We start from the raw sequence: 144,179 nt of genomic DNA, 5'->3' as shown, positions 1-144,179 counted from the left end.
ATTTTTGTGGCAAAATGTTCTAGGAAGTTGTTGAGTCCCATTGTAGCTGCTAATCCCAATTTATTGTGAAATATACGTACAAACGGTTTCACTGTAATGAATCGCATATTCAGGTTAATGGGTAACAATATACACCCTATTTAAGCCGATAAGTTCAAAAATTAATAGTGCCTACTATGAACGAGATAGAACAGCACTCACTTGGCTGGATTACATTAACGCATTAAACCAATACGATCTCCCAACGTTCTGTAAGGCACATATCCTGTCAGTGTCAAATGCAATCGTTGCAGAAAGATCCATCAATAATTTAGATAATTACGAGTCATCACTAACTTGGACCTGAAAAATGGAGCGGGTAAAGGGAAGAACACGAAACTTTGGTACCAGAATCGGTAAATATGATACGGTAGCAATTTACCAGGGCTGGCTTTCTGATAATACTTAGAAAAACAGCAGCGACGAGGAAGTGATGACATCGTGCGTAGATGCAACCTCTGGTAAGTCACAGCGGAAAGTGGCGTGGACCATGGATCGTACCTGACGCACGAGTGCTAGAAGACGCCGGTAGAGGGCATAAGAATTGTATAAGACCGTGATACCTTATTTTGCAAAGGTTTACAAGTGAATTTGACAAATGATGATAAATTATACAGCAACAAAGGGCGTTGCTTGTCGTTGGGAACATTACTAATACGCTTAGCACACAGGAAAAGTCTGGGTAGTGTGCTTAGCTTTTTAGCTTTTGTACGAATGTCAGTAATTATAAGTTAAAGGTGATTTAAATACGATTAATTAAAATTTACTTTTCGGTATCAGGAACAGCTAATTTAAATTAGGTTAAGGCTAACGATTGCACGGTTAATGAGGAAAATAGCTAAAATTTACAAGAGAATCACGCCGCACAACAATGTATAGTAAAGCTACGTGATATCACAGTTTCGTGTACTTCTGCTTATCTGCCCAATTTTTCAGGTCCAAACTAGTGTATCCCTCAACGGTAATCTGTGATTATCTCAGATTACTGAGGGGTCTTTCATTTTCCATTACATTTGATGATGCCGGAATATTTGCCTTTTAGAATGTTGGGAGATGGTTTTGGTTTAATGACCTAATGTAATCCATCTAAGTGAATACTCTTCTATCTGCTCCATAGTAGGCATTATTAATTTTTGAACTTAATGGCCTAATTCGGATTTATATTGTTGTACATTAAACTGAAGATGTGATTCATTATCGCGAAACGGTTGTACCGTAATAAATGAGAATGAGCCGCTTCGAGCGGACTCTAAGTGTTGTAGAAGATTTTACCGCAAGATTTTTTTTAATTTAACTATGCAGAAACTATTATTTAACTGTAGCACCACTCAGAAACAAAAAAGCAATAGGAGAACAACATTTCAAAATCGTAGAAAAATATCAATAAGTCGGAGAAATTTCAACGAAAAACCCTGGTAGATTAACACAGTAAACAAAATGATAAAAGCAAAACATATCACCAAAAACAAACAAAAAAGATATCTCTGTGTAGTCTGTAAACTGACGAGCGAGCAGTACTCGGAGTGGGAATGTGGCCTATACGGCCTATACAGGGCGGCCCACAACCAATTTTCTGACCAGCAGGGCAGTTGCAGCGTGTGGTGGTTTACTCATATTGTGTTCGTGTGCGCATGTTGTGGTAATTAGTTACTATTTTCAGTACTGCGTAGTGTATTAATGCGTTTAGTGAAAAATAAGTGTCCGAGCACTGTTTCGGCACTGGTTTAGAATGCGCTGCAGAAGATCTGGTAAAACATTGTGAAACAGCCTATAGTTCCTCCTTGTGACGTATCTGGGTTGACACAATGGACTCGTTTGTTAGCTCTTGTTTGTAGGTATAGCCGACAAATTAAAACACTACAAAACAGTTCCACAACCAGAAATGACCTGTGCTAGTGGAACAATAAAAAAGAAGCCTAGTACAACGAATACTCAAGATCGAAAGAAGAAGAATCATTATGTGCAAAGACAAAAAAACACCAAGGAAAATGACAATGGAGACTAGTTTCCAATGAAAATGTTTACAAATATACGGATCCTGCAAACAGCAGGACACCAGAATACAAAGTCATCAGGACAATAACAAAGAAATTAAGGAACAGTAGGAGCGTCATTACGCCATGAGCTCGCAGTCAGTCATAGACAGCATCGACAATCAGAAGTATTGCCGCGTGTTCATGGCACCAAGGTATTTCCAGTTCAGAAAGGTGAAAGGGGTGCTATAGTGCCAAACGAGCTCTGGTATACTGTTTAGAGTGACCAATATGCTTAACAGCTGAAACAGCTACACAAGCAGCTGAACTGGTCTGCCCCATGGCTCTTAAACCCGCAGGCACCAATCTTCCTGATGTACAGAGGGGACTCTTGCCACGAGCGATTGGGGCGGAAAATCTACCACATTATACTTACATTTAGTACAAAACTACATCACTTTATTTGTGAACTTCCACATCCTTACTTAATGTTAAAGATGTACAGTTTATGTCTTAAGTTAGCAGCAGAATATTCACGTAATATTTCATGATAAACTATTGATTTTAAAAATAGAGTGACTGATATTATTTGAAGGCCCATCTGAGCGCGATTGAAGATAAAACTCTTTCTGTTATTGTTGACTGATTCGCCCAAAAATTGTACTACACTGATGTGACAAAAGGCATGGGACACATCCTAATATCGTGTCGCATCTCCTTTTTCCCGGCGTAGTTCACCAACTCGACTTGGCGTGGACTCAACAAGTCGTTGGAAGTCCCCTGCAGCAATATTCAGTCACGCTGCCTCTATAGCCGTCCATAACTGCGAAGGCAACCCAGTGCTGGATGTTGTGCACGAACTGATCTTCGATTATGTCCCATAACTGCTGGATGGGATTCATGTCGGGAGATCGGAGTGGCCAAATCATTTGTTCGAAGTGTCCAGAACGTTCTTCAAACCATTCGTGAACAGTTGTGACCCACACGGCGTATTGTCATCCACAAAAATTACATCGTTGTTTGCGACTAAATAGCCGAACATAACCACTTTCATTGATTCACTTGGATCAGTCCATTCCACACAAACAAGTCCACAGCATTATCGAGTCACCACCAGATTGCACAGTGTCTTGTTGACAACATAGCTCTATGGCTTCGTGGAGTATGCGCCACATCCGAACCCTCCCACCAATCATAGCAACTGAAATCGGGACTCATTTGACCAGCCCACGGTTTTCCAATCGTCTGGAGTCCGTCCTATATGGTCACCAGCCCAGAAGACGCGCTGCAGGCGATGTCATGCTGTTATCAAAGGCACTCGCGTCGGTCGTCTGCTGCCATATCCCATAAACGTCAAATTTCGCCGCAGTGTCCTGATGGATTCGTTCGTCATACGTCGCACATTGATTTTTACGGATATTTCACGCGTTGTTGCTTGTCTGTCAACACTGACAACTCTAAGCGAACGCCGCTGCTCTAGGTCGTTAAGTGAATGCAAACGGCCACTGCGTTGTCCGTGGTGAGAGGAAATGCCTGAAATGTAATCTTCTCGGCACAATGTGGATCTCGGAATACTGAACTCCCTAATGATTTCTGAAATGGATTGTCCAACACGTCTAGCTCCAACTACCATTTAGCGAACAGAGTCTGTTAATTCCCGTTGTGCGGCCATAATCACATCGGGAACCTTTTCACATGAATCAGCTGAATACAAACGACAGCTCCGCCAATGCACTGCCCTTTCATACCTTGTGTAACGATACTACCGCCATATAGCATATCGCTATACCATGACCTTTTTTTTAACCACAATGTAAATTTTAATGTAATACAGGTAATTATGACATCTACATCTACATCTACATAGTTACTCTGCAATTCACACCTGGCAGAGTGTTCGTCGAACCATTTTCATACTACTTCTCAACCATTGCACTCTAGAATTGCGCGTGGGAAAAAGGAACACCTAAATCTTCCCGTTCGAGCTCTGATTTCTCTTATTTTATTATGATGATCATTTCTCCCTACGTAGGTGGATGTAAACAAAATATTTTCGCATTCGGAAGAGAAAGTTGGTGATTGAAATTTCGTAAATAGATCTCGCCGCAAAGAAAGCCGCCTTTGTTTCAATGACTGCCACCCCAACTCGCGTATCATATCAGTGACATTCTCACCCCTATTGCGCGATAACACGTAACGAGCTGCTCATCTTTGCACTTTTTCGATGTCCTCCGTCAATCCTACATGGTAAGGATCCCACATCGCGCAGCAATATTCCAGCAGACGGACAAGTGTAATGTAGGCCGTCTCTTTAGTGGGTTTGTCGCATCTTCTAAGTGTTCTGCCTACAAAGCGCAGTCTTTGTTTCGCCTTCCCCACAATATTATCTATGTGGTCTTCCCAATTTAAGTTGCTCGTAGTTGTAATTCCTAGGTATTTAGTCGAATTGACAGCCCGTAGATTTGTGCGATTTATCGTATACCCAAAATGTATCGGATTTCTTTTAGTACTCATGTGCATGACCTCGCACTTTTCTTTGTTTAGTGCCAGTTGCCACTTTTCGCACCATACAGAAATTCTTTCTTGATCATTTTGTAATTGGAATTGATCGTCTGATGAGTTTACTAGATGGTAAATTACAGCGTCATCTGCAAACAATCTAAGAGGGGTGCTCAGGTTATCACCTAGATCATTTATGCAAATCAGGAACAGCAGAGGGCCTATGACACTACCTTGCGGAACGCCAGATATCACTTCTGTTCTACTCGATGATTTATCGTCTATCACTACGAACTGTGACCTCTCTGAGAGGAAATCACGAATTCAGTCAGACAATTCAGACGATACCCCATAATCACGCAATTTGCTTAGTAGTCGTTTATGAGGAACGGTATCAAAAGCCTTCTGGAAATCTAGGAATATGGAATCGATCTGAGATCCCTTGTCGACAGCACTCATTACTTCATGGCAATAAAGAGCTGAATCCGTGTTGGTTATGTATCAATAAGCCATTTTCTTCAAGGTGATTCATAATGTTCGAGAACAGTATATGCTACAAAATCCTACTGCAAATTAAGGTCAGTGATATGGGTCTACAATTCAATGGGTTACTCCTATTTACATTACTGAATATTGGTGTCACCTGTGCTACTTTCCAGTCCTTAGGAACAGACCTTTCGTCAAGTGAGTGGTTGAATATGATTGCTAAGAAAGGCGCTATTGTGTCTGCATACTCTGAAAGGAACCTTATTGGTATACCATCTGGAGCGGAAGACTTGCCTTTCTTAAGTGTTTTGAGTTGTTTCGCAACATCTAAGATATCTACTTTTATCTCACTCATACTAACAGGTTCTGGTTTCGAATGCTGGAATATATACTTTACGGAAAATTGTATTTAGTAACTCATCTTCTGTGCTGTCATCATCGGTAACATTTCCATCGCTATCGCGCAGTGACGGTATTGACTGTTTTTTTGCCACTGGTGTACTTTACATACGACCAGAACCTGTTTGGATTTTCTACCATATTTTGAGGCAATGTTTCAGTGTAGAAACGGGGTGGCATGGTAGGAAGAGACGACAACGTCAGCCAATAGCAAGCAAGCTACAAGAAGTAGTCGGGGCAAGGCATAGTTGGCCCTAAGCAGGTCTTTGGTGTCGAGACTGGAAGATAGGGTGTTTTATTTTCAGACTCGAAAGGCTGACGAGGTCTCTCTCCAGGATGCGAGTTTGTGAGATTTGGTTTCTGGACATCAAGATTATTTCGCAAGTCCATTCACATCGTGACAGTATTTTTCCGCGAGTGTGACCGTAAAGGAACTTTAACGTTTCTTTAGGTAACTATATTGATGCATATTGTAGGATTAAGAGTTTGATCAATTATTCATAATGTTCAAAGGTGTGTGAATTCCTAAGGGACGAAACTGTTGAGGTTATTGGTCCCTAGACTTACACACTACTTAATCTAAATTAAACTAACATACGATAAGGACGACACACACCTCGATGCCCGAGGGATGACTCCGGCGGGAGGGGCCGCGCAACCTGTGACATGACGCCTCAAACCGCGCAGCCACACCGCGCGGCAATTATTCATAAAATTCGAGGGACACTTTTGAGTCTAATTTTTCTGAATCTGGCTGCCTGCTAGATTTGTTGAGATGACTAATTCCCCTGCAACAGAGCTATAGGGGTTGGACAAAAACGTGGAAAAACGGTGAGAAATGCATGCTTGGACATAAGTGCAAATGCTAGCCGGAACTGCAGGTTGCGCTGTTGTATTTGGCGACAAATGGCACACGTGGAATGTCCTCAACGAGTGGCAAGTATCAGTCGTGGTCAGCACAGTGTTCTATGTACTTTGAGCGCATTGTGTCGGAAACAAGTAAATTTCAGCGTGGGCAAAATTTTGGTGTTAGTACGGCGGGTGCTTTCTCAACCGAGGTAGCCGAAGTGTTTCGTGTTTCAAGAGGCACCATATCTAAGGTTTAGACCACATACATTGAAGACGAAAAAAAAAGAAATTGTCCGCTTAGTCACAACGGTAACGAAAACATGTGTTGAGTGATCGTGACAGACGGCCATTGAAGAGGATTGTGACGAAACGTAAGAGGACAACATCTGCGAAAATCACTGCAGAAATGAATGACGCACTCGCGAAACCCGTCAGGACCAAAACAACAAGAAGGGAGCTTCATAACGTGGGAACTGTAGGGCGAGCTGAAAATACAATACCACACACCAGTGACACAAGTACCCCTAACAGTAAAATGTGATGCCGAAGTCATAAATCCTGGACTGTGGAGCAATGGAAGAAAGTGATTCCGTCGTATGAGTCTTGTTTTATACTTTTTCCAACGTCAGGTTTAGTTTACTTCCCAAATGTGAAACATGGCGAGAATTCGGTGATGACGTGGCCAGCCATATCGTGGTATTCCATGGGCCCATGGTTACTTTGCAAGGCCGCATTACTGCCAAGGATTCTGTGACCAGTTCGGCTGATCAGCTCCATTCCGTGGTACAATGTTTATTCTCCAATGGTGATGCTGTGTTCCAAGATGACAGTCTCCCTGTCCACACAGGTCGAATTGTCCAGGACTGGTTTTGTGAGCACGAGGATGAATTGTCGCATCTGTCCTAGCCGCCACAGTCATCATATCTCAGATTTATCGAGCCTTTGTGGTCTACTTTGCAAAGAAGTCCGCCTCGATCATTGTCACCTGAACTTGCCGCCATTTTGCAAGAAGAACGGTAAGAGATTCCCTTGAAAATCATACTGGACCTGTATTTATCCATTCTGACACAACTGGAAGCTGTTCTGAACCACAACAGTTCCTTTAGACCGTATTAGGCATGATAACGTGTTTTGTACGTGGTGTTTTAATATTTTTGTCCACAGGCTTCATATTTTAGTGAAAAAAATATTGAATTTCAAAGATATTCCTTGCGTCTTTTAGCTCATATGAAGTAATCAAATCCAGCTACATTTCTTTAGTTACAATGGAGTTAACATGTCTCCAAAAAGACTCATTATGTTGCAATTTTTGTTTAAAGTGGAACTTCTTGCAGCGGTGTTCGATCGGTCTCTAGATTACAATTGATGGACCAAAATCAGTTCAGATGAAGTCGATCGTGCATTTACGTTCCCCTCTCAAGGCACATTTAATCAAAACAGCGTGGCAGCTAGCAACACGAGAAGAAGCTTAAATCCAGTATGTGTTCTTGCAACCAAGAAACTTGGTGGTCTTGTAATACCGTACTTAGGGCTTCCCTCTGCAGTTTTTTCATGAGTCCTATGCACTGTAAGATGTATTAAACCGTTTCAGATAGCTATTTAATAGCACGCAGATTATAATCTGCAGATGACTGTGTCGTTCAACATGATAACGCCTGCACTCAGACATCGGTTCACTATGGAAAAAATTTAGAAATATGTGGTAAGATCTTATGGGACCAAACTGCAGGGGTCATCGGTCCATAAGTTTACACACTACTTAATCCAACTTAAACTAACTTACACTAAGGACAACACACTTACCCATGCCCAAGGGAGGACTCGAACCTCCGACGGGAGCAGCCGCACGAACCGTGCAAGACGCCCGAGACCGCGCGGCTACCCCGCGCGGCCGGTTCACTGTGCACGAGGATGATACGAGACGTCTTTTTTGGCTTCTACAATCCCCGAAATAGAATCTGCCTTGACCTTGTGGTCTGCAATTAAGCAGGCAGTAAAGAGCTTCTTACTTTCCACCAACTGCTCTGAGGGAATCGGATGAGAAGTCAAAATCCACTGATCAACACAGAGAAGAATTTAGGTAGTACTGGACGCCTGAATATGTATGGCCCCAACAGAAAGTGAGGAGATAAAATCCTTCATGAAAAGACTGGCGATGTTGTTTTCGTTTTCTGCAATGCTGTGCGTGGGTATTGTAAAGTAGATAAATATATGTAATTGTTGCGCAGAATCATATATCATACGTTATCAGACAGTCTTGCACCAAAAACTGTTTATTTTTACACTTTCATCCAGAAATGAAAAGCCTTGCGTTGCATGTGACACCTTTTGGAATATAAACTGTAGATAAGAAGAGACAGCGAACGAAAATGCATGAAATGAAAAGAGCCACCGTGGTACAACAACCGAGTTAGAAAACTGCTGCGGAAGCAAAGGGAACTTCACAGCAAGCATAAACATAGCCATAGCCTTGCAGACAAACAAGAATTACGCGAAGCGGTATGTAGTGTGAGGAGGGCTATGCGAGAGGCGTTCAATGAATTCGAAAGTAAAGTTCTGTGTACTGACTTGGCAGAAAATCCTAAGAAATTTTGGTCTTATGTCAAAGCAAAATGTGGATCAAAACAAAATGTCCAGACACTCTGTGACCAAAATGGTACTGAAACAGAAGATGACAAACTAAAGGCCGAAATACTAAATGTCTTTTTCCAAAGCTGTTTCACAGAGGAAGACTGCACTGTAGTTCCTTCTCTAGGTTGTCGCACAGATGAAAAAATGGTAGATATCGAAATAGACGACAGAGGGATAGAAAAACAATTAAAATCGCTCAAAAGAGGAAAGGCCGCTGGACCTGATGGGATACCAGTTCGATTTTACACAGAGTACGCGAAGGAAATTGCCCCCCCCCCCCCCCCCCCCCCTTCTTGCAGCGGTGTACCGTAGGTCTCTAGAAGAGCGTAGCGTTCCAAAAGATTGGAAAAGGACACAGGTCATCCCCGTTTTCAAGAAAGAACGTCGAACAGATGTGCAGAACTATAGACCTATATCTCTAACGTCGATCAGTTGTAGAATTTTGGAACGCGTATTATTTTCTAGTATAATGACTTTTCTGGAGAGCAGAAATCTACTCTGTAGGAATCAGCATGGGTTTCGAAAAAGACGATCGTGTGAAACCCAGGTCGCGCTATTCGTCCACGAGACTCAGAGGGCCATAGACACGGGTTCCCAGGTAGATGCCGTGTTTCTTGACTTCCGCAAGGCGTTCGATACAGTTCCCCACAGTCTTTTAATGAACAAAGTAAGAGCATATGGACTATCAGACCAATTGTGTGGTTGGATTGAAGAGTTCCTAGATAACAGAACGCAGCATGCCATTCTCAATGAAGAGAGGTCTTCCGAAGTAAGAGTGATTTCAGGTGTGCCGCAGAGGAATGTCGTAGGACCGTTGCTATTCACAATATACATAAATGACCTTGTGGATGACATCGGAAGTTCACTGAGGCTTTTTGCGGATGATGCTGTGGTATAACGAGAGGTTGTAACAATGGAAAATTGTACTGAAATGCAGGAGGATCTGCAGCGAATTGACGCATGGTGCAGGGAATGGCAATTGAATCTCAATGTAGACAAGTGTAATGTGCTGCGAATACATAGAAAGAAAGACCCCTTATCATTTAGCTACAATATAGCAGATCAGCAACTGGAAGCAGTTAATTGCATAAATTATCTGGGAGTACGCTTTAGGAGTGATTTAAGATGGAATGATCATATAAAGTTGATCGCCGGTAAAGCAAATGCCAGACTGAGATTCATTGGAAGAATCCTAAGGAAATGCAATCCGAAAACAAAGGAAGTAGGTTATAGTATGCTTGTTCGCCCACTGCTTGAATACTGCTCAGCAGTGTGGGATCCGTACCAGATAGGGTTGATAGAAGAGACAGAGAAGATCCAACGGAGAGCAGCGCGCTTCGTTACAGGATCATTTAGTAATCGCGAAAGCGTTACAGAGATGATAGATAAAATCCAATGGAAGACTCTGCAGGAGAGACGCTCAGTAGCTCGGTACGGGCTTTTATTGAAGTTTCGATAGCAAACCTTCACCGAGGAGTCAAGTAGTATATTGCTCCCTCCTACGTATATCTCGCGAAGAGACCATGAGGATAAAATCAAAGATATTAGAGCCCACATAGAGGCATACCGACAATCCTTCTTTCCACGAACAATACGAGACTGAAATAGAAGGGAGAACCGATAGAGGTACTCAAGGTAACCTCCGCCACACACCGTCAGGTGGCTTGCGGAGTGTGGATGTAGATGTAGATGTAGAAATGCCCGCACAGACATCATATTCCTACAACTGCAAACCGATACGCATGTGACAGCATGCGCTACGTAATATGTTCCAAACCTGTGCGCATAAAAATGGGATTCTTCCTAGGCTCATACCTCGAGGCCTACTGGCGATTTAAAGGTAGGGTCATGTGTTTTGGATAGCCCTTGGGCTAGGGGCCATCTTTGTACCGAACAGAAGTATCAGCACAGCGTCACTGTCCTACAGTACAGTGTCAAAGTATGAATATTATACACTTCCACCTGCTTAAGTAAATGGAGCAAATCGTTTGACTCTTTTTACGTTTGATGCTATCTGCGATGAGCCCTAGGAGGCTTCTGGAGGCACCATTACTTCATGGGAATTTTCTTCGAAAATTCCTAAAAGTGGGTTTCCTTTTTACTATTTTTCGCACGAAAATCGAGCAGCGGATTCCAATGTTGCTAGGCACAAATAGCTAAAATTTTTACGATATATTTCTAAGATCCGAATCTCGAACAATCTCAAAATTTTTCTTGATATCTGTATCCGTTTCCGAAGTACAGAAGTTCAATTTACCTTACATGTACACATCCAGTACGTACGTCAAATCCGATGCGAGGCGAAATTTAACTAACAAATAAAGAAGCAAACTGCTCAGATTTTAAGTTTATATTCTCTAGAATTGCCATCTTCCCATTTTCAAAAATCTTTATCTCTTATTGAGAAACACCCCAAAAACATGGTTCTTTAGTACAAAAACCAAAACACATTTTGTAAGATTGCTATGCACAGAAGATGGGTGTAATTTTTACGATTTATTCCTGTGATCTCGATCTCGAACAAAACTGAAAATTTTCTAGACTTTTTATCCGTTTACGAGATACAGAGGTTTAAAGTTACCCTACTTGTATACTTAAAACATGCACCTAAAATCTGGTGTGATGGAAAAGATAATTTAGAAAGTGAGGAGGCACTGAGAAATATGCTGTACAGAGGCTCCATTATCAACAGAAGGGTTCTTGGAACGTCGTGTTCTAGAAATTAAGCACATGCAAAATGTTTGTCCATGTAAAATCCAGCATGTATAAAATTAGTTGTGCACTATTTCAATTTCTCATAAGTAAAGTATCAAACTTTTACAGGCCTACAAAGTTCTTTTGATGCAAGTGATTCGCCCTGAAAGAGGAGGGAACCAGCGCAAAAAAGCTTTTATACCCTGATATAATTGTCGTATAGGAGTCGTTCTTTCTTTCACTAACGCCTTTGTCGAACATCTTTGCGAAGGGTGGGCACATTTAAATGGGATTTGGCATGGTTAATGTTAAGGGGTGGCCAGGTGTCCTTCCTGCCGCCATGCACTACCCCCCCAGGACGGAATCAGTGTACCCCAACTGTCTGCATCTATTGTAAACCATGAAATAGTGCGAACATGTTTCAACTGTCTGCGAGGCACGAAACTAAGGCGGGGCGTGGGGACCAGCCCGGTATTCACCTCGTGGGATGGTGAAAACCACCTAAAAACCACATCCAGGCTGGCCAGGACACCGGGCGGATTCGATCAAGGGGTCGGCGCGCCTACCCCAGTCCAGGAAGCAGCACATTAACACTCTTGGCTAACCTGGTGGGTCATTTGTCACCTAGGAGTGTGACTATAATATAATAATAATATACAGGGTGTTACAAAAAGGTACGGCCAAACTTTCAGGAAACATTCCTCACACACAAATAAAGAAAATATGTTATGTGAACATGTGTCCGGAAACGCTTAATTTCCATGTTAGATCTCATTTTAGTTTCGTCAGTATGTACTGTACTTCCTCGATTCACCGCCAGTTGACCCAATTGAAGGAAGGTAATGTTGACTTCGGTGCTTGTGTTGACATGTTCTGTGAACGTTTGGGCAGGAATTGTTGGTGATGTCTTTATTGGGCCCCATGTTCTTCCACCTACGCTCAATGGAGCACGTTATCATGATTTCATATGGGATACTCTACCTGTGCTGCTAGAACATGTGCCTTTACAATTACGACACAACATGTGGTTCATGCACGATGGAGTTCCAGCACATTTCAGGCGAAGTGTCCGTACGCTTCTCAACAACAGATTCGGTGACCGATGGATTGGTAGAGGCGGACCAATTCCATGGCCTCCACGCTCTCCTGACCTCACCCCTCTTGACTTTCATTTATGGGGGCATTTGAAAGCTCTTATCTACGCAACCCTAGTACCAAATGTAGAGACTCTTCGTGCTCGTATTGCGGACGGCTGTGATACAATACGCCTTTCTCCAGGGCTGCATCAGCGCATCAGGGATTCCATGCGACGGAGGGTGGATGCATGTATCCTCACTAACGGAGGACATTTTGAACATTTCCTGTAACAAAGTGTTTGAAGTCACGCTGGTGCGTTCTGTTGCTGTGTGTTTCCATTCTATGATTAATGTGATTTGAAGAGAAGTAATAAAATGGGCTTTAACATGGAAAGTAAGCGTTTCCGGACACATGTCCACATAACATATTTTCTTTCTTTGTGTGTGAGGAATGTTTCCTGAAAGTTTGGCCGTACCTTTTTGTAACACCCTGTATATAGTCATGTACTGTGACTATTGCTTCACTATTGTACTGTCGAATAAACATTTTAAAAAAGCTTCTATTGGAGCACATTGAAAGACTCTGACTGAAAAGTGGGTACCCACTGCCACATTATACCTTCCAAAGCACCTATAAAAAAATTTCACAAAAATTTTGGCATTACAACGTATTCGCTTTTTTTATGCTGAGAGAGAGTGAGATAGTGGAGTGTGAAAGAGACGGAAAAGTAATAAATGGGAAGATAGTAGACGGTGGTTGGGGTGTAGAAAGAGCGAAGGACACACTGGCAGTATGAGAGAAAGATAGGCAGTAAAACATAGTAGACAGTGACAGGGTAGTGCAAGGAAAAGAGTGAAGGAGACAGTGTCAGTTGGAGAGGAACAAAGAGAATGCGAAAGTGATAGTGGGTGAGGGCCAGTGATAATGAGAGACAGAGTGTATGACAATGACAACGAGGAAGAGAGAGATAGTGATAGTGAGAACAGACAGCAGCAGTGGGAAGGAATCAAGAAGAGACAGCAGTAGTAGGCCTGGACGAAGGAAGCTATGTCTGTGAGACAGGAGATAGTGACAGTTAGACACACAGTGATAATGACAATGAGTTGGGCTGAATTTGTGAGTGAGAATGGGCAAGTGGAACTGGATGGGTATGAGTGACGTAACGGTGATGGACCAATGGGTCTGAACATGTTGCAGTTAGAGGAAGTTGTGGGAGTTACAGGTGAGCTGCATGTTAAAAATAGCGCGAATATATTAGTATGCCAAAATTTTTGAGAAAAATTATAAAGGTCTTGAGGAAGCTGGAATGAGGCAACTGGTATCCCACTTTTAAATCAGAGGCTTTTAAACAGAGCATATTCGCATTTTTTGTGCTTCGATAGGAGCATTTTTATGGTGGTCACAGAATACTTGAGGACAGAAATAAATTTGTCAAAAATTTCTTGCTTTGCACAAAAACGCAACTGGAGTAGTCTCTTTCTTATTTTCATGCAATAGTTCAAGCAGTTTTATTGAAACATTCATTCTGTAATTTTCATATATGTAGCTCTTTTCGACTGCCGTGCAATGTGGAGATTATAGCATCCTATGAAGCCCGTATATGTACGATATCCTGCCTACAAACGGAATATAAGTAACAATAAAGCTTGATTTCAGTGTGTCTTGATCTAGTCATATAAGAAACATAGAATTACTTTGAGCAATATTTCTATGGCAGAAACTTTCTATATGGTTGATAACAAGAGTTCCACCCGTTGTCTGGCAGACAGCTCGTGTGCTCTTGTCATTGCGTTGCAGAGTATATCTGGTGCGTGCTGCCGCCAACATGTGTGCGCGTTTATGGCGGCGTCCAGCCGTTATCTGGGCAGTTTGGCAGGATTTCCGCTTTATCTCTTCTATTGAACGGGTACCCAATCGTTCGGAGCGTGAGGAGACCACAGCACTTGCACCTGCCAGTTTATGTGCGGGTTCTTGCGGTGACGAGCACCACAAATGGCTCTGAGCACTATGGGACTTAACATCTGAGGTCATCAGTCCCCTAGAACTTAGAACTGTTTAAACCTAACTGACCTAAGGATTACACACATCCATGCCCGAGGCAGGATTGGAACCTGCGACCGTAGCAGCCACGCGGTTACGGACTGAAGAGCCTAGAACCGCTCGGCCACAGCGGCCGGCTCGAGCACCACAGAGAAAGGTATGTCAAATAAGCCTCAGAACAAGACTGTCTCACCGATTCGACGACTCGATGACATATCGAAAACAAAGAGAATTATTGTGACTTAACAGTTAGAAGTGTTATGGTAGCAGTGGAAAGAGAGGAGCGCACAGGAAATTAGAAACAAGCAATAGATTCTCTGGAACGTGATGTTTAGGCCTAATGTTTGGTTATAGGTTTCACGAAAATTTGTTTACCTTCATAGAATTTTGAAGAAATTAAAACTACTTATAATGGTACATAACGCAGTGGACATTTATGACGAGCTACGATCGTGTGCTGCTGCGAGATTATATCCCAGAACCGTGTCTCTAGAATGCAGTGTATTAATAATTTTATCATGCACATCGTAATGTCTCGGCACTTTGGCCGCCAACATGAAATATCTGCAATTCTGATGTGGTAAGATGCGCAATAAGACTTTTGATTTTTTGAATAATTAATTTCTATGTGGTTAGTTTGTGATTAAAAAGTTCACTTGATTCATTGAGGTAGACGGTGTAGCAACAATCCAGTATTAAAACATGCCACATACTGAAAGAGATATCATAGGAATGTGGTACAGAACTCGATAAATACGCTATATGATAAAACGTACCTGCACATATCCGCTAGTGCATTTTCAATGCGGTGTCTGTATCTCTGAGGGTAATGCACACCGTTCAGAGACCAATGCTAAGCGACCCTTCAGCGACATCACTGGACAGTGGATGACTGGAAACGGGTGGCTTGGAGTCATGAATCACGCTGTACCCTGTGGCACTCCGACGGAATGGTTTAGATTTACCGAATGCCTGAAGAAGTTACCTGCCATTATGTGTAGTGCCAACAGGGTGACGGTATGGTGTGGGATAATTTTTTGTGATTAGAGTGTGCCCTCATTGCAGTTACGATGTAACACCCCACTCGTCACTTATCTGGTTTTGGCGTGTGTTCACCCTAGCTAATTGACTAACAGATCAACAGAGAGTGCAAAACTGCCGCAATATCGGATAACGCAAAGAAAGTAATATGGCCTGTGACTCCTGATTGAACTGCGGTGGCGGTGTTGACATTAATTGCTTCAGAATTGATCACTTTTAATTAAAAAGGTGTGCACATTGATGTTATATTCAGATATTGAACACCAGATGCAAATGTTGAACATAAAATTAATTAAGAAAATGACTTGGGATTTCAACTACTTGATTGAATACAGATGCAGTCGATTAGCACAAATTTATTTTAACTCCCGACCTTCAATCATCACATTACAAGACTCTCCTATCAGGCAGTGGTAATAAATTCCGTTTACGTGGAGTAAAGCGTGATAAATCCAAATTAATTCCTATCGACTGACCCAGGCGTAATACGAAGTGCGAGAACCCCAATACACGGCACATGAAATCCTAGTGGAAACTTTGCCGACGTGATCCAACAAATTAATGTGCCCTAATTCAAGCCGGAGCGGGTGCAATATCACCGAATTCAGCGTGGTGGGGAGGCGCCGTTCTGAGGATTTCGGCCGGCCTCGTGGTGCTGCAAGGCTGCGTTCGTCTATTCACTCCTAGCTACCTTGCTCAGTACATAGCTGAACCAAAACTTTCTATCTCCAAGCTCAATCGTTCCATTTGATAAGTCCTAAACTGCAGAGATGCTCACTCTCTCTTTGGCAAGCTGAGTAAAGAACGCCACGTCCGCACTCTAGGCAAGCTGGGAACGGAAGACCACTATGGAGACTTCTCCTGGTCCACTCTTCGCCTCGGTTTCCCCTCCAGCAAAATCACTTACGCCAATTGCAGCGCACGTCGCGTTAATTATGCGTCACTTCCCAGCGCCGACCAATGCCTGCTCTGGGAAGTGGAACAAATTCCCAAAAAATTTCCCTTCCTCTCAACTTGAGCTAATTAGCTCCTCTCAGGCCATTGATCAAGGTTTGCGTCTGCACAAAACAGCAATTTTTCGGGTATTCTGACTCCCAGGAGAGTACTTCGGATTCCTTGGTCTTATGTTCTCATGGGACGCCATCGCATTTCATTCTGTCGCTCTTCACCTGATTTACATCAGACTCTGTGGACCATGAATTCAGTGTGAAGCTGCTATAGTCACGAACACGCATATTTTGGCATCTGTTGACTGCTCCACCGTAGCTTGGGGCGGTTTTTTCGCATGTTTCACTGAAAACGCGACGACGGACATTTATCAACAGGCGTACAAGTTCTCCGACTGCTTCCCGGTACACCAGCATGGGGTCAACCACCCTCCCCTCACTGTCACTCATCTTAAGGCAGCTGGAGGCCGCGCCCCGTTACCGCTTTCTCAAGAGTTTGAGCCGCCCTAAGCTGGCTATTGTCGCTTTCCTTCGCCGCTCTCCTGGCCTCGGCCAACTCTTGAACACTCCCCTGGGATAAACTAGCCTCCAGTAAATCGACGCGTTTCCACAAAGTTTTCATGTCGTGTGAATTACTTTAAAACCACCACCCAACATTAATTATTCCAATACGTCCATACTATACCCTCTACAAGAAGCATTGTGCTTGTCAGTCATTTTTATTCAGCCCTACTGTTCGCTCAACGTGAGTTAGGTGATCTTTAATGACTTCATGTAAGTGGCATAGTTCTTGCCATCTTACAACGAAAATGCTAAATGCACACTGAACGCCCATTCTTCCCCAAGAGCCGAAACCAGAGGTGGTAGTAGAGCTGGACGCTGGGGTCTGAAGCGAATTTGACATTCTAATTCATCACAAAGATGTTGCATTAGGTTCAGGTTGGGACTCTGGGCAGGCCTGTCCATTACTGCTGATACAATAATCGTCTCCGAATTGTTCCTATACAGCATTCAGCATACTATGTTGTAAAATGTGTTCATATCCTTCTGCGTTTAGTTTGCATTTAGCATTTTCGTAACTACAATAAGGAGGCCACACCCTAACCACAAAAAATTACCCCATACCATACCGTCACCTTGTTCGTACTTCACTGTTGGCACTACACATAATGGCAGGTAACTTCTCCAGGCATTCGGTAAATCCAAACCATTCCGTCGGAGTGCCACAGGGTACAGCGTGATTCATGACTTCAAGCCACTCGTTTCCAGTCATCCACTGTCCACTGGCGTCACTCTTTACACCACCTGAAGGGTCACTTAGCACTGATTACAGAACTGTGTGCATTATGAGGAGCTGTTCCACCATTGTAGCCCATTCTTTTTAGCCCCATACCCAAGTTATTGTACCAGCTGGCTGATTGATCTTCGGAATTCACGAGTAATTCGTTCCACTTGTGTCAAGCGACGTTTTACAACAACCCTCATCAATGATGGACAGAACTTGTCCGTCAGTACATGACGTCTATCTGCTCTTGGTCTGGCTGTGGTTGTTCATTCGCGTTTACGCTTCAGTCTTATCACCAACAGCCTATCTGGGCAGCTTTAGAAGGGTTGAAATGTTCCTGGTGGATCTGTTATTCAGGTGACATCCAATGACCAGTACACGGCCGAAGTTATTGAACTCTGCTGACAGACCCAGTCTGTTGGTACTGTTCCTGTACTGACGACACAACACTCCCTCATTTCCTTTTATAAAGGCGGGTCCGCCTCTCGTGACCTCTAGCGGTCGATTCTGCATTACATATGAGTGTCCGGATACTTCTGATCAGATAGTGCATATGCAACGAAAAATTGCACATAAGCATAAATACTGTGACAAAACCTGTACATTGGAATGATTGACGAAGAAAAATAAATAGAGATTTGACGCTCAAAGATCAAGAGTATCCGTCGTACTTTGCCTGGGCAACTAGGGAACCATCTGATACTTCAAGCTGGACTAAACTTTAGGTAACAGAGGACTGCTGTGTTCCAAATGTACATTCTCAGAAATTTATTCCCTAAATTAAGGTCTATGCTTGATACTTGTAGACTACTCTTGATCAGTAATGACCCTTTTTTCAGTGCTAGTCTGTTTTTTATGTCCTTGTTCCCCGCCCGTCTAGGGCTATTTTGATTCCTAGGTAGTCTAATTCCTTTACATCATTCACTTCGTGACCATCGGTCCTAATGTTTCTGCTGCTTCTCATTACTTTCTTCTTTATTCGATTTACGCTCAGTCCATATTCTATACACGTCAAACTGTTCATTCCATTCAACACATCCTGTAATTCTTCTTCACCTTCACTGAATATAGCAATGTCATCAACGAATCTTAGCACTGATATCCTTTGATCTTGAAATTTAATTCCACTCTTGAACGATTCTTTTTTTTCCTCATTGCTGATTTGACGTGTAGACTGAACACCACGGGCGAAAGACAACATTCCTCTATTACACCCGTTATAATCTGTGCAGTTCGTTCTTGGTCTTCCACTTTTATTGTTCCCTCTTGGTCCTTGTACATGCTGTATATTACCCGTCTTTCCCTATGGTCTATGCCTATTTTCATCGGAATTTCGAACATTTTGCTCCACTTTCCATTTTTGAACGCTTTTTTCAAGTCGGCAAACACTATGAACGTGTCTTGATTTTTCTTTTCTTTCCATTATTAACTGCAACGTCACAACTGCCTCACTGGTGCCTGATCTTCATCTAACACATCCTCAATTTTCTTTTACATTCTTCTTTATATTATTCTTGTCATCTACTTGGTTGGCGAGCTATTAAGCTGATTGTGCGATAATTCGCGCACCTGTCAGCTTGTGAAGTCTTCGGAAATGTGTATATGATATTCTTCCGAAAGCCAGATCATTTATCGTCAGACTCATACATTCTAGACACCTACTAGAACAGTCGTTTTGTTGCCACTTCCTCCGATGATTTTAGAAATTCTGATGGAATGTTATCTTTCCCTTCTGCCTTATTTGATCATAAGTCTTTCAAAGGTCTTTTAAATTCTGATTCTAATACTGGATTCCCTGTCTCTTCTACATCGACTCCTATTTATGCTTGTATCACATCAGACAAGCCTCCCCCACATAGAGACCTCCATGTACTGTTTCCAACTATCTGCTCTCTCCTCTGCATGTAACAGTGGAATTCCCACTGAACTCTTAATGTTACCACCATTGCTTTTAATTTCATCGAACGTTGTTTTTAGTTTTCTATAAACTGAGTAAATCCTTCCACAGTTTTTTCTCTTTCGATTTCTTCACATTTTTCATGCAGCCATTTGGCATTAGCTTCCCCGCACTTCCTCTTTATTTTATTCCTAATTAATTTGTATTTCTGTATTCCTGAACTCCCTTAAACATGAAACTTCCTGGCAGATTAAAACTGTGTGCCGGACCGAGACTCGAACTCGGGACCTTTCCTTTCGCGGTCAAGTGCTCTACCAAATGAGCTACCCAAGCACGACTCACGCCCCGTCCTTACAGCTTTAATTCCGCCAATACCTCGTCTCCTACCTTCCAAACTTCACAGAAGCTCTCCTGCGAACCTTGCAGAAGTGGCACTCCTGAAAGAAAGTATAGCTTCTGTGAAGTTTGAAAGGTAGGAGACGAGGTACTGGCGGAATTAAAGCTGTGAGGACGGTGCGTGAGTCGTGCTTGAGTAGCTCAGTTGGTAGAGCAAAGGTCCCGAGTTCGAGTCTCGGTCCGGCACACAGTTTTAATCTGCCAGGAAGTTTCATTTCAGCGCATACTCCGCTGTAGAATGAAAATGTCATTCCCTTAAACATTTTTGTACTTCCTTCTTTCATCAATCAACTGAAGTATTTCTTCTGTTACCCACGGTTTCTTCGCAGTCACCTTATTTGTACCTTTGTTTCCCTTGACAAATTTTGCGATTGCTCTTTTTTGAGATGTCTATTCCTCTTCAATTGAACGGCCTACTGAGATATTCCTTATCATAGTTTGTATAGCAGTAGAGCACTGCAAGCGTATCTCTTCATTCTTTAGTACTTCCGCATCCCACTTCTTTATGACTAGTCTCTTAAACTTCATCCTACTCTTCATCACTACTAACTTGTGATCTGAGTCTATATCTGCTCCTGGGCACGCCTTACTATCCTGTATATGACTTCAGAGTCTCTACCTGATTATGATGTCATCTAACTGAAATCTTGCAGTATCTCCCGGCCTTTTCCAAGTATGCGTCGATATCTTGAGATTATTGAACAGAGTATACGCTATTACTAGCTAAAATTTACTGCGGTACTCAATTAGTCGTTTTCTTCTCTTATTCTTAATACCAAACTCTCACTCTCCCGCAACCTTTTCTTCTACTCCTTCCCCTGCAACCGCATTCAAGTCCGCCATGAGTATTAGATTTTCATCTTTCTTTACGTACTGAATTACTCATTCAATATCTCTTGAGTTTGCGACTTGGTATGTATATGGTATGTATACTCGAACTATCGTTGTCGGTTTTGGTTTGCTGTTGCTTCTGTCAAGAACAACCCTACCACTGAACTGTTTACACTAATACACTCTCTGCCCTGCCTTCCAATTCACAAGAATCCTATTCCCGTTACATCATTTTCTAGTGTTGTTGATATTACTCTATACTCATCTAGCCAGAAATCCTTATCTTATTTCCGTTTCACTTCACTGACCCCACTGTCTCTAGTGAGATTTTGCATTTCCATTTGCAGATTTTCTACCTTCCCTATCATGTTCTGACATTCCACGACCCGTCTCGTAGAACGTTACCTTTTCGTTAGTTATTCAATCGGATCTGGATTGGAAAAGTCGTTGACAGGTTTCCGGAGGGATGTTCCACTAGACATCTAAGCATAGCTTACGCAGTTCCGTAAATTACTGACCGGTGGGGCGTGGCTGCGGAGCTGGTGTCCGATTGCGTCGTAGATGTGTTCCACCTGGTTCAGATCAGATGAATTTGGTGGCCAAAACATCAATGTGGATTTATTTTCATGCTCCTGAAACCTCTGTATCTGGCCTTGTGACACAGACAAATATGCTTTTGAAAGATGATATTGCTGTCCAGAAAGACGCATCAAAGGATGCAGATGGCCCAGAATAATGTCCACAGTAGCTCACTGCTTCGGTTACTAACTTAAGTCCCATAGACGGCCAGGTGAATGTATCCCATAACAGAATACTGCCTACACGAGCCTACGTCCATGGCGTTTTGCATGTTTCGAGGAGTCGTTTGTTTGGATGACGGTGTACCCAGACACGACTTCAGATTTGTAAAATAACAAAAATCGTGATTCATCCGATGGGCGACCCGTCTCCACTGGTCCGCAATACGCCGCGATGACGCCTGCTGCAGTCTGAATTGACAATGATGTTGAGCCAAGCCATAATACTCTGCCCTTTTCCAAAATGGCTTATGTCAGTAGATTTCCCCATTTGGGACCTGTATCGTCACTGGAATGATTCCCTATTCCTCTCTGTTCCGATTATGTACACAGCTATTCGCAGTACCTCTGGAGTTTCAAAATGCGACTGCTTGAAAACTATAAAATATACAGGACAATGACACATATCAACAGGTGAAATATGTTTCCAAGTTTCGATTCGATATACTGACTGTGACGTAGTTGCAGAGCGCATCACATTGGCGACCGACGTGTCAGAATATACAGACAAATCAACCGCTCTGTATTGTCGCCTGTAGATAGACAACCCAATCAACAGATTTCCAAGGCGCGCTGCTGACGTTCCACACGCCCATACGTATCACACACGTACTGATCTTCGCCGCGTCACCAACTGTGTCCATATTGAGCACCTGTAATGTGAGTTAAAAACTTAGAGCATCTCTCTCTCTGTTGATATGTGTCAGTTTTCTACACGTCTTGCAGTTTTCGCGCTGTCGTCTTCTGAAATCCCTGGCGTATTTAAATTCAGTCTTTGCTCACTGTGTGTTGTGCCTCTGACGCCACCAGGTGGCATTCATTCTCACTGTGGGCACTGGTGATGATACTTTGGACCATCATTATAGAATCATTTGTATATCAGAGCACTTCTGTCTTTGCCACCACATCTACATGTTTCCGTTGCAGAAGGTCAGAACAACTGAAACAACATTTCTTTTTTGTATTTGTTCTTGTACCAGGTAGTTGCAAAAACTGTGTAGCATGGGGTTGACAGCTGCTGAAACAGCTGTGGCCGAGCGGTTCTAGGCGCTTCAGTCTGGAATCGCGCGACCGCTACGGTCGCAGGTTCGAATCCTGCCTCGGGCATGGATGTGTGTGATGTCCTTAGGTTAGTTAGGTTTAAGTAGTTCTAAGTTCTAGGGGACTGATGACCGCAGCAGTTAAGTCCCATAGTGCTCAGAGCCATTTGAACCATTTTGAATCTTCTTTTGAACGCACTTCCAATAAGTAAGCAACTATTTGTAACTATATAATTTTGAATTTGATAAAAAACATGTGAAACAAATATGAAAAGAGAGAGAACCAAGCTATGGAATGAGATGTAATGTATTCAGATGTGTAACAAGCGCCACTGCGAAACTCCACATCACTGGAGAATGCATAGTGTCATTCTTATCGACAGTTGAAGCCGCCTCCCAGAAACGGTACTTTACGTGGTAAGTTCTAATTTAGTTCTTTATATATGTTCATAATATGGCCAAACTCAGTTATGTTACGATGTAACACCTTAACCTTTCATAGTATCAGATTACTCCGAAGCATACTGAACTAAAGTAAGCAGCAGTCGCTGGGTGCAACCATATTGAATGAAAACCGTACTTGAAAACGATCATATTTTAAAGAAAGTAAGTTCTTCCATCCCAGTGTAATCCGTAATACACTGCTGCCTATTAAAATTGCAACACCATGAAGGTGGAATGCAAAAAATGTCAAACTGGTATGAACTGCGCTACATGCTTGGATATGGGAATGATAAGCATTTCAATGCAGCTGCACGAAGCTGACAGGAGCAAACTCTGTCCGAATAATCATCATAAGGCCCAATGGTACCAACCGACCGCCGTGTCATCATCAGCTCATAGACGTCACTGGATTCGGATACAGAGGGACATGTGGTCAGCACACGGTTCTCCCGGTTCTTGCCAGCTTTCATGACCGAAGCCGCTACATTTCGATCCAGTTGCCTCGTATTTAGCCTCACAAGGGGTGAGTACACCCTGCTTCCAAACAGCGCTCGGCAGACGAGAATGGTCACCCACCTAGATGCTAACCAAGATAGGAGTGACGCCGTCTATAGTTTGTACACAAGGATAAATTACGCATTAGGTTCCCCATTCAAAGAGTGACATTTAAATGAGTTTGTCTGTGAGATAGTGTTACGCCTCCGGTAAGGATAAATGACTACCAGAAAATATCGGGTTCAACAGAGGCAGGGTCATGATCTTAGTGAGGCTACAGGTAACTTCCTGCTGCTCATATTGGTCGGGAATTCACGACTGTCACGTGAATATAGAATCGATGGGTTCAGGAGGGCTATACTCATCGCCACACAGGATATTCACGGTCTCACGCGACTGACGCCCGAGAGGACGGTTGTAATGGCCAGTAGCGTACAAGACTGTTCCTTATCAATTGCCTATCATCGTATTTTTTTGTTTTCTCCTATAAATACGAACGAATTTTTGCGGAATAATCTTTCTATGTCCACTTTGCACAACATGGTTGTCAGGGCATCGACTGGCCAATTTGAAGCACACCTTCATGCAGAAAATTTTGAACTCATTATTAAGCTACCGGTTTCGATATTACATTAAATCATCATCAGGCCCCTAGACAAAGTATGAAAAATGGAAATGAAGTCCCATACTCTTGGACAGAGCGTAGGGGAGCGATACCGAAGACCTGCACCGCCGTACTAGGCAAGGTCCTAGTGGAGGTGGTTTGCCATTGCCTTCCTCCGACCGTAATGGTGATGAATGATGATGATGAGGACGACACAACAACACCCAGTCATCTCGAGGTAGGAAAAATCCCTAACCCCGCCGGGAATCGAACCCGGGACCCCGTGCTCGGGAAGCGAGAACGCTACCGCGAGACCACGAGCTGCGGACAGTATATCGAATAAAATCCAGTTGTCTGTAGTCACTGTAGAAGGCCACAATAAAATAATCGTTATCTACAGATCTGCTGTGTACTCTGAGGTTATTTATTTATCGTGTCAGAAGCAAATCTAAAAAAAAAACAATATTAGATACATTACTACATACATACATTATGGTTTATAAATGAAACTAGTCAAGAATGAAATAAATGATTAGACACAGAATGTGTTGTCAAACATAAGGTGATTTTAATCTATACAGTGGATGCCCAAAAATTTGCAACGTCCAGTGCACTTTGTGTAGCGTTTACGAGGTCCTCCATGGTGCACACAGTTGGAGGTAACGTGCATTGTAGTGGATGTGTTGATCTCTGCACAGCAGCTCCGCAGTCACACTGGAGAGAGTCCACCTGGAAGCCCCACCTCTCCAGATTACTCTTGGATCTTGTGACAGAAGAATGCAGACGGTTGAGTGATTTCCATGTGGACCATTTCTCTGTGTGGCCTGGGGGAAGAACTTCTTGCGTGATCAGCCACTCCTCCAGATGCTGGCATCTGACCTGCCATCTCTTCTCCCGGTGTTGATGTGGAGTGTCAGCGAGTGGTTCTGTACTGTGAAGGAAGCTCTTTCTAGATACAAGTCTTTGCTGTGCCGGTTGGTGGCCATGTAGTGGGTGGGCTTCGGATGTTAATGCCTTCTTCATTTCACTCCGTGCTGCTGTATCTCTTCGGATGGCCGGGGGGGCTATGCCGGATAAGCAGTACAGTTTTTCCACAGGTGTGGCTCTTAGACAACCCGTAGTGATACGACATGTCTCATTCAGAGCAACATCAACTTTCTTTGTATGTGTAGATCTGTACCATACTGGGCAAGCGTACTCAGCTGCAGAGTAGCAGAGGGCTAATGCGGATGTGCGCACTGTGTCTGGCTGTGCTCCCCATGTTGTTCCAGTCAGCTTCCTAACCACATTGTTCCTGGCAGCCACTTTTTGCTTTGTTTTTAAGTAGAGTTCCTTTTATGTAAGAGCACGGTCCAGAGTGACTCCCAGGTATTTTGGAGTCTTGCAGTGTTCTACAGAGGTTCCTTCCCAATCTATCTGCAGGGTTCTACTAGCCTGTCTGTTTCGGAGGTGGAAAGCACAGGTCTGGGTCTTAGAAGGATTTGGTTTAAATTGATTGTCCCTGTAATAGGCAGTTAATTCTTTCAGAGCATCAGTTAGCTTCCGCTCCACCCTCTCAAAGCTGTGATCTTGTGCTGTGATTGCTCGGTCACCTGCATATATGAAGCTTTGTGTTCCTTCTGGTTACGGCTGGTCATTAGTGTATATATTGAAGAGAGTGGGTGCCAGTACACTGCCCTGTGGCAACCCATTTTTCTGCTGCCTCCATCTGCTTCTTTGTCCTTGATATTCCACAAAATATCTTCGGTTCTGCAGAAGATTTCTAATTAGACAGGTTATTTTGTAGTCCTTGGTGAGGTTGTATAGCTTCAGCAACAAGAGTCTGTAGTTGACAGTGTCGTAGGCGGCTGAAAGATCTATAAACACCGCTCCTGTGATCTGCCGCCTTTGGAAGCCGTCCTCTATATGCTGTGTCAAATTCAACACCTGTGCTGTGCAGTTCTTCCCTTGTCTGAATCCTGCCTGTTGAGGGATCAGTAATGATTTTATCATATCTGTAATTCTTTGGAGGATCAACCTTTCCAATACCTTATACAGGTGGCATAGGAGGGAGATTGGCCTATAGCTTTTGGGGTCATCCCGGTCTTTCCCTGGTTTATGTATAGCTATAATTTTTGCTTTCCGCCAAGATTTTGGTATCTTGCCGCTCTTGACACAATTATTCATTAGCTCGAGTAGCCAGCACTTTGCGCCTGGACCAACGTTCTTGATCTGTTCACTTCTTATGTCATCTACCCCTGCTGCTTTTCCGACTTTGCACTCATTTAGAGCCGAGTCGAGCTCATTCAAACTGAATGGTCGAGACAGAATGTTTCCCTCTTGTTCGGGCTCCCTTTCCAGGGTTCATCTCTCGATTTTACTGGTATGGTCAGGTTTACCATTTTTCAAAAGCTGGTGTGCGATCTGGTCTGCCTTCACATTTGTATGCGTATTGGGTTGGGAGGGATCATTGTTAAGGTGTCGTAACAATCTCCAGGCCTTTTGACTACTTCTACTCATCTCACATTCTATCATCAGTTTAATCCACTGCCCCCTCTTCGCCTCAGAGATTGAGGAGAGAGTATTTTGCGCAGCCAGATAAGTTTCCTCGCTATAAGGGTTTTCTTCATATAGTCGATAGTATCCGTCCAGCAGAGCAGCTGTTTCAGGTGTCACACCCCGCAGATACATTGTCCTACACCCTCTTGGTATTGATGCCCGGGAGCAATGTTTGACAGTTTGAACAAAGCTGTCATACTCTTCAGGAATAGGTCGCACAGACTTAATCTCCTTGTCCAGCATCTTAGCAAATTTTTTTCCAATCAGCTTCCTTGAAATTGTATCTCCGTTTGAAATTCACCTCCTGTGGCCTTATTGCTGCAAGAAATTGACACAGTAGTGGCCTGTGTTGCGTCTTTGGTATGGGCGAGCACACTGATTTGGAGCAAAACTGTGTGATGTCTTCACTCACAAAGAGGAGGTCAGGGTTAAATCCACGTTGCCACCTGCCACTGTTGAAGGAAGGGGGTAGCTTGCTGTCATGTATAAGAGACAACTGACAGGATTCAGCCCAGGAGAGGACTGCCTCCCCATTTTCGTCATCTTCAGAGTATACCCACAAATGACTATGGCTGTTAAAGTCACCGATTACTACAGACATCTTGCTGTTATGGAAGTTCCTGGGTGGTGTGAAGGAAAACGCAGCCGAAGGGGGCTTATACACAGAGGTAACCACGCAGTTACTCAGCTCCACTGAGATGACTTCGATGTTATTTTCTACGGTGCAGTGAGCACTGATTACCTGAAGCCCTGGTCTTACAAATATAGCACTTCCATACTGAGAGTGCGGTGTTTCTGCAGCTAGTTTCATGCCCGGTATTTTTGGTCGTCTCTGTCGCTCATCTCTATGCGTCTCTTGTATGCACAGGACGTCGCATTTTTTGTCTCGGCATAGGTTGGATAACAGATGTTCTTTGGCTGATGATATGCCTTCAATATTTATAGATATGATAGTTAAAGGTGGCTCTGATAAGGACCGTTTATTTACTCGCATGTTTGTTTGCTTCTGGTGTGAGAGAATCAGCCGTCTAGGTATACCTAGACGCCCAGGGGACGCCCGGATGTGTAAGGCTTAGTTGTCAGGACACACCCTTCGTGGAGGCTTCTCTCATGTCCCCATACTCTGAGGTGACACAAACCATAGGATACCTCCTAATATTGTGTCGGATCTCCTTTTGCCCAGCGTAGTGCAGCAACTCGACGTGGCATAGGCTCAACAAGTCGTTGGAAGACCCCTGCAAAAATACTGAACCATGTTGCCTCTACGGGCAATATCTGCTAAAGGGCTGGAGGTGCAGGATTTTATGTAGGAACTGACTTCTCGAGTATGTCCCAAACGTGTTCGATGGGATTCATGTCGGGCGATCTGGGTAGTCAAATCATTTGCTCGAATTGTCCAGAATCTTTTTCAAACCAACCGCGAACCATAATGAGATTTTCACTATGCACCGGAGTGTGCGCTGATATGAAACTTCCTGGCAGATTAAAACTGTGTGCCTGACCGAGACTCTAACTCGGGACCTTTGCCTTTCGCGGGCTAGTGCTCTACCATCTGAGCTACCCAAGCACGATTCACGCCCCGTCCTCACAGCTTTACTTCTGCCAGTACCTCGTCTCCTACCTTCCAAACTTCACAGAAACTCTCCTGCGAACCTTGCAAAACAAGCACTCCTCAGCGCACACTCCGCTGCAGAGTGAAACTCTCATTCTGGAAACATCCCCCAGGTTGTGGCTGAGCCATGTCTCCGCAATATCCTTTCTTTCAGTATTCACGGCACACTCCTGACACTGTGGATCTCGGGATATTGACTTCCCTAGCGATTTCCGAAATGGAATGTCCCCTGCGTCTAGCTCCAACTACCATTCGGCTTCAAGGTCTGTTAATTCCTGTCGTGCGGCCAAAATCACGTCAGAAACCCTTTAACATGAATCACCTGAGTCCAAATGAGAGCTCCGCCAATGCACTGCACTTTTACACCTTTTGTACGCGATACTATCGCAATATATACACGTGCATGTCACTGTCCCATGACTTTCATCACTTCCATGTATTCATTACTGAGTGACGAATATTTCACGAAACTGCAATATCGTTACTGCTTGCAACGTTTGGGCACTCGCATGATTTCTTCTGAGCACGTAATTCGTACCCACCTCGGCCCGAATCGATAGTTTTCGTGCTGCGCAAATTCGTCACCGTCACCGTACTCTGAGTAAAGGAAACGTTCGTGTCGACTCGGTGGTTTTCATATTTTTCCAGTTTCTTATTCGCAACGTGGCAAGTCATTAGTGACATGGAGTACAGAGTACAGTTTGTCACTCGGCATGTGTTGTTTCCCTCATGCAATTCGTGCCCGACACCCAGTTCGTTTCATATGCTACATTTTCCGCCGAACGCAATCTTACTGGAACTTCGGATAGCCTACAGCGTTAAACGGGGTTTAAACAAGGTTACGGCTAGTGCTAGGATCGAGGAGCCGGCCAGGGTGGCCGAGCGGTTCTAGGCGCTACAGTCTGGAACCGCGAGACCGCTACGGTCGCAGGTTCGAATCATGCCTCGGGCATGGATGTGTGTGATGTCCTCAGGTTAGTTAGCTTTAAGTAGTTCTAAGTTCTAGGGGACTGATGACCTCAGAAGTTAAGTCCCATAGTGCTCAGAGCCATTTGAACCATTAGGATCGAAGATACTGCCGTCCCACGACCGTACAGTTCACGGCAAGTGCAGAAGTCGGTGTCTTAAGGCACGTGGCCACTAACAAATAACTTGCGTAAGTAACTTCTGCAAGCACTTGCTGAGATGTTTACATTACAACAAAAACGTGCGTAGGCTTCCTTCTGGGAGGATGCTAAGTTCACCCAACCTGGATATGATGTGACGTCATTAAGACGTATATACGCTTTAGTCGATTAACACACCTATCGACTTTTACGGACGTTCGAGATTCTAAACTGTCGTCAGCTAGTGGTTTGTTTTGACACGTGCGATTCTGAAAACAGCTCAGTGTGGCAGCGTATATGTATTTCGCCAAAATAAAAGAGCTGGATGTTAATAGAAATATTCCTGACCGTGGTCTTGAAAACACCGCGTAAAAAAGTTAAGTCTTCTGATGTCCCGACCAGATTAGATTGTGTGATTTTTGTATTGAATGCTTACGCCGAAAATAATATTTATTTATTATCAGCATTTTAGTATGGTTTCATACAATTGGTCTTGTCAGTACATATGAGATTGTAGCAGCATACTCTTGCTGACTTTTTTTCCTTAATTTATATAGCTGAAAGAGAACTCGTGTAAGTTTGTTAGCTAAGTAATTTATATGTCCATCCCAAGAGAGTCTTTTATCAACCATAATTCCAAGTAATTTTACACTCGGACCGCAGAGACAGGTACCTTAGTGTCCAGTAATGACTGATGTGTAGAATGATTGAATTTCGAACTTAAAAAGGAAAATATGAGGCATTGTTGAAGAAAAATCGTCGACCGGAGATGAAATACGAAGGGAAGTGGATTTCTCAATGTAATCTTAACCAAAGTTTAGTGTCTAGTACTGACTGACGTATGAAATGATTGAATGCAGTGTCAAAGCATTCCATGGTGGTATAATAGTGTCAAGGCATTCCATGGTGATAAGCTTTCCTCTCATTAGTCTCTCGAATGCTGAACGCATAATTAGAGACGAGCAAACGAAAAACAACACACAGGACACAAACACAGTACAATACACGATTTAAACGCAAGGAACGCAAAACACATTTAAACGACTGGCGCAGAGCACAGCGCTACCCTGTCACAATCTCTCGAAAGTTCACAAAAGTCGAATAGTCGATATACGGTTTCTATCGTTTTCGATGTAGCGTGTATACGTCATAATGATGTCACATCGTATCCAAGTCCGGTGAACTTAGCATCCTCCTTCCTTCTGCCAGTCAATTTGAAGATCTCGCTGCAAGTACTGCAGCGGACTCTGCATTGATACGGAACTTCTGGACAGATTAAAACTGTGTGGCGGACCGAGACTCGAACTCGGGACCTTGTCTTTCTCGGGCAAGTGCTCTACCATCTCAGCAACCCAGGCACAACTCACGATCCCTCCTCACAGCTTCAATAATGCCAGTATCTCGTCTCCAACTTTCCAAACTTCACAGAAGCTCTTCTGCGAACCTTGCTGAACTAGCACTCCTGGAAGAAAGGATATTGCGGAGACATGGCTTAGCCACAGCCTGTGGGATGTTTCCAGAATGAGATTTTCACTCTGCAGCGGAGTGTGCGCTGATATGAAACTTCGTGGTACACAGTTTTAATCAACCAGGAAGTTTAATATCAGCGCACACTTCGCTGTAGAGTGAAAATCTCATTCTGGAAACATCCCCCAGGCTGTGGCTAAGCCATGTCTCCGCAATGTCCTTTCTTCCAGGAGTGATAGTTCAGCAAGGTTCGCGGAAGAGCTTCTCTGAAGTTTGGAAAGTACAAGAGGAGGTTGTTAGTCGTACTTGGGTTGCTCAGATGGTGGAGCACTTGCCCGCGAAAGGCAAAGGTCCCGAGTTCGAGTCTCGGTCCGTGCACGCAGTTCTAATCTGCCAGGAAGTTTCACTTGCAGAAGTGTTTTTCCGGTAGAGTTTCGTCGTTAGATAGGCAAGTGGAAGTTTACACTGTAATGGCTAAAAACCAGAGCAGCCGCCAGTGTTGTTGCATTATTATTACCGAAGTAAAATCTCCATTAAAAACAAAAAAGTAAGAAAAGAAAAAAAGTATATCTGAGAAAATGGATACAGAAGGGTACATATTTAAGTTATGAAGAAACACTACTGAATATACCAAAATAAGAGAACTTCAATCAGATTAAAAACTAACTGAGAATTTCGTATGCAAGTTTCGAAAATTTCATGTCTGTCGTACAATAAAATATTCGAAAACAGGACACACTAATGCTGCAAGCTGTGTAACCGAGTTATCACCTTTTAATTACTCTTGAAAAATGGTTCAAATGGCTCTGAGAACTATGGGACTTAACATCTATGGTCATCAGTCCCATAGAACTTAGAACTACTTAAACCTAACTAACCTAAGGACATCACACAACACCCAGTCATCACGAGGCAGAGAAAATCCCTGACCCGCCGGGAATCAAACCCGGGAACCCGGTCGTGGGAAGCGAGAACGCTACCGCACGACCACGAGCTGCGGACAATTACTCTTCGATTTTATTACTTTTTATTACTTTTGTTACAAATTAACTCATTCAAATGGCTCTAATCACTATGGGACTTAACATCTGAGGTCATCAGTCCCCTAGACTTCGAACTACTTAAACCTAACTAACATAAGGACATCACACACATCCATGCCCGCGGCAGGATTTGAACCTGCAACCATAGCAGCAGCGCGGTCCCGGACTGAAGCGCCTAGAACCGCTCAGCCTAAAACATTCAAAAACAAGATACAAAAATATTGCAAGCTGCGTATATTACCACGGGATGGCCTTTTAATTAATGCTTGATTTTGGAAACACTATTTATTACATTTATCACAAATGTAACGCATTCGAAAACAGATCAGAAAAAAGCTACGAGCTTTATCACCAAGAGATCGCCTTTTAATTACTATTCGATTTTTGCAAATAGTACTTTTCATAAGACGTTTATGTTTACTCAAAAATTTTAAGATGTGTCTACTGTCATTCTGCTTCCACTTCTGGTGAAAGAAATTAATCAGCAATTCATTTCGCACTTTCTTGGCTGACGGTGGCCAATTATTTACGTTTAGGGGTTCCAATGGTACATTTGCTTCTGTCCATCTGTCTTTGTGCTATTCTCCTTTTGATTCTGATGTTGTCGTATCGACATCGAACACAAAAACTTCTGCAAGTTTGAGAAAAACTTGCAGGAACTGTCAATTTCGGTAAGTACTTGCAACAAGAGGCAGGAAATTGTTTCCATTGACTTGTGGAAGTTACTTCTGCAAGTTGACGAAACTTGCTGAAGTCGACTTGCTGGGAGTGTTTTCGCGTCAAAGAAAGTGCAGAAGTAGTTTCTACAACCGACTTGCGGAAGTTTACTTGCTAGTGGACACACGCCCTTACGATAGAATTGCCGTGTCGGCAGTAGTGGATTACGTGTTGCAGTAACTCGGCGATTTAACTTGGAATTATTTTGATGAGCTTAAAAGTCCGCAGCTCGTGGTCGTGCGGTAGCGTTCTCGCTTCCCACGCCCGGGTTCCAGGGTTCGATTCCAGGCGGGGTCAGGGATTTTCTCTGCCTCGTGATGACTGGGTGTTGTGTGATGTCCTTAGGTTAGTTCGGTTTAAGTAGTTCTAAGTTCTAGGGGACTGATGACCATAGATGTTAAGTCCCATAGTGCTCAGAGCCATTTGAACCATTTGATGAGCTTAAATCTTGTAACTTCTGCTTTTACCATTAATTCCAGTAAGGCTATGATGACTGTTCATCAGCAAGCAGGGGCGAGAAATCTGTTCAGGAAAGAGAACCCACACAAATGGTGCATTCACTAGTACGGCGTTGTCCACAACTTTGATAGGTTAGCAACAAACTATTTATGTTTAATGCCTGTAATGAAAGTAACGAGTAACGAATATTTTCTAACGGATATATGTCTCGACAGTACGGAATACAGACTTACTTACTAGGCTGGCCACACAAACCACACTCAGTCTTCGGCCTCCTCCATCTTTTTCGATCCAGATCTTCTCTGATGCCGTCAGTCCATCTCAGACGTGCTCTTCGCGTTGATCTGTTACCTCTGATGTCTTTCTCCATGCTTGGTGACCAGTCTTTGAGGCATTATGTGCCTACACCACTTCAGTCTCCTCTCTTCAATCACCGTCACAATATCCAGCGATTTTTACAACACCTGTAGTTCGAGGTTTTTCCTTTTTTCTCCAGTCTTTTCTGTTCCTCACTGGTCCAAAGATCGCTGGACCGAAACTGGTTGCACTGAATAAAGAAATTAAAAACATACAGCTGAGGACGGTACCACCAAACCTCCCATACTGACCAGCCGTCTTGCAGCTTCCCATAGAAGATGAATATACAAACACGAATCTTCTGTTACTGTCCTGTACATCGTAGTCTTTATGGACCTCGAACTATAAGCTTTCCGAGTGCAAACCTTTGCCTGTTTGCAGTTTAAATTCTTGAAATTATTTCCTCGCCCATCTCATTCCTTTCACTGAGTACTGCTCCAAGATATTTGAACTACCTTTGAAACATGTTACTATCCACATGTAAAGGTTTGTCTTCGTTCTCTCGTTCACTAGGAGGTTGGTAGGCGTGTTTCCACATCTGAAATATGATGTCTATCCAAATTTCCATCCAGTCGCTAGTAGCGCCACTTTGAGGATGTAAATCGGGTTTCCTTTAAATACACGTTGTAACGGTCGTGAGCGTTAGTTGCATTTGAAATAGGACTTGGCGAGCTGATGTTAGTCAAGAATGCCTTTGACTTTGAACGATATTGTGTAATACGGCTAAGAGAAACTGAATCTTCCTTCCGCGATATTGCAGAAAGGCTTGGTTGGAGTGTAGCCAGTCTACGGTATATGATTGCTGGCAGCAGTGGTCAGGAGAATGTACATTTGCAAGAAATCAGCATCCTGACATACAAATGGCACGACCGGGAGGAAAGACCATCGTGTTGGGCGTATGGCTCCGTACTGCATCTGCAGCAGCAATTTGAGTAATAGTTGGTTCCGCAGTGACACAGATCGGTTACTTCAATGACAGTTCCGAGACAGGCGCCTTGTAGTATGCATTCCACTGACTCCACATAACCATCATTTGTGAGTTCAGTGCTGTCAAGTGAGAGCTCATTGGAAGGCAGGGTGGTGGTATGTTGCGTTTTCTGACGGAAGCTGGTTCTGTCTCAGTGCCAATGATGGCCGTGTGTTCATTAGAAGGAGGCCAGTTGAGGACCTGCAACCAACCTGTCTGCAATCCAGACACGCTGGACCTGCACTTGGAGTTACGGTCTGGGGTGCTATGTTGTGCGACAGCAAGAGCACTCTCGTGGTTATCCCACACACCCTGACTGCAAAACTGTACGTCAGTCTGGTGATCCGACATGTAGTGCTGCCATTCACGAACATCACTAGAGGGGTTGTTTTTCAACAGAATAACGCTCGCCCAACAAGCTCTACACAGTGTCAGCATGTTGCCTTGGTCCATTCGATCACCAGATCTGTCTCCAGTCGAGCACATACGGGACATGATGAGACGACAACTCCAGCGTCATCCACAAACAGCATTAACCGTTCCTATATTGACCGACCAAGTGCAACAGGCACGGGAGTCCATCCCACAAACTGACGTGCAGCACCTGTACAACACAATGTATGCACATTTGAATGCTTGGAGTTAACGTTTTGACGGTTACACCGGCTATTAATGTACCAGTATTTCGTCTTAACAGTTGTTTATTTAGCGCTTACATTAATCTGTTATCTTGCAATATTAATCACTTAAATATATTACCTAGACAAATGTATTCCTGAAATTAGCTTACTCTACGTCAACGATGTTTTGGTGTTGCGATTTTTTTCCGTCAGTGGCATCTCTTCTACTGCAAGCTCTTTACAAATGTTGGGAGGTAATAATATGGACCAAACCAAGAAAAGAATCCACAAATATGGTCTCTAAAATGAATATCTTAAGAGATATGAGAACTTGTTCAGTAGAAGTTCCACAGGAGCGAAGAGAACAACTGTTTGCAGCTCTTATGGTGTGCACTTCAGACCCCATGTGTAGCCGGCATTCTTTCTTCTTGTGGTCCATACAACGACATAAGTTTGTCGGTGAAATTATGGTTCTCTCTGTACATAAAAAAAGTTTGTGAATAACATCGGAAGCTCCATGGGGCTGTTAGCAAATGACTCGGTTTTCTATAATAAAACAGCAATGTCAGGAGCGGCACGAAGACCGGTGGAGGATTGATGGATGAATCGTACAGGGACTGTCAGTTGACCAAGCATGTATAGCAAAAGAAATTCACCGTTCTATAATTATACCTTAGGTAACGAATTGCTGTAAACAGTAATTACCTTAAAATATCTCGGGAGTAACCATCCGGTGCCACCTTACGTAACACAAATAGCAAGAATAGCAGATGCCAGACGTATTCACAGGAAGAATATTAAGGAAATGTATTCTTCACGGAAGATGTGGCTTACAAAACACTTGTTCGACCGTTTCTTGAGTATTGCTCATCAATCTGGGACCCAACTAGGTAGGACTGGTAGGAGAGAGATAGAGACAAGATTCTGCGACGAGCGGCGCGTTTCGCCACGGGGTGGTTTACTAGGTGCAAACTCTGGTGGCAGATGCTGCAAGAGAGGCGTTATGCATCACAGAGAGGTTAGCTATTGAAATTCCGAGAGAGTATGATCCGGGAAGAGTCGACAACTTGCTACTTTCTGCCACAAACGTCTCCAGAAATGACTACAACGAGAAAATTCGTGAAATTAGAGCTAATTCCGATGACTACCGACAGTTATTTGTTGCATGCACCATTAGTGAATGGAACAGGGAAGGGGGGATCAGACGTCAGTACCAGAAGTATCCTCCGTTGTGTGGTTCAAAAATGGCTCTGAGCACTATGGGACTTAACATATATGGTCATCAGTCCCCTTGAACTTAGAACTACTTAAACCTAACTAACCTAAGGACATCACACAACACCCAGTCATCACGAGGCAGAGAAACGTTGTGTGGCTTGTGGAGTATAGATGTACAGGGTGTCTCAAACCTTTTGCGTCAGATTGAAATAGGTGATAGTGGGTATACAACGCATTATATTGAGATAGGGAACCAATGGTCGGAAATGCATTTTTATTGTGTTATAGACATACACAGCGTACACCGCATAACAACAACGTAGCTCACAGCTATTGTTCAAAGTGACGACAGCCGGTTTCGGTGCATGCACGGCAACGGTGCATGTAGTTCTGCCGCACTCTCCCAAAGACCCATGGCGTCTTTTGTACCAGGGGACAGGCGGCTTGGATCCTAACAAACAAGTCTTCATCCGTTTCTACGGGGAATTCATTCACCTATGTCTTGACGTAACCCCAGAGGAAAAAGTCCAGAGCTGTGAGATGCGGCGATCACGTTGGCCAAGGGCGGGAACCCTCCCCCCATCCACCCCTTACAATCCAACGATGCGGGTACGTGTTGTTCAGGTACTGGCGAACATTAACATCATCGAGGTGGGTTGGTGCACCGTCGTGTTGAAACCACATCCTTGCGCAGACGACAACGGGTACAGTCTCCGAGAACTGTGGCAGAACACCAATTAACGTCGACCAGTCGAATGGAGAGAGGCAGCAAACGATGTCCTATTGTCATGCGGTGTACGCTACCTAAGCCCATAACACAATAAATAAGCATTTCCGACCTAGGTTCGGATGTGGACCCACTGTCACATGTCTCAGTTTGACTCAAAAGGTTTGAGACACCCTGTAGAAATAGAAGTAGAGTGTGAAATCTATAATGCATCTACATCTACACCTACAAAATTACTCTGCAATTCACATTTAAGTGCTTGGCAGAGGGTTCATCGAACCACAATCATACTATCTCCCTTCCATTCCACTCCTGAACAGCGCGCGGGAAAAACGAACACCTAAACCTCTCTGTTCGAGCTCTGATTTCTCTTATTTTATTTCGATGGTTGTTCCTACCTATGTAGGTTGGGCTCAACAAAATATTTTCGCATTCGGAAGAGAAAGTTGGGGACTGAAATTTCGTAAATAGATCTCGCCGCGACGAAAAACGTCTTTGCTTTAGTGAGTTCCATCCCAACTCGCGTATCATATCTGCCACACTCTCTCCCCTATTACGTGATAAAACAAAACGAGCTGCCCTTTCTTGCACCCTTTTGATGTCCTCCGTCAATCCCACCTGGTAAGGATCCCACACCGCGCAGCAATATTCTAACAGAGGACGAACGAGTGTAGTGTAAGCTGTCTCTTTAGTGGACTTGTTGCATCTTCTAAGTGTCCTGCCAATGAAACGCAACCTTTGGCTCGCCTTCCCCACAATATTATCTATGTGGTCTTTCCAACTGAAGTTGTTCGTAATTTTTACACCCAGGTACTTAGTTGAATTGACAGCCTTGAGAATTGTACTATTTATCGAGTAATCGAATTCCAACGGATTTCTTTTGGAACTCATGTGGATCACCTCACATTTTTCGTTATTTAGCGTCAACTGCCACCTGTCACACCATACAGCAATGTTTTCTAAATCGCTTTGCAACTGATACTGGTCTTCGGATGACCTTACTAGACGGTAAATTACAGCATCATCTGCGAACAACCTAAGAGAACTGCCCAGATTGTCACCCAGGTCATTTATATAGATCAGGAACAGCAGAGGTCCCAGGACGCTTCCTTGGGGAACACCTGATATCACTTCAGTTTTACTCGATGATTTGCCGTCTATTACTACGAACTGCGACCTTCCTGACAGGAAATCACGAATCCAGTCGCCCAACTGAGACGATACCCCATAGGCCCGCAGCTTGATTAGAAGTCGCTTGTGAGGAACGGTGTCAAAAGCTTTCCGGAAATCTAGAAACACGGAATCAACTTGCGATCCCCTGTCGATAGCGGCCATTACTTCGTGCGAATAAAGAAGTGCGTTGCACAAGAACGATGTTTTCTGAAACCATGCTGATTACGTATCAATAGATCGTTCCCTTCCAGGTGATTCATGATGTTTGTAAACAGTATATGCTCCAAAACCCTACTGCAAACCGACGTCAATGATATAGGTCTGTAGTTCGATGTGTTACTCCTACTACCCTTCTTAAACACTGGTGCGACCTGCACAATTTTCGAATCTGTAGGTACAGATCTATCGGTGAGCGTGTGGTTGTTTATGATTGCTAAGTAGGGAGCTATTGTATCAGCGTAATCTGAAAGGAACCTAATCGGTATGCATTTATAAAACTGGACATCAAGTGAAAATCACAGCGACGTAATAGACAGGTATCGAACAAACTGAGAGACACGATGTTGGCGTCGTAACAGGCCAGTACAGGCCATATGTAAGTGATGCTCGAGGCACTTAAATGTTCAGCTTAGGAAGTAACGGGACATAATTCTCGCTAAAGCCTGTTGAGTAGGTCTAGAGAAACCGTATTTGTCGAAGACTGTGCGCCTGTTCTGCTGCCATTACCTTGCATAGAAGTGACGAGAATACGATAAGAGAGATTAGGGCGTATGTAGAGGTATGAGACTGCCATTCTCCCCTGGACCAACACGCGAATGAAATACGACAAAGAACTTCACAGTAGCTTGCGGAGTATATCTCTTAATACAGACGTAGAAGGAAAGATTCGCCAATGTCACAAAGGCCGATTATGTAATGGTATGCACGTGTTACTAGTTTTGTGGCAGTGTGAGGAGCTGCCTCGCAGCACAGAGGCGGAACTGTCGGGTAGGTAATACGCTGAAAGATATACTGGAGTTCCCGGAGGAGCGAAGAGCGCACACGGGCAGCACCGGCAGCGTTGCGCCAGCCTGGCGTGACGGGCTTTACGACTCGGCAGCAGCGGCTTTATGCGCGCTCCACGTGCCGGCCGCCACGTGCCCGAGGCGCTGGCTTCCGCGGCTCCTGTGTGTCGCAGCCTGGCACCGGCTGCAGGTGCTCTTCACTCCGCGCGGGTTACCAATGCCTGTGCACGCCCATGCCACATGACGTGCAATTGAGTGACACTCGACTAGACCGAAGCTGTGTTCTTTAGCTGGCACTGGCCATTACGCGTACAAACCATTCCAACACACTGCGTGCCAATTAACATTTCTGTGCTCGGCCACACGAGCGAGCGTACTGTCTTTCTAACTGCAGCCGCACGGCCTCTTCCGCCCAGACTCAACGTCGTGAGGAAGGAAAGCGGAAGGCCGAGTCTCGAGTTAAATGCCGAGTTGGTAAAAAAAAAAAGAGTAATTACAGGTTCGAAGCACGGGGCCTCATCTTGAGAATAATGAGGAGGGAGGAGGGTAGTAGTTGTTATATGCAGAGTCAGGACCAAAGAGAACATTTTTTGAAAATCCCTGTATATGAACCCAAGCGTTTTGGTTTTCGTTTCCCTCATTTAAAAAGTTCTCTGTATCTGTGAACCAATTTTCATTTAATTAAAGAAGTAATTTGATTCAATTAAAATGTAGTATTAAAAAAAAGATTCTAAAGTCCAATCATATTTAATAACATGAACCTAACGATCTTTATTTCCTTTGTACCTCAATAAGTAAAATTTAATCCAACAATTTTCTCTAATTTATCATCATCTTCTGAAAAGATTTTAGTATCACGATCTGGAAGTGTAATTTTATGTTTATCATCTAAAAGTAAATAAAAACTTTTTAGCCTTATTTAGTTATTGAAATTTAAGCTTTTGAAACATTGTAAGATCTATTATTTTTCAGTTCTGATAGTTTAGTGAACACTGTAACTATAACTATTAAGTTCACATATTAGGTTTTTAATGAAGTCACTCATGTTCATTTGTTTTGCTTTTATTTATATAAAAAATTTGTACTTTCAAATTTTTTGTAATGGAAAATTTTAAGTTAGAAATTAAAAACATTAAAATGTTTGTAAAATATTTAAATTTTTGTAAGTAGATTTTTTTCAGTTTTTATCTTCTCTATCTATTTGAAAATGTTTCAAAAGAAAATGTATGAATGAAAATAACACTTTTATAACTTTTAAATTTTTTATTCTTTTAATAATTAAAAATTTTCAGTTAAAACTCTATGTTCTAAATCATAAATTAAAGTGTCTTTTCCACACATAGTTATATATGAAACTGTATCATATGGCATATTTTCTTTAAAAATGCACATAATTTCATAGTTGTTTTTTTGAGTAGTTAAAATATTCATTCTCATATTTATTACAAAGACAAGATAATGTGAATAAAAGTTAATGGATTTATACTTACACTGTTATTTAATTGTGTTATTCTTTTAAAATCTCTAAAAGCATTGTTAGCTTTTAAAATGTGATTGGCTGATCAAGATTCCATAATTCTTGAGGGAAAACTTAATTTCTTCTGTTTTTACACAGATGTTTTATAATTTAGTATGATCAAATAAAGACGAATCATTAAACTCTTTTTTTCGATTATTTTGGAAAACAATGGAAATAACAAGACATATCAAATCCAACAGAATTAAACCACGAATAATATCTAGTTGAAAACCTCTTTTTCCATTTAATATAGCAAACTCAATTATTTGTAGTTCAAGAAAGAAATTGGAATTCTCGGATTTTTTAGACTTTCTTGTTCTAGTTCAAGTGAATATTTTGCTTCATATTTAATAACAGGAATATGAATTTCCAATCTTTTACAACAATTTTATGTTCTTTTGAAAGTGTACTATTATCATTTTCAGTAGTTTATCGAAGATAGAATGTTCTTGATCTTTTCTCGAACTCCAAGAGAAAATTACTGTTAAATCTCCTTTCCAAATTAATTCTTTAAAATACTTAAAAAATCTACCAAATAATTCTAATGGATAAAGTGCTTTATTTTGTTTGTTTTTGATTTTATTATTGTTAAGAATATGTCCTTCCATAGTTCATTAATTTGATAGAGATGAAGTTAATGGAATAAGATTTGATGAAGAAAGAAATGGATGTTCCATTCTAGATAAAAGATTTTCCTCTTTAATTACAGTAATGTCAAACAATTTTAAAACATAATTTCCAATTAGTTTAATATTCGATCTACCTTCATGTGCTGAAAAATTGGTTCCATACATCTAAATAACATCAAACATTATATAAAGTTTTGCACAATTAGGATCAATCCATTCACTGCCAAAATTAATGTTAATTTCTGTTTATTTTTAAGAAAGATTGAAATTATTTTTGTTTTATCTTTAACAGGAAATGAGTAAAACTGATAAATCTCGATTTTGTGATGATTTATTAAGAAAAAATTATTAAATGATTTTTAAAATTACTGTTACACAAGCACCACTGAAGTCAATCAAATTATCATTTTCATCAGTGACAGTAATCATTAAATTTTGAATAGTATCAAAATTGGAATACTTATACAATTTGGTTCATAAATTAATGGTTTTTTTCGATCGAATAACCTTTTCTAAATTTTTCAAATTATCTTGACTGACAGAAATTTCTATTGTTTCTTCATATGTATTTAACGTATTATTTCTGTGTAGTATTTGTAGTTAAAAAGTTGAATAACAACTAGTGAAACACATTTTGGTTGGAACAGTTGATCTTTCTTTAAGAGTAGATGAACTGAAATAATCTAATGATCTATATTAATATAAATTATTAGATACAGGACAGATTGGGAACCAAAAACAAGGACTGCTTAAAAAATAAGAAAATAAATATGGTAAACTTTTACCAAATTCTATTCGATGTTCAGTAATAGGACCAAGTTGTTTAGGGGGAAACAACATTACTGACTAATAATTATATTCTAGCTACAGGATGGTTCAATTAAAAAAAATCATTTTTACATTTATCAACCAAACTAAGAATTTATAAAACGACATTGAATAATTGAAGATAAAATTAATGAAAAAATATTACATTTATTGAAAATAATGATGAAATTATTCTATTACATTAATGTGACAATAACTCAGCTCTAGTTTTTGATGATTTCATTCTTGAGAGTCAAGATATGGGTAGAGAATATTTTACTAGTGGTACACATAAAGGAAAAGATTATTCTTATTTATCTCAAACTCATTCAAAAATACCAAAACATTAAGTTAGAGATAATCTAAATTTTTAAATATCTTCAGACAAGATGACCCAAATTTAAATCATATTTATCATGAATTTGTTGGTGGTGATTTAAAATTTAAGGATCTTAAAGAAATGAGAAATAAATGGAATAAAGATGAATTTGGTTCTATTACAACTGATATGACAAGAAAAACTAATCAGGCTAAATACAGCAAATAGATTAAGAATTTTTAAACATAAACGTTACACATAAAAATGTTGAACATAAATTTTAAACATAAAGTGATGAACATACACAATGACCCAAAAAGTCGAAAATAAAATAAAAATGTTTTCATAATATGGCCTACAAGTTGTTAAAAGTCTAAATGAAATAGAAAGATAAAAGAAATGAAAAAACAATAGTTTCAAAAATGGAAAAAACCAGAACAGAGTATGAAAAATTTAAAGCAGAAGATCAATCAATTATTGAAGCAATTGTTCAGTTAAACAAGGAAGCAAATGTTTAGATAACAATGTTTTGAAGATTGAAGAAAATGGAGGAGTTAAAAAGCAAATGGTTCCTTATAACCAAAATTATTTAGGAGAATTTAATGATATTCTAACAATTAAGCAATAAGATAGCGATAAAAGAGATTATATGTTAAGTGAATCAGAACTAAATAATTAGTTGGGGAATTATGAGAAAGAAAGAAAGTAAAAAATGAAGAAGAATCATCAAATGGTAAGAAAATAAATATGGGTGGAAGGATGTCACAGTATGTTATTAATAGTGAATATAAGGTTTTTGGATTAAGACCAGTTGTTCAACTCAAATATGTTTGTAACTAACCAGTAAAATGTTGGTAATAAAGAATATGAAGCTACATTTTGATTTATGAATCTTTTAACCAAACAACAAATAACTATAGATGATTAAGGTAACGAATTTGGCTCTCTTTATTTATAAAGTTATGCTAGAAGTTTATTCATCTCAGATGCTGTATACTCTGATTATAATTCAAATAAAATAAAATCATGTAAAGGAAATGAATATAATAAATCGATAAAAAATTGTTAAGAATATTTTCCTAGGTTTCAGAAACAAATCTTAATGATTCAGTTGAATACATTCATTAGGTTCAGTAAGAAAAGGTTCAGAAAAATTTGGCAAACATTTTGATAAAAGATGTTCATCAATTAATTGATAGATTAATGGAAAAGTCAGAATAACAAAAATGTTTTCTAATAAATTTAATGATTTTATAAATAACAATCCAAAAGGTAATCCATATTTTGTTAGAAATTTGAATAATTTACCACTTTCATTTTGGGAAAGTGGATATCAAAAAGCGCAGTTAATAATGCTATTAATAATTTACCTTTTTTAAGTGTATTTACTTGGTTATAATTGGTGTAGCCCTGGGACTAAACTAAATGAAAGACTAGCATGTGGAGATAAAGGAATAAAACCACTAACTGAAGCATGTAAAAAACATGTTACTTTTTGTAGAGATAATAAAGAAATCGAAAAAAGAACATGAAACTGCTAATAGAATTCGAAATTTAACTCTATGTTTTAGTAATCTTAAAGATACAGTATGTGATAAACTAACAACAGAATTTACTTTAGTAATGGGAGGCAAACAAAAATTGTAGAATGTCAATGAATTTGATTTTATTCTTGAAAAAGTTTTTGTTTTTGTTAAAAATGAGCAATTAAGTATTTCAATCTATGACAAACTTTACTAAATAACTGATTCTCTCCAATCAATAAACATAGTCCACAAATCAAATTTTCTAACAGTATATTTGAAAGATTCTGTTTAAGACTGTTCCATTTGATGCAAAGTTAATTATATTTGCTGAAATAAATAAATTATTTTCTATTGTATATAAATGGAGAATTATAAACATATCTACTGTTTTGAGTGTAAAAAGTTACCTGAAATGCATAATCCTCATAGTGTAACATCTAAAAATGGGAAATAGAGAATTGAGGTAACTTTTTCAATTTATAAAATCGTAGGTAATGGATTACCCACTTGTGAATAAATTAATAATTAGACATGTAAACAGGTGAGAAAAATTTTAAAAGAGGGAAGATAATTTCTTTTGGAGTAGATAATGCAAGGCAAGCTGATTTAGTCAAAATAGATTCTTGAAAACGGAAAGCAATTTCAAAAATATATATAGGATGTAAATATTTATTAAATGTTATTGATGTGTTACAAAAGTATCCTGGGGATATTCCAGTGAAAGATAAAACAGGTTGAATATAATTGAGAAAACCAAACTATATACAAACAGGTAATGGTAAAAAAATTGTAATAAATAATTTCAAAGAATTATCAAATAGTTTTTTTAATCATTATTCAACTTTTAGTGAATTAAAAGGATGTATTGTTGAAAAATTTATTAAACTTTAAAGGAAAAATGTGGTGAAAATTTGACTAACAAATAATTTATAAATAGGATGATTTGGTTTAAGAGATTGGTCATTAATATAACAATTTAAACATCCAAAAATAAAAATGAAATTAAGTGGTGTAAACAGAGAAAATGAAATTTTTTAATTGAAAACCGTTTATGTAACACATACGTAAAACAAAGAATTATTGATTAAATGAAAAGAAATTTTCAAAAAAGGATACACAGGAAATTGGTAAACACTAATTTTTAAAACTGAAAATGTTATTCATTGAAATCCAACCATATCTAAATTGAAATATTCAAATAGTTAAGATATAAAAGAAAATTTTTATGAACAAGAACTACTGAAAGTTTCCAGATGTTTATCTTATTGGAAAAGTTTCAAATAAGAAAACCAATAAAGCATATGTTAAATGGTTAAGTTTTGATAATTCATACAATAGTTGGGTACATCAAATTAATGTAATTTTTTAAAACATTAATAAAACATTTCTTATATTAAGGAGTAGTTCTTGAAAATTTTTGTATGTTTGGTGTTTAATATAATATTCATTATGCTTATTGTTTTATTAACGAAGGTAGAGTACGCATTGATATAAAGTAAATGTTAACGAAAATTATTTTTTGTCGGAATTATTTGAAAATTTTAAATTTTAAGTCATGGAATCAACTGGTTTTTATGAATTTTGTTTATAAGGTAGATATAAAGATTGTCATGAATGTTATTTAAAATTTAATTATGAAAAAAATACATAGAAATTTGGTTTTGCATTCTAAGAAACGTTTGTTAGATAAGTCATATTATCATACAATTGTTCTCTTGAATAATTTTACAAAGCGTTGTAATAATATTGGCAAGAAATAATTCTAAGGTTTCTTTCATTTGTAGATATAAATTTACTGCCTATGGTATATAACTAATTCTTTAAAGTTCTTCCCATTTTGTATGTCTGTTTCTAATAACATTTATTTGTTTTTTATTATTTCTAAATAGTGTTCGAATTATGTTGTAATCATAATTATAACCTAATAAGATATAAATAACAAAGATGGTCTTATACTTTTGTCAGTTGTTGAAAATTAACATACAATATTAAACTATTTTTAATTTATGTCACTCAAAACTATAGTTCTATCATATATTTCATCAGATTTAATTACCCTTGATTTTTTTAATTTATTTAAATCATTTATTTGCCTTCATAGAGATGTTTCACATTTATTTTTTTTGTATTCTCTGTATTTCTTCTTGAAGTGAAACATGATGAGTAACCCATTTTTAAACATTAGTCCTTGTTCTTTTTCGTTTTTTTAATATATTACAAATTCGTTAATAAATGTTGTTAATTTCTCATTTCTTTTTAAGGGCTTCTCTAAGACACCTTTAACATAATCTAGTATGATAAATATTCATTGTCAATATTTTTTCTAATAACTTGCTTTGTGCCGAGGTTTTCTAAAATTTCAATAACATCTTTGGCAATAAACCATTGATTATTATTGTCACCAGTTACCTTTAACACTTTTCTATTGTTGTATACAAGTTCATTACTTCTCATTATTTTCTTTATAAATGGAAAGCGAAATTAAAATGATTCATCCATTGTGCAAACAACAAAAAAGAATCAGAAAGAATATAGGAAAAATAAATATGAACATGTAAATGCACTTATTAATAACTGATGTTCCTTCAAATAAGGGTCATATTGAGTGGATAAAGAAGACTCAAAAAGAAATATGGAAAATAAAAATAAACATACAAATACATTTAATAATAACTGAACTAAAAATATTTACATGTGTAAACTTTAAAAACAGAAATTAAAAATTCATCTAAATATATTCACAGCTGGTACTATAAGCAATCAAAAAAAGAGAAAAAGTTATGAGTATCAATAACATGAATAAAGGTATTATCAAAATGCTGAATGTTTATGTGGGAAATTGTTTCTTAAATATAAACATAAAAAATTAAGGAAAAACTGATGAATTTTTTATTTTATTATATGTTTTTGATTAATCTTCTATGCAACTGTATAATTCACATAAGAAATCATTGTTATCAACTATTATTTCATTTGGGTTTAATTTACAATGATCATATAGCAATGTGTTAATTATACCTTGCAAAATAATTCATTTATCATTATCAGTCCTTAAAACAGTTTTGTTATATTCAACTGCATATAATTCGTGTTTAAGTGATTAAATTAATCAATTTTTCTGCATTGTTATTTTTCCTTCTAAACATTTTTTATAATCACCAAATGTAATTTCAATTTAACAACAGATTTTTAACATGTTAGATATTTCACTTTTTTATCTCTAACTTAATAGGCACACATTTTTGATTTTAACCAACAGAGGTCTTCCATTATTTTTACATTACATTCATCTTTCATTTTTTCTACTACATTGGTTTTTAGTTGTGGTGTATCATAAATATTATCTTTTGAAGAATCACTTGTGTAAACTCGTTTATCATGGATTGCATATCTTTAAAAAATGTTCAGTAGTTATATCATAAATTAAAGAATCTTAAATCAATAGTTTAAACTTATTTTCGTCTCATTACATTATAATGAAAATCATAATCATTTTTTGAAATATCTAGAAATGAAGTATAACTGATTTATTGAATTTTACTATTGTCTTTTTTGTATGAACTGCTGCTTGAGTTTCTGAAAAATTTTAACCATATTTCATATATTTTTCTGGTTCTGTAACAATTTTAATATTTGGTCTATTTCTAATATTTTCTGTCTTTTTTCCAAACACTGAAAAGGTTTATTAACTTACAGGAATCTCTTTATTTTTCGTTTGCTGGATTATTTGTTATTTCTTTATTAAAACCAATGTGTTTTCCAACCAATCTAATTGTTGAAATAATAAGGTTCTATGAATTTTAATTGATTTTAAACCAGGATTTAAACATTGTTAAATATTTCTGTAGTGGAAAACATATTTTTGTTTTTTGTGTAATGATGTTAGTAATTTATTATGACCTTCTGATGCCAATCCATGTGTAATTGTGACATTCTAAACTGGCTTCTAAAATATAACTATATTCATGAGGTATTTTATGTATTTTTCCACAATTTTCCACATCACAACTGTCAACATCTGTTAAATGACATTCGAAATCATTTATTATAATTTTCAAGTATCATTTTTTCGTCTGTTCTAGGCATATGTACTTTTACTTCCTTGTGTTCTTTACTATCGTTTTCATAATTGTCTAATTTTTCTACAGAATAAAGATATCTTGAACATCTATCACAAGAATAAATTTAATATCCATTTTTAGTTGTTTGTGAAATAATTAATCTAGACAGACTATTTATCCATTTATAATGAGAATTTTTTCTTCTCGAATTAAAATAAGATGAACATGTTTTTCTTGTTTATTTTCTGTGTGGTAAACAGGAAAATTTTTTACATATAAGAATTAACATAAATTGAAGTTTTTGATTTCATCAAAATTAGGAATATCTGTTTACTGAACAGGTAGATTAGTTTGCTTACATCAAAAATTGCATATAATGCTAATCCAATATTTTTATAATAACTAATGCTTTCTACATGACCATTTGCTGGGTATGAAGTTGGTTTATTGAATAGAGAAAATATTTTTGATCTCTGTTTCACATTAATTACAGCTTTTTTGTGTTTAATTTTTTTTGGTAAATAATTGTAACAAGTATCAGAAATTGGATTGTGTCTATTAACACTTAATTATAAACTGTTTCTTTGAACTGCAGATTAATCAGATTATTTTCTTTCCATTTCACTTAATAGTTTATGTGGTGATGTTTGGTAATAAGCTTCTAGATTATTTGTTCTTCATAAAAGTTGATTACTTGTTTTAAAATTAAATTATTGTATTTTGTCTTGTCTTTTAAAATTGCAATTTCATATTATAGTTGAACACTCTTCTTTGTATTAAAATATTTTTAAATTTGGTTATTACTTCTTATTCCATTTGATCAAAAAATTGTTGTAGTTCAATAATGTTATTGTTATTATTAATTTCATAAGTTATTATTCTCGATTTAAGAGCAGAAGCTTTTCGATTAATTCTTTTAGCTGATATAAAAAGAATTGTCTTCATCTTGAATATTGTAACCTAGCAAATTTTTCAGGTTTTTTTTGTAAGTTCTTTATATTTATCTACTAGAAGTTTTTGATAATAGTTAATATTGTCGATATTATTAATATTACCCTCATATCTACTGCTGAGATCTATTAATTTTTGTTTATTAAGTTTAGAATAATTTTAAAAAATAAGATGAATTAATTTTTCATTATTAAATTTAGAGCGATTTTTAATTTTCTCATTTTACAGGTTTGACAAAGTTCTTACAAATATCTTTTATTCTCCTGATTATCATTATTATTAATACTGTCACCAGGATAACGAATTGATTAATTTCACTTCATAACATTTGAAATTATTCATTAAATCTTATGTTTTTCAATTGATGGATGTTTTTTTTATTTTTATGTCTTAGTTATCTCTTAATCATCTCCTTCATATTAATAAGTAAATCCTAAAAGATCTTGTCTAGTTACATTTGAATGACCATTTAATTTACAATAATTTTCGAAATCTATATAACTCAATACATTACTTTCTTTACAGCAGTTTGCTAAGTTTTGAAATAGCTCAGCTTTGGTTCACTTTTTGTTGTGTTTTTATTTATACTGAAAAAATTGAGTTTTTTAAAAATTAAAACTTTTATGGTTGAAATGTACCATACTTTTCGAGTTTTTAAATGAAAATTCGAATCATTGGTATAGATAGACAATGTTTTACAGAACGTATTTATAAACAATAACTTTATTAGATTTTTTGCTTTTAAATAAACTAGAAGTTTGAATCATCGATACAAGTACATGAGATATGGTAGAATGTATTTACAATGAAAAATTTTACTACGTTTTTATTTTTGAAAATAAAATAAAATTACCATTTGTTATTACAAATAAGCATGACCTCACGAAACTTATTTATATAGAAAAGAATTTATAAGATTTTAAATTTTTTTGATTCAATTAAAATTTCGTTTGGAGGCATAGTTAGTATGATCTCGGAGAACTTATTTATAAAGAAAGTACTAATAGATTTTTTATTTTTTGAATAAATGTAAATTTCGGTGCCGGCCAGAGTGGCCAAGCGTTTTTAGGTGCTACAGTCTGGAACCATGTGACTGCTACAGTCGCAGGTTCGAATCCTGCCTCGGGCATGGCTGTGAGTGATGTCCTTAGGTTTGTTAGGTTTAAGTAGTTCTCAGTTCTAGAGGATGATGACCTCAGAAGTTAAGTCCCATAGTGCTCAGAGCCATTTGAACCATTTTTAAATTTCGGTGATGGATGTAGATAAATTTCGAAAAGGGGGAAGTGACAAAACTACAATCTTGGTTTCATATCGAGAAATTTTTAAAAAAATTTTCGCTTTGGTCCAGACACAGCATATAATATATATTGAGGAGGAAGAGTAAAAATCTCATTAAAATATTGGGGTCTATCTGGCTTCCTGGCTCCCTGTGAGAGCCGCTGGCTAGTGATACAAGTGAAACCACAAAATCCAAACACACCTGTGTGGCAGCCACTGTTCATCTACTCAGTGTCTGCTGTCTCTATGAGCTTGGCTATGATTGAATCTTCTGGAATTCAAAACTCCAGTCAGAATTATGTGAGATCCTTCGACACTGCCGCACAGAAACCTCAACACAAACCAGTAATCATGGCAGAATATGATTGAACTGGGTCCTAGTCGGTAAGACTGGGTAATAGATCGGATCATCAGATTCCAGGGGATCAGGCATGTCATGAAGAGAAGAATAGGAGCTTCTAAAAGACCCTCAAGATTATGAGAATATTGTACATGGGAACAATGAATTTGAACAGACTACTGGACCTGCATAAACTGAAACAACTGGCAAACACCATGGATAAATCCAACATCAAAATTCTGGTAATACAGGAAAGATGATTCTCAGATGAGAACCACTTTTACTTGGAACACTACAGAATACGAAAGGGGAGGACACCCATAACCATTCCAGGAAGAAATATCAAATTCTTCAGAACAGGATTTGTAGAGCACAAATAGGTACTATACTATGTGATTTCGCTTCTAAATCCGAAAAACTGTCAACACTCACAATACGATGTGGAAACAAAGCCTATACACTAATCAGTGCACATGTCCCCACAAATAACTACAAGAACATCACACAGATGACATAAGATATCTGGGATAGAAGATGGCACCAACAAAATCCATGCAAGCACATGAAATTGTTCCTAGGAGATTTTAATGCCCACTTAGTCAGGGAAAGAAAATTCAAAGACAAAACAGGAAAGCAAATGGCCACAAGCGGACAAACAAGAATGCAGAGAACGTTACAAACTTCGGCAGGAATTTCGAGCTCAGAATCATATCTAGGTAATTCCAGACACCACTGAGGTAACTAGACAATTGGAAATCCCTCTAAAACGCCCTAGGAGAATTTCAGATAGACCACGTAAGGGTATCCACGAACGACATCAGAGAAATCACGAATGTAAGAAGAAGGAAAGCATTTTTCGAATCCAATCATCACCTACTCATAATTGAAGCGAAATTTATACCTAATAGACAAATCAAGAGAACCAATACCCAGAACAGAACTAGAGTACCAAAGATTAAAAAAAAAGAAATGACAGAAAAAATTAAGAAAATCAACAGTAAAGACTGGATAGAACTTTCAGAAAAAATTAAGGTACTGATAAAATTGGGGAAACCAAAGAGGAAAAAGAAAAACTGATGATGGAACATCACATGTGACAGAATAATAGGAGACAGAATACAAGCCTGGGAAAAATTTAACATCTGAAGAATGGAAAGTATTCATCAGGATACAAAAGATCACTTTGAAAATACTCCATAGAAGAAAGAGAGGTTATGAAGACAATAGACTGAAAGAGATAGAAGAGGACTTCAACAAAGACAACACTCAGAAGTTTTACAGAACATTCAGAGAAAATATGACAAGACATCATCGACCGAGTTTAAGCTTCCAAAAACAAGACTTAACACTGGAGGCAAACCTGAAAAAAGAACTGAAATATCAGAGCAATACTTCGATACACTACTAAACTGTGATAAACCAAAGCAGATCCTACAGTTTGAGAACCCTGAACCTAACCTCGATTCCAAACTGCGAACACATGAGGAGATGTGAAAATAACAGAGCACCTGGAGAAGATGAGCTGGTTGTGGAAACACGGAAATTAGACCACTGAAACATCACAACCAAAATACACAGAATTATCGAAAACATCTCAGAAACAGAAAACGTATCAGCAGAATGGAAGTCAGAGCTAATGCAGCCCTTCAGAAGAAAGGAGACAAAACAGACCCTAAAACTTTAGAGATATTTCCTATTGCCTGTGACATATAAAATTCTATTCAAAGCCCTTCTAAATCTGCTAGATCCTCAAACAGATCCACAAATAGGCGAATACCAAGGAGGGTTCAGAAAGGGAAGAACATGCAGTGGACAGACCTGGTTTCTGAGAAAAATATTAACAACAAGAAAGTCTAGGAACACCACAATAACATTCGTTGCCTTTCAAAAGTCCTGCGACTCGACAGATAAACACTCGTCAACACACCAGAAGAAATGAAGGTGGACAACAAGAGCAGAAAGTTAATCCAGGAAACATTAGCAAATAGAACATCCAAAGTAAAGTTTATGGGAGAAGTCTTGGAGCCTTTCGAAATCAAGACAGGATTGAGGCAGGGAGATGGCTTGCAACCATTCTATTTAACTCTGTTTTGCAGAAAATAATCATTACATGGGACAAAGAAGTGAGTAGGATTAATATGGGGAGAAACAGGGATAGACTCGTCAACATAAAATATCTGGTCTTTGCCAATGATACAGTCATCATAACGAAAAAACATAAAAGAAACCAAAGAAGTTCTAGAGACACTACACGAAATCTCAGCCAAAACAGGACTACAAATCTCATATGAAAAAACGCAGTATATGGACACAAAATCCGAAGACACCCACTGATAATGAAGTAGAGAAAGATAAAACGGGCAGAAAGCTTCAAAAATCTGGGACAGATTATACAGAAACAGTACAGAATTCGTCAACCAATGAAGAAAGGATTATAAAACTACAAAAAGGCTATAGACTTAAATGGAACCATAACAACAAAAGATGTATTCCCATCAATGCCAAATCAAGGCATTGTGCCTAGTATGCCTTACAAACAACAGTAATCAAGGGAAGTGAGAAAACCAAGGAGATGGAAAGACAAGAGAGTAAAATTCTAAGAAAAATGTTTAGGCTGGTTAAATAAAGAGTATAAAGAGACTGACAAAAGAACTGTAAAAACAGACAATGACGATTACAAACAACATCAGGAAAAAAGGGCAAAGTTCTACTGACACATACATAGATGAACGGAAGTGGAATCACCAAAAATTTTTTAGTATCGTGATAAGTAATAAAGTGAAAACCAACTGGATAAAGGAAACCACTGAAGACCTCAAGAAACTGAACATCTCCCAGAAAACATGACAGAGAAAAATACAGAGAAAACGCCCAAAGCGAGGAAAACAGGAGAGAAGTGGACAGTACAGAGTAAGAAGAAACACAGTCAATACATGAGAGGCTTTTGGGAAGAAAAAAAAAAGAGATAGAAAAAATGCCTTGCAAATTGATTGTGTTTTACTGCTCTCTTAAGGGGGAATCAACAACAATAATAATAATAAAGCAAAGATGCATTTGTCTCCAAAGCTAGTTCTTCTAAAAGCATTTCACTTTTCTTGCTAGTTTTCTTGTTTCTGAGGAACTAGGATGATTCAGCTGCCCCTACCGATGTCGTTTTATGCAACCGGCAATTTTATATCCGGCCTTCATAAACCAAGCACGAGATTTTCATAAAAATGAATCGGGCCTTTTTGTAGAAAATTTAATGTAGTTTAATTTTGTACTGGGGTCCTAGTTTTCGAGTTATTCAGAGGAAATGTATAGAACTGACCTTCAAACACACCCCCACATGGCCTCCAACTGTCAAGATTCTTAGTATGTTTTTCGTGGGATTCCAACCACTGTACAAAAATTTGCGATTGCACGAAGATTTTCCCAAATTCGACCTTCTTTGGTCTTTATTTACTATGCTTACTACGCCAACGGCTTATTCGAGAACATGGAAATTGTAAAATTGAAGTTTTTGAAAACTTTAGCCAACAGTTTTGTAAATTTTAGCAGCACGAAATAAACAATTACATAGTTGTAATTGTCAGGCCTTCTGACTATGAAACTACTACGGTTGTAAGGATTAAGTTTGGATCGAGTTTTCAATATAATTACTTGTGGCGTAACGTTTACAAAAGTCGTTTTTCTTCCATTGCACTCACGGGTACGTTTAAATTAATAATTTTAACGAATTAGCTGACTATGCCGGTGGCGTAATAGCTCAATCAATACAGACCAAAATAGGTCCAATATCGGCAGTAGTACATGTGGTCGGAAATTTTTGTACAGTGGAAGGAGGGAATGCCACGAAAATTGTACAGAAATACTGACTGGTGAGGGATGACTGTGGGGATGGAGGTGCGTTTGAAGGTCACTTTTCTAAGTTTTTCTTGAAGTACTCGAAAACCGCGGCCTCCAATGAAAAAGTATTCCACTACAAAATTTAATTAGGTTACATCAAATTACCCACAAAAAGTCCTGTTCATTTCTTCTGTAGGAGTAACAGTTTGCTCGTAGCGATCGAGAGAATATGAGAATCTGGTACGTGGTTTATGAAGGTCAGATATAACATTGCCGGTTACATGAAACGACGTCGGCAAGGGTAGCTGAATGACCCTGTATACGCTGTTGGCCATTAAAACAGCGACTCCAGGAAAGATAGGAAATAAGGAGACGTGAAAAGACAATGCCTCGAAGATACGGACCTGAGAGCAGAAACAAAACGGCTGCTACCAAATTAACGGCTACATAAGCCAGAAATGATGGTACTTCAGTCAGTAAAATTGGAACCTTTGTAGGATCACTTTGTTGTCCATTCATCTATCTTTATGTCTGTCTCTGTCTATCAAACTGTTACGACCCCTTTTCCTCGGGAACGGATGAGGTACCAATTTGAAATTTGTGTCAAATACTGAAACGTCCCCTTAGAAAAATCATATACGTGACTGGGCATAAACTGTCACACAATATTTTTAGCGCAACGCAATCTGACTTTCAATAATCCCTACAAGAGAATGGCCCTGACTAACATTAACCTATACCTTTCACAAATCACTTACCTCACAAAAATCTTCGTTACTCGAACTACTGCAATATAGCGAGCGCCACTACTGCCAGCTAAATAAAAGATTCTAACTACTGAAGGCACTAACTACTGATAGGCATAGCTAGCAAATGAAAGATTTTGATAGAGAACAAATGATGTATTTACCTTAATAGTCAAAATATATATAGCAGTTCATGACATCCAGTCTTACAAATTTCAAAACTCCGCCATCTCTCTCCCCACATCCACCACTGCTGGCGGGTCACCTCCAACTGCCGAACGCTATGCGCTGTTAACATCCAGCTGCCCAACACTACAATGGCAGACAACAATGCAAACTAGCCACAGACTGCACACAGCACAGCCAGTCATTTTCATACAGAGCGCTATGTGGCGTTACCAACAAGAAAACCTAAACAGCCTACTTACATGCACCCCACAAAAAATTTTACAATTTTTTTTTGGTCACTGGCCAATACATATTTGTTAATTTTTTTTTCACAATTGCAATAACAAAGAAATCAAATGCACACACTTATTGATACAATGTTAGTCAAAAGCTAAAATTTTCTCACTGTTCATAAAGACAGTCCTGTTCATCCATCACAGTAAAATTGCAGTGTTTTTTTTCTCAAAGTCTGAGCAGTAAAAAAAAATGCACACAGAAGTAGTGGATTTCCATGCAATCTTGAAGAAGTAGTGTTGTCCTTCCAACGGAAAGACAGTGCTGACTCTTGACATGCAGACAGGTATTGGTCCACAACAGAGTTAACCCACAGCAGAGTCAGTCGAAGTTTTGAGGAATATTGGTAGGTAGGTCATCACAGAGCAGACCCACTGTAGTCCTGGTAAAGAATATGGTATTGGTGGGCCACCAGAGGTGCAGACCCACTGCAGTCCTTGTAGAAATAATGGTATAGGTGGATCATCAAAAGTGCAGACCCACTTCAGTCCTTGTAGAGATGACCAGCAGCCATCTGTTGTGACTGTGCAGGTGCACAATCACCATTGAAGAGTCTTGCGGATAATATAGCAAGTGCATAACCACCACTTCTGCACTCACCAAGTTTTTGGAATTGTCCTTAGAACCAGCAATGCTGTTATCCAGTCCCTTGCTGAATTATTAGCACACGTCCAAACACTATCAGTCCCTACTTCTCACATATTGTCCATATACTATGACCAACAGAAACGTGTGCAGTGAAATGTAACTTACAAGTTGCTTAATTTAATGAACTGGTGTCAATTACAATTTTATAACATAAGAATTCAATTACAAAGATACAAAATACATCATTAAAGGACATAACAATACAGATAACATTTGTAGTAATATGGGCTTTACAAAAGAATCGAAATAACATATACATCAGTGTTACAGGAATTATGACATAAGTAAATACATAAAAGATCAGAAAAATTATTGAAACATCAACTTCACACATGAGCATTAAAACAGAACAGAATTAATAATGTCTAACATCTTTACAAAGTAAATAACATATTATTAATGCAAATTACATTTGAGGATAACAGTATTCCTCATCATAGTTCATGTAACTGAGTATTAGAAAAATACTACAACATAAGTCTTATCAGATAAACATATAAAGACAGGAAGAACATAAATACACAAGGGTACACAAACACATAGAGGGATAACACAAGGAAAGGACAGGGTTTCTTTTACTGCAGTATTTTGCAAACAAAACTTTCTTTACTTCTCGGATATCTCCCTTCGTTCTTCATTATTTCCAAAAAGTCCTATCTATACCTGCTTTCTGTACTTTTCTCGTATAGCCTCTCAGTGCATTTCTTCAAATTCATCGCAACTCATTCTCTTATAGGCTACCTCCTCTTAAGCTAACTTAAATCTACTGAGTTCAGATGCTAAACTAAGGGACGAGGCAATGCAGCAGCACAAAACAATTAACACAAACATCAATGACAAAAAATTCAAATTGGCAAAGCAATTGCAATATTACAATAATATAAGGCACTGTGCAGCAAACAAGAAAAATAAATCCGTAGTAAAACTGGCTTAACAGCGTAATACAAAGTCAAATTCAGTAACATTATGCCTGGCAAACAGCAGCAGAAAATGCAATAACTTATATCTAAACATGAGAAAGCTCAAGCAGAAAAAATATTACAGTAAAAATGGCCATGTTTAATACCTATGTCACATCTTAACACTAGAGTGATGCATCACTGTAACTTGCTCTAGCAGACAAGTCACCAGGTCACTGACAAAAATTATGTATGCAATTCCTGTGAAGTGGAAATGTCTTTTTGTGCTCCCTCATATTTTTGGAGTACATCCATCATACAGTTATTTTTTACTGGATCTGTAGGAATAAAATATTTATATTAGTACATCTATAAAATTTTATTTTAACCATTGCTGCTGCAGCTAGAAACTTGATATTAAACAAAATGAGCAAACTCTCAACTAGAAAGACAATAGATGTAAAATGTTTCTCATCATTTCATTAGGCATTTTAGTAAATATCATAAATTAAAAGCTCCACAATATAATCATATGTTTTCAAGTTTGAGTGTGTCGTATTTGCGATGCTTTCTACAAAGAAATGTCAATAGCGAGGATAATGGCCTCTTTTTTTCCACCTGTGCCTCTGAAAGGCACACACTAATGGCTTTTTTCCAGTCGACTGTCGCGCAGCTGCCCACAACGCATTACGTGCAGGTGGTCACTTAACTTTCTTACGGAAATATTTACGACAGCAGTTTCCGCTACAGTGACAGACTCATATAAAAATATTTCACAGGTCAAGAATTTGCGTTACAAATCTGTAGAAACAAAATCCTATTGATATAACAGAGTCCAAAAAATTTTCGTCGGCATTGTAATACATTCACGCATTTACATACATTTCATAACTCTTAAAGTACGATTCTTGGTTTCCAACAACCTTTTTCACAAACCAGAGTCCCTAACCACTACTCATTATTCCTTACCTTATTCGTCGACACGTCTTCAATATTTCATCATAACAGATACGTAGCATAATAAAATAACTCATATAGCATCAACTTATTGATCATAAACATACTGCAACAGCATAATACACATAGTCATCGTAATAATAACATCATAACACCTCAGCCAACTCTCAAAATCGTCGTACCTTCCTCCAATAATTTCAAAACCTAAAAAAAATTCTCTGTTCATGTCAAAAGTGTCATCTGCCTCAAACATACTTTAAAAATCGTGATCCCATACGAAATATATCATTCAAAGCTCTCATAATATCACAATGGGTCCAAAAAAATATGAACAGTTCACAAAGTACAGTCAAAATACAATTTCGCAAGTGTGAAGTTACCCAACTGCGTAATTGCATAAACATGTGTCACTGATGTAGTAAAAAAATGTTTGTTTCTCTGTTAAATAATCAGGTAGCTGTGTAATTCTGTGTTGGAGAAATATGGTACCGCTGTGTAAAGTTGTATAAGCAAATACCATATCAGCTAGGGCTTCTTGTGCTTGCCACACACATGGTACACAAAGTAAGCGTGTACCCCCCTGAGGATTAATGTAATCATACCCTCAGGTGTTACAGATTACAGCAATGGAATGAAATGTATCACGGAAAACTTTCTTTGTAATTCAAAAATCTTTAAAAATAAATGTTTTAAGTATAAAATTAATCACTCAAGTACGTGTACTGTAGCGCTAAACTGTGCGTCTTGTTGCAACATAATCTCTGTGGAAGTGTCGTAGTTATCGTCCTCTGAAAGCTAAGTTCTGCAGAAGTCAATGTACTTACCTCATGATAAACAAAAGTGAAATGCTTTGCGTATAGATATCGTAGTTATTATCCTTATTGGCGTGATGAAGAAAGTACTGTACAGTAACGTATTGTTGTGCCACGAAAAAAGTTGTCTCATTGTTGCTGTACCACAAAAGTCACTACTAAAACATGTTTTACTTTCCAGAATAATGCAGAAAAACTGTGCAGATATAAAACAGAAACACCGCAAAAGCAACATTGTAAATTGTCACTCATTAGTAGCGTTGTGATAAAATCGTGTAGCTGTCACATAAAATAACCACTGTGTCACCTGGTATCTCACAGAAAGTACTTTAAATCCAGAATGTATTTTCAAGTAAACCAAAAAGTTGCATTAAAATATCATTAGCAGTACCAGTATATGTTCTAAGTAGGTAAGCCTTATAGTCGTTACGTAATCGTGCAACTAACAAGCAAGAATGTACACACACAATAACACTGTGACGTCTGTTCACTATAACAATGCATTCGTAATTTCTGTTTCAATAAGTTCTCTTGGTTCTTGACTGGATATTTAACTCCAAACATTGTTGCATGTTAACAGATTCTAAGTCTGACAAGCATACTAGTAATGTAACGCGAAAAGTTATATGGCAAAGACAAAGTTAAAAAGCAGATTATCTTTCAATAAACGGTTTTACATGTGAAATGTGGTGCAATCCTTTACTCCTCCTAGTACGCAGAGTTTCAACTTCAACGCAATTATCATGTGGTATACGTCGGATTCTGTAAGGTCCATTGTAAACTAGAAAGAATTCGTGACTCAAGTGTTTCTTCTTATGTGATAATGAATGAGCTTTAATGAGAACTTTCTGACCAATGTATAATTTCTTTGCATTTGCTTTACCATGTAGTTTTCTCCTTTTGTCTGCTGCAGTTTTATATTTTTAATAGCCAAATCAATTATGTCCTTGTGTCGAAGTTTACGTGTATTTGGGAAAGGTACAAGCTCTCTGATTCTGTTCGGTGGTTCTTCATTCTTCAGTACAAGAGTAGGTGGTAAAGCAGTGGAATCATGAGGCATTTCATTCAGCACATTTTGAAATAAGTGTAAATATCTGTCCCAATGCTGATGCTTTCTGTGACAATAAAGTCTGCAAAGCTTATTGATTTCTTTCATAATCCTTTCAGACGGGTTACAATGTGGTGAGTACAATGAAATAAAAACAGGTTTGACCAAACAGCAGATCTGAATTGCGGTCCGTTATCTGAAATGACTTTAGCAATGTAGCCAACTTCACGTAAGAAATTTTTAATAATGGCGTTGGATACAGACCGTCCAGTGACTTTACGTAATGGAGTGAAAGAAACAAATTTTGAAGTAAGTTCAGCAGCGACTAGAACGTACGAAAATCCATTCGATGTTCTGACAAGCGGTCCCAAGAGATCAACAGCAGCAAAATCTTTTAATTTAGAAGGAATAATAGGAAACAATGGAGCACGATGTGAGATAGTAGATGGTTTCGCCTTTTGACAAAGTTTACAAATAGACAAGACTCTTCGAATTTTCATTTCCATATTGTTAAAATAACAAGTCGTCCGAAGAGTATGATAACATTTTCGTGGACCAAAATGTGCATATCTGAAATGAATGTGCCAAATGAGCTTATTAACAAAATCGTCAGGAATGCAAAGTACCCATAGCTTGTCAGCAACAGTGCAGCGTTTGAACAGTATGTTGTTTCTAACCAGATAATAATGCCGAATGTGAGTGTGCGGCTTTTCATGCCATTTCCTTTTGATGTCTTTCCAAATCGGATCTTTATCTTGTTCATGAGCAATGTCCTTTAAAGATGTGGTGATGAAGTTTTCAAAGGCGACTTTCTGAATGTAAAGAATACTTAAATTTTTCTCGAGGTTGCCTTCTGTGTTACTTTTCTCATGCCCAGCCGGTGCGCGTGACATTGCGTCCGCAACAATGTTCTCCTTGCCGGGAATGTAGACTATTGTGAAGTGGAATTCTTGCAGAAACAATGCCCAACGTTTTAACCTGTCATGATTTAATTTTGAAGACATAAGAAATTGTAATGCACGATGATCACTGTGTACTTTTACGTGCTTACCATTAAGAAAGAAACGGAATTTGTTAAATGCCCAAACGATAGCTAAAGCTTCTAATTCAGTAACGGAATAATTTTTTTCAGATTTTGTTAACACTCGGCTAGCAAAAGCAATGGTTTTCTGAACAGTAGTGTCATTTTCTGTGGCTTCTTGAAATAAATGGGCACCAAGACCGACTTTAGAAGAATCCGTGCTAAGGCAGAAATCTTGTGACAGATCTGGATGAGCTAGTATTGGCGCGTTAAGTAGCGATTCTTTCAAAGAATTGAATTCCAACTGTGCTTGTTCGTCCCAGGTCCAAATAGTATTTTTTCCAGTGAGAGAACAAAGTTTTGGTGTAACTAGAATTTGCGTATTCAGAAAACGACGGTAAAAATTTACGAGACCTAGAAAACTGCGGACTTGTCTTTTTGTGGATGGAACTGGAATGGCTCTGATTGCTTCTAACTTTTCAGGATCCGGCTGAATGCCTTCAGAAGAAATAATATGTCCCAAAAACCTCACCTTTGACCTACCGAATTCAGACTTTTCCAAGTTAACTGTAATTCCAGATTCTGCAAAAATACGTAACAAACTGTTGAGGATGCGATTATGTTGTTCCCATGAAGCTTCTGCTATTAGAATATCGTCCACATATAAGGTGATGTGACGTTTTAAGAACTCAGGTAATACGGAATTTAGCCCGCGAATGAATGCTGCCGAAGAAATGTTCAAACCAAAAGGAAGTTTCCCAAACTGATAAACACCGAAACAAAGGAAAGCTGTGTATTTTCTACATTCTGGATGAAGTTCGATCTGATGAAAGCTGGATCTGAGATCAATGGAAGACAACACTTTTACACCATTAAAATTTTGAAGAAGTTCTTCCAACGTTTGCGGCCTGTCTGTTTCAGTAATGATGATAGTATTGATTTGTCTCGAATCTAAGACAAGCCTGATCAATCCATTTTTCTTCTCAACAACATGTAATGGATTGTTGTATGAGCTTACTGCAGGCTCAATAATGCCCTCGTCAAGCATAGATTGTACTTCTGTTCTAACACGGTCTCTATAATGCGCCGGAATTACGTACGGTCTAACACAAAATTTAGTATGCTCACGAACACGAAATTGGTATTGAAATCCCTTGATTGTTCCTGTTTTGTGAGTAAAAACTGTGGAATGTGCCTGTAAAATCTCAAAAAGGTCCTTCCTATCAGTGTCATTACAATTCTCAATTGATTGAATTTTATTCTGAATTAACTCATTAGTATCAAATGCGCCGTCGATATCATCCCTGTCAGTACTTGCAGAGTGATTGTTAGTGTCAAGTTCCGTCGAAAATTCCGAACTGTTGTCTAACAGGAGGTAAAGCCGATTAATTTCTTCGTAATGGTTCCAGAGCCAATCTTCAAATTTCAAAGCTACTGACTTACGTTCTGTTTCTAAACTTATTTCAGCATGGTGAAAGTTTAAGATTGCTTTGTATTCTTTCAAAAAGTCTACTCCCAGTATAATTTTCGTCGACAATAATGGAACAATAAGAAAGTTCATAGAGAAACTGTGGCTTTGACAAAAGAATTCTAAGTTGGTTTGTTGGCGTACATCTACACTTTTTCCAAAGATTGCACCTTGTAATTTAATCTTACGTAACGGAAGTGTGGGGCAATCGTTCGATTTGTTGCATTTGCTAAAGGCTGTTTCACTAATTACTGAAATGGGACTGCCAGAGTCAAGTACTGCCGTAAATTTTACGTCATTTACTGTAATGTGAATCACAGGATATACAATGTTGTTATGTTTTACGTCGTATTCTTGGAGTAAGATGTCCCTAATGTCTTCCATTTTTACGTAATTACTAGCTACGGCAGCTGCGTCGTTAGTTTCATATGTACGTTTTGTGGCTGCCAGCGGTATGAGTCACTGCCTATTATCTCTTTGTTGGCGCGCATCGTTATTGGGGTTTGGAGACCTAACTTCTACAAATTCACCTTGTCGAGAGGGCCCTGCCCTGCTTAAATCCCGCCAGTTCTGATGCATTCAGGTCTGTCGTTACGATCATATCGTCTGTCGTCTTGTCGGTAGATTCGATAGTTTCTTTCTTATCGGTCACGTGGTGGAGAATTTCTCCCTGAATCGTAACTGCGTGCTGGACCATTGCGTCTAAAGTTATTCTGTCTCCCTTGATAATATTTATTTTGGTTCCCATATTGTCTGTTTCTCTGATTGTCTCTGTGATAGTCATTACTGCGGAGAGGTGATCTTTCCCTGTAATTATTACTACTCTGCCAACGGTTGTCATACGGGTGGTGTCTGTTTTGGTCACGATTTGTGTTGTGAGAATAGCCTTGTCGTGTCCAGTTATTATTTCTTTCATCGCGGAATTGCGACGGATGTGACCCGTAATTGTTGTGTTCCTGTTTTCGCGTTCCACGATTATCAGTGTCAATTTCTAATTCTTGTAAGAGTCCCTGAAAAGCTTCAATGTCGTCTTTGCAACGTCCTGCCAAAATAATATGTCGTAAATGCTCATTTTCAAAATATTTGACAAGACTGGAAAATTCTGATTGTTCAAAGTGTTTCATCATCATGATGCTATGTTTTACTCGGTTATGTGTAGCTTGAGACCAATATGCTGAGAGGAAGGCATGGTAAAATTCTCCTTCACTGTGACAATCGTGAATGACCAATCGCATTCTTACAGCTGGTTGATTCTCTAAATAGCCACACATAAATTCTAATCTATGTTCTAACGACCAGTTGGGAGGAAAACAATGAGAGAAATGATGGAGCCACGCTTGTGGATGAATGTCGTTGCCTTTGTTAAATGTTTTGAATTTACGTGTTCTAATGAACAGCTTATATTCAAAATCATCATGTTGGCGAGTCACATGTCGGTCATTGTTACGTCGTTTCGGCGGTTCCATCTCAAAATTCGGTGTGCCTTGCCAATTTCTCTCATAATTTCCGAAGTGTCCTGTGTTATTATTTTGTGGTTGTTCCGTATTTCTAAGTCCCTCTTCCCGTGTTGGAGCGCGAGTGTCCTCTGAAATATGTAATTTTTGTATTACTTGTGCCAACTGATCTTGTACTTCCCAGATTTCTCTTTTGTGTTGCGTATTAATTTGATTCTGATTTTGTTTGAATTTCTTAATTTGTTCATATTCTTCTGTGTCAGTGATGGCTACAGGTCTTGTGTCATTCAGATCATCATCTACCTTTGTAGATAAGTTAGTGAACTGATCCGAAAGTTCGGCTACTTTCTCCGTTGGTGTACTTATTTCCTCAGTGCGTTTTTCTGAACCAAGTTACAGAGTATCTACTGTGTCCTTTAAGTTTTCCTGAGTTTTTGCAAGTTGCGTAACCGAATCAGTAGTTGCAAGTGAGTCAATTTTAGCTTGCAAGGTGTCGTGATTTTCGTGAACAATGGTTTGTAGTTCTTTTATGGCTGCTTCGTGATTCTGTAACGCATTTTCATGCCGCGAAAAAATAGGTTGAAAATGCTCACAAATTTGTGTTTTTACTTCATTACAGACTTTTTGTCATTTCGATTCAATGTTATGTAACTCAGTAGTTAAATCTTCACGTGTTTGTTCATGTGTGGTGTCTAACTTTTGAAGCTTTTGCTGTGTTTGTCTCTGATTTTGTTCCATTTGTTGCATTAGCTGTAATAACAATGCATTAGTGTCTGGAATCTGTTCCTCTACGCTTTTCGGCAGTGCATTTGCACCGGCAACATTCACATTTTGACAAGCAGAAAATGTGTCTTGACTTATTTGAGAAAACGGTGAGGACGCAAAACCTGAATCTACAGTATTTGCAAAATTGTGTCCTGTCATTTCGGATTCTTGAGGCGAGCTGTTGCCGAGCGATCGATCGATAATGCTTCCCTGTTCACTAATTGTTTCACTGCCTACGCCATTGTTTGCCGCCCGCTCCATTTCCCTATGCACAATTACCAAATTACTATGTTGAACATTAGTTAATTCATTACACGGTGGCGCTAACACACTGCTTTCGTCTTCACTGTCATTTCTCAGTTTACTTTGGAGCCTAGTATTACGTTTTTCACACGCCATAATTGTCACAATATTTCACACGATAACACAGAAAAGCACAATTTGAAGAGCAAAATAAGATAACATAGCAATGGAAATAATGTCTATTTAATTGCAATCGCAGCTGCGAAATACTTGGTGCAAATCTACATCATGTCACAACTGTTTTACTGTACAACAATGAAAAACTACAATTACAAAGGAAATTCTCTCTATGATTACACGCTAGCAATAAACAAAGGCTACACTAATTACACAAACTACAAGAAAAAATCAGAAGATTCCAGTGAGGTATCCTGGTAGGGTCGACATATGAAACGTCCACTTTTGAAAAATTATATACGTGACTGGGCTTAAACTGTCACACAATATTTTTAGCGCAACTCAATCTGACTTTCAATAATCCCTACAAGAGAATGGCCCTGACTAACATGAACCTATACCTTTCACAAATCACTTACCTCACAAAAATCTTCGTTACTCGAACTACTTCAATATAGCGAGCGCCACTACTGCCAGCTAAATAAAAGATTCTAACTACTGAAGGCACTAACTACTGATAGGCATAGTTAGCAAATGAAAGATTTTGATAGAGAACAAATGATGTATTTACCTTAATAGTCATAATATATATAGCAGTTCATGACATCCAGTCTTACAAATTTCAAAACTCTGCCATCTCTCTCCCCACATCCACCACTGCTGGCGGCTCACCTCCAACTGCCGAACGCTATGCGCTGTTAACATCCAGCTGCCCAACACTACAATGGCAGACAACAATGCAAACTAGCCACAGACTGCACACAGCACAGCCAGTGATTTTCATACAGAGCGCTATGTGGCGTTACCAACAAGAAAACCTAAACAGCCTACTTACAATACTGACTACGATCCATTAGCGGTGTAAATACGACGATTGGAACTTGAATAGTGGCAACTATTTATTCGCAACAGACGCAAAAGAGTGGCATGTTTGCACCTGTTACTGTCCTTCAAAGTAGTCACCAGCGGTGAGTAGAACCCGTTGCCAGCGATGTGGGAGGTGTAGTAAACCGTTTGGAGAGCCTCTTCTGTTGATGGTGCGAAGAGAGCGGTCTCCTTTCTGACGAATCTCTGGAACAGTTCTGAAACCAATGCCACGAAGCCAAAACTCAAACGCCAGTCCAACGAATGGCGTCATTATGGGTCGCGCGAAAGTCGAAAGTGAGTCAGAGCCCCAGTATGGAGAAAGTTATGGTGATTCGCGTGAGTCAGAGCCCCAGTACGGAGAAAGTTATGGTGATTCGCGTGTACGAATGTGATGGTGTTATCCTGATGCACTACATTCCTCCATGGCAGACCGTCAATGCACAGTGTGTAAGTAGGCTGTTTAGGTTTTCTTATTGGTAACGCCACGTAGCGCTCTGTATGAAAATCACTGGCTGTGCTGTGTGCAGTCTGTAGCTAGTTTGCATTGTTGTCTGCCATTGTAGTGTTGGGCAGATGGATGTTAACAGCGCGTAGCGTTGCGCAGTTGGAGGTGAGCCGCCAGCAGTGATGGACGTGGGGAGTGAGATGGCGGAGTTTTGAGAGCGGATGAACTGGACAGAGACAGTAAATTTGTAACACTGGAGATCATGAACTGATATATATATATTATGACTTTTGAACACTATTAAGGTAAACACATTGTTTGTTCTCTATTAAAACCTTTCATTTGTTAACTATGCCTATCAGTAGTTAGTGCCTTCAGTAGTTTGAGTCTTTTATTTAGCTGGCAGTAGTGGCGCTCGCTGTATTGCAGTAGCTTGAGTAACGAAGATTTTTGTGAGGTAAGTGATTTGTGAAAGGTATAGGTTAATGTTAGTCAGGACCATTCTTTTGTAGGGATTGTTGAAAGTCAGACTGCGTTGCGCTAAAAAATATTGTGTGTCAGTGTAGTGTTGATCAGAATAGGTAAAGGGCGAAATGTCTGAGTACGTTCAGTTTTGCTCAGCTGTTTGAAAATCAAATAATGTAAGAGATTTATCACCACAGTAATTCAATAATTTTTCTAAGGGGACGTTGCAAGTTTTACTGTTCGTTTTTGGAGCATCACCTGCGACCAGGTTTGCGAAAGAAGCAGCTACACTTTCTGCGCAACCCACCCATCATTTTGCACGACATTACGCGGGCGCACACAGCGCAAGCTGTGGCTGCTCTGTTCAGTCGATGGGACTGGGAAATACTGTACCTTCCACCATACTCCCCGGACGTAAGTCCTTGTGACTTTGATTTGATTCCAAAGATGAAGGAACCACTTCATGGCATTCGCTTCAGAACTGTTCAGATATTCGACTGCTTCATTCGCACCATCAACGGAACAGGCTCTCCTAACGGTAGACTACGCCATCCAAATTGGTTCAAATGGCTCTAAGCGCTATGGGACTTAACATCTGAGGTCATCAGTCCCCTAGACTTAGAACTACTTAAATCTAACTAATCTAAGGAGCTCACAGACATCCATGCCCGAAGCAGGATTCGAACCTGCGACGGTAGCAGCAGCGCGGTTCCGGACTGAAGTGCCTAGAACCGCTTGGCCACAGCGGCCGGCTACGCTTTCCACATCGCTGGCAACAGGTTCTACACAACGCTGGTGACTACTTTGAAGGACAGCAACAGGTGCAAACATGTAAATCTTTTGTATGAGTTGTGAATAAATAGTTGCCACTACTTAAGTTTCAACCCTCGTAATTTACGCTTCTAACAAGGGAGACTCCCCATCGCACCGCCTCAGATTTGGTGGTGAGAGGACCCAATGGACAGCCCGTCAAAAAATAAACACCTATCAAAGCTGAAGAGGAGAAGAAGGTGAACTGACATGTGAAAAAAAAGCAAAATAGAAAGAGTGAACAGTCGAAGCACAAGAAGTGCAACATCGAGCAGTTGCAGTCTGGAAAGGCCACGTCGTAATGTGGCCATGGTGTTGTACAGTCAAGCGGGCGTGCCGTTTCCGAAGCCCCCTCGTGCCAATTTCTTTTTTTCTCCCTCGCTGTTCGCTGTATTCGAATTTGTGTATGTTTCGTGGTGTAACGTCCGTTTGCAACAGTAAGGTGTGAGGAAGGGAAGTTGATTCTGCAAAACTACTCTATTAGCAGTCGAAATTAAGTGGCTTTCGAATGGTATCCGCAAACCTTTGATGACAAGGCGACAAGTCAACGGAATCCTCCACCGGAAAACACGTCTGGTGTCTCATACACGGCATTAGCGATAATACGTGTGTCAGATGATAGGAATCTCTAATCGACGCACCCAATTTGTACGCCTGTTGAGTGATTGAGATAAGCCTTCTTGCCCGATTTAGGTGTTCGTCTGACTGTGAATGTGATGACTCCCAAGGAAATGATGAAAACAGAATAGTTTCTCACGTAAGCTGCAACAAATGAACACAAAAGTTTCACAATCACATAGTTTCTCTGTGCTGTCAAAAAAAATGTTTTTTACATTTTTGAAGTTGCGTTCCATTTTGGAAGTGTTGACTCCTGAATTCGTTTGTTGTAACGTAGTTCACATCCGTTGTTTTCATTTCTGTCTGACGTCTTCGTGGTATGTCGCCTCTCTCACTATTTATTACATTTACTTGCAACGGTAATGTATTCTTATCACATAGTTCATTTTCAGTAACTAATGTATAGTATGACAAGTACCAGGACTACAGAAAGAGAACAAACATTTTAATGACCGGACGGACAGACCATAATGCCGTGAAAAAAAAAAAATTAAAATAGATGGCCGACTGGTGCGTTTTGCTGTCTAACACTAGGACCATTTAACCACGACAACGTGGCTTTTCCACTTCACTCGATGATGCAGTTGTTAAGCTTGGACAGTTCACTGTTTCTATTTTGCTTTTGTTCATAGTTCCGTACACTTTCTACCTGTTTTCCTGTTTTCATGCCTGATATGTGTTCAGTTTTTGACGGACTATCTATTGGACCATCTTATCACTAAACCGGGAGGGAGGGGGGAGGGGGACGATGGGGACTTTTCCCTGTAAGTCATTGCAGTTAAAAGACAGGGCTATATATGTCAAGTATTTTGATAATCGCAAACTCACTCATTAAAACGTATAGATGAACCACCCAGATATGTATCAGACCTGGTCATGCAGCGATAAAGCGCGTGTCTGGAAACAGAGACGTTGCGGATCGAATCTCGCTTGGACCATGGTTTTCCGCTCTTCGTTTTAACCTAGCTTTCATCTCTCAACGATGTGCGGAGACGCCAGAAACAACACAAGGTTCAGATTGCAAGTTAAACTGTAGGTCCCTTTTCCCCGGTTAGATAACTGGGGTAGGTTCGCAACACGCAAGTCGCCAAAGTGGCGTCTAACAAACGATTCTGCTTCGCATTGAATGACAGAGTTGAAACTTCCTGGCAGATTAAGACTGTATGCCGGACCAAGACTCGATCTGCGTATCTTTTACCTTTCTCGGGCAAGTACTCTATTAATCGAGCTATCCAAGTGCGTGCTTGGGTACCTCAGATTGTACGAGGGTAATCCTAAAAAAAGTCTTATATTTTTTTTATAAGTACATAGACCTGTTTGCTTCTACAATGGTTTACATCAGTTTACAGCTTGAACATTTAGCTATTTTTCGACATAATCACCATTTCTGTCGATGCGTTTTTGTAGACGTTGTGGCAGTTTTTGTAGGCCCATGTCGTACCTGCTCGCCGCCATGCTGTTTAGAAAGTAATGAACCTCTTCTTTCACCTCGTCGTCGGAGCTGAATCACTGGGACCACAATTGACGCTGACAGGTACTGTGATACTCTGAAAAACTCAAACGGGCAATTCAGAAACGGGAAAGAGGAATGTTGAGCAAGGGCGTACACATTCTCCGTGACAACGCTCGCCCACACATCGCTCGGCAAATCGTTGCTCTTCTGCAACAGTTTCAGTGGAACATAATCACCCACCCACCCCTATAGTCCTGACTTGGCGCCCAGTGACTATCACCTGTTCCCTAGGTTAAAAGAACATTTGGCCGGAAAGCGATTCAACCCCGACGACGAGGTGAAAGAAGAGGTTCATAACTTTCTGAACAGCATGGCGCCGAGCTGGTATGACATGGGCATACAAAAACTGAGACAGTATCTACAAAACTGCATCGACAGAAATGGTGATTATGTCGAAAAATAGCTAAATGTTCAAGTTGTAAACTGATTAAACCATTGTAGAAATAAACAGGTCTGTGTGCTTATAAAAAATAGGAGACCTTATTTTTGGGATTACCCTCGTAGAACATTTGTCCTCGAGAGGCAAAGGCACCGAGTTCGAGGATCGGCCTGGCACACAGTTTTGATCCGCCAGGGAGTTTCATATCAGCTCACACTCCGCTGCAGAGTGAAAATTTTACTCTGGATTTACTGAGTGATCAAAAAGTCAGTATAACCTTGAAAACCTAATAAACCACGGAATAATATAGATAGAGAGGTAAAAATTGACACACATGCTTGGAATGACATCGGGTTTTATTAGAACCAAAAAAAAGTATTGCTAGACCCGTGAAAGATCTCTTGCGCGCGTCGTTTGGTGATGATCGTGTGCTCAGCCGCCACTTTCGTCATGCTTGGCCTCCCAGATCTCCAGACCTCAGTCCGTGTGATTATTGGCTTTGGGGTTGCCTGAAGTCGCAGGTGTATCGTGATCGACCGACATCTCCAGGGATGCTGAAAGACATCATCCGACGCCACTGCCTCACCATAACTCCGGACATGCTTTACAGTGCTGTTCACAACATTTTTCCTCGACTACAGCTATTGTTGAGGAATGATGGTGGTCATATTGAACATCATCTTTGCTTTGTCTTACTTTGTTATGCTAATTATTGCTATTCTGAGCAGATGAAGCGCCATCTGTTTGACATTTTTTGAACGTTTGTATTTTTTTGGTTCTAATAAAACCCCATGTCATTCCAAGCATGTGTGTCAATTTGTACCTCTCTATCTACATTATTCCGTGATTTATTCAGTTTTCAAATTTATACTGACTTTTTGATCACCCGGTATATTCTTGTCGGATGTCTTCATGAGGGATATCGTGCCAAATTCTGTCCAACTGGGAGTTGGATCGTCAAAATCTCGAGCTAGTTGGAGAGCCGTGCCCAGAATGCTCCAAACATTCTCAAATGGGGAGAGATTCGGCGAGCTTGCTGCCCAAGGTAGCGTTTGGCAAGCACGGTGACAGACAGTAGAAAAACTCGCCGTGCACGGAAGGGCATTATCTTGATGAAATGTAAGCACACGATGGCTTGCCATGAAGGGCAACAAAGTGGGGTGTAGAAGATCGTCGACGTACTGCTGTGCTGTAAAAGAGCCGCGGATTACAACCAAAGGGGTCTTGCTAAGAAAAGAAACGGCACCCCATATCATCACGCCTGGTTATCGGGCCATGCGGCGGGCTGCAGTTGGTATCTCACCCCTCCCCAGAGCGTCTCCAGCCACATCTTCGCTTGTCATCGGGGCTCAGTTGGAAGCGGGACTCATTACTGGAGACAGTTCCCCTCCAGTCAGTGGGATTCCAGGCCGAAGACGTGTCTGGAGACGCCTCATACAGCGGTGGGATGCCAACCCGACTGTCGCCTGCCATACTGCCTGACAACCAGAAGTGTAGGGACTGGGGTGTCATTTGTTTTCATGTCAGGATCCCTTTGATTCACATCCGTGGCACCTCTACAGCACAGCGATACGTCGGCGATGTTCTCCGCCCCGTTTTGTTGACCTCCATGGCGAGCCATCCTGGCTTTACATTTCAGCAAAAAATGATTCAAATGGCTCTAAGCACTATGGGACTTAACATCTGAGGTCATCAGTCCCCTAGACTTAGAACTACTAAAACATAATTAACCTAACGACTTCACATACATCCATGCCCGAGGCAGGATTCGAACCTGCGACCGTAGCAGCAGAGCGGTTCCGGACTGAAACGCCTAGAACCGCTCGTCCACAGCGGCCGGCACATTTCAGCAAGATAATGCCCGTCCGCATACGGTGAGAGTTTGTACTGCTTGTCTTCGTGCTTGCCAAAGCCTGCCTTGGCCAGCAAGGTTGGGGGATCTCACCTCGATTGAGAAAGTTTGGGGCATTGTAAGCAGGGCCCTCTAACGACTTCGGGAATCTGAAGATTTAATGTTCCACTTGAATACAATTTGGCTCGATTTCCCACAGAACTTCCAGCAACTCTGTCAATCAGTGCCACGTGAATAACTGCTTGCTCAGGGGCCAGAGCTGAACAACGCGTTATAGACGTGCTCAGTTTGTGAAGCTCTTCTCCTCAATAAACCACCCAGCTTTTTTGAAACTGTAATCATTTGCGTACATAACATCTACAGATATCCGCCCCATTCGGCAAATTTCTTCGTATCTTCAACTTTTATAGTCCTGTCTTCCTCAGTTGCGTGTAATATTACGGTATATTGATAATTTTTACTTATGGACCGTCTGACAGCAACTGAATAAAAAACAATTTTAGTGCCATACGCGTTTCGCCTTTATTTTCTGCAAGGCATCATCAGTGGCGTGGAATATGTACATATGTTAGCTACAATCACAATAAGCAACCATGACAAACATCTTATACAAATGCACGAAAACTTCCACATCCAGAAAGCCATAGCAAAAAACAAACATGTGATAAATGAACAAACACACATCAACACAGGCTCCCTACTACACTTAGTAAAGGAAATGATAACATAAAAAAAATAAAAAAAAGCTCTTCCCCACACCATCTGGACACACACACACACACACACACACAGCAAATATATATATATATATATATATAACACCAAAATACACACACACACAGCACAAAAAATATATATCACACCAAAAAACACTCACTCACACACACACACACACACACACACACACACACACACACACACACACACAAACGCACACACAAATGCATACACGAACAGACCAAAGATACTTCAATAGTTACACCCATAAGTTTGGCAATAACATTCGATCTTTGGCAAAAACATTTGACAGTCGGCAACAGAAACCAAAACATTACATTAAAACAAGCGTTCAGTGCATAGTGCTGTGGAATGTGGAAAAAACCGCAAATTGGCGTTCATAAGAAGAATAACAACGCCAAAAATGCAACAGGAGCGTAATATGTAAGAAATTGTCCACGCAACGTGTAAGTACAGTTCAAAACATTACTACTTAATAGGAAATACCAACCACCAGAACTGTTTATAACCTATAGGCACAATGACAAAAATGTAAATAAAATAGCTAACATATGTACGTATTCCAGGCCACCGATGATGCCTTGCAGAAAATAAAGGCGAAACGCGTATGGCACTAAAATTGTTTTTTATTCAGTTGCTGTCAGACGGTCCGTAAGTAAAAATTATCAATATACCGTAATTTCTTCGTAGTACGTAGTTTTTTGTCTTAGATTATATATTTAGTGAATATGTGTAAAAAAATACTTTCCAGGAGACTTTCTTTTTGTAACCGAAGGTACAGCGAAACCTGAAAAGACCACACAGCTAATATTTTGTCTTTGTACCACCTCTTCCATGTATTCTTCCGCCTTCGTATCCCAAATACAAGGCCTTTCTCCCACTCTCATTATTAAAATATCCATGTTTAGTATTTTATCCATCTTCAGCAACTTTAGTCATAGGTAATGAATTAATAAGCAAACAGTTGAAAAAAAGAAATTTAATTTCTTGACCAGTTTCGGACACTTAGTGCCCTTCTTCAGAAGTGCGATAGACATAACTTTCTGAAGAGAGCCACTAAGTGCCCGAAACCGGTCAAAAAATTAAATTTCATTTTTGCAACTGGTTGCTTATTATTTCATTATAAATATCCATGTCTACATTTTCAATATCTAGAAGACGCGCTGCATTTGAAACGCAGTAGCAACACAGCTGCAGTGCCTTGCCTCACCGCTCCACTGTCACAGCAAACCGCTTTCTGCCCTATCACAGTTGACAGCGGCCTTTGGGGTTCCGGCCACTGCTGCTGTGCGATTTGCGTTCCGTTATGAGGCTGGCGATTTACTGTCCGACAGTCGGAGAAACATCATCCACACAATTCCGTGGATAGCAAGAGCCGACAAGTGCGAAAATTATCGCACAATCAGATAATAGCTCATCCATCCAAGCTGCTGACATGTATAAGATACGGAAGAATGGAAAATTGAGGATCAAGCAGATGACGATAAGCTTGGCATTAGGAAAGTTAAACGCACCAGAGAGGCGGTCCTGACGTTACGGTTGATAATGGTAGTAAGACTCAAGAAAAATCAAGACACGTTTACAGCATTTGTCGACCTGGGAAAAGCCAAAGTAAAATGGTACAAGATGTTCGAAATTCTGTTCTGACAAGGGAACCTCCCCATCGCACCCCCCCCCCCCCCCCCTCAGATTTAGTTATAAGTTGGCACACGGGATAGGCCTTGAAAAACTGAACACAGATCAATCGAGAAAACAGGAAGAAGTTGTGTGGAACTATGAAAAAAATAAGCAAAATATACAAACTGAGTAGTCCATGTGCAAGATAGGCAACATAAAGGACGACCTGAGTTCAGGAGCGCAGTGGTCTCGTGGTTAGCGTCAGCAGCCGCGGAACGAAAAGTCCTTGGTTCAAATCTTCCCTCGAGTAAAAATTTTAATTTTTTATTTTCAGACAATTATCTGACGCACATGCCGTCACCAGTGTCGTATAGAATACATCAGACGTGTTTTCCTGTGGAGGAATCGGTTGACTTATGACCTTGCTATCAAATGCTATCGGTTCCCATTGGAGAGGCACGTCCTTTCGCCTACTAATCGCACGGTTTTGCGGTGCGGTCGCAAAACACAGACACTAAACTTATTACAGTGAACAGAGACGTCAATGAACGAACGGACAGATCATAACTTTGCGAAAAAAAAGAAGTAAATTTTTCTCTCGAGGGAAGACTTAAACCTAGGACCTCTCGTTCCGCAGCTGCTCACGCTAACCACGGGACCACGGCGCTCCTAAGCCTACGCTCTCCATGAAGTTGCTTATTATGCACATGGACTACTAAGTTTGTATATTTTGCTTATTTTTTTCATAGTTCCACACAGCTTCTTCCTGTTTTCTCGATTGATCTGTGTTCAGTTTTTCAAGGCCTATCCACTGTGCCAACTTATAACTAAATATGAGGGGGGTGCGATGGGGAGGTTGCCTTGTGAGAAAAACAGGGGTAAGCTATAGGTAAAGACACGTTATATACAAAACGTGCTGGCCGGTCGATGTGACCGAGCGGTTGTAGGCCCTTCAGTCTGGAACCGCGCGACCGCTATAGTCGCAGGTTCGAATCCTGCCTCGGGCATGGATGTGTGTGTTGTCCTTAGGTTAGTTAGGTTTAACTAGTTCTAAGTTCTAGGGGACTGATGACCTCAGATGTTAAGTCCCATAGTGCTCAGAGCCATTTGAACCATTTGAACAAAATCTGCTGGAATCTGGAGGAAACAATAAGACTGAAGAACAAAGAACGATGTGCTCGTATTAAAAAGGGCATAAGACACGGATGTATTTTTTCGCCCCTGTTGTTCAGTCTATACATCATATAAGCGAAAGACGGAAATGATTCAAGGGTAGGATTACAATTCAAAATGAAAGAATATCAATTATAAGAGTCGCTGACGACATTGTTGTCCTTAGTGAAAATGGAGAAGAATTACAGGATCTGTTGAACGGAATGAACAGTCTAACGAGTACAGAATATAGATTGAGAATAAACAGATAAAAGACAAAAGTAATGAGAAGTAGCAGAAATGAGCATAGCGAGGAGCTTAACATAAAAATTGGGGATCATGAAGTAGACGAAGATAAATGATTTTGCTACCTCGGAGGCAAAATAACCCATGATAGACGAAGTAAGGACTTTGCACAGTCAAAGAGTGTGTTCCTGACCAAAAGACGTCTATTAGCATCAAATACAGGTTTTAATTTGAGGGAGAAATTTCTGAGAAATTGCGTTTGAAACACAGGATTGTATGGTACGAAACACAGAGTGGGGGAAAACCGGAACAGAATGTAAATGAAGTATTTAAGACGTTGTGATACAGAATAATGTTGAAAATTAGGTGGATTGATAAGGTAAGGAATGAGGAGGTTCTGCGCAGAATTGGCGAGGAAACGAATAGCCTGACGGAAAAGAAATCGCAACACGAAGGCGTTGTGCGACGTAAACGTAAGTTGCTAGGCGTGTTTCTACATCTGAGAAAAGGTGTATATTCAAATTTCGCCTCTGTTCCATAAGAGTAGCGCTAGTATCGCCACTACGAAGATGCAAAATCAGGTTTGCTTTGAAAACACGCTGTAACGGTCGTGAGCGTTACTTTTTCAGATTTGACGTGGTGAGTTTATGTTAGCCAAGAATGTCTTTAAGACGACAAAAGACGCATTATCAACTAACTGAGTTTGAACGGTGCCGTGTAATAGGGCTACGAGAAGTTAGATGCTCTATTTGCGATACTGCAGAAAGTTTTGTCTGGAATGTAGCCACTGTATATGATTGGTGGCAGCAGTAGTCACGAGAATGTACGGTCGCAAGAAGACCGGGCTTCGCAGGGCCATGTGCTACTACGAGAATGAAGAGCATCTTGTTAGGCGTATGGCTCTGTCCCATCGTACTGCATCTGTAGCAGCAATTTGAGTAGCAGTCAACACCACAATGACACAACTAACTATTAGAAACTGGTTACTTGAAGGACAGCTCCGAGCCAGACGCCCTGCAGCGTACATTCCACTGACCCCACACCAGCGCTACTTGCGACTTCACCTGATGTCAAGCGAGAGCCTATTCGAGGGCAGGGTGGAGTTCCGTTGTGTTTTCTGATGCAAGGTGGTTCTGCCTCGGTGACAGCAATGGCCGTGTGCTGGTTAGAAGGAGACCTGTTGAGGTCCTGCTACCACCCTGTCTGCGTGCTAGACACACTACACCTAGTAGAGCTGGAATTATGGTCTGGGGTGCGATTTCGTACGGCAGCAGGAACACTCTCGTGGTTATTCCACACACCTTGACTGCAAATTTGAATGTCAATCTAGTGATTCAACATGTTGTGCTGTCATTCATGAACTGTGTTCCAGGGGGTGTTTTCCAACAGGATAACGCCCTCCCACATACCGCTGCTGTAACCCAATATGCTCTACACAGTATCAACACGTTGTGTTGGCCTGCTCGATCACCAGGTCTGTCTCCAGTTGAGTACATATGGGACATCATCGGACGACAACTCCTGTGTCACCCACAAAAAGCATTAACCGTCCCTTTATTGATTAAAAAAATGGAACAGGCATGTAACTTCAGAATACAAACTGACATCCAGCATGTACCAGAATTTCACATTTGCAACGGCTTATCTCAGGCTTATCTTAACCGGTGATCTTGTAAGGTTAATCACTTGAATATGTTATGTAGGCAATTGTATTCTCAAAATAATCTTGCAATGTTAAACGCATAAATATGTTACCTAGACAAAAGTGTTACCGAAATGTTGTTACTCTACATTCATTATTTTTTGGTGTTGAGATTTTTTTCGCTTCGGTGTTTACGGAAAACACTGACAAGAAGAAGGGACAACATGGTAGGACATCTGTTAAGACACCAGGGAATAACTTTAATGACACTAGAGGGAGCTGTAGAGGGTCAAAATCAAGCACTGATGACAGTCATTGTGCTGCTTTCGTGGTGAAGTATTATATAGGTTGTCTCAAACCTTTTGGGTCAAACTGAAACAGGTGATAGTTGGTCCACAACCGATTACATTTAGATACAGCACCAACAGACGGAAATTCATGTTTATTGTGTTACAGACATATACAGCGACACGGCATAGTAACATTGGACTCACATTCGGGAGGACGACGGTTCAATCCCGCGTCCGGCCATCCTGATTTAGGTTTCCGTGATTTCCCTAAATCACTCCAGGCAAATGCCGGGATGATTCCTCTGAAAGGGCACGGCCGACATCCTTCCCTAATCCGATGAGACCGATGACCACGCTGTCTGGTCTCCTTCCCCAAACAACCAACCAACCAACGGCATAGTAACAACGTAGCTGACAGTAATTTTGAAAAGCGACTACCTCCAGTTTCAATCCATGTGTCGTAGCGTGTCCAAGCACTGGGATAAACGAATTTTGAGTCCCACGTTCACTTCTGATAATGGATTCTCACGGCAGTGCTGTATTGCCGAATTTTGCACAGTTTGTATTGTTCACGGATGAGGTCTCATTCACCAGAGATGGTGTTTTCAAAAGCCACGACAGCCATCTCTGGGGTGAGGATAATCCCCACGCCACCCACATCGTTGGCCACCAGCAATGATCTCTGTCAACCTAAGGGCAGGTATTGTCCGCGATGACCTAATAGAACATAATTTGCTGTTTCCCGTTTGACTGGTCCACGTTACCTACTGCTCCTGAGAGATGTTCTGCTACAAGTCTTGGAGACTGTACCAGCCGTTGCCGACGAAAGGATGTGGTTTCAACACGACGGTGCACCAACTCACCTCGATGTTAATGTCTGCGAGCACCTGAACAACACGTACCCGCGTAGTTGGATTTGAAGGGACGCCCTGTCCCACGGCCAACGTGGTCGTCGCACCTCACACCTATGAACTTTTTCCTCTGGGGTTACGTCAAGAAGTTGGTGAATGGATCCCCCGTAGAAACATTTCATGAAGACCTGCTTGGTAGGGTCCAAGCTGCCTGTCTCCTGGCATCTCCTGATACCATGGATTTTTGAGATCGTGCGACAGAACTTCATGCGCCATTGCCATGCATGCATTGAAACGGGCGGTCGTCACTTTAAACAGTTATTATGAGCTACGGTGTTGTTACGCTGTGTTCGTTGTGTATGTCTATAACGCAATAAATACGCATTTCCAACAGTCGATTCCCTATCTCAATCGGTTGTTGACCCAGTAGCACCTGTTTCAATTTGACTCAGAAAGTTTGAGACACCCTATAGAAGTATAGTAACGAGTATCGCAAATATAGTGGACGTTACTCAAAGCAGTTACAGCCCAACGTGATTTCACAAGTTCGTAAAACTGTGAACCTCGATTTCTCGAAAACGCACGGAAACACGCGTCGCACTGGTCCGCAAAGAGCTCGTTGGGCCGATACCGTACACGTCAACTACTGAACAAAACTGCACTGCTATGCTGCGGCCTTGGGCGGTCTCAGAGGGGTCCATGGACGACTCACGGGAAAGAGTCTATCCATGAAACGAGGGCCCGACTTCTGCCTGAACACGCACAGTTTTAAGTTTTAGATGATTTGTCATTGTAGTGGACGTGGTACTGTGGCTAGCCATAAACTTATGGAAATAAGGAATACCAACAGCCGTGCTTTTAGTCTCTGTGTATAAGAGGCAACGTCCTGACTGACTAACTGACTGAATCATCATGGCCCAGCCCAAACCGCTAAGGAGAGAAACTTGAAATTTCGAATCTTATACTGTAGACGTCGTTTATGGACGGATTTTTGAAATTCTAAGGGGGTGAAATATGGGATGAATTTTTTTGGAAAAATGTCACTGTTAAGAAATTTTGAAGCTAGACCTATGAAAATTGGTGTTTGTTTTCTAGACCAGAAATAAAAAAGATACATGTTTCGGAATTTCTGGGAATTTAACCTGAAATGTCCCCTTAGAAAAATTATACATGACTGTCCTTAACCTGACACACAATATTTTTAGCGCAACGCAATCTGACTTTCAAAAATCCCTACCAAAAAAATGGCCCTGACTAACATTAACCTATGCGTTTCACAAATCGCTTACCTCACAAAAATCTTGGTTACTCGAACTACTGCAATACAGCAAGCGCCACTACTGCCAGCTAAATAAAAGATTCAAACTATGGAAGGCACTAACTACTGATAGGGATAGTTAGCAAATGAAAGATATTAATAGAGAACAAACAATGTATTTACCTTAATAGCAGTTCATGACAAATTTCAAAACTCCGCCATCTCTCTCCCCACATCCACCACTGCTGGCGGCTCACCTCCAACTGCGCAACGCTACGCGCTGTTCACATCCAGCTGCCGCTGCCCAACACTACAATGGCAGACAACAATGCAAACTACACACAGACTGCACACAGCACAGCCAGTGATTTTTATACAGAGGTGGCGTTACCAATAAAAAAACCTAATCAGCCTACTTACATAGCCCCCATGCTCCCCACAAAAAATTTTACAAATTGTTTTGGGCACTGGGCAATACATATTTGTTAAAATGTTTCATAATCGTAATTACAATAACAAAGAAATCAAATGCACACACTTATTGATACAATGTTGGTCAAAAGCTAAAATTTTCTCACAGTCCATAAAGATAGTTCTGATCATTCATCATAATAGTAATTACAGTTTTTTTTCACAAAGTCTCATTAGTAAAAGAAATTGCACACAGAAGTAGTGGATTTCCATGCAGTCTTGAAGAAGTAGTGTTGTCCTTCCAACGGAAAGACAGTGCTGATTCTTGACATGCTGACAGGTAATGGGCCACAACAGAGCAAACCCACAGCAGAGTCATTCGAAGTTTTGAAGAATATTGGTAGGTAGGTCATCACAGAGCAGACCCACTGTAGTCCTGGTAGAGATTGTGGTATTGGTGGGCCATCAAAGATGCAGACCCATTATAGTCCTTGTATAGACGGCCAGCAGCCATCTATTGCGACTGTGCAGGTGCACAATCACCATCGAAGAGTCTTGCAGAGAAGATAGCAAGTCCATAAACCACCACTTGTACACTCACGAAGTTTTTGGAATTGTCCTTAGAACCAGCAATGCTGTTATCCAGTCCCTTGCTGAATTAGTAACACACGTGCAAACACTAATAATCCCAACTTCTTACATATTGTGCGTTACTATGACCAACAGAAATGTGTGCTGTGAAATGAATGCTTACAAGTTACTTAATTTGATGAACTGGTGTCAATTACAATATTATAACATGAGAATACAATTACAAAGGTACAAAATACATCATTAAAGAACATAACAATACAGATAACATTTGTAGTAATAGAGGCTTTACAAAAGAATAGAAATAGCATATACATCAGTGTTACAGGAATTATGACATGAGTACATACATAAAAGATCAGAGTAACTTTCGAAACATCAACTTCACACATGAGCATTAAAACAAAACAGAATAAATAATGTCTAAACATCTTTACAAAGAAAATAACATATTATTAATGCAAATTATATTTGAGGATAACAGTATTCCTCATCATCGTTCATGTAGCTGAGTATGAGAAAAATTCTACAACATAAGTCTTATGAGGTAAACATATAAAGACAGGAAGAACATAAATATACAAGAGTACACAAACACAGCGGAATAACAGAAAGGGAAAGGACAGGGTTTGTTTTACTGCAGTATCTTGCAAACAAAACTTTCTTTACTTCTTGGAGATCTCCCTTCGTTCTTCATTATTTCAAAAAGTGCTATCTATACCTGCTTTCTGTATTCTATTCATATTTCTTTCAAAATAATTATTTCTCAGTGTACAATACTCATTTTGGCCCAAATCTTTTTCATATAACTTCTCAATGCATTTTTTCCCTATTGTCCATAATCAGTTTCTTATATAGTCTACCCCCTCATAAGCTAACTTAAATCTACTGAGCTCAGATGCTAAACTAAGGAACGAGGCAATGCAGCAGCAGAAAACAATTAACACAAACAGCAATGATAAAAAATACAAAAGGCAAAGCAAGCAGCATAAATTACAACTAATATAAGGCAATGAGCAGCAAACAAGAAAAATAAATCAGTAGTAAAACTGGCTTAAAAGAATAATACAAAGTGAAATTTAGTAGCACTATGCCAGGCAAACAGCAGAAGCAAATGCTATAACTAATACCTAAGCATTGCAAAGATCAAGCAGAAAAAATATTACACTAAAGACAACAATGCAGATAAGGGAAATGTGTATTCACCTCTTAATGTCTATATAATTAAAGTGGTCCACCACAAAAACTTATTCTATAAAAAATTACCGAGTAGTTGAAAAGAAAATTATGTATGCAGTTACTGTTATTAATCTCTTCTTATTGTTCTTTCCATTCCAAGTACTCCTTTTTCGAAGAATGTGGATCATAAACTTATTATTTAATAGATCTGTTGACAGAAAGTGTTCACATTAGCAACTGCATTTAATTTTATTTTATGAAACTAATGCTGCAAGACAGCTGGCAACCAGATATCAAATGAAATAAGCAATTACGCAAACCAAAGCATAAAAACATCATTCAATGGCTATGTGGCATTTCGTAAGTCAGTAGTTCTCAACTCTCGTAGAAAGACATTTGTCATTATCAGGTTTGCAGATGTAAGAATATTTCCCATCAATTCATGAGCATTTCAGTAAGTAGCACAAAGTACGATATGTTTCCAAGTAATGAGCGTGTCGTATTTGCGATGCTTTCTATATAGGAATGTCAGAAGCGAGGTTAATGGCCTCTTTTTTTCTCCACCTAATGGCTTTTTCTCCAGGTGGCTGGCCCAGCTGGGCGCCACAACGCATTACATCAAGGTCACTTAGCTTTCTTACCGAAATATTTACGACAACAGTTTCCGCTACAGTGACAGTCTCATATAAAAAATTTTACAGGTCGAAAATTTGCGTTACAAATGTGTAGAAACAAAATCCTATAAATATAACAGTGTCCAAAAAATTTTCGTCGGCGTTGTAATACACTCACGCATTTACATACATTTCATAACTCTTAAAGTACGATTCTCGGTTTCCAACATCCTTTTTCACAAACCAGAGTCCCTAACTTCTATTCATTATTCATATACATATAAACACGTAATCACATTCCTTATATAGCATCAGCTTATTGATCATAAACATACCTCAACAGCATAATACACATCGTCGTCGTAAAAATAACATCATAACACCTTAGTCAAATCTCGAAATCGTCGTAGCTTCCTCCAATAATTTCAAAACTTAAAAAAATTCTCTGCTCATGTCAAAAGTGTCATCCGCCTCAAACGTACTTTAAAAATCGTGATCCCATACCAAATATATCATTCAGAGCTCTCATAGTATCACAATGGTTCCAAAAAATATGAACAGTTTACAAAGTACAGACAAAATACAATTTCGTAAGTGTGAAATTATCCAACTGTGTAATTGCATAAACATGTGTCACTGACATAGTAAAAAGAATGTTTGTTTCTCTGTCAAATAATCAAATAGCTGTGTAATTCTGTGTTAGAGAAATATGGTACCGATGTGTAAAGTTGTATAAGCAAATACCATATTAGCTAGGGCTCCTTGTGCTTGCCAAACACATGGTACACAAAGTAGGCGTGTACCCCCCTGAGGATAAATGTAATTATATCCTCAAGTGTTACAGATTACAGCAATGGAATGAAATGTATCACGGAAAACTTTCTTTGTAAATCAAAAATCTTGAAAAATAAATGGTTTAAGTACAAAGTTGATCACTCAAATGCGTGTCCTGTAGCGCTAAATGTGCGTCTTGCTGTAAGATAATTCTGTGGAAGTGTCGTAGTTATCGTCCTCTGTAAGCAAAGTTCTGCTGAAGTCAATGTACTTACCTCATCATAAACGAAAGTGAAATGCTTTGCGAATAGATATCGTAGTTATTATGTTTATTGGTGTGATGAAGAAAGTACTGTGCAGTAACGTATTGTTGTGCCACGAAAAAGGCTGTCTCATTGTTGCTATACCACAAAAGTTACTACTAAAACATGTTTTACTTTCCAGAAAAATTCAGAAAAACTGTGCAGATGTAAAACAGATACACCGCAAAAGCAACAAGGTAAATTGTGTCACACATTAGTAGCGTCGTAATATAGTCGTGTAGCTGTAAAATAAACTAACCACTGTGTCACCTGGTATCTCTCAGAAAGCACCTTGAATCCATAATGTATTTGCAAGTAAACCAAAATGTTGCATTAAAATCTCATTAGCAGTACTGGAAAATGTTCTAAGTATGTGAGCCTTATAGTCGCTACGTAAACGTGCAACTAACAAGCAAGAATGTACACATACAATAACACTGTGTCGTCTGTTCACAATAACAATGCATTCGTAAATCTGTTTAAATAAATTCTCTTGGTTCTTGACTGGATATTTAACCTCAAACATTGTTGCATATTAACAGATTCTAAGTCTGACAAAGCATGCTAGTAATGTAAAGTGAAAAGTTATATGGCAAAGACAAAGTTAAAAATCAGATTATCTTTCTATAAACGGTTTTACATGTGAAATGTGGTATAAACCTTTACTCTTCCTAGTGCACAAAGTTTCAACTTCAAAGCAATTATCATGTTGTATACATCGGTAAAGAATGCTAAAATTTTTCTCAAGGCTAGCGTCTTATGTTATTTTTCTCGGAGCCAGCGGGCGCACGCGGCTGCCTGCTGTGCGAGTCATTGTCTGTCTCTTTGTTGCCGCGCCGCTATTGGGATTAGGAGACCTTACTTCTACAAATTCACTCTGACGAGAAGGCCCTGCCCTGTTTGAATCCCGCCAGTTCTGATGCAATTCAGGTCTGTCGTTACGAATATATCGTCTGTCGTCATGTCAGTAGATTCCGTAGTTTCTTCCTTGTCCGTCACGAGGTGGAGAATTTCTCCCTGAATCGTAACTGTGCGCCGAACTGTTGCGTCTGAAGTTATTCTGCCTCCCTTGATAATAATTGTTTTGGTTCCCATATTGTCTGTTTCTCTGATTGTCTCTGTGATAGTCATTACTACGGAAATGCGATCTTTCTCTGTAACTATTATTACTCTGCCAGTGGTTATCATATGGGTGGTGTCTGTTTTGGTCACGATTTGCGTTGTAAGAATAGACTTGTCGTGTCCAGTTATTGTTTCTGTCGTCACGGAATTGTGACGGATGTGACCTGTAGTGATTGTTTTCCTGTTTTCGCATCCCGCGACTGTCTGTGTCAATTTCTAATTCTTGTAACAGTCCCTGAAAAGCTTCAATGTCGTCTTTGCAACGTCCTGCTAAAATAATATGTCGTAAATGTTCAGGCAATTTGATTAAGCAAATGCGGATGAGTTCTGAGGGGCTGTATGGGTTTGACAGGTACTGATTCTTGTGCAACATGTCTTCAAAATATTTCACAAGACTGGAGAATTCAGATTGTTCGAAATGTTTCATCATTATGATGCTATGTTTTACTCGGTCTTGTGTAGTTTGAAACCAATATGCTAAGAGGAAGGCATGATAAAATTCTCCCTCACTGTCGCAATCGTGAATGACCGATCGCATTCTTACAGCTGGTTCATTCTCTAAGTAGCCACACATAAATTCTAATCTGTGTTCTAACGACCAGTTGGGAGGAAAACAATGAGAGAATTGATGGAGCCATGCTTGTGGATGAATGTCGTTGGCAGAATTCATAAACGTTTTGAATTTACGTGTAGTAATGAGCAGCTTATAGTCAAAATCATCATGTCGGCGAGTCGCATATCGGTCATTGTTACGTCGTTTCGGCGGTCCCATTTCAAAATTCGGTGCACCTTCCCAATTTCTTTCATAATTTCCGAAATGCGCTGTGTTATTATTTTGTGGCTTTTCCGTATTTCTAAGTTCCTCTTCCCGTGTTGGAGTGCGAGTGTCCTCTGAAATATGAAATTTTTGTATTACTTGTGCCAACTGATCTTGTACTTCCCGGATTTCTCTTTTGTATTGCGTATTAATTTGATTCTGATTTTGTTTGAATTTCTTAATTTGTTCATACTCTTCTGTGTCAGTGATGGCTACAGGTATTGTGTCATTCAGGTCATCATCTACCTTTGCAGATAAGTTAGTGAACTGATCCGAAAGTTCGGCTACTTTCTCCGATAGTGTACTTATTTTCTCAGTGTGTTTTTCTGAACCAAGTTTCAGAGTGTCCATATGTGTTGAAATCGTATCTACTGTGTCCTTTAAGTTTTCTTGAGTTTTTGCAAGTTGCGTAACCGAATCGGTAGATGCAACTGAGTCAATTTTAGCTTCCAAGGTGTTGTGATTTTCATGAACAATAGTTTGCAGTTCTTTTATGGCTGCTTCGTGATTCTGTAATGCATTTTCATGACGCGAAAAAATAGGTTGGAAATGCTCACAAATTTGTGTTTTTACGTCATTACAGACTTTTTGACATTTAGATTCGATGTTATGTAACCCAGTAGTTAAATCTTCACGTGTTTGTTCAGGCGTAGTGTGAAGATTTTGTTCCATTGCGTCTAACTGTTGCTGTGTTTGTCTCTGGTGTTGTTCCATTATGTCTAACTTTTGAAGCTTTTGCTGTGTTTGTCTCTGATTTTGTTCCATTGTGTCTAACTTTTGAAGATTTTGTTCCATTGTGTCTAACTTTTGAAGATTTTGTCCCATTTGTTTCTGATTTTGTTCAAGCGTTGTGTCTAACTTTTGTAGCCTTTGTCCCATTTGTTGCATTAACTGTAATAACAATGCACTGGTGTCTGAAACATGTTCCACAGTGCTTCTCAGCAGTGAAGTTGCACTGGCAACATTTACATTTTGACAAGCAGAAAATGTGTCTTGACTTATTTGCGAAAACGGTGAGGACCCAAAACCTGAATCTACAGTATTTGCAAAATTGTGTCCTATCATTTCGGATTCCTGAGGCGAGCTGTTGCCGAACGATCGATCGATAATGCTTCCCTGTTCACTAATTGTTTCACTGCCTACGCCATTGTTTGCCGCCCGCTCCATTTCCCTATGCACAATTACCAAATTACTACTTTGAACATTAGTTAATTCATTACACAGTGGCGCTAACACACTGCTTTCGTCTTCGCTGTCATTTCTCAGTTTACTTTGGAGCCTAGTGTTACGTTTTTCACACGCCATTATTGTCACAATATTTCATACGATAACACAGGAAAGCACAATTTGAAGAGCAAAAATAAGAGAACACATTAACATAGCACTGAAAAAATATCTAGTTAATTGCACGCGCTGCTGAGAAATACTTGGTGTAAAACTGCATGCATGCTACAACTGTTTTACTGTACCACAATGAAAGACTGCAACTACAAAGGAGATTCTCTCTACAATTACGCGCTAGCAATAAACAAAAGCTACACTAATTACACAAACTACAAGAAAAAATCAGAAGATTCCAGTGAGACATGAAACGTCCCCTTTGAAAAATTATACATGACTGTCCTTAACCTGACACACAATATTTTTAGCGCAACGCAATCTGACTTTCAAAAATCCCTACAAAAAAAATGGCCCTGACTAACATTAACCTATGCGTTTCACAAATCGCTTACCTCACAAAAATCTTGGTTACTCGAACTACTGCAATACAGCGAGCGCCACTACTGTCAGCTAAATAAAAGATTCCAACTATGGAAGGCACTAACTACTGATAGGGATAGTTAGCAAATGAAAGATATTAATGGAGAACAAACAATGTATTTACCTTATTAGCAGTTCATGATAAATTTCAAAACTCCGCCATCTCTCTCCCCACATCCACCACTGCTGGCGGCTCACCTCCAACTGCGCAATGCTACGCGCTGTTCACATCCAGCTGCCGCTGCCCAACACTACAATGGCAGACAACAATGCAAACTAGACACAGACTGCACACAGCACAGCCAGTGATTTTTATACAGAGGTGGCGTTACCAATAAAAAAACCTAAACAGCCTACTTACAAACCCTATCGGGTGAAAGATTTTCTTGAAAATATAACATGATTAAAGAACTGCTAAACTAATTTTAAAGGTATGTCCAAGGACATTGGTATTTGACTTCTCAATTACAAATAAAAAATACGTGTTTCAGTGTTTTTGGATATTGAAAACTTAAGGTGGTGAAATAGGAGATGAGGTTTTCCTTATGAAAATATTTTATTATGATAGAAGCATTTTTAAAGCTAAATCCATGAAAATTTAAATTTGGCTTCTCACTTAGAAATAAAAAAAATACGTATTTCACTGTTTTTGGAAGTGCAGCCCCTATGGCTGTGGAAAAAGGGAAGAAAGTTTTTGTGAAAATATTTCATTGTACAAGCATTTATGAAGTTAAATCTATGAAAATTTGTATTTGGCTTCTCTGTTAGAAATAAAGCATACACAAGTCTTTGCTTTTGGAAATTCAACCTCTAAGGGGGCGAAACATTTTGTAATGTTGATGCATTAATTTGTTCTTAAAGCGGTGCTGATATTTAAGACAATAAAAGCAGGTTAAAAGCTGTGTGCTTTCTGGGGAAGTTAACCTTGCATTACTGAGCAACTGTTTCACCAGGTATCCAGTGTAGCTTACCAAATTCCCAACCAGACTAACATTAATTATAATCTTTTAGTAGTCATCTTACGATAACCAGTGATATAGATATGAAAAGAAAGTTTAAATAAAAAGTAATAAATCAGTTTATATTTGGACATTTATTTTAACATTGATCATTGTTCCGTTAAAATTTCAGCATATTACACTTGATTCATAACTAAGCTGGTGCCTTACTTAGGATTGTGAAAATGTGAGTTTGTAATCTTACGGAACACATCAAATATGGAGCCAAGATTGGGAGACTGCATACAACACTGCATTCATAAAATAACACACGAAGAACGTTGAAACACATGCAAGAGGAAATTAACCACAACCAACTGATTCAATTTTCACTCAAAGAAGTTACGTTTGGAGCGCAATCCTGTCTGTCATGAAATTACCACACACTGGTATACTAAATTCATACTAACTCTCTGTGAAATCTTCCTGAAAAGAAGAGCTGAGGGCTACTTTGATGCTTACACCACATGCTTCACGTGGTTAACTTGGTTTACACAAAGAGTGTAACTCCACAAGAATTTTGATAATTAAAATAAATTACATCGAAACGCAATTTACTAAAGAAAAACCTCGAACTGATTACTATCCTCTTACTATTAACCTGATGGATCAAACAATTGTATATGCACGTGGTACTGGTCTCACAAAGTACAACCCACGTGGGTTGAACATAAAGCAAAGTTGCTATATTGAAAAATATTGTCAAGACGAGACGTTATAATCTCTCGCACATTCGCATTTAAGATTGATAATCTTAGTTAGAGTTACGGATCATCCACACGTGGTTCCACTTTACTCACAAAGTAGTGACAAAGCAACTACTAGAAGATATTCTGAACTTCACACTCGAATTACACTGCGTTGCAATTTAAGATAACATAAGATATTTTAGATCTAAAACTGAAATAAAGGTGATTAAATTTCCAGTTAGGCTGAACTAAAGAAATCAATTGTCCTATGGACTTAGCAGACACGCGCTTAGCCGGAGATCTTACCACTTCAGACGCTCGCCGCCGACCCACTGTCATGGGCCCCTACCAAGAGTGCTTCCAGATACAAAACGGAAGTGACCAGAGAGGCAGCTTCCTATACCAACATGACAAGGGACGGACAGGACCATACCAAGAATAGAAACCTCTTTGCTTTTAGAAAGCGTAGCTACCTGTTCCAACGTTGGTCCTAGTGTTCTCTAGCAGACAGGCTTGTCTGCTACCATCAAGCATGCAACTAGAAATACATTTGCTCATTCATCCTTTCACACAGAAGGGAAGGGAGATGACAGTATCTTATCATATACATTATATAAAAGAAAGCAGATGTAGGCTCCGTATGAGAGTGTGTGACATGAATTACATATAAACTGTGTTTTAAAGTGTAGTAGTGTGACAGATCGTTCTTGATTATGTGTAAAAGTAACATGTTTCACTGCTCAGTCTCCTCCCAGATAGTCATAAACACCACAGTAAATTTAGAAGTGGAATGTATGCCATAAATGACAACAGTTTTAAGAAATTAACATGAAAGGAATCCAACAGAGACCTTTCAGTTTTATGAGAATCTTTCATTGCGAAAGAATTTTTAAAGATATATCTTTGAAAATTGGTGTTTGGCTTCTCGGTTACAGATCCAAAAATACTTGCTTCACTTCATTTGGAAATTCCACTCCTAAGGCGGTGAAATAGCGGATGAAAAGCTTTTTGAAAGTGTGTCACTATTAAGGGGATTTTGAAGCTGGAACTACGAAACCTGGTATTTGGTTTCTCAGTCAGAAAATAAAAAATTACGTCTTGGAAATCCAACCACTAAAGGCGTAAAATAGTGGGTTAAAGATTTTTTTTAAATAAATAATTATTAAAGAACTACTAAAAGATTTTAAAGCCTATGTCTATGACAACTAGAAATTAAAAAAGAAAGTGTTTCTGTGTTTCTGGAAATTCAAACTCTAAGGGAGTGCAATAGGGGAAGAAAATTTCCAAGAAAGTATTTCGTTCCATTAAGAAAATGTTAAAGCTAAATTTATGAAAACTGGTATTTCACTTCTCGGTTATGTATAACGAAATATTTGTTAGGGAGTGAAAGTCATTCTGGAAATATCTCCAAGAGAACGCAAAAGTCATTATTAACAAAACGTTTGGACTACACCTACCAGAATCGCGTTTTGGTCAGAAGTACATTCGGAAAAGACCATGCTTACATGGCCTTAATTAACATGAAAAGCTTAGGAGGTGTTGCAGTTTGTGACCAACATAAAAATTCCGTTAAATAAAAAGAAAATTCTCTATCAGCTATACGCGAGCGAAGCAGTGGTCTCTAAGCTAAAAGAAAAAAAAAAAAAAACCTTAACTCCGCCCGAACAGGCAATGAAGGCCCAACTGTACCGACCGGCCGCCGTGTCATCCTTAGCAACAGGCGTCATTGGATGCAGATATGGAGAGGCATGTGGTCAGCACACAGCTCTCCCGACGTTATGTCAGTTTACAAGACCGGAGCCGTTACTTCTCAACCAAGTAGATCCTCAATTTGCCTCACAAGGCTGAGTGCACTCTGCTTGCCAACAGCGCTCGGCAGACCGGGTGATCATCCATCCAAGTGATAGTGCAGCTTGACAACGCTTAACTTCGGTGATCTGACGGGAACCAGTGTTACCACTGCGGCAAGGCTGGTGAAATCCAACCGTCGGTGCCTGTCCTAATGCACCGAGGGTTAGATATTGCCATTCAGTTTGCATAGAGGCCTGAGGATGACACTAATGTAGTGTCGAAACTGGGTGCGTAATTAATATATTTTATAAAAAAATACGGCTGTTGGTATTCCTTATTTCTGCAAAGACAGTTTTTGTCTATCAGCATGCTCCAACTTCAGACTATCACTGAGGATATGTGGCGCTTATCTTCAGCGTAGCACGTACTGAGTTAACAGTTCCAACAGAACAGTAAGAGCAAGGGGCGAAGTTGTAGGTCTAATTATGAAAGATTGCAATTTTAGACAAGAAAATATCTTACACCACAATCTCCTTTTTGCTCAAGGCACTAGTACTCTGTGATGCCTTTGACATTAAGAACCTCCAGCGTGTAATTTATTTCCACAGATAGTGAGAGTGTAACAAAGAGATATGACCAAACTTTCACACTTAGAGGAAGAAAATATGTTATATGGACATTTATCTGGAAATGATTTATTACCGCGCTAGAGCTCAGTTTCTACAACTCTTCAAGACATAAATACATTAATTACCTATTTAGAAACAGCACATTTGCGCTAAAGTGAGGGTTAACGCAATGCTGAATGAACCATTCACAGAAATGCACCTGCACATAGTGCCTACACACGTATATGGTACGGATGCAGCAGGCTATCATGTAGTACTCTACAGATAGTTACGCAGTCACCATTAGGCCTTCAATAGGTAGTGCAACACATTTTTTCCCGGCGAATTTTGGTTGAAGAAATGCTGAATTTGTTATGGGACTGCCGGCCGGTGTGGCCGTGCAGTTCTAGGCGCTTCAGTCTGGAACCGCGTGACCACTACGGTCGCAGGTTCGAATCCAGCCTCGTGCATGGATGTGTGTGATATCCTTAGGTTAGTTAGGTTTAAGTAGTTCTAAGTTGAAGGGGACTGATGACCACAGATGCTAACTCCCATAGTGCTCAGAGCCATTTGAACCATTGTTGTGGGACATCATCGAATATTCCCGCTCCAGCCTCTATATTTTCATGAAGTTCCAATAGTTGGTGGTGCTATACGAACCTTCAAAATGACGTCTGCACGGGAGGTGCATTCCAAGGGAAGAGCTGTCATTGAGTTTCCTTCGGCGGAAGATCGGAGCATCGCAGACATCATACGCACTTGCAGAATGTCTGCAGGGACCTGGCAGTGAAGAAAAGCACCGTGGGTTGTTGGACGAGGCGTCTGCCATGATCGCGATAAGATCGCGCAAATCTGTCAGATCTCCCGCATGCCGGCCGGCTGCACACAGCTGTGATTCCTGCAATGTTGCACTGTGCGGTCACTCTCGTTCGAGGCGATCGACGGGTCCCAGTGAAAGACCTGGACGTCGTCCCCCCCAGTAGCTGAGTGGATTCAGTCAGAGGGCCGTATGTCCTCTGTAATAAAAAAAACTCAGTTAAGGAATCAACGATCAACTTGAACGGACGCCATGGGACGTCCGCACAGACCAAACGCAACCAAGTATACCGAAAAAAATAAAAAAAAAATAAAAATAAAGAAAGTGGTCAGCTCGACAGAATGTCGATCCTAAGGTCCCGGGTTCAGTTCCCGGTTGGGTCGGAGATTTTCTCCGCTCAGGGACTGGGTGTTGTGTTGTCCTAATCATCATCATTTCATCATCATCGAAGCACAAGTTGCCGAAGTGGCGTCAAATCGAAAGACTTTCACCCGACGGGAGGCACTAGTCACACTAATTTTTTTTTACCTGGACGTCTCTGTTGGTAGTGCTGACACACTCGTCCACCAGCTGGGCTACTCAAAGGTACGTCACCGCCCATTTTCCACGTTACGAGGCAAATCGAGACACTTTTTGTCGAACGTCGTCACAGGCAATGAAACGGATTCATCACTTGGAACCGGAAACAAAACGGCAATCCATGGAGTGGCCCCAAACCGCCTCTCCACCGAATAAAAAGGTCAAAGCCGTACCCTCAGCCGGTAAAGTCACGGAAACGGTCTTCTGGGACTTTGAAGGGGTTTTTCCGTTTGAGGTCCTCCCTCACGGTGCAACGACCAACTCTGAAGTGAATTGAGGTACCGTCAAGGAATTGAAGAAACAGCGTGTTCGTCGCCACAAAAATGTAAAATAACTTCTTTTTCTCCTTGAAAAAGCAGCGCGTCCCACAAGTCTGCGCATCCGAGAGACGATCACAATACTTCATTGGACTGTTATTATTATTTATTTATTTATTTATTTCACACAGTGTTGCTTGTCTGTTAGCACTGACAGCTATACGCAAACTCCACTGCTCCCGGTCGTAATGTGAAGGCCGTCGGGAACTGCGTTGTCCTTGGGGACAGAAAATGTGTGAAATTTGGTACTCTCGGTACATTCTTGACGCTGTGGATTTCCGAATATTGAATTCCCTAACGATTTCCGAAATTAAATGTCCCTTGCATCTAGCTCCAATTAGTATTTCGCGTTCGAATTCTATTAATTCTCGTCGTGCGGTCGTAATCACGATGGTAACCTCTTCGCATGAATCACATGAGTACGAATGACAACTTCACCAATGCACCGTCCGTTTATACCTCGTGTACACGTTACTACCGCCATTTGCACATCGCTATCCCACGACTAAGGTCATTTCAGTGTAAATTCAAGCCGGTTGTCTATTAAATGTTTTATAACGAATAGACTATCTGTGCACGACCTTCTCTTCCTGAAATCATTCTGTTCTTCAGAACATATCACTGATAATAACTTAAATCTCGTTGTTCATTAATTAATGAGTGTATGAAATACAAGGTGGTAGGAAACAATCTGCAAAGCTTGTAAGTGTGTTTTAGGGTAGGTTACGCTGAGAAATAATTATTAAAAAATTACTTACATTCAGCCGTTTCCGATTTAATTAGCATCTAAGTTACCCAGGCAGGTCGTTGCGCGCAAAAACACAAGAAAAGGAGGGAAGCAGGATTAGGATTTCATCGTCCTGCCGACATCTAGGTCATTTCAGACTGAGCACAAGATCGAATTGTGTCAAGGCTGGGGAAGGAAATCAGTCGCGCTCTTGCAAAGCAACCATCCCGGCATTTGCCTGTTGCAATTTGGGGAAATCACGGGAAACCTAGATCTGGATGGCCGTACGCGGATTTGAACCCCCGTCCTCTCGCAAACTGAAGCAGCCTGCCAGAGACACTGTCACCGAACTCTTTCTTCGTTTGGTTTCCTCTAACTGAACAAACGTAGCTTTCACTCACCTAGCTTAAATTTCACATATCCAAAAAAAAAGGTTTATTTTAACTGGTAATGGCCATTAGAAAAAGTTGTAGCTCAGTGGCCCACAGATGTCTGTGTATTATCGCTTTCAGCGGCGTGCAGTTGCCTGAAATTGCGCGCGCAACGACCTGACTGTCTAACGACAGTGCTAATTACAGGGTGACAATTATTGAACTTTATGAAGAAGCGTAAATTACTTACGAACTAGGGCGTCCACACACTTTATTCAACATGTAAACGTCACTACTGATATTCGGAATTAGGTTATGACAGGACGATGAGTGGGGCAGACGAATAGCGAAAATCTGCACGGCCCGCTGAAGTTTTGAACATCGATGCTGCCGATGAGATCCTGAAAGACTGTTTTCAGCTGTGCAATGGTTTTCGGGTTATTGCTGTAAACTTTGTCTTTAATACAGACCCACAAAAAGGAGTCGCATATGTTCAGATCTGGAGAATATGGCGGCCAATCGAGGACCATGCAAGTATCCTCTGGGTATCCGAGAGTCAGAATGCTGTCCCCAATGTGCCCCTCCAGGGCATCAAACACTCTCCTGCTTCGATGTGGGTCAAGCTCCGTTTTGCACGAACCACATCTTGCAAGAGCCATATCTTGTCGAAATCAGGGTCACTTTGGATAATGGGCATGAATCATTTTCCAAAATCTCCACGTACCGTTCGGCAGTCAAAAATGTTCAAATGTGTGTGAAATCTTATGGGACTTAATTGCTACGGTCATCAGTCCCTTAGCTTACACACTACTTAACCTAAATTATCCTCCCTCCCGAGGGAGGACTCGAACCTCCGCCGGGACCAGCCGCACAGTCCATGACTGCAGCGCCTCAGACTGCTCAGCTAATCTCGCGCGGGGTCCGGCAGTCACCGTGCAATCGAGGAATACAGCAAATATTGCACCGATTATTTCGTGACTGGACACTGCACACCACACAGTCCCCGTTGAGAGTGAAGAGACTTCTCGATAACGAAATGCGAATTCTCATTCCCCCCCAAATACGCTAGCTTCGCTTACTGAGGACCATATAGAAATGAAAGTGCGCTTGGTCGCTAAACTAAACTATACAGCGCATACTAATTCCCATCATACCCCGCGGCCAACAGTGCAGTTTGAACGTCCTAACGCAAAACGTTCAGAAGTTATGACTATTTTATTTCACATGGTTCAATAATTGCCACCCTGTAAATCGTAAAAGGCGCAACATGTCTTTTTTTTCGCTCACAATTATTTCTCAGCATAGCCTACCCAGCAACACCCTTACAAGCTTTTCAGGCTGCTTCTGACCACCCTGTAAATGTGTAACAACGCCTCTAAGCAGCTTCACAGGAAAGAAAAAATCCACAGTCACACCTGATTGGCCGAGGGCTTTTGCGCAGCAAAAGGTCGCTGGCGCAGGGGGTGGGGGGGATTGGGGAGGGGGGGCGTTGCCGAAAATAGCGTCGCTCGGCCGCGTCCTTGGCCGGGCCGCGCATCTGGGTCAGCGCTGTGTAATCGTGCGTAGCGGCGGCACGCGCCGGCAGGAGGGCGGGGCCAGTGACACGCGCTGCGCACGCACTGCGTAACTCCGCGACGACGGGGGCGGCGGGAAGTGGGAAGTGGGTCACTGCAGAGGCCCGCGGCCCGGGGCGCGCGGAAACCGGGACGCGCGCGGCGCGGCGCGGCCGCCCTGACGCAGTGCGCTAATTTTGGCGGGAAGACAGGCGCTCTGCGCAACTGGGTCGGCGGGGCGGGGGGCGGGAGGGACGCTTCTAATTGTGCGTAGCGGAGGGGCGGGGAGCGGCGCATGGCGCTCGCACGTGCCGGCCCGACCCGCTGGGTCAGCACGGGGCCTTGCGAAACGCGCGCCACACGTGGCAGGCCTCTTCCGTGCCCCACTTTTGGCCAACACCCCGTGCCTGGGCGGTTTCACTCTCCGCCGCAGTACACGCTTCCCACGTTTGTTACTCTGAGCTGTCTCACCTGTGAAAGTATCGTACTGACATAACGACACTTTTGTCTGCTCTCTGACCTACGCCAATGACTATCGTGTTTGAATGATATTTCCGTTATTTTACCGTACAGCCTTCTTTACTTTAATTTTTATCGTAATTTTGGCCTTATGCCATTACCAACTACAGCAATGTTGGGTATAATTAGACTTAGCGAAGCCATCGTAAACGTAGCAAAGCCCAATTACACCCAACATTGTTCTAGTTGATAATGGCTTAAGGCCGAAGTCATGATAGTAATTATTTTGGTACCTTACTTTAAACTACGTAAGATGAGACTTTAACATTAATTATTTTCATTACGTAGGCGGGGCCAATATAAGCTGAATACTTTGCAGGAGACCAAATAAATGCTTGATTTTATTTTAGATGAGCGCAAGGCTCCCTACAAGTTAATAATTTCACGAAATGAAGTCCAGGCCAGAGTTCACTGATCTGCCTTAACTTATAAATGCGAATTACTGAAATCCTCAGATGGGTCAGATGGCTCTGAGCACTATGGGACTTAACATCTGAGGTCATCAGTCCCCTAGAACTTAGAACTACTTAAACCTAACTAACCTAAGGACATCACACACATCCATGCCCGAGGCAGGATTCGAACCTGCGACCGTAGCGGTCGCGTGGTTCCAGACTGGAGCGCCTACAACCGCTCGGCCACTCTGGCCGGCTGAAATCCTCAAACTCAAAGTAAATAACCATTTAAAATGATTTAGTAGCCACTGCTATGAATGAAATCTGCAAAATAACTTAATATTTGAATCTGCCGCGTAATAGCGGCTAATTGTTGCCTGTCAGCGATAACGGCGTTTGGGCGTCGTAGCAGCTGAAAAATACTAATTAATCTTTCTCTGCAAGTGGAACATTGAGATGAGGTGCTTATATTACCTTCAAATAATAACGTGAGCTAGTTTTTATAGATATAATTTAAGCAATACTTTACACACACACCTAAACATCGTCTAGGAGAGAAAACAATGCGAACAGCTGAAAGCCTTAAGCGCTACCCACAATCTCTAACGAACAAAAGAAGTAGAAGAAGAAGATTTATTCCGTCCATCGTATATATAATTTCACAAAGATACACATATTTGATTTCGATATAATTTTGACTACGATATTAAGCATCAGCGATAAAGTACTTTTCGCATCAGAGTATTTACGTTACAGGTTTTCATAAATATTACTAATATAGTTCTTCACAAATGCCTTTTAAGTCTTGTCTGTTGTATGTTATTCACTATTTTTATATTTATTGCACACGCACTGTCCGCAAAAATCGCCTAAGGTACACTACATAATATAAAACAAAGAAATTTGTGCAGCAAAATGGCGGAAATATCAGTCAAACATTATTACACGACTATGGCCCAAAAATATGGAAAGACCATTGTGTGTGCGCATGGCACCGTAAGGTAGAAATTATAGAAAAGAAACAACCTCTGACACATGAGGGTGTCGGAAAAGACGGCAATACGGCCCGAAATAATAGTAAACACCCCTCTGAGTACAGGGGCGTACGATACGGTTCTGGGGGGGGGGGGGGGCTGTCACAGGTCTCTGTGGTTTTGTAATTGTTTTTACCACCCCCTTCCCCCTCACAAACATAACTTGCCGTCACCATCACTTTTAACGTTCCACAGATGTTTACAATTTTAGCAAGTAAGATATATAAACCTTTTAAATAACCATAAATTGATTAATTGCCATATAATAGGTGAAGTATTTGTAATGTAATAATAATAATTTGTTTATATTAGTCAACAGCACAATGCTTCAGCATAACACCCAACAAATTGCAATTCATAAAAATACAGGGTGATTCAAAAAGAAAGAACGGATTTCAGTTGTTTATTACAATCTATGAAAGATAAAACACAATGGGCGTGTCAGAGCACAGAGGAAGATTCAAAGTTTTATGATCGCACAAAAACTTTACCATGCACTCAACATGAGCACCGTGCTTTCCTCGAGAAACATCGAAACGGTAATCCACTTGATTGGTTGATATGGCTCTAAACCACTATGGGACTTAACATGTGAGGTCATCAGTCCCCTAGACTAAGAACTACTTAAACCTAGCTAACCTCAAGACATCACACGCATCCTTGCCAGAGGCAGGATTCGAACCTGCGACCGCAGCAGCGGTTCCGGACTCAAGCACCTAGAGCCGCTCGGTCGGCAATCCACATGATTCCACACACGAATCGAAAGGTCCCTCTTTGTGGGTTATACAGCGTCAGCGATTACATTTCTCACATCTGGAAGAATCACTTCCATAGGGGGGAGAAAGAGTCTGCCTTTTGTGCACTCCAAAGAAAAAATTCGCAAGGTGTGAGGTCCGGTGACCTGGAAGGTCAATAGCAACTAACAAGATCTTGCTGTCCACCTCTTCCAGTCCAACGCTGTGGGACGGTCTTGCTTGTTAAGATAACGCTGACCTCAAGGTGAAAGTGAGGCAGGGCGCTGTTTTTTTTTGTTTTTTTTTAAATCATGGGCATCTTCACGATATTGAAGAAATAACCAGTTTTGCAACATGTCTAGATATAACAATCCTGTCACAGTTTCCTCCCCAAAAGGAAAGGTCCGTAAACTTTGTGAACAGAAATAGCACAAAACACACTCAGTTTCTGTGACTCCCCTTCATGTTCGATGACGACAGTAGGGTTTTGTGACCCCAGATTCGTACATTATGATAGATTATTTTACACGAAAGATGAAACGTCGATACGTTCTAAAAGACAGTGTCCTCTGCCATATCATGAGAATCGAAATGCAAAATTCGTACTTTCTATTATGGCCACCGGGACGCAACTGCTGCAGAAAAACTGCTACTTGCAAGGCTTTATATGCAGTCATCGTTTCAGAACGCGTTGCACCGTCGTTTGAGGAAGTTGAAGTTCCTGACCCGCCTATCTTGTGGACTTTCGAGGGCTCCGAGTGAATCCATCTCGGATGCGTTCGACATTTTCATCACACGTGCGTGACCGACTAGTGCTCTCCCCTTTGCATATGCAAACAGTTTCCAAGAATTTTGTATTGCAGTCATATATATGCTTGTACAGAGGCGACATCCTACTGAATCGACGGCGTACTGTATGTTGCACTTCAACAGTGGATTGACTTCGCGCAAATTCCAACACACAAAATGATTTCTCTTGTTGAGTAGTCGCCATGTTGCCACAAACAAACAAAAGCGCATCTCTGTCAAAACTTTGAACCTTCGTCCATCCAGTGTGATGGGCAATGTATTCCTATCTTTTGTATTTTGCTTGTTATATACAAAATGGTTCAAATGGCTCTAAGCACTATGGGACTTAAACTTCAGAGGTCATCAGTCCCCTAGAACTTTAGAACTACTTAAACCTAACTAACCTAAGGACATCACACGCATCCATGCCCGATGCGGGATTCGAACCTGCGACCGTGACGGCCGCGCGGCTCCAGACTGAAGCGCCTAGAACCGCTGGGCCATCCCGGCCGGCTGTTATATACAACTAAAATCACCCTCTACTGTTATTGAAAGGAATGCGTCCAGAACTTTGAGAACTATCCGTTATGCAGTTCATTTAAGAACTATCATAGGATCTTCGATAACGTTGTGATTTCCACAGTATGGAATCAGAGTGTCACGCATTATCACCAGTATTTCACTTAGCACTGCGACTGTAGTCTGAGTCTGGTATGCAAACTCCGCCTATACGTGTGTGTAAATAAAGGGAACGCCGATTATCTCAGTCGTTTTCGCCTACGTTCGGAAAGTCTGTTTTTCTTCTCCTTCTTTCTTTCTCTTCTCAGAGGGTCTTCTTCTTTTATTTTTGCTTACTGAAATTCCTGTGTTCTGCGGCCTGTGCTCTCAGCAATCCGCGTCAAGTTTCTATCAGCACCAGGTAGGTTTGGTCAGCCTGGCTGGAATGTTCCCAATTAGACGGCGAGCCTCTCCTCATCAGCAGACCACGACGTAAGCAACTGAAAAGTGTTCGTATTCAACGAAACTTGTAAGTTCCGTAGCCCATTGCCTTTTCGAGGATCTTAGCTTCTATGCTACTACTTTCTCCAAAAGTTAGCCATGAAATATGAAAATTGATATGCAAGGTGTATTCGAAAATAAGGGGAATTTTGTTATTTCGCCTGTTAGGTGCTTTGACGAACAGTCTAAAAAGTATCTGTACAAAGATAGCATTATCGAATGTTTCGTATGTTGTGAACTGTGAAATGGATTATAGTGCATTGCTATATTGGTGGCTATTTATTTTGTAGAAACGTGGATCAGAGGATTTGCATTGAATTTAGCTATGATATAGGAGTTAAGTGCAACAAAGTTTTAGAAACGAGAAGTCCGTGAATACGTTGAAGGTGACGAGAGCCCTGGACCTCCCAGTACATCATTAAACGATGAAACCGTGGAAAAAATCAAAGAAATGATTACGAACGACCGTTGAACCACAATCAGAGAAGTTGCTGATGATGTCGGAATATCCTTTTCAGCCTTGAAAGTTTTTTCGTTTTAATTTAATTTATGGCCTACTATTAGGTCAGGGAAAATTCTTAAGAAATCTTTTTTTTGTTAAGTTGAGAGGTGGCATGAGCCCCCTCTCATATTTCTATCTTACGATTTTCGTCTCTAATTGCATGTGATGAAAAGTTGCTATTCCTTCACACGCGGACTTCCCACGCAGCGTCTCTCGTCACCCGGGTGGTCCGGTGACAGGCGGGCCCCCCTGATCTGGAAAGGGTTAAGCCGACGGGTGTGAGGAAGTCGAGTGAATGCTTTGCAGACGCCGACATTGTCAAAAGACACGCCCGGAGGGGTCTGAAGTAGCGGCTGGGCTAGAGGTTCCGTTACTTCGCAGAATCTTAGCGAAAACACTTTCTGGCGGGCTACCAGCGAGGCGTGGGAATGACTTGTGTACCCAGGCAGTTGTGGCGGGAAAATTCCCGCGCTTTCTGCAAAATAGTAACTGTGATTGGCTGGCTCAGGGCATAGCTCCGTGACGTAGCAAAATCAGCGCAGAAATTGGCGCCAAGAATCTCCATTGGTGGAATGGTAGTGCTCCGGCAATGGAGTGGAATTTTCCGCCGGTTTTCGAGTTGCTGATTGGAACGTTTAACCACGGCCACTGTCGTGGGGGCGGGAATGTTGTGTGTTCGGCCTGTACGGGTGCTCTAGGTAGTCGGCTCTCGCCTTTTGGTCGAGGACGTCGAAGCAACCAGCCATCGCCTCCGGTACACCAGATCGTGTTCTTGCAGTTAAGAAGACAGTTTGGTAATGTATGTCCGCAGCACCGGCAGATAGGGATTTTCCTAGGTGATAATCAGAGGTCAGCAGAGTGCGCCTGTTCGTCTTTTTCTAACTTTGTTCTGTCTTGAGTAGCAGCAATTAATGTTGGGTTAGCTGTGTGTCTCTCTTAAGATTTGAGTGGCAAGGAATTGCCTCCACATACCACTTCGTCATAAACCTCACAATCTAGTTTAGGGACAACTTCACCTTCACAGCGTTTGTTTGTGTATCCAATTTGAGCCAATTTGATGTATTATAAATGTTTCATGTGTTTTTGTTTATTATTTTGTGTTTAGTATTAATAAATCATATTGTTATTTTGGACAGAACTTTCATTCTGTTAATCGGTAGAGCAACTCATCATTTCTCACTACGTTAATGAAACCTTCCTTTATTTAACTTAATTATCAAATTAAATTATTGCAGGTGCCAAACTCTTTTCTACTCCACTTGCAGGGTTGATTACAGTCAGTTCGCGTATATTTTTTCATCCTTGTGCAACAGCAAAAGTCGGAGTTAGAATAGGGGGGGGGGGGGGGCTTAGAGCATCATTTACATGTGTAGATTCTAGAATTTAGTGTTAAATACACTGCTAGCCCCGGCACCTCGCAAAGTTCAATGCTCATTGTGGCCTGTGCTTTGTCACTGTGCACGGGGTCTACCATTACGATGAGCTGGATAATCTGTAAGAATTGAAACTGTCGGTTTTGTATGGGCTGTTGTCCAAGATCGCTCCATTCCATTTTTTTAATATTTTATTTTGACTGTAGGTTCGTCCCGTTTTTATAGTGGATGAGGTACACTCTATTCGCGCCGTTTTTTTAATAGTTATCTGCATTTGGTGGGTAATGTCATTGTACCAACAAAGCTCGGGTCCTCCTTCTGTCATACGCTAATTTTTTTAATTGCTAAAAGCAACATCAGTATGTTTAGTAATTCCCAGTATTAGGCTTTTACGTCTGCAATTTCATGACCACGGTCTGCTGTTCCATATGAATTGTCACTTAGGTTTTTATTGTTTTCTCTTAATAAGGAGGGCATCCACGTTTAAGAGTCCGCGCCGGACACCCTGGCCGGTAGATGCGCGGCAGGCAGCAGGGCACACATATGGAGAGCGGTAGTGGTGCGAGTTACTGGCAGACGCTGCAGGGGAAACGTCGTTCTAAACACAAGCATAAGCTCATATTATTCTAAAATGTGGAGCCCATCCACGCCCACACCCACAGGGTGACTGTTCAAAAAGAATTGTGACCTCTGCTTTGTTTAGTATCCGAAATAAATTGCCCTGAAAATGCAGGGAGTTACTTTCACTTGGTTTGTTAACCATTTGTAACTCTCATAGAAGCATCATGAGTGTCAAATTTTGAGTAAAACGTACAAATTTCTCTTGATGGTATGTTAAAATTTGCTTCTTTTACCAAAACAACTGGAGTTGACAAACTGGCGCTTTACTAACGTGTTGTGCACACCAATTGCGAGAAAATTCTGAAACAGTAGTTTATAAAGTTTATTAAGTTAGGGAAGTCAGTTGCTTATGAAAAAGCACACCCTCGGTACAAAATAAACGTGTAATGTCTTCACTTCTGTTGTTCCAAAACCCATAGTATTACTCGTTTCACCAGCTACCGATGGCCCCTAAAATTTCATTCTTCCGTCGAAAAATTCTATAGTTTGTGGAATAACACGGTAGATAATGAAGTTTTGCATAATAACCAAATGGTTCAAATGGCTCTGAGCACTATGGGACTTAACTTCGGAGGTCATCAGTGCCCTAGAACTTAGAACTACTTAATCCTAACTAACCTAAGGACCTCACACACATCCATGCCCGAGGCAGGATTCGAACCTGCGACCGTCGCAGCAGCGCGGTTCCAGACTGAAGCGCGTAAAAACCACTCGGACACAGCGGCCGACTGCACAATAACCATACGGAAAAATTTTGCATGCTGTGATTTGCCAAAATCTCATTTCGATATCTCAAGCCTTTTATGAAATATGAAGAATGTTGTGAGTACTGTATTTCACTCTGGCTTTATCACTGGGGCGGCACGACCGCAAATGAGTGTGCTAGAGCAGGACAGCGTTCTCGAGATTGGTGACAGAGACCTCCAACCACGTCTAAAGAAAAATTCGATACGGTAGCTAAATTTCGTACTCAGGAAGGAACATATTATATACTATGCACCAAACACAAAATCATAGCGACTCTTATTTTCCATCGCAAACTTTTCGAATTTCGTGCAGTGTCTTTCTTCCATGTAAATACCACAGTAATTATGACAAATAACGAAATGATGGGCACATCATCATGAACCTGACATATAAAACTCTAAGTAGAGGAAAAATGATTTTTTCCCACTGAATAGTTTCTGTAAAATCGTTTGAGAAAGATAGCAGGGCGTGCGCCTCTATTATGTCCTTGCCGATGGGTCGAAAGCTGGCAAACGCTGTCGGACTCCCCTTTCGAACGAACGAATGAACTCGCCCAGCGCTTTGGACGAAAATTGTTCTCTGCGCATCGGGCACCTTATCCTGTGTGGAGTCTACCACATGGACCTCTGGTGCTCTCAGGACGTAAATCATCAGTTGAGAAGAGGCTTTATTTAGTCTGACTTCCGTTGTTGGTTGCATCATTAGTGCTCCTCATTTCACCTTGGAACACACATTAAGCCAATTAGATAGTGTGAGACATTAGACCTTAAATACACCAGAGAATCAACTTGCATGGTACGGAACGTGTTATGCCAGTCTCTGAGCGACTACAATAAAAGAGGTAACGCAGAAAATTGGACTCTCAATTAATTTTACCAGGATTTCAACACCTCAGTATATTTTAATTTGTTTATGTGTTCCTTACAGTATGTTTTCTCTTTGGATGTACACCTCAGAAGGTGGCTATATGCCATGAAACTTGTTGTGTCCCATTAAAGATTATTATGCAGCTGTAAGTGGTGTTCTGTCGCAAGACTGCTCCATGTGAATACATTTTTCCAGTCAGTTATACACATCAAAAATAACATTGGTAATTACTGCACAAACAGCTCTATCCATGACCATGCAACAAGAGATAGACTCAACTTACATTTACCAAGAAAAAATAAACATAAAACTCAAAGCAGTATTTTCTACCAAGGAATAAAACTGTACAATACATTACCAAAAGAGATTAAAGAAATTACGAAATACACTTATTTAAAAAGGCAGCTTAAAAGTATGTGTTATGTAATACTTTTCGTACATTGAAGGATTACTTAGATAAAACAGAGTAGGAGGTTTGATAAAAAAAATTTTTTACAAATAAATAATAATAATAATGATTATAAAACATCCAACATTCCTTCTTTTTGCCTTTCTAGAAATACTTACCCCCAAACTATGCATAGCACAATACTAACACCTCTTCCTCTTTCTGAGCTCAACATCACACTCATTATGGAGGGATGCTGACTCAGTTTTTCAGGATAGCAAATGGGAAGTACCGGTACAGAAAATGGCCCAGAGATCACTAGTGTGTGTGTGTGTGTGTGTGTGTGTGTGTGTGTGTGTGTGTGTGCGTGTGTGTAGTGAGTGAAGTGTTACGAAACAATGTGTGTATAGTGTGTGCAGTGACTGATAGTGAGATATGAGTGAACGGTGTGGCATTACATTATTTAATAAGTTATTTGTAAAAAATGTATTGTATACCAGGAGTAAATCTAATGATTATGTCTAACTAGAAGTCTGTAAGTATATGTGTGTACGAATTAGCTTATTTTAAGTTGGTCTAAACATGTAAATACTTTGACATGTCCTATATCCTTGTAAAAAGAGATATACGGATGAATAAAGCTACTACTACTACTACTACAACTACTAAGATGTATTACCACAACTGCAGATGCGCGCAGTACAGGAATGTTTATATGTTATGTCAGTTTTCCTTACTATCTCGTGTTCAAAGCGGACAACATCAAGTCGAGACATACCCCGTCAGCCTCAATAGTTTCGAGACTGAGGTAGAAAATAGAGAAAAGTTAAGATGCTAATTTTTATGCTTCACGTGTTGTATACAGTCTCCAGTCACTTGTGTACAACCCAGAGAACGTTTATACAAGCATGTGAAAATGTCAGAAAAGTCCCTCTTTGGGATGTCATACAAGTTACACATCATATTGGTTTGAATGTCTGTTATGTACTTAAAACGTTGACCCTTCATGTGTATCTCTGAACTTGTCATTTTATGATAGTTTCGAATTGACAACATCAAGTTTCGTCGCTTATGAAGTTTTTTTCCCAGAAAAGAATTATCCGCGTTTTACAGTTCAGTCAAGTCGTGGCAGGCCTTGTCCTGTCGTAGTTATTGTTCGGAAGTCAAAGTGTGTGAGACAGTCTTTGATCTCACTTTTCTCTTCAACGACGCTGACACAGTACGGACACACTGCCTGCCCTCAAGTGGCTGGTTGATTGCACATTCGTTGTGTATAGTTCTCAGTTAACGCTACCATCGTTGGTATCGCGCTGACGTCGCTTATGCGGCAAGAATGAAATCAGTCTCGGAACTTTCTGGACGTTTCATTAGGGTCATCACTGTTCACACAGAGATGCAGCCTTTTAATCCGAGACTTTCATGTTGTTGTTGTTCTGCCAGGGGATGATGAGCCTTGTGGCGAAGTCTGCTTTTACAGTAAGGGGAGGAACCTGTTATTATGCTCGATCGGAAACAGCCCCTGGTGATAAATTAAGGAAAAATCCCTGCAAATACCTTAGCTATAATTTGAAAACTTTTTCATGACAAAGTTAACCGAAAGGTTGGCTTAACGCCGAGCTGGTTTACCAGGAATGAGACTGTTGAAGGTAGTATGTCCTTGCCTCTCCCGACATTTAAACTGTTACTCAGCAACTTAATAACAACTTCGAATCACGGTTCACCTTACGGATGTTCAAATACAAAAATCATTACGAATGCTGAAAGAAATGATAAATGGCAGAAGAAACGCTATTACCGACTAGGAATGGAAACCCTGGTCGTTGGGTTTGTAGTTTGACACCGACCCACTGAGCCACCAATACACCACTCGCACTTTCTTACTAATAAGTTTCTAAACAAATGAATCAACACCGTACATCCGGAAATAGCCAAGCACGCTCTGAGATGCGCGATAAACTAACAGAAGATTCAGCGCTCTTGCAGCTGAGTTAGCGCTAGGACGCTAACAAAGCCAGGTCAGAGAAGAATGTCCTTGTCAAAATGCCACACGTATTTGTGTGGTTTGTAATAGCGCAGTGGCAGTAAAAGTCAGAATTAATTCTGAATCCCGTTACTAAATACAGGAGAATTGCAAATTTTTCTACAACAGTCATTGCTGATGTCAGCGTAACAACGACAGTCTGTTCCATCTTATCCAGAGTCTTCCTTCAGGCCGTACATCTGATTTGTAGTAATGGATAATTTGCTTTGAAACCCGTGCATCCGGTATGTGCCACGACCAACTTTTATAACTTAATTTGGTTCTCTTTTATCGCTTTGAGGCAACGGCCTTGCCGCAGTGGATATACAGGTTCCCGTGAGAACACCGAAGTTAAGAGCTGTCGGGCGTGGCCGGCACTTGGATGGGTAGCCATCCAGGTGCCAAGCGCTGTTGCCATTTTTTGGGGTGCACTCAGCCTCGTGATGCCAATTGAGGAGCTACTCGACCGAATAGTAGCGGCTCCGGTCAAAGAAAACCATCATAACGACCGGGAGAGCGGTGTGCTGACCACACGCCCCTCCTATCCGCATCCTCAACTGAGGATGACACGGCGGTCGGACGGTCCAGATGGGCCAGTTGTGGCCTGGAGACGGAGTGCTTTATCGCTGTGTAAGTGTGAATGTTGTGTGTCCTACCTGAAGAGATCTCTGCTAATATTCCACGACTTGCTAGATATATCGAACCTATGTTTATGCCGGTCTGCAAAGCGACGAGTATTTTATACTAAGGTTATTGCTTGTTAACTGTTTATACATCGAAATACGATTACGGATGTTTTAAATCCAGCGAGTATTTTTTACGGGACATGAGGTGAATTGAAAAGAGCAGTGTAGAAAATACATGTAGTAAGTGCAGTGATATTTTTCGATTAGAAGTAGCCGGATTCGAAACGATCACGTCCTGAATCGGCACACTCCTATTACTGAGAAATTTAAAAAAAGTCAGATTTTTAATGCTTCGCTGCAGTCGTCAGTCTCAATTAGCTGCTAGATGAAAACCTGTTCCTTATAGATCCACGCTTTGTACGGAAATTGTTTCTGCAACACCTGAAAAACAATCGGAGGAGCCTGTTGCCGTTGCTTGGCATCGGCGGGGAGACATCGCCATCGTCTTTTTCTTTAGCCGACTACTGACGCAACTGGTCGCTCTCTCGGTATTTTAGGATGACGAAAAGTCAGGCCTTGTCCTCCTTCCTAGTAGTTCATCTTTATTACTGTTTACTGCAACACTGCTGGCCTCATTCTGTTGTCGCAACACCGTGAGCTGTCTAAAACGAAACTCCCTTTTCACTTCAGCAGTTCTCAGCTAATGCCACGGCGCAGGTACTGATGCCACGTGCTGCACAGAGACAGACAAGAGTCAGAAAGAGATGTAGTGGCTTGGGCAAAACACACTGGGCTACACACGATGCCTCGTTACTGGGCTGTGTGCTGAAACAATAATGAGTGAACTACACAATCAGAAAGCAATAGAAAATTGTCATCGTGTCTTTTCACGATAGCTCTCTTAGGAAAGGGAGGGGGAGCCTCTGTGTGAGGGGACCACCTCAAACCATTTTGGGGAACAGTAAAAAACCCATAGTGAGACGGGGACCTGAGCCCCAGTCGCCAGAATGCATCAGGTCAAAAGGTTTGGTTCAAATGGCTTTGAGCACTCTGCGACTTAACTTCTGAGGTCATCAGTCGCCTAGAACTTAGAACTAATTGAAGCTAACTAACCTAAGGACAGCACACACATCCATGTCAGAGGCAGGATTCGAACCTGCGACCGCAGCGGTCGCTAGGTTCCAGACTGCAGCGCCTAGAACCGCACGGCCACTCCGGCCGGCCAAAAGGTTTGGAGACTGGATTAATAAAAAGTAGACACTAGTTGCGATGGTGGTTTTAGTGCTTAAGATGTTTTACTTGTCCCCCTCCACTTGAGTACAACGCGCAGAACGTTAGTACAACCGTGTTAAAAGGTCAGAAAAGTCTTTCTTTCAGATGTTGTTCACACTGGCTTAAACGTGTCGTTGATCCTTCATGTGAATTTCTGCACATCGTCTTTTTGTGGTAGTTTCGCACTGATAACACCAAGCCATGTCATCCATCACGACTTTTTCCGGCTAAGAATAGAACACGTTTTGCATTTCAGTCAAGTTGCCGCAGGCGTCTGCCGTCCTCGTTGTTCTTCGGTAGTCAAGGTGTGTGGGACAAACTTTGCTCACACTTTTCTCTTCTGAAAAAAATTCTGGAAGTGTGTTGAAAACTCGGTTAAGATATGCTGCTCCACTATGCCACAAAAAGTTGAGAAACTACGGCCACAAGACAACTGCTTAACACTGCCTGCTCACAACTGACTGGTCGATGCACATCTGTTGTTTACAGTTGTTGGTTCACGCTGCCACCGTAATCACTGCTGTGGCATCGCTTATAAACCAGGAATAAAAACAGTCTTAGAACTTCAACACTGTGTGACCTCACTATGCTGCCTCTTTCGATTTTGTAATCTCTGGAACAACATCAGATACCATTTCAAGTTTCATTTCGTTTGTTTTTTTTATCAGGTAGTGTACCCAGAAAATATCCCTGAAGAATCTCCGAACTTTTGTTGTGCGGTTATTACTCTGTATATCTGCTTAATCGCAAAATAAACGAATGTGCGGATAAGTATTTTGGTTCGTTACCTCAGGTTCAATGTTAACGATTCAAGCATCTAAATCGAGATAAACTAGGTGAGCGCTGGAAGACGTGATACCCATTTCATTTGGTGAACGCCTCAAAATAGCAAAACGAGCTTTTCGGCTAATTGTAATACGTAAACTGACCCGTATTTTTTGTTGTGCAGCTGATATGATTAACTCTTACTTAACCAAGTGTGGTAGTAAGTGTTTTTTTAATGGAACGTCATACTTTTTAAGCGTATTTGTAAACTCTTGAATAGAATTGTTTAAAGTTGATGTTGAAATCTTTTGCTGAAGTATCCAAGAAATTCGCTTAAAACGGAAAGGCAAGCCGACTGGAGTCGCCTGTTGCGATGTAACAGCCGCCAAGTGGGGCTCTCATAGCAGGCTTCAGCCTTCAACTGCTAATTTATTTCCGCAAAAGCTGCTGCACTGGGTAACTGCACGGTCTGGGTGCCTTGCCTTGGTTCGCGCCGCTACCCCTTCCATCAGGCTTGGGTGTGTGTGTTGTGCTTAGCGGAAGATAGTTTAAGTTAGAGTAAATAGTGTGTAAGCCTAGGGACCGACGATCTCAGCAGTTTGGTCCCATAGGAACTTACCATAAATTTCCAAATTTCCGCAAAAACTATGCTTTTGATCGAGCACACATATGTGAAACAGTTTTCGTAAGCCTCTTCTGATAGGCTAAAAGTTAATATAAATTTCCATTTTTAACAATCGGAGCTGATGTAGTATTGATGTCGTATAAAAAAGGGTAAGAAGACCAACGTCTTATCTTTGTACGTACTCCTATCTTTTTGTTGCTCATAACGACAGAGTCTTGCATGAAATCCCACTTGCCAGTAGCCGTTTCAAATTTACCACATTTTTCGCATTATTTTGCGAAAATTTCAACACCAACATTAGTGAGCGTTGATAACCGTACTGTGTATAATGTACTGTCTTTTTCACCGAAACAACGAAATAGCTGTATTTAAAAAATCCATACTTGTGTAAACATCTCGGTCGATAAAAAGCATTACTAACCATACGATAAAAGTACACGTCCCTGTGCACATTATAGTTTTTGGAAATTCAATTGAAATCAGTTCATTATCTCGAGCCACTCATGAAATGAAGGGGGTTTTTCTTCTTGAACGACGCGCCCTGCGTAAAAACGAATAGACGTTAGCCGATAATGAGCTTTCTAGATCGAACTCCCTAATGGCCTGAATAAGTGCTATTTAACAGAAAGATAATTGCTCTTACTCATCAAACTTCTTTTTTTATTTAAATATTAGACTGGGCCAAAGCTATTGACTGATGGAACGAGGCAGGTAACGTTGACGTGCACGCAGACAGGATATCCAGTGTCATGAGACAGAGCGCTCTGGCACAAGGAACGACCTGGTTAACTTGATTTTGGTGACAGCGCTCTCTAGCGGCAGTTGTCGGCTGTATTTGGCTCGCAAACAATACGGTTTGTTCACGAAAATGGATGCGCATGTGATTCCTACGTTAGCTCTATTAAAACACACATTTCATCCCTTGTCCGTATGCTAGTCACGTTGTTCTCTCTGTGGCATGCATAAATAGAAACATTAATATACGTGAACATGTAATACGACACAAAGAAAAGATACGAGCATGTCAGGGTCAGTAAGGACATCGACTTATACAAGTTCACCAAATCGTACCCACTCCTCCCACCCCCAAGTCCTTTTGTATTCCCCTCCTCTGCCTACCCCACTCCCTGTCGCGTCTGCCCCCCACCCCTCTTATGGGTCCTCCTCCTCCATCAGCTCCTATCCCGGTTCTCCTCTTCGCTTTTTCTCTCCTTTCCCCCCATTTTTTGTTTTCCCATCATCTGTCCAGTTTCCCCCCACCTGCTCTCGGCTGTGGTGTGTCGCATTTGCCAACTTTTTCGTGCAGTGTTCCAGTGACTATTCAGTGTTGTTCGTCTTTCTCGTGTTGCGAACAGACACCATGCTGTCGCTAGGTGTGCATTTTATGTCTTTTGCGAACAGCATCCAGACTGTCGCCGTGTTTTTTTAATTGTCTGTCTATTGTTTTACCTGTCTGATTCGTATGTATTTTATTAGCTACATCGTCCCTCTGTTCTTTGTTTTAAGTTCCACGATTTCTTTTCGCCATGTTACTCTTTAAGTCTCCGATTTTATCGCCTGTTTTTATTATTTATTCTCTTCATATTTCTCATAAAGTCTGTAGGCTGAAGAACGGCATGCTAAGCTGCTGCCAGCCCGCCCCCCTTCGGGGGGAATTGAAATTCAATAAAGAAAAAAAAAATACCCACTCCTCGCAGTGGTTAGCACACTGGACTCGTATTCGGGAGGACGACGGTTCAATCCCGCGTCCGGCCATCCTGATTTAGGTTTTCCGTGATTTCCCTAAATCGCTCCAGGCAAATGCCGGGATGGTTCCTTTGAAAGGGCACGTCCGAATTCCTTCCCCGTCCTTCCCTAATCCGATGAGACCGATGACCTCGCTGTTTGGTCTCTTCCCCCAAACAATCCAAACGTACCCACTCCTGACAGAGAAACTATTTATATTTACATAACTTCAAGTATTACAGAAGTTATTTCTATTAATTTTGTTAGAAAGTCCCACATCCGTTTAGAAAACGCGAAGACGAAAAGAGAAACTTGATAAAGCAGGACTAGACAACTTTGCCAACCTACCTGCTGTTCTGTAAGATGGAGCCTCTACTCACTACCATACCGGCGTAGCTGCTACCTTGTAACCTTGCGTTTTATGTTACAGTCTTATAAAGGTTTTAATCGCTGAAATATTACCATATGACATTTAATTATAATAAATCCTAACAGGAACGACACGTTTCTCGTGAATTTTGCCGGCCGCGGTGGCCGTGCGGTTCTAGGCACTTCAGTCCGGAACCATGTGACTGCTACGGTCGCAGGTTCGAATCCTGCCTCGGGTATGGATGTGTGTGATGTCCTTAGGTTAGTTAGGTTTAAGTAGTTCTAAGTTCTAGGGCACTGATGACCTCAGAAGTTGAGTCCCATAGTGCTCAGAGCTATTTGAACCATTTTCTCGTGAATTTTGGGTGTGCCGTTGCCTTCAAACGGTTTGCTTTCGTAACACGTGACTTGTAACGTGAAAATAATTAAATACGAAAATTCTCTAATCACAAATATGACTTTTCCTGTCATTTGATGAGAATGTATAGTACCTATAAAGAATCGTTCAAGAGATATAGTGTGCTGGTGCTTAGAAAAAGCATATAATCGTATGGTGTAAGACTGTAAGGTATAATGTAAAACCCGCAGAATGTTGGCTTCTACTGAAGACAAATACAATATGATGTCGTCTGTGGGCTCCGTGCTTTTTACTTCTGGCACAGGCAGCGGTCTTGGTCGCAATCGGTTTTACTTTATGTGACACGTTGCCGAAAGACCGCAGAACTTGCGTTCCACGTAACGAAATAGCTCCTCAACTGAAACAGCAGGAAGTGACGTCACAAAACTCGTGGAGCGCCACGTCAACGTTAGGTAACTCGTCCCGTGTGGCGACGGCGTTAGGGCCCAGCCTGAGCCACGGAATGACCTCTGCGTCCGCAGCACAGCACCGGCGCGCCGTCGTAGTTGCGAGCAGGAGGCGCGTCCGCTATCGGTGTTTACTGCGCAGGCGCAGCTATCTGCCGGCCGACATTCCAGCGCGTGGCTGTGGCCCTTCCTGTCGCTCAGCTGCCACGGCTGACAGACTGCCCGCAGCCGCTGCGTAGCCGCCACAGCCGCGACAGGCTCTACCAGTCAACGAGACTCCTCACCCGGCGCCACTTCACACTCGCAGAGGAGCAGTCACGCAGAGCGGATGGTGAGACATCGAGAGAACACACGAATATCTACAAAATATCCAGTCTCAATTTATACGTGAAGGCAGGAATTTGCCACAGAAGACGTTAATCTTTTTCCGACTAACTTGATGCGGCCCGCCACGAATTCCTCTCCTGTGCCAACTTCTTCATCTCACGGTAGCACCTGCAATCTATGTTCTCAATAATTTGCTGGATGCATCAATGGCAGAGGACTGTCAGAAGCTAATCGCTTAGACCCCTGCGCCACTGTCACGGCTAACGAAAGTTGTACAAAGTCCAAATAAAAAGCATTCCGTCTTCAGGCTACGAGTGGCCTACCGGGACCATCCGATCGCCGTGTCATCCTCAGTGGAGGATGCGGATAGGAGGGGCGTGGGGTCAGCACACCGCTCTCCCGGTCGTTATGATGGTATTCTTGACCGAAGCCGCTGCTATTCGGTCGAGTAGCTCCTCAATTGACATCACCAGGCTGAGTGCACCCCTAAAAATGGCAACAGCGCATGGCGGCCTGGATGGTCATTAATCCAAGTGCCGACCACGCCCGACGGCGCTTAACTTCGGTAATCTCACAGCAACCAGTGAGTGTATCCACTGCGGCAAGGCCGTTGCCTTAAAAGTCTAAATACACATCATTAATTTAGAATTTGATTTTCACTCTGCAGCGGAGTGTGCACTGATATGAAACTTCCTGGCACATTAAAACTGTGTGCCCCATCGAGACTCGAACTCGGGACTTTTGTCTTTCGCGGGCAAGTGCTCTACCATCTGAGCTACCGAAGCACAACTCACGCTCGGTCCTCACAGCTTTACTTCTGCCAGTATCTCGTCCCGAGATCGAGTCTCGGTCGGGCACACAGTTTTAATCTGCCAGGAATTTTCATATCAGCGTACACTCCGCTGCAGAGTGAAAATCTCATTCTGGAAACATCCCCCAGGCTGTGGCTAAGCCACGTCTCCGCAGTATCCTTTCTTTCAGGAGTGCTAGTTCTACAAGGTTCGCAGGACAGCTTCTGTAAAGTTTGGAAGGTAGGAGACGAGATACTGGCAGAAGTAAAGCTGTGAGGACCGGGCGTGAGTCGTGCTTCGGTAGCTCAGATGGTAGAGCACTTGCCCGCGAAAGGCAAAAGTCCCGAGTTCGAGTCTCGGTCTGGCACACAGTTTTAATCTGCCAGGAAGTTTCATCATTAATTTATTTAGCCGGCCGGTGTGGCCGTGCGGTTCTAGGCGGTTCAGTCTGGAACCGCGTGAGCGCTACGGTCGCAGGTTTGAATCGTGCCTCCGGCATGGGTGTGTGTGAGGTCCTTAGGTTAGTCAGGTTTAAGTAGTTCTAAGTTGTAGGGGACTGATAACCACAGATGTTAAGTCCCATAGTGCTCAGAGCCATTTGAACCATTTTTTAAATTTATTTAAGCGCAAGAAAGAGGATGCTGAAAGAAATGAGTTTTATTCCTCATTCTAAAAATATTGCAATTAAAACAGAAACGTAATAACATCACGATTATCCAGATGACCTGGACTGATGCTTCGGCATGATTTCTAAATTCAAGGAAAAATTCGTTCGCACCTGAAAATAATACCACATTTATATTAGTCCATTTTCTTGCAATAAAATAATTTTCCTGGTTTGGTTGCAAGGGTGAATTTAGCTGAGTTGTAGTTTAAAATGTTTAGTACATTCTTACTATTTAGACTATTTTGGAAAATTACAAAAACCGAGTAAAAAAATAGAGACCGCGGGCATTAGTTTTAAGTGGAATTGAGGACGAAGCATGAAAATTAAGGACTGTCCTCAGTTAATGAGGACGTCTGGTCAATTTAGCTTAATGATTAAAAGTACAATAGGAGGTTTGCATTGTTGTGCCGTTGGATGTTGGTAGTGGTGGAGGGAGTTACCGGGGAGACCGATGGTAGTAAAGAAAAAGAGAGGAGGCATCATTTTAGTTCTCGCTTAGGGCGGGATAAAACCTAGCAACGGCCCTGTGTGCGCCGATCTGAAATGTTCTGGCAGTGCGCCAGCCTGAGGACGTGAAGCTGGACCCTTTAGCTCTACATCAGGAATGTCCAACCTTCTAGCTTACTTGGGCAACATTGGAAGAAGAGTATTTTTGGACAGCACATAATATACTTAGGACTAACAATAACCGCTGTGCAAAAGAAGGGGAGATGTAATTTAGAATTTATTAATTTACGATTCCATATTCTAAAAATAGAAATGCGATTAATTTTTACATTTTATATATGAGACTTCATTAATAATTTCATATACAGGGTGAGTCACCTAACATTACCGCTGGATATATTTCGTAAACCACATCAAATACTGACGAATCGATTCCACAGACCGAACGTGAGGAGAGGGGCTAGTGTAATTGGTTAACACAAACCATAAAAAAATGCACGGAAGTATGTTTTTTAACACAAACTTACGTTTTTTTAAATGGAACCCCGTTAGTTTTGTTAGCACATCTGAACATATAAACAAATACGTAATCAGTGCCGTTTGTTGCATTGTAAAATGTTAATTACATCCGGAGATATTGTAACCTATAGTTGACGCTTGAGTACCACTCCTCCGCTGTTCGATCGTGTGTATCGGAGAGCACCGAATTACGTAGGGATCCAAAGGGAACGGTTATGGACCTTAGGTACAGAAGAGACTGGAACAGCACATTACGTCCACATGCTAACACTTTTTTATTGGTCTTTTTCACTGACGCACATGTACATTACCATGAGGGGTGAGGTACACGTACACACGTGGTTTCCGTTTTCAATTACGGAGTGGAATAGAGTGTGTCCCGGCATGTCAGGCCAATAGATGATCAATGTGGTGGCCATCATTTGTTGCACACAATCTCTGGCGTAATGCATGTCGTACACGCCGCAGTACATCTGGTGTAATGTCGCCGCAGGCTGCCACAATACGTTGTTTCATATCCTCTGGGGTTGTAGTCACATCACGGTACACATTCTCCTTTAACGTAACCCACAGAAAACGCCCATCGAACATCCTGTCAAGGGTCAGCCTAGTGTTAATTACGGAATGTGCAGGTGCACCATCATGCTGATACCACATACGTCGACGCGTTTCCAGTGGGACATTTTCGAGCAACGTTGGCAGATCATTCTGTAGAAACGCGATGTATGTTGCAGCTGTTTGGGCCCCTGCGATGAAGTGAGGAGCAATGAGGTGGTCGCCAATGATTCCGCATCATACATTTATAGTCCACGGTCGCTGTCGCTCTACCTGTCTGAGGATTGTCCACGGACCAGTAATGCATGTTCCGTAGATTCACTACCCCGTGGTTTGTGAAACCCGCTTCATCGGTAAGCAGGTAGAACTGCAACGCATTCTCTGTTAATGCCCATTGACAGAATTGCACTCGATGATTAAAGTCATCACCCTGTAATTGCTGATGTAGCGACACGTGAAACGGGTGAAAGCGGTGACGATGCAGTATGCGCATGACACTACTTTGACTCAGTCCACCGGCTCTCGCAATGTCCCGTGTACTCATGTGTGGGTTTATGGCAACAGCAGCTAACACACCATCTGCACCCGCTTCTCCTGTGACGGGCCTGTTACGGACCCGTTTGCGTGCTACGACCATACCTGTTGCATACAGTTGGCGGTAGATGTTTTGGAATGTGAGGCACGTTGGATGCTCTCTGTCCTGGTTCCGTTCTGCATACACCCTGCAGGCTTCAGGTGCGTTTCGTCGACACTCGCCATAGATGAGTATCATCTCCGCCTTTTCAGAGTTCGAATACACCATCGTCACAGTTCCTACAACACTACACTATCACAGACGTCTGGTGACACAGTGTACTACAGTTGGTCTGCGTGCGGAGACGAAAGCTGAATAACAATAGCAGCAAGCGCTACATGCGGACACTGCAACAGCTAGACCAAACCACAACAGTGCACTACAGCCACACTCGTAAACACGGTCGTCATCGTAAACATGTCCCTGCAGATGCTGCTCGCCGACCGTGGCCCGTGTTTGTTACAACACGCAACTGAACGTCGGAGGTTTCAAGCGTCAACTTTAGGTTACAATATCTCCGGATGTAATTACAATGCAACAAACGGCACTGATTACGTATTTGTTTATATGTTCAAAAAATGATTCAAATGGCTCTGAGCACTATGGGACTAAACATCTGTGGTCATCAGTCCCCTACAACTTAGAACTACTTAAACATAACTAACCTAAGGACGTCACACACATCCATGCCCGAGGCAGGATTCGAACCTGCGACCGTAGCAGTCGCGCGGTTCCGGACTGAGCGCCTAGAACCGGACCACCGCGGCCGGCGTTTATATGTTCAGATGTGCTAACAAAACTAACGGGGTTCCATTTAAAAAAACGTAGGTTTGTGTTAAAAAAAACATACTTCCGTGCATTTTTGTATGGTTTGTATTAAACAATTACACTAGCCCCTCTCCTCACGTTCGGTCTGTGGAATCGGTTCGTCAGTATTTGATGTGGTTTACGAAATATATCCAGCGGTAACGTTAGGTGACTCACCCTGTATAAGTAATTACAGATCATAGAATTAATGTGACTTATAACTTTGAATTTCGAAACTAATGTATCAGGTTCAATCGAAGAGGCTACAATTCTCAGGGTGTTCTCATCAGAGATTTTGGTTCTATTTTTACTGTTTTGTACTTTACTCTTAAAAATAACCGTTCACAAAAGTACGTGCTTCAAAGCAAAGATGACACATATAACGCTTCAATGTGCAGCAAAGAATATTTATCTCTGGGCCGGTATTATTTGTAGAAGTCTAACAATGGTACATAACCAAACTTTTCTTTTAGTTGGATACCAGAATGCAACTCTATGCATTACATTTGAAAATCTTCTATCTATCTATCTATCTGTCGCTTGCGCCTTTGTCCCGCATTGTGCGCGGGGTTGGCGTGGTTAAATCGGATTTGGCATGTTAATGTGAAGGGGTGGCTGGATACCCTTCCTGCCGCCACCCCATAGCCCCCAGGACACAATCAAAGTACCTCATCTGTCTGCGTCTAGTGTAAATCGTGGAAAAGTGTGGATGTGTTTCAAATGTCTGTGTGGCGTGTAACTGAGACGGAACGTGGGGACCAGCCCAGAATTCATCTAGAGGGATGTGGAAAACCGCCTAGAAACCAAATCCAGGCTGGCTGGCACATCGGCCCTCGCCGTTAATCCGGCGGGCGGATTCGATCCGGGGCCGGCGCGCCTACCGGAGTCCAGGAATCAGCGCATTAGCGCTCTCGGCTAACCTGGCGGGTCTACATCTGAAAATCTAATGTCCATGTAACTAAACTGCGTGTAAAAATTTTGATTATTTTTTTTTCCAAAATCCTGAAATCGATTTCAAAACTCTTGCATCAAATCGTATCGCCGCGTATTTCATCCAGTCATTAGGATTATTACGTCCAACCTGCCGAATACATTTCGTAGTTCTGCTCCTACGTTCGATGTATGCTGCCGCATGCTATACCAACGAGTGCAATAATCCATTTAATTTCTGTTCTTGACCCAGCATTTGGCCACAATCTGTATTACTTCACGGGCCTTACTACGATAAAAGGGTCTATGAGGGATTTTTGAAATTGTGAGTAGCGGCCGATCTTCACTTATGGTCTCTCATCTTCAGTCGCAGTACTGGTAATAATGCAGCGCTGTCTACTTTTAGTAGTTCCAAGAAGATGACTCCCGACATCTACCGGCAACTGCCGACTAGAGACACGGGCCAAGTTGTTGCGTCCAGACAGTACAGAATAATTACGTTATAACCAACTGAATATGATGGCCGCCATGGGGTGGCGAAAGGCAAGGGAAGTAGCTTCCATCATAACGAGCAGTACTAACACATTTCGATTTGTACCGATCATCCACTATGGTAGAAGTTGCACGCGAAAATTTCTTGAAAGCCCATTACAGAGACGTTCATGTTCATATGTGGTTCTTATCTGTGACATCAAATTAAACCTGTCATAACAGAATTACTGTTAGATAGCAAACATTGGCAGTAACCGCAATCCATATGAAAATTTCTAACTGCGGTTAAAAAGGTTGTATCACAACTATTCTGTAATGATGCAGAATTTCCATGTATTTCCGTAAATTAATTTCATTACACCTTTATAAGAACGAGACTTTGGGGGTTCAAGTACAGCACGGGTGTCAGTGTAAAGAACAGATAGACGACTTTTTTTCTTTTTAGTCGTCAGTCTTCTGACTCGTTTGATGCGGCCCGCCACGAATTCGCCTCCTGTGCCAGCCTCTTCATCTCAGAGTAGCGCTTGCAACTTACGTCCTCAATTATTTGCTTGACGTATTCCAATCTCTGTCTTCCTCTACAGTTTCTGCCCTCTACAGCTCCCTCTAGTACCATGGAAGTCATTCCCTCATATCTTAGCAGATGTCCTATCATCCTGTCCCTTCTCCTTATCAGTATTTTCCACATATTCCTTTCCTCTCCGATTCTGCGTAGAACCTCCTCATTCCTTACCTTATCAGTCCACCTAATTTTCAACATTCGTCTATAGCACCACATCTCAAATGCTTCGATTCCCTTCTCTTCCGGTTTTCCCACAGTCCATGTTTCACTACCATACAATGCTGTACTCCAGACGTACATCCTCAGAAATTTCTTCCTCAAATTAAGGCCTATGTTTGATATTAGTATACTTCTCTTGGCCAGTATGCCTTTTCTACCAGTGCTAGCCTGCTTTAGATGTCCTCCATGCTCCGTCCGTCATTGGTTATTTTGCTTAACTGCATCTACTTCATGACCATCAAATCTGATGCTAAGTTTCTCGCTGTTTTCGTTTCTGCTACTTCTCATTTCTTTCGTCTTTCTTCGACTTACTCTCAGTCCGTATTCTGTACTCATTAGATTGTTCATTTCATTCAGCGTATCATGTAATTCTTCTTTACTTTCACTCAGGATAGCAATGTCATCATCGAATCGAATCACTGATATCCTTTCAACTTGAATTTTAATTCCACTCATGAGCCATTCTTTTATTTCCATCACTGCGCCTTCGATGTACAGATTGAACAATAGCGGCGAAGACTGCATCCTTCTCTTGCAACCTTTATAATCGAGCACTTTGTTCTTGGCTTTCCACTCTTATTATTCCCTCTTGGCTCTTGTACGTATTCTATATTGTCCATCTCTCCCTATGACTTGCACATATTTTTCTCTGAAATTCGAACATCTTGCTCTATTTTACATTGTCGTAGCCGGCACGGCATCTCAGCGTTTTCGGTCAGAAGGTTAGCTGCCCTCTGTAATGAAAAAAACGAATGAACTTCAGTGGGTGCCATCGGACATCCGTCCCGAACAAATGCAAAGAACAATAACGAACAAAATGTGATCAGCAGAAGAAAAGAAGGATAGCGTCTTTGATTAGTAATCAAAACGTCTTGGGTTCCACGTTGGGAACTCGCAAGTGCTTAGATTTTGATTAATAATCAGCACTGGCGGCCGAAGGACTCCGACATAAGAAGTCACCCTCATTCTGCCAATGGCCTTGTCAAAAAGGACGGAGGAGCGGACAGAGGTTCCGGGTGAGAAAGTGCCTCTAAAGGCGGAGGAATCAGCAATTATCAACGGCATGAGGACGCAGGAGGCAATGGAAATCACTGCGTTAAAGACATATAACGTGTATCCACAGGGCATGTGGCCCGTAATCGGAAAAGTGTCATGATGAACTCTCCCTTGCCAAAAAATACCGGAATATTCCCCCATTCTGATCGCCGGGAGGGACTGCCAAGGGGGAGGTGACTATGAGAAAAGGCTGAATAACCAACGAAAGGATAGCGTTCTGCGAGTCGGGGCTTGAACGTGGTTGGGAAGCTACAAAATCAAAAAACAGAAATGCAAAGGCTCAGTCTAGATATAGTACGGATCAGTGAAGTGAAACTGAAAGAAGACAGGGATTTCTGGTCACATGAGTATAGGGTAATATCAACCGCACCAGAAAACGGTATAATGAGAGTAGGTTCCATTATGAGTATGAAGGTAGGACAGAGAACGTGTTACTGTGGGCAGCTCAGTGGTTGGGTTGTTCTTATCAGAATCCACAGGAAACCAACACCGACAACGATAGCTCAGGTATACTTGCCGACGTCGCAAGTCAGTGAAACAGCCTGTCAGTGAAACAGCCTGTCTAAAGTTTTGGGGTCCGGTTTCCTGAGGACCTTCCGATTTTTCTCTCATTTATCGCTTCTTTCCTTTCTAGCGATACTTTGTGTAAATGAATTTAGATTCCATGTTAATATGAGCACCTCTTATAACTCGCTGGATAAGTAAGTTCACAGACTGGAGTATGGCAAAGGCATAAATGGTTCAAATGGCTCTGAGCAGTATGGGTGTCAACATCTGAGGTCATCAGTCCCCTAGAACTTAGAACTACTTAAACCTAACTAACCTAAGGACATCACACACATCCACGCCCGAGGCAGGATTCGAACCTGCGACAGTAGCGATTGCGCAGTTCCAGACTGAAGCGCATAGAACCGCTCTGCCACACCGGCCGGAGGCTTATGGGTTTCAAATGATTGTTCGAGATGAGGACAGGCAGATATATCTGAACTGCGCAGACGAAATCTATGCACCGAACATGGTGTTTGAGAGACCATTTTCTCGGTCTCTGAAGCTTTCCTGTTGTTTGGCAACTATTCATATTATCCTAAATATTCAGTAGATCGTGATCCACAAAGTCATTGCAGTCAAGGCTTTGAAAGAGCTTTCTACATCTACTCCTACACGATTATTCTGCAATTCACAGTTAATCATCACCTGGCAGAGAGTTCACCAACCTCATTCATGGTATTTCTCTACTGTTCCACTCTCGAACAGGGTTTTCAATTGTATTCGTGGGCGCAGGCGTAGAATTCCGCTTATTCTGCCAGGTTTTGGCGGAGAATGCTCCAGGTTTAGTGAACAGCAGAAAGAAGTCTTATAGCATAGAGCCATTAGCTAGACGGTAAGTGGTGTTTGATACAGTGACAGGCTTGGAAAGGTTAATCGAAACCAGTAAATTACAATTGCTTCCGTGGAAACTGGAAGTGCGGTGAGTTTCTGTGAATGTTACCTGTTAACTTAGAACAATAATCTTGTTTCCTGTTTATGGAGACTGTCATCGGAAATTGCTAGGAACCAGCTCGAAATGGTGTATGAACTGTTAGCGGTGGAGATTTTCCAGTCCAGTGAGCAGATCTCAAAATCTTTCTGTAAGGTGTGAGGTTGCTACAGCTCATTAATAATGGATACTGAAATTGTGAACTGCCGAAGCCGACGGGTGCGAAAACGATCTCGCGGATCATGTGAGGCTGGCGATTCTTACTCAAACTACAGGGCGGCGCAAAATAAGTGTTAGAAAGTATTTGTCTATTGTGGTTTAACTCTGCGAATATTATTCTCCTTGTGATATTGTTGTATTGTAGCTCTGAAAATTCTGTAGCTCACTCAACAGTGTCTCAGTTCACGTTTCAGAATGGAAGTAAAAACATTGGAACCGCGTTTTATGGTCGTAAACGTATTTTACTCAAGTTCTTGGGATATTGTTTTGGTGAGGCGTGCATTCAGCATCGCAGTGGGTCCAGGAACAGCTGCACCCGGAATGACCATCTCTCTGTGAGATTACAGTACAGAACTGAAATCAAATTATGATGAGAAAATTTAAGCATTCTGCGGTACAGATTTTGTGTCACGTTTTCCCTGTTTTTTAACTGATTGATGAAATGTTTTGAAAAGATCAGATCCCAACTTGATTCCCAAAGGGCCAGATAGGACGAACAGCCTCACCTGTAGCCCTGGAGAGCCCACTATATCAACTAGACATGCAGCACAGCAACTCAGGATGTCACGAAGTTCTCTCCAGGGGGTAATTAAAGGGAAACCTAACCTTTTCCTTCACAAAATTCGACTGTGCCAACCTCTGAAAGACAATGATGGGGAGCAGCGATATTATTTTGCAAATGATATGATCGAGGCCTTTGAAAATGGAACAGTCGATAGGGATCAGACCTGCTTTAGTGATGAGGCATACTACGATCTCCATGAGTACTTCAGCAAACAGAATTGGCGCCGCAGGGCTATTGAGAAACCAAGTGTTCAGCATTACAAAAGACTAAAAAATAAAAAATATGAAAAATCAACATTACAAAAAACCAAAAAAAGACAACATACAAAATGAGAAGCATGAAAGTTTAAAGCTTATCTTTTTTCTTTTTCTTTCCTTTTTATTATTTTTTATTTTTATATACATTTTTATTTTTTATTATTTTCATTTTTATATAAACACCTTGATAATTATTATAGGTGAGAAGCACCCTAGTTCTTAGGAAAATCTATCCTCATGCAAATTAAAACGTCGCAGTTGAACCCATGGAGTACACAATAGTGTGTGAGCCTAGGTATTACCACCACTAGTGATAATGAGAATTAGTTGTCACAACATCAAAAAGCGCAACCACAGGCAAAACCCACCGGCGGACAAATTAGTGACTGAATAATGGCAAGCAAAGAACTTACGGGGAATACTGATAAAATACCTAGCGGGTATAATGTTACATACCAAATCAACAAATAAAAATATATGACTTGGTGTCCCTTATACAACAGGGCAAATGCTAGGGGGAAACAACCAAAACCCATCTTAACCAAGAGGAGTCCTCCAAAAATCTCAACTAACATGTAATTACTGTTCCATAGGGAATATAAGGTGTCACACTATCGACCTATTTATAAGATGACGAAACCCATCCAAACAGGAACCAGCACGTAGCAAGCTGTATTGTAATATGTATTGTGGGGATGGCACAGGTTAAAAGTAAGGTGAGTGTGCGAAAACCAACAAGTTACCCAAGCATAACCCCACTAATTAAGGAACAAACTGGCTCAAAAAGTAGCAACATTTCCGAGCGGAAAACTAGTAGTTAAATGACCTCATACTATAAACCAATCGTGGAATAGAACAATTCTAAATCAAAACATTGCACTTAATGAGGAAAACCAAGACGATAAAACAATCAGTGTGGTAGCAACAAGCCTACATGCAGGGTCCTGAAGATGACATTTATGAGATGCCGAAACTGGTCGTCTAAATAAAATAACTTCTGAAAACATAAGGCTGTTTGGCAATTTCTGATCGACCAATGTCCTGTAGACACGAGGTGTCAACACAAATCGTCAACAAAAGTCACTGTTCGTTGCGCAATCAGTACTCATGTAAGTGGGCTGCCCCTGTGTTGGCAGCGCTGTGTAGCGCTTTGCATTGGACCTCTGACTGCACTTTGTAAGACTCTGTGACTGGTCGGACTCGTTGTTGGAAGTTAATCGCTAGTACTGTTGGGCAGTTGGAAGTTAGACGGATGGAAATACTATTGGGCAGTTGGAGGTGAACAGCCAGCAGTGATGGATGTTAAATGTGAGAAGTTAGCATTGATGGAGGGTAGAGGTCTGAAGTGTTAGCGTAGGCCAATGATCTGGAAGTATTCGACTTGGAGACTGAAAATAATTCACGATTATATATCTTTTTACTGGATGTCACTGACGATTTATATTTGTTTGAATTGGATGTCACATTATTAAGGTAAAAAATACATTATTAGGTTTGCAACAAAATCTTTCCTTTGCTAACCACATGCCTATTAGTAGTTAGTGGCTTTATTAGTTAGAATCTTTTATGTAGCTGTCAGTATTGACGCTCGCTGTATTGCAGTAGTTCGCGTATTGAAGATTTTTTTGAGGTAAGTGCTTAATGAAATGTATAGGTTATTGTCAGGATTGCTACTTATTCAGGGCCATTCTTTTGTATCAATTATTTGAAGTCAGGTTGTAATTCTTTTTTTGAGCAGTCAAATTGCTTTGCACTAGAATATTGTGGGTCAGTGTTGACATGATAAGAAAAAGTAAAGAGAAAGTAGGCTCGGTACGTCCAGTTTTACTCAGCTGTTTTAGAATCAAATAACATAGAAGTTTCATCTTCTCAGTCATTCAGCAATTTAAGTACAGATTCACACATTTAAATAATGAAGTTTCACACAGTGAATTATCAGCTCATTTTTTATTGACAGCCGGCCGAAGTGGCCGTGCGGTTAAAGGCGCTGCAGTCTGGAACCGCAAGACCGCTACGGTCGCAGGTTCGAATCCTGCCTCGGGCATGGATGTTTGTGATGTCCTTAGGTTAGTTAGGTTTAACTAGTTCTAAGGGGACTAATGACTAATGACTAATGACTAAGGGGACTAATGACTAATGACTAATGACTAAGGGGACTAATGACCTCAGCAGTTGAGTCCCATAGTGCTCAGAGCCATTTGAACCATTTTTTTTTATTGACAGAACTGTCTCAGCGGACAAATAGGGACAGGGACTGAACATAAATTTGTAGCGGCTGCACTAGGCGGCCGAATGCTCCTAAGCCACTGGTTCATGCAAGATAGAGCTCGTCCGCACTGTACAGCGGACGTCTTATATTTCTTTCAGGAGACGTTCAGAGATCAGATCGTTGTCCAGGGCACCTCAGCATTTACTGGACAGTGTGGAATAGCGCCCTTATAGTCTTGATCTTAGTCCGTGTGATTATTTCTTATAGGGTTCTGTGAGGGACAGAGTCTTCAACTACGCACCTGCAACACCCCATGATCTTCGTACTGCGCTTTCCAGAGAGATTCGTGCAATCTAAAATCGGGTTCTTCACGAAGTGATTACGGAATTCAATTCAAGGCTCCACACACTCATTGCAGCAGCAGAAAAGCACGGTTTGTACTCAAATATAACGTTTGGGTAGCACTCGAACAGTTTTGTACAATCAATCAACCTGGGACTGAATACGAAGGGAATCATTGCAGTCAGTTTCGTCGTGGAAGGTTAATATATATATAACCCTTATTCTGTATTAATTTTAGGCTGTCTGGCACAGCGCAAGCATGGTAACGTGAATCTATCACCCCATATTACACTACTGGCCATTAAAATTGCTACACCAGGAAGAAATGCAGATGATAAACGGGTTTTCATTGAACAAATGTATTATACTAGAACTGACATGTCAGTACATCAAGAGTAGTGACTGGCGTATTGTGACGAGCCAATTGCTCGGCCACCATTGACCAGACGTTTTCAATTAGTAAGAGATCTGGAGAATGTGCTGCCCAGGGCAGCACTCGAAAATTTTCTGTATCCAGAAAGGCCCGCACAGGACCTGCAACATGCGGTCGTGCATTATCCTCCTGAAATGTAGGGTTTCGCAGGGATCGAATGAAGGGTAGAACCACGGGTCGTACCACATCTGAAATGTAACGTCCACTGTTCAAAGTGCCGTCAATGCGAACAAGAGGTGGCCGAGACGCGTAACCAATGGCACCCCACACCATCACGCCGGGTGATACGCCAGTATGGTGATGACAATTACACGCTTCCGTTGTGCGTTCACCGCGATGTCGCCAAACACGGATGCGACCATCATGATGCTGTAAACAGAACCTGGATGTATCCGAAAAAATGACGTTTTGCCATTCGTGCACCCAGGTTCGTCGTTGAGTACACCATCGCAGGCGCTCCTGTCTGTGATGCAGCGTCAAGGGTAACCGCAGCCATGGTCTCCGAGCTGATAGTCCATGCTGCTGCAAACGTCGTCGAACTGTGCGTCCAGATGGTTGTTGTCTTGCAAACGTCCCTATCTGTTGACTCAGGGGTCGAGACGTGGCTGCACGATCCGTTACAGCTAGCGGATAAGATGCCTGTCATCTCGACTGCTAGTGATACGAGGCCGTTGAGATCCAGCACGGCGTTCCGTATTACCCTCCTGAACCCACCGATTCCATATTCTGCTAACAGTCATTGGATCTCGACCAACGCGAGCAGCAATGTCGCGATACGATAACCCGCAATCGCGATAGGCTACAATCCGACCTTTATCAAAGTCGGAAACGTGATGGTACGCATTTCTCCCCCTTACTCGAGGCATCACAACAACGTTTCACCTGGCAACGCCGTTCAGCTGCTGTTTGTGTATGAGAGATGGGTTGGAAATTTTCCTCATGTCAGCATGTAGTAGGTGTCGCCACCGGCGTCAGCCTTGTGTGAATGCTCTGAAAAACTAATCATTTGCATATCACAGCATCTTCTTCCTGTCGGTTAAATTCCGCATCTGTAGTACGTCAACTTCGTGGTGTAGCAATTGTAATGACCAGTAGTGTATATCGTAGCAGACAAAAAATTTCCGACACCTATTTCGCCCCACTCTGTAAACTGATAGTGCAACAAAAATGGTTGGTTGGTTGTTTCGAGGAAGGAGACCAGACAGCGAGGTCATCGTTCTCATCGGATTAGGGAAGGACGGGGAAGGAAGTCGGCCGTGCCCTTTGAAAGGAAGCATCCCGGTATTTGCCTGGAACGATTTAGGGAAGTCACGGAAAACCTAAATCAGGATGGCCGGACGCGGGATTGAACCGTCGTCCTCCCGAATGCGAGTCCAGTGTCTAACCACTGCGCCACCTCGCTCGGTGATAGTGCAACAGTGCAGAGGATTAATCAGGTCTATGAATAAATGTTTCTGAGTAAATCTGTGGAGAAATTGGTCGCGTAATTTGTCTCGCGCGTCGCATATCGCTAAGAATGCGCTAACTACTGCTGCGGTCGCGAGTGGTACTCCGTACGGCGCCACGGGAGTTTCGAGACAAGGCGAGAGCAAAGTCGCATCGGAGCACCGTGTGTGGCACCTCGGCAGTCTACTGGCGTACTCCGTGTCGCCTCGGGCTTTTGTGGCATTGGGACGATGGAAGCGTATGCGATGGCGTGCGGCGCACCAGTCCAATGCACGGCGGCTGTGTCAAACAGCCGACGCAGGCAGGTGCACCGCATTGCAATACTCCAATACCAGTAGGCTTAGCTAATGCCATGACAAGATGGCAGTCATTCCGTGCTATAACCACAATATTGCGTGCTGCAGACACTGTTCGTCGTTCTGTACGACCTTCCTCTATCCTCTGGTTCTATTCGTAGAACGCTTTCGGTAGCGGCATGGTGCAACCGAAAGAGTAGCTCTCTGACGAAGCCTTTTTCCAGAGAACTATGATTCTGCTCTTCTGACTTTCAAGTTCCCAGTTCGTCTGACGATTATTCACTGTATGAGCTTGACGCATCAGTCACCTTTATGGTCTCACAGGAATGATCACTGCTGTGTTTTTGTTACCACACCTCCTGTAATCTTCACCACTTTTTAGGATTTCGGACACCCAAACGGTAAAATCGGAACCCCTATAGGATCATTCTACTGTCCGTCTGTCTGCCTGCTCGACAGTTCAAAACTCTTTTCCCTGAGGAATGGATAGACGTGCCAAGTTGAAATTTCCGTCACATACTAAGGTCTACGGATTCCTGGCGATGTAAAAAAAATAAAGCTTCTAAGTACATACAGTCAAAAGATACGGTCTTTTACACTCACGTGTAAAAATCTACAGGCTACCTCCCGTCGTCCTAGTATCATGAAATTTGCGAAGAAGCAATTTTTCACACTACAACCTAAGGAAAAAATCAGAAAATTACAAATTTGTAATTATATCACACGAAAAAAACTATCGTTTATTGTCCATATGTATGTCCTGCTGTCCGTTAAGACCTCTTTTTCTCAGGAACTGAATTTTATGTCACATACTGAGAGATTTGTTGATATAAACATGTTAAGCTTCTAAGTCAATGCAATTAAAAGATATGGGGCAATTTGTGTCATATTTTGATACTCTCAGACTCACTCTTTAAAATCTACAGGGTGCTTCCCCTTTGTGTACAATCATGACATTTGGCAAGAAGAAAGGTTTCACACTACATGTAAAGAGAAAAAATGGTTCAAATGGCTCAGGTGCACTATGGGACTTAACATCTGAGGTCATCAGTCCCATAGAACTTAGAACTACTTAAACCTAACTAACCTAAGGACATCACACACATCCATGCCCGAGGCAGGATTCGAACCTGCGACCGTAGCGGTCGCGCGGTTCCAGACTGAAGCGCCTAGAACCGCTCGGCCACACCGGCCGACGTCATTGGTTCTTTTGCTGTCTAGGTAGTAGAATTCCTTAACTTCACCTACTTCGTGATCATCAGTCCTGACCTTAAGTTTGCCGCTTATCTCATTTCAGATACTTCTCAGTACTTTCGTGTTCCTCCGATTTTCTCTCAGTCCATATTTCGCACTCAATAGACTGTTCATTCCACTCGACAGGTCCCTTTAATTCTTCACATAGAATTGTCGTCAGCAAATCTTATCATTGATATCCTTTCACCCTGAATTTTAATCCCACTCTTGAAATGGTTGGTTCAAATGGCTCTGAGCACTATGGGACTTAACATCTGTGGTCATCAGTCCCCTAGAACTTAGAACTACTTAAACCTAACTAACCTAAGGACAGCACACACATCCATGCCCGAGGCAGGATTCGAACCTGCGACCGTAGCAGTCGCGCAGTTCCGGACTGAGCGCCTAGAACCGCGAGACCACCGCGGCCGGCCCCACTCTTGAAGATTTCTTTTACTTTCGTTAGTGCGTCTTCGATGTGCAGACTGAATACTACCAAGCCTATAATCTCCCGTAAGACTTTCTTCTGCTCCTTCCCTTGCAACCGCATTCCAACCACATACGACTTTAAGATTTTCATCTTAATTTACGTACTGAATTATCCGTTCAATATTCTTATATACTTTCTCTATCTCTTCAACTTCTGCTTTCGACATCGGTGCGTATTTCTGAACTGTTGCTGTCGACTCTGATGATAACAACTCTATCACTAAACTGTTCACAGTAATTCACTCTCTAACCTATCTTCCTATTCGTAACGAATCCTACTCCCGCTATACCATTTTATTTTGCTGCTTATATTACCCTACACTCGTATGGCCAGAAATCCTTGTCTTCCCTCTAAGTCACTTCACTGACGCCTACTGTATCTACCCTGATCCTAAGAATTTCCCTTTTCAGATTTTATAGCTTCCCTGCCACGTTCAAACTTCTGATATTCCAAGTTCCTACTTGTAGAACGTTATCTTTCCTTTGGTCGTTCAGTCTTTTCCTCCTGGTTACGTCCCCCTTTGCAGTCCTCTTCCTGAGATCCGAATGGGGGAGCAGTTCGGAATCTTTTGCTAATGGAGGGATCATCATGACACTTCTTCATTTACGGGTCACATGTGCTCTGAATACTCGTTATGTGTCTTTAATGCAGTGGTTTCCATTGCCTTCTGCATTCTCATCCAGTTGATCATTACTGATTCTCCCGCCTTTTAGCGGCTGTTTCCCTCCTCAAGTCCGCAGCTCGTGGTCTCGCGGTAGCGTTCTCGCTTCCCGAGCACAGGGTCCCGGGTTCAATTCCCGGCGGGGTCACGGATTTTCACCTGTATCGAGATGACTGGGTGTTGTTGTGTCTTCCTCTTCATCTTCATTCATCCCCATTACGGTCGGAGGAAGGCAATGGCAAACCACCTCCTCTAGGAACTTGCCTAGTACGGCGGTGCGGGTCTCCCGCATCGTCCCCTATGCTCTGTCAAGTAGTATGGGACTTCATCATCCCTTCCCAAGGGCATAAGAGTGCCCCAAAGCTTTGTCTGCTTCTCCTCCTCATTGGGAGAAGTAGCACCAAAACTAGTATTCACGCTGGTGTGTAGAATGTATGTGACTTGCGATTTACCTTCAGGAATACAGAAGTACAGTTTACTTAGAAAAGAAAAAAAAATAGGAAGAACAAGGAAGCTAAGGCGAAATGGCTACATGAAAAATGTGAAGAAATCAAAAAAGAAATTACTGTCGAAAGCACTGACTCAACATATAGAAAAGTCAAAACAACCTTCTGTGAAATTAAATACAAGGGCAATAACATTAAGAGTTGCGAGGTGCCGGGGCTAGCAGTGTATTTAACACTAAATTCTTCTAGAATCTACATATGTAAATGATGCTCTAAGCCCCCCCTATTCTAACTCAGACTTTTGCTGTTGTACATGGATTAAAAAATATACGCAAACTGACTGTAATCAACCCTGCAAGTGGAGTAGAAAAGAGTTTGGCACCTGCAATAATTTAATTTGATAAATAAGTTAAATAAAGGAAGGTTTCATTAACGTAGTGAGAATTGATAGGGTTGCTCTACCGATTAACAGAATGAAAGTTCTGTCCAAAATGACAATATGATTTATTAATACTAAACACAAAATAATAAACAAAAACACATGAAACATTTATAACACATCAAATTGGCTCAAATTGGATACTCAAACAAACGCTGTGAAGGTGAAGTTGTCCCTAAACTAGATTGTGAGGTTTATGACGAAGTGGTATGTGGAGCCAATTACTTGCCACTCAAATTCCAGAGAGACACACAGCTAACCCAACATTAATTGCTGCTACCCAAGACAGAACAAAGTTAGAAAAAGACGAACAGGCGCGCTCTGCTGAGCTCTGATTATCACCTAGGAAAATCCCTATCTGCCGGTGCTGCGGACATACATTACCAAACTGTCTTCTTAACTGCCAGAACACGATCTGGCGTACCGGAGGCGATGGCTGGTTGCTTCGACGTCCTGTCGTGGTGATGATAATATCGCGAGTATAGCCTGAAATGAATTATCCTGGTTTGGTTGTTCCAGACTAAAGACTTCCTAGCTATACAAATGCGCCTCTGAGGGAGACGAAGAAGGCTCGCCACACAATCACTGACGGTACAGTGATTGATTTTAACAAGCGAAGTCACACTGTAACTCCGATACAGTCAACTTTAGCCAAAACTGCTCAAGACAGACAACATAGGCCGCTTGTACGCAGAACGCTCAATTGCCAACTGTACTCGGAAAGTTACGTTGAAGTCGAAACTTCAGCAACTTCGTCAAACAGTTACAATTAAATAAAAGTATATTAGACAGCCAACGGAAAGCAGGCTGTCCAGAGCAGCGAGAGCTCAGTCTTGTAACCTACTTCGACCGAAAGGCGAGAGCCGACTCCCCTCTAGAGCACCCGTACAGGCCAAACACAGAACATTCCCGCCCCCACGACAGTGGCAGTGGTTAAACGTTCCAATCAGAAACTCGAAAACCTGTGGAAAATTCCACTCTATTGCCGGAGCACTACCATTCCACCAATGGAGATTCTTGGCGCCAATTTCTGCGCTAATTTTGCTACGTCACGGAGCTATGCCCTGAGCAAGCCAATCACAGTTACTATTTTGCAGAAAGCGTGGGAATTTTCCCGCCCCAACTGCCTGGGTACACAAGTCATTCCCACGCCTCGCTGGTAGCCCGCCAGAAAGTGTTTTCGCTAAGATTCTTTGAAGTAACGGAACCTCTAGCCCAGCCGCTACTTCAGACCCCTCCGGGCGTGTCTTTTGACAATGTCGGCGTCTGCAAAGCATTCACTTGACTTCCTCACACCCGTCGGCTTAACTCTTTCCAGATCAGGAGAGCCCGCCTGTCACCGGACCACCCGGGTGACGAGAGACGCTGCGTGGGAAGTCCGCGTGTGAAGGAATAGCAACTTTTCACCGCATGCAATTAGAGAGGAAAATCGTAAGATAGAAATATGAGAGGGGGCTCATGCCACCTCTCAGAGTGTAATGAGAATTGTACTGCTAAGTGCAAAGGAGACAGAGAAAAGGTGGAAGCAGTACATTGAAGGCCTCTATGAGTGGGAGGACCTGTCTGATGTGATAGAAGAAGAAACAGGAGTGGATAGGGAAGAGATGAGTGGGGGTCTAGCATTAGAATCAGAATTTAGAAGAGCAGTGACAACCTTACTTCTACGGATCTCGCTCCGTCTGCCACCACTAGCAGCCATAATGGCGGGGAAAGCCTGAAGATGGTCTGAGGAAAGGGCCGATACCGATTCCTAACAAATAAAAAATGTGAGAATGCGATCAAGACGTTTTTATTTGATTTTTAGTACGTATAAGAGCTTTGGATGATTTAAATTCTCTCGATAGTGTTCCTTGAAAACAACGTTGCCTTCCCTCCAGTCACTCCCATTTGAGTTCCCGAGGCATCTCCGTAATAGTTGCATGCTGTTCTAACTTACCGGTAACAAATCTAACAGCTCGCCTGAATTGCTGTAATGTATTTTTTTTAATCCGATCTGCTGCGGATCCCTAACAATCGAGCAGTACTTAAGAATAGGTCGCACTGGCGTCCTTTATGCGGTCTCCATTGAAGATGAAGCACACCTACCTAAGATTCTCCCAATAAACCGAAGTCGATTATTCGTATTTCACATTGCTTTGTACCGTTACGTGACCCGTGATCGTGTCAAGCGGGACTCTACTAATGCTGTATCCGAAAGTTAGGAATTTGTTTTTCCTACTCATCCGCATTATTTATTTATTTGTCTTTTTTTGAGGTAGCTGCCATTCATCACACCAATTAGAAATTTTGTCCAAGTCATCTTCTATTCTCCTACAGTCACTCAACCCTGGCGCCTTGTAACCTCCCCCTCACTTATCGACCTCAATGACAATGAAAAATTAAACCGCATGTACCTAATGGAAATTTGGGAAAAGCAATCATCACCGAAGTTAATCTGTCGGTAAAGAGGGAGGAAAGGGTTACATCTAAATGAAAGGAAAAATGCAAATGAAACAGGTGGAAATTAATTTTGAAAAGGGGTAAAGTTAATAAAGAAAGTAAATGTGCGGCCATTACGTTAACAATTAACTAGCGGTAATTAGATATTTGAGATCTGGGGGAAATTACGGTCACCAGTCCTATGGAAAATTACTATAGTAACTGAAAAAGAAAGGTTATTACACATATAATTAGCACTAGAAGCGTGGTAACTGAAGGTTGACATGTGTAGAAGTTTGTCAGAAGTAATAAATTTCGCTACACTCTGACTTAACTTAGCAAAAGAATTAATAAAACCGGAAAATTGAAAGTTGATTTAGTGACTGAAATTAATAGTGAGCATCGTTTCTGAAGCACATCGAAATTCAGTAAAATGCGGTTACTCTTGGGCTACCTCAACAATCATTTCAAAAGCTACTTGAATCTACGCAATTTAGAAATAAGAGATTTAAGTTTGAACTTGAATTAAATGATTCTGAACAATTAACGTACCAAGCTGAGCTGCAGTCACAGGTAAGCTAAAATATGGTCAAAACTCGCACTCTTAATTTGTGCTTGTGTAATCTTAATATTGTAGCCAGCTATGAATACTTTAACTGAACTTTGAAATTAAAGCAGTGAAATGGAGTGATATTACTTTAATGCTGCCGTTTGAGTTTCAACAACACTCAGGTTCATTCCGGAAAAGGAAGGGACCCTGCTTGGTAATGCAATTGGGACATTGAGCAACAAAGGTTCATGCTAAGTTGCTGTAATTTTGTGGTGCAACAATTTTAAAAGTTGAGGTCTGCCATACAGTTCTAAAACTTTACGTGCTTCCAGTCTTCCTTGTTGGTTGATTGAAGGTTTGAAGCCGTCGATCGAGGAGGTGGCGACAGTCACTCATTGTCGGCCGTCGCTGTTGCAGAAGCTGGATGTTGGCGCGCCTTCTTCTCGACACGGTCACCAGGCGAAACGGGCTCTCGATGTGCGCCAGCTAATGCTTCCCGTCCGCGACACCGTGTCAGAAACTATCATAGCAAGTCGTGCGCAATTACATGCTGCCGAACCCCGAAAGCGCGGCAACTCGCGGGAGCGTCACACAACACACCTGCTCCACCGCCCTACCCCAGCCAGACTCTCTCTCTGCTCTGCCCGCGCTCCACGCGGCCGAGTTCACACTACCAAAGATTCTAAACACCTTGGTTCTCCACACGACCTATCGATGTAATCGTTCGATACCATAGTGTTCCCTAGGCAAGACCCAGCGTAAAAATACAAACAATATTTACAAAACAACCAATTATACATCGACATATATATATATATATATATATATATATATATATATATATATATATATATATGTCATATCTTCATGTAACAAAATAAGGAAAAAATTTGCAGTGCAATAGATGGAAATAGGAGGATACGCATTTCCGGCGTTGCACGTGCCCCACATTGTCTGAGGATGTTCGTGTAACCTCAGATATTGTTCCAAAAAGGAAAAAAAAAAAAAACAGCGGAAATGCACATGCTCAAAACATCAAGAAAATTTAGCATTAGGCTAATTAATCATAAACCGATTTTTAGACCATAATAATTGAGTGGAGACACTCCTAATCTTATTCCACTCTGTCATCTTACACAAAATAAAACAGGTTGACAACATATTAAAATTCATAGAAAACATAGAAAATGGTGTAGCTATTCTAAAATCGTCAAAATTCCTAACAGTATCAAGAAATGGAATTCTATTTACAAAATTAACCAGAGTACATGGTCATAAAAAACAGGTATATCAAAATACGCAAATTAATTACATAGAATACACATTTTATATGTGTGTGTGTGTTAAATCTTATGGGACTTAACTGCTAAGGTCATCAGTCCCTAAGCTTGCACACTACTTAACCTAAATTATCGTAAGGACAAACACACACACCCATGCCCGAGGGAGCACTCGAACCTCCGCCGGGACCAGCCGCACAGTCCACAACTGCAGCGCCTGAGCCGCTCGGCTAATCCCGCGCGGCACACATTTTATATAACCTTTTCATAATTAATATTCTCGTCATGAGAGTCCACTTAACGCTAAACAAGAAAATAATATACAGCAGATCGACAAAAACATAAATATTGACAGCAGAATTCTTTCACATCAGCTGTCCGGGAAGAAAAACAACTCCGCCTTCCGTACCCGCAAGTACAAAGAATGCCGACAGCGGCACAAGAGCCGACAGCGGCTCCGCCTCGCCAGTATTGTTGCTCCCGCCTGTGCGACACGCTTGATCTCACTCGCACTTGTAACGGCACTGCCAGAACGTCCGTTTCACTGTATTCTTTCGGAAAAACTCACTCCCGAGTAATCTCAAGGAGTCCATTAACACTATCACAGTGGATAACTCAACACTGTCCATCATCACACGCATGTACTAGCCTGAAACTTAAAACAGCGTCGAAGTACATCGGCAATGACTAGTAAATCACATATTTATGAAATCTTACAGCTAGTTACAAAATCATATTTACATTCCTTAATCTACTCTGACTCAGCTGATAACTTAAACTAGCAGCTTGGATTTTTCAATTGATAAATAATCACTCTCTCTTAAATCATTTAGTAAAAATTAATTACTTATTAATTACAACTTCTTTAATGTCCTCTTGGTCAGGCAAAAGCATGGCAATCTAGCAAATCGTTTAAATATTACACTCTATATTTACATACTGTACAAATTACCCATTCTGTGGTATCAATCAATCCTAGGTTGGTACAATTTCAAGTCTACAATGTTCCGTATACCTAATAGTTTTCCAGAGCTTGGATACTCTAAGCAATAAGCATTTGTGTGAGGAATACCAATGACTTTATATGATCCATTATAAACAAACTTAAATTTAGAGATTTCATTGTCTATCTCGCTCGATTTCTCACGAGCTTTTACAAGTACTAAGTCTCCGATTGCAAACTTAGCAAAACGCGCTTTAGCGTCATGACGACGTATGCGAGCATCGGCTTTTAGCTTCATTATTTCTCGCAAACGATCTTTTTTCACACCAATACTAATGTCAATGGCATCCGGCCAGTTAACAATGCTTATAGGCTGGTATTACCTATGCACACCGTCTCCTGCCTCGTCAAAACTAACTACTATTGTTTTATCTTGAGACGTACATGTCAAAGTTTTGCTTTCGCAATTAATCACTGCATGGTACTTTAATAGTGAATCTAACGCGATAATTACTTCCGTAGTTAAGTCTGGCACGACGACAAACTCTTGTTCAAATCGTGCCCCATATACCTCGAAGTGGACAAAAATTTGTTTTGTGACCGGTTTACTGGCCTTCCCAGTAGCACCGATAATTTTCACTCCTGTTACTGGCATAACTACGATGCCAGGTCTGTCTTTCAGTAACTGAAATATTTTTCCAGATACAGCACTCAATTCTGCACCGGTGTCAATCAACACGTTTAGTTGTAGGCCGTGCATATTAACAGACACTACTATCTGTCTACACTTATCTTCGACAGTTTCTTTATTTTCCCACAATGAACCCTCGTCTATATCCAGGTCATTCCAGAAAAAACCATCCGGCTTTGATCGTAAATCCGGCTTATCTGGCGGCTTTTTCAGCCTCTGTTCGCATACAGTTTTAATTTCAACACGTTTGTCCTGAGGCTTAGTCTGTAGCTTCGCCTCCAATACCGAAACCTTTTCCTGTAACTCGTTAACTAGTGAGTGTTGCTTTGCTATCAATTCACTAATTGTCACCTTCGTTGATTCCTCTTTGGTCAGATTGATCTCATCTGCCAATCTACCTGGAGACATGTGCCCAGTAGTATCTGCAATTACTTCCTCTGGATCTGCGCAACCCACACTGCTACTGTCTGACCGTATAACGTCAGCTCTGACCTCATACACGCTGTAATCTACGTGCTTTTCTACCAATCGTGTCCGGCTATCACTAAAATTTTCGTAATCTTTCTCCTTAATACTCTCGCAATGTTTAAACTGGAGGTTTGCGTCGGATGGGTCGGCTACTTCTACCACTAAAACTTTCGGTTAGGTCTGCCGGTTAGGGCCAGAACGTTCCGTCACTCCTTCAACATCCAACTCCTGCGGTACGAAACACGACGAATCTTGCTCGTGCTCCCCTTGAACATCAACTATTTCTGGTAAAGTCGGCCGGTTAGGGCCAGAAATTTCTATCACTTCACAAATACTATCTTCCTGTGGGACGAGACGCGGCAAATCCTGCCCGCGCTCCCCATAATCACTTCTCCCGTACAGACCCCTATAATCTCTTAGTTCGTCGTATAAGCGACCGAATTGCCTTAACCAGACCTCATCCCTCTCTGCATCTCCTCGCTCGATGACGGACGTGTTGTCCGACATTTGATTTTCTCTCAACAATTGCGAATCATTCTTAATCTCAATCTCCAGTTCCGCTGTGGGTGTTACAGCTGCCACTTTATAATCGATTTTGGAACACTATTTAAATTGTTCTCACTGACAGTGAATGTATTTTCTGCTGCCGTGTCTACAGCTGATCTACTACTTGTGGGCGCACTCCTTTCTCCTAACACTGGCACACTCTCCCGCCGTTGATTATTCCATACGGAATTTTCATAACGACGACACCTCGGTTTTTTACTGTTATTGGGCCGCCAAAATTTCTCCACGCCCGGTCGGCCCCTCACCAGCGCGGCTAATGGTTTCCCAGTCTCGTCCCAGCAGATACGCTCCCCGGATGCTGCTGAGGCGGCTGATCACACCCTCTGGCGTTATTACTATTCTGCGAAGCCCGTATCACGCTAGTATGATACTGGTTTCCGTCATTCCTGTTATTATCCGCATTGTACCGATTGTCATTACGGCCCGAACCACTATTGTTATTGCTGCCAAGATTGCGGTATGCATTATTCCCATAGTTATCATTGTTGTGGTTGCTGTGGTACCCGCTGTTGTTACCACGGCCTCTACCACTGTCGCGATTATTGCGCCAATTGTCCTCGTCCTCAACTCTTTCCAGGAAATCATTGATTGTCTTGTAATTGCTTCCTACGTAGCGTTTTGTATCATCTGGAAGCTTCTTGTAGAGTTCCCAGACTATTTCGGATTCCGTGCGGCGATCACGCAAATATTCCAACTTGCGGATCCAGCCCTCACAAAACTCCTTCATCGAGCCGCGCGAATTCGCATCGAAAGGCCTCGATACGACAAATTCGCGCCAGACACTTCGTTGTTTTTGCTCTGACCAGTATTCAGCCAAACACAAATTTTTAAACTCGTCAAAAGTCAGGTTCGTGATGTTGAGGTTTAAGCCCCAACGCTTGGCATCACCAGCCAACACGTCAATAACCGCATTAATTTTTCTCTCATTAGTCCATGATCTGGGTAAAACTCTTTCACAATTTTTAATGAAATCCGTCGCGTGTATACCGCCATTTTTCAAGGGGTCGAACCGCTCCTCTTTCGTCAACAATTCCGAACTATGTGCACAGATTGGCACATAGCTCTGTTTTTCGTCAAGTTTCTTTTCTAATTCCGACACTCTCGTAATTACTTGGCAAGTGGTTGTCGCAAGCGTTTCTACTTCCCTTTTTTTTCTCTACGCGGGTATTAGCCTGCTTCCCCACGTTGGTATCTACTTCGGATACTAAAGCCTTTAAAGTTTCCACCTTCTTTTGATCCTCTTTCTTCACTAATTGAATTTGTTCCGTCACCTTATTCTCGATGATCGGAGCAACTGCTTCTCCTACACTTTTCTCGATTCTGCTAATTTCGGAATAAAAACGAGTATTTATGATCGCAATTTCCGCCTGAACGCCTATCATTTCCTGTTTAAGATTACGGATTTCGGTATTAATCACAACAATATCTTCTTTGATTTTATCAACTTTTGTGTTAACAACTCCAACATTGTTGTTAACAACATTAATTGCTTTGTTCTGATTGTCTAGCTTCCGTTCAATTTTTTCAGACTGAGCTTCATCTACATCTACATCTACATCCATACTCCGCAAGCCACCTGACGGTGTGTGGCGGAGGGTACCTTGAGTACCTCTATCGGTTCTCCCTTCTATTCCATTCTCGTATTGTTCGTGGAAAGAAGGATTGTCGGTATGCTTCTGTGTGGGCTCTAATCTCTCTGATTTTATCCTCATGGTCTCTTCGCGAGATATACGTAGGAGGGAGCAATATACTGTTTGACTCTTCGGTGAAGGTATGTTCTCGAAACTTTGACAAAAGCCCGTACTGAGCTACTGAGCGTTTCTCCTGCAGAGTCTTCCACTGGAGTTTATCTATCATCTCCGTAACGCTTTCGCGATTACTAAATGATCCTGTAACGAAGCGCGCTGCTCTCCGTTGGATCTTCTCTATATCTTCTATCAACCCTATCTGGTACGGATCCCACACTGCTGAGCAGTATTCAAGCAGTGGGCGAACAAGCGTACTGTAACCTACTTTCTTTGTTTTCGGATTGCATTTCCTTAGGATTCTTCCAATGAATCTCAGTCTGGCATCTGCTTTACCGACGATCAACATTTTATGATCATTCCATTTTAAATCACTCCTAATGCGTATGATAATTTATGGTATTAACTGCTTCCAGTTGCTGACCTGCTATTTTGTAGCTAAATGATAAAGGATCTATCTTTCCGTGTATTCGCAGCACATTACACTTGTCTACATTGAGATTCAATTGCCATTCCCTGCACCATGCGTCAATTCGCTGCAGATCCTTCTGCATTTCAGTACAATTTTCCATTGTTACAACCTCTCGATACACCACAGCATCATCCGCAAAAAGCCTCAGTGAACTTCCGATGTCATCCACAAGGTCATTTATGTATATTGTGAATAGCAACGGTCCTATGACACTCCCCTGCGGCACACCTGAAATCACTCTTACTTCGGAAAACCTCTCTCCATTGAGAATGACATGCTGCGTCCTGTTATCTAGGAACTCCTCAATCCAATCACACAATTGGTCTGATAGTCCATATGCTCTTACTTTGTTCATTAAACGACTGTGGGGAACTGTATCGAACGCCTTGCGGAAGTCAAGAAACACGGCATCTATCTGTGAACCCGTATCTATGGCCCTCTGAGTCTCGTGGACGAATAGCGCGAGCTGGGTTTCACATGACCGTCTTCTTCGAAACCCATGCTGATTCCTACAGAGTAGATTTCTAGTCTCCAGAAAAGTAATTATACTCGAACACAATACGTGTTCCAAAATTCTACAACTGATCGACGTTAGAGATATAGGTCTATAGTTCTGCACATCTGCTCGACGTCCCTTCTTGAAAACGGGGATGACCTGTGCCCTTTTCCAATCCTTTGGAACGCTACGCTCTTCTAGAGACCTACGGTACACCGCTGCAAGAAGGGGGGCAAGTTCCGTACTCTGTGTAAAATTGAACTGGTATCCCATCAGGTCCAGAGGCCTTTCCTCTTTTGAGCGATTTTAATTGTTTCTCTATCCCTCTGTCGTCTATTTCGATATCTACCATTTTGTCATCTGTGCGACAATCTAGAGAAGGAACTACAGTGCAATCTTCCTCTGTGAAACAACTTTGGAAAAAGACATTTAGTATTTCGGCCTTTAGTCTGTCATCCTCTGTTTCAGTACCATTTTGGTAACAGAGTGTCTGGACATTTTGTTTTGATCCACCTACCGCTTTGACATAAGACCAAAATTTCTTAGGATTTTCTGCCAAGTCAGTAAAGAACTTTACTTTCGAATTCATTGAACGCCTCTCGCATAGCCCTCCTCACACCACATTTCGCTTCGCGTAATTTTTGTTTGTCTGCAAGGCTTTGGCTATGTTTATGTTTGCTGTGAAGTTCCCTTTGCTTCCGCAGCAGTTTTCTAACTCGGTTGTTGTACCACGGTGGCTCTTTTCCATCTCTTACGATCTTGCTTGGCACATACTCATCTAACGCATTATGTACGACGGTTTTGAACTTTGTCCACTGATCCTCAACACTATCTGCACTTGAGACAAAACTTTTGTGTTGTGCCAACAGGTACTCTGAAATCTGCTTTTTGTCACTTTTTCTAAACAGAAAAATCTTCCTACCCTTTTTAATATTCCTATTTACGGCTGAAATCATCGATGCCATAACCGATTTATGATCGCTGATTCCCTGTTCTGCGTTAACTTTTTCAAATAGTTCGGGTCTGTTTGTCACCAGAAGGTCTAATATGTCATCGCCACGAGTCGGTTCTCTGTTTAACTGCTCAAGGTAGTTTTCAGATAAAGCGCTTAAAAAAATTTCACTGGATTCTTTGTCCCTGCCACCCGTTATGAACGTCTGAGTCTCCCAGTCTATATCCGGCAAATTAAAATCTCCACCCAGAACTATAACATGGTGGGGAAATCTACTCGAAATATTTTCCAAATTATCCTTCAGGTGCTCAGCCACAACAGCTGCTGAGCCAGGGGGCCTATAGAGACATCCAATTACCATGTCTGAGCCTGCTTTAACCGTGACCTTCACCCAAATCATTTCACATTTCGGATCTCCGTCAATTTCCTTCGATACTATTGCACTTCTTATCGCTATAAACACGCCTCCCCCTTCACTGTCCAGCCTGTCTCTGCGGTATACATTCCAATCTGAGTTTAGGATTTCATTACTATTTACATCTGGTTTCAGCCAACTTTCTGTCCCTAGTACTATATGGGCGTTGTGGCCGTTTATTAATGAGAGCAGTTCTGGGACCTTTCTTTAGACGCTCCTGCAGTTTACTATTAGCACATTAATATTGTTATTCCCTGTTGCATTTTGCCTACTCCTACCTTGCTGCGTCTCAGGAGGCGTCTTGTCGGGCCTAGGGAGGGGATTCTCTAACCTAAAAAACCCCCATGTGCACTCCACACGTACTCCGCTACCCTTGTAGCCGCTTCCGGCGTGTAGTGCAGCCCTGACCTATTCAGGGGGACCCTACATTTCTCCACCCGATAGCGGAGGTCGAGAAATTTGCACCCCAGATCTCCGCAGAATCGTCTGAGACTCTGGTTTAAGCCTTCCACTCGGCTCCAAACCAGAGGACCGCGATCGGTTCTGGGAACGATACTACAAATAGTTAGCTCTGATTTCACCCCGCGAGCGAGGCTTTCCGCCTTCACCAATTCCGCCAACCGCCTGTACGAACTGAGGATGACCCAGCTTCTTGCTGGGCAGACTGCGCTTCTTGCTTGGCAGCCTGAGCTTTAATTTCTGCCGATTGGCTCTTGATTTCGTTAATCAAAACATTCAACAAATCAGTTAAACTCCCGGAAACTACCGGTTTTACTTCCGTAGCGGCTTCCTCTTTAAATGTCCCCCCGTATTCGTCATCAAGGGGTTCAGATTTGATTTTCACTTCCAATTACGAAACATTTTCTAAAGTTTGGAATTCGATTTCTGGTCTTTGTTGCGTTTCGGCGGTCGCGTCTTTCATGCTAGCCGCCTACCCTTAACAATGGGTACCGCGGTGCGCGTTTCCCACTGTTCGACCGATTGTTCCGTATCCAAGTCTACCAAATTTTGGTAATTGTTGCCTTCACTCATTTTAATAATGTTCAATATATATGCCAAATCTCAAATAAAATTAGGATTACTCCCACTACTTATTCTCGCTGACGTAACGGCCTGTTCGTAACCAGAACCAGGTTTGCACAATACAAAATTCGTGTCCAGAACAACCTCATATCTGAAGACGGTCCTGTCACCAGGTCGCCACGTGTAACCTCCCCCTTACTTATCGACCTTAATGACAATGAAAAATTAAACCGCGTGTACCTAATGGAAATTTGGGGAAAGCAATCGTCACCGAAGTTAATCTGTCGGTAAAGAGGGAGGAAAGGGTTACATCTAAATGAAAGGAAAAATGC

This window comes from Schistocerca piceifrons, chromosome 1, assembly GCF_021461385.2.
Source record: "Schistocerca piceifrons isolate TAMUIC-IGC-003096 chromosome 1, iqSchPice1.1, whole genome shotgun sequence".
Taxonomy (NCBI): Eukaryota; Metazoa; Arthropoda; class Insecta; order Orthoptera; family Acrididae; genus Schistocerca; species Schistocerca piceifrons.
This window is presented reverse-complemented; position numbering follows the sequence as displayed.